The sequence below is a fragment of the Ziziphus jujuba genome, chromosome 1 (genome assembly GCF_031755915.1).
Source record: "Ziziphus jujuba cultivar Dongzao chromosome 1, ASM3175591v1".
Taxonomy (NCBI): domain Eukaryota; kingdom Viridiplantae; phylum Streptophyta; class Magnoliopsida; order Rosales; family Rhamnaceae; genus Ziziphus; species Ziziphus jujuba.
The window spans coordinates 43,610,031-43,731,532 of NC_083379.1; the positions used below are offsets into that span (position 1 = coordinate 43,610,031).

At 34.0% G+C, this 121,502-nt stretch overlaps 5 protein-coding genes, 2 long non-coding RNA genes and 2 pseudogenes across 9 annotated transcripts; 1 reads left to right on the top strand and 8 right to left on the bottom strand.

Moving 5' to 3' along the window:
* Positions 1-1,140: 1,140 nt before the first annotated feature.
* LOC132803463 (LRR receptor-like serine/threonine-protein kinase IOS1) lies at positions 1,141-5,655 on the bottom strand. The gene is made up of 13 exons (XM_060816583.1): positions 5,441-5,655; positions 4,811-5,345; positions 4,246-4,721; positions 4,009-4,147; positions 3,821-3,892; positions 3,661-3,732; positions 3,495-3,575; positions 3,044-3,207; positions 2,674-2,906; positions 2,462-2,588; positions 2,257-2,322; positions 1,932-2,121; positions 1,141-1,793 (listed from the first exon to the last, which is right to left on the bottom strand). Exons 1-13 carry the CDS (start codon positions 5,520-5,522, stop codon positions 1,382-1,384), a joined length of 2,649 nt encoding a protein of 882 aa, XP_060672566.1. The 5' UTR covers positions 5,523-5,655; the 3' UTR covers positions 1,141-1,381.
* A 3,334-nt stretch (positions 5,656-8,989) lies between these two features.
* On the bottom strand, positions 8,990-13,023 carry LOC132800525 (LRR receptor-like serine/threonine-protein kinase IOS1; annotated as a pseudogene).
* Positions 13,024-24,138: 11,115 nt separating this feature from the next.
* Positions 24,139-28,546, bottom strand: LOC132803449 (LRR receptor-like serine/threonine-protein kinase IOS1). The gene is made up of 13 exons (XM_060816543.1): positions 28,254-28,546; positions 27,591-28,128; positions 27,029-27,510; positions 26,771-26,909; positions 26,615-26,686; positions 26,449-26,520; positions 26,270-26,350; positions 25,896-26,044; positions 25,584-25,807; positions 25,366-25,495; positions 25,183-25,248; positions 24,873-25,062; positions 24,139-24,744 (listed from the first exon to the last, which is right to left on the bottom strand). Exons 1-13 carry the CDS (start codon positions 28,351-28,353, stop codon positions 24,330-24,332), a joined length of 2,658 nt encoding a protein of 885 aa, XP_060672526.1. The 5' UTR covers positions 28,354-28,546; the 3' UTR covers positions 24,139-24,329.
* A 1,283-nt stretch (positions 28,547-29,829) lies between these two features.
* On the top strand, positions 29,830-30,728 carry LOC132799712 (uncharacterized). Its single transcript, XR_009634499.1, has 2 exons — positions 29,830-30,073; positions 30,525-30,728. It is a non-coding gene; the product is annotated as an uncharacterized LOC132799712 (long non-coding RNA).
* Positions 30,729-38,190: 7,462 nt separating this feature from the next.
* LOC107425073 (uncharacterized) lies at positions 38,191-39,454 on the bottom strand. The gene is made up of 2 exons (XR_007238699.2): positions 39,027-39,454; positions 38,191-38,610 (listed from the first exon to the last, which is right to left on the bottom strand). It is a non-coding gene; the product is annotated as an uncharacterized LOC107425073 (long non-coding RNA).
* A 5,915-nt stretch (positions 39,455-45,369) lies between these two features.
* LOC107403633 (LRR receptor-like serine/threonine-protein kinase IOS1) lies at positions 45,370-51,300 on the bottom strand (annotated as a pseudogene).
* Positions 51,301-68,946: 17,646 nt separating this feature from the next.
* Positions 68,947-74,131, bottom strand: LOC107403623 (LRR receptor-like serine/threonine-protein kinase IOS1). Its single transcript, XM_060813459.1, has 13 exons — positions 74,047-74,131; positions 73,380-73,926; positions 71,945-72,432; positions 71,699-71,837; positions 71,488-71,559; positions 71,320-71,391; positions 71,145-71,225; positions 70,701-70,852; positions 70,397-70,611; positions 70,163-70,292; positions 70,001-70,066; positions 69,668-69,857; positions 68,947-69,402 (listed from the first exon to the last, which is right to left on the bottom strand). Exons 1-13 carry the CDS (start codon positions 74,129-74,131, stop codon positions 68,982-68,984), a joined length of 2,658 nt encoding a protein of 885 aa, XP_060669442.1. The 3' UTR covers positions 68,947-68,981.
* Positions 74,132-79,400: 5,269 nt separating this feature from the next.
* Positions 79,401-84,135, bottom strand: LOC107404200 (LRR receptor-like serine/threonine-protein kinase IOS1). The gene is made up of 13 exons (XM_048471723.2): positions 84,014-84,135; positions 83,317-83,860; positions 82,712-83,190; positions 82,430-82,568; positions 82,226-82,297; positions 81,985-82,056; positions 81,809-81,889; positions 81,451-81,599; positions 81,138-81,361; positions 80,912-81,041; positions 80,646-80,708; positions 80,358-80,547; positions 79,401-80,171 (listed from the first exon to the last, which is right to left on the bottom strand). Exons 1-13 carry the CDS (start codon positions 84,093-84,095, stop codon positions 79,757-79,759), a joined length of 2,640 nt encoding a protein of 879 aa, XP_048327680.2. The 5' UTR covers positions 84,096-84,135; the 3' UTR covers positions 79,401-79,756.
* Positions 84,136-95,763: 11,628 nt separating this feature from the next.
* On the bottom strand, positions 95,764-100,391 carry LOC125419150 (LRR receptor-like serine/threonine-protein kinase IOS1). 3 transcript variants are annotated; one of them, XM_060812014.1, is made up of 13 exons: positions 100,203-100,391; positions 99,529-100,066; positions 98,934-99,412; positions 98,675-98,777; positions 98,513-98,584; positions 98,338-98,409; positions 98,159-98,239; positions 97,714-97,868; positions 97,379-97,590; positions 97,127-97,256; positions 96,921-96,983; positions 96,613-96,802; positions 95,764-96,370 (listed from the first exon to the last, which is right to left on the bottom strand). In XM_060812014.1, exons 1-13 carry the CDS (start codon positions 100,282-100,284, stop codon positions 95,953-95,955), a joined length of 2,595 nt encoding a protein of 864 aa, XP_060667997.1. In that variant the 5' UTR covers positions 100,285-100,391; the 3' UTR covers positions 95,764-95,952. The 3 variants fall into 3 exon arrangements, with proteins under 3 accessions (XP_060667997.1, XP_048320467.1, XP_048320473.1); XM_048464510.2 differs by having other exon boundaries at positions 98,675-98,813; positions 100,203-100,390; XM_048464516.2 differs by lacking the exon at positions 96,921-96,983 and having other exon boundaries at positions 98,675-98,813; positions 100,203-100,390.
* Between the last annotated feature and the right edge of the window lie 21,111 nt (positions 100,392-121,502).

The window sequence follows — 121,502 nt, forward strand, 5'->3', positions numbered from 1 at the left end:
GCTCCACAAGTACCTGATTCATGTTTGGTCTTTTTGTTGAAGTTGGCAGGAATATACAGGCCAATGCTATTTCAACAACTGCATTCCACACAGTTTTTGTCAAAATTTCTTTGTAACCTCCTAGCCACAATACTTGCAATGTCTACTTGGAAGTTTAACTTCTTTGTTAATTAACAATTAGTTAGGTCTCACAGAAACAAAAAGGTACAGAAAGAAATTTACTATATAAATGCGTACTTATATATATATATATATATATTAGGTGTTTTAGAATAAGTTGGTTAGAATATTTTATTAATGTTCAACGCTTTGGATTAATATATGTGATTACTAAAAAAAAATTTCCGATAATAATGTTAGTCATTTTGGAGAGGCGTTGACAATTTATCGACCCCCCTTTCCTTTTGAATTATTCTTAACCATAATGTACTAGAAAAAAGCAAAAATTCCCTGAAAATGCACTTAACAACCGTGTTTATAGATCTCTCAACAACAAGAGCACCAAATGCTCTTCTTCAGCCTAAACGTTTACAAAAACTTAATTATTATTAGTGGACATTTTTTGCTCTTGAGAATTTTTCAATCAAAATTTTCTTTTTATATAAATCAATAGAATAGGAAAAAAAAAAAAAAAAAGCCACAAAAGAATGGAAATTTTTGCGTACCCAACTTGGCTACTTGGTGGGAACGGGAAGAAAGAGGATGCTAACCATAAACAGAGTAATTACTTCTACCAAGTAATAAAATCAACCAAGAAAATCAACTTCGTTTTTTATGGAAAAGAAAATCAACAAAAGAAAATAAAATGAAAATCACAACTTACAAAAAGGTGATTTTTGAGTCAACCCCTGCAATGTTCAATCCAAAACCCACTAATTATTTTCCGTCCTTTTCTCTCTTTCCCGCTTACTCTCACCCTGTTTCTCCATTTCCTATACCTTTCCTTAAGTTGTAGGGTGTTGATGATGGCATTCTTACCAAAGATTGGCCTTTTTTATCTTGTTTTTCGTTATGTGTTGGCTTAGAGCATTTTAATCCGACTGATGCGACATATATCTTTCGGAAAATAAATATAATGAGAGTGCATAAATTCGTACTTCATGGCCAAACATAAAAGAAAATTCCAAAGTTTTTTTCACTATGAACATGATAAATAATTCCATCATTTATATTTTTCAAGCTAAACAAAAAATGAATGGCATCATCATGATGATTAATATCATGATCTTATACAAAACTGGACTGCATGTTACTGTATCATAGACAATTACATATTATCATCGTCAACAGAAGAATTGAGAGGAACAAAAGTAAGGTGCAAATATATGAAAATCCAAAACAAAGGCACCCATCTAGCAAGATGGATGTTCTACGCGAAGTTCTACCTTGCCAAGGGACTAAGTTCTGTAGTTCCAGTTATAGAGAAGGTTTCAATGGAAGTTGCTGAATCAGTCACAAGGCTTTCGTTCTTCCTAGATAACTCAGTTGCCAAACAATCCTGTATTTCAGTCACCACCTGATTCATGTTTGGCCTTTTAGCGGATGTTGGAGAAACACAAGCCATGGCTACCTCAACAGCTTTCCACACAGAATTAACCTCGTAATCTCCACGTAATCTTTGATCAACAACATTTCTGATATCTCCATTAGATAGAATGGAACTGACCCATTGGCTTATGTGAGGCTTCTCATGACCTCTAACTATGGCGGGTCGGCCTGTGATCATCTCCAAGAGAACAACTCCAAAGCTATAAACATCACTTTTCTCATGGAGCCTGTTTGTTATTGAGTACCTGCAATTTTAAAAAAAAAAAAAAAAGCCGTATATTTAACATTACTTCTGTAAAGTCTTTTTCGAGAAACCCATTTGGTTTTCATTTCTAACCATTCTTTCAGTTAAACCATTTTTCTTTATATCATATGAAACTTACTCAGGATCAAGGTATCCTGGGGTGCCAGCAACGACTGTGGAGACATGAGTGCCACCATCAGTGGGGAAACATCTGGATAGGCCAAAATCGGCTATTTTGGCTTGGAAATTATCAGTTAGCAATATGTTTGTAGTTTTCACATCTCTGTGCACAATTGGTGGTTTGCATCCATGATGTAAATATTCCAACCCTGCATTACAAAGTCCATGCTTTGCTTAGCTTTTGCCAAAAAGAATAGAAATTGCAAGGCCCCCCACTCCCCGACAAACAAAAAAATATATATAAAAAAGAAAAAAAAAATGATCAAAGTCAACTTCTAGCTAACCTTGTGCCGAGTCCAATGCTATCTTTAGTCTACCTTCCCAACTCAAGACGTTTACCTCGCTGTTGTCTACGTAAAGGACAAAAAAAAGAAAAGGTCAAATGTATTCTTATTCTTCTTCCAATTTGGCGGTGATGGGAAAAGCAAGCAAACAAAATATTAAAAAAAAAAAAAACTTTTTTTTTTTTTTTTTTAATGAACACAAAACCTGAAAGATGAGAGTGTAAATCTCCATTGGACAAGTATTCATAAATAAGTGCCATATTGGTTCCTTCGTTGCAATATCCAACAAGGTTAGTCAAGTTTCGATGATGAACTCTAAGAAGAAGCTTAACCTGTAATTGAAAAATCACATCTTATATTAACTAACACATACAGGAATTATACCTTTGTTTGAGGCAAGGAGTGAGGAAGACATACCTCAGCTTGAAATTGTTGATAACCCTGAACTGATGAAGGAGAAAGCATCTTCACAGCTACTTCAGTGCCATCTGTGAGGACACCATGATAAACCATTCCAAATCCTCCTTTACCAAGAACTCTCTCAAAGTTGCTTGTCATTTTTAGGACCTCAGAATATGTATATTGGCGTTTTCTGGATTCAAATGAATCATTTGGATGGCCGGATTCTGCATTTATTTTACCTGCTTCAACTGAAAAGTGGCAACAAGTGTGTGATTAAGCAATTGAAAAAACAATTTTGGTTTTACTTTAAAGATGGATCTTGGATGTCTAAATTGATCTCCCAAGCTATAATATTATTAATTAAGCACCAAGTGCTGTTAGTTACCTTGATTTCTTTTCCGTTTTGGGATAAACAAAATAGCTCCGGCTACTAACAAAACGACAACGACAACGACACCACCAACTGATGCTAGTACTGGAACTAAAACATTATTGCTCTTCTTCTTTTTGCATGAAGATGACTGACATAGGTCCGGATTTCCTCCCATGCTATCATCAATAAAATTCATAGGAAATAGTCAGTTTGGGATTCTTGTTTAATTTGAAATGAATTCATGATAGACACACACACAGAGACAGTTGGAACTCTGTGTCTGCAGGCCATATATGTTTGGCAACTTAAAGCATAGGTTTTATCATGACAATTGGAAAGTACTGCACAAAGTTTTATTAGTTGACCGAATGCTAATTTATGGGAAAGTGTAAGTTAAGAATTAAAAATAAAATAATAATAAAAATATGACCAAATGAGCAGATTATTTTGACAAAAAACAAACCCTAATGATAGAGAACCAGCGTTTGATTTCTCAATGAGTTTAGCTGGAACCGAGCTGTTGAGCTTGTTGTTCTCCAAGTTCCTGCGAAGCAAAAAGAAAATTAAGTACTCTTGTACATCTTAATAGTGAACTTTTCACTACTTGTTACAATTCAAAAATAACTTACAGGAATTTCAAGTTTGGCATTTGAGACAGAAACTCAGGAATTGATCCGGATAAGTTATTGTTTGATAAATCCCTGAATAAGAGAAATTAACAAGCACTTGATATACTGGATTTGATAAGATGTAATTGCAAATATAAATTGACAGATTTCAGGTACTTACAAGGTTTGTAACATGGTGAGACTAGATATGTATGGGGCTATGTCGCCAGTCAATCCGCTCGAAGACAAATTCCTAATTACATTTACAAATAACAACATTAATAAAGATCTGTATATGTTGAAACACTCAAAAAGTTTACTTGAAAGTATCTAATTTCGACCAAAATATCAAGGCGTAAAAAATCTTACAAGGATATGATTCTAGGTGGATCTAAGCCTCTGTAGCTGCAATTTAGACCTGCCCATACGTACGAAACTGGAGCACATGGATCTCCTTGCCAGTTTTTGTTCACACCATAAGTTGACTTTATGTTGGTGATGGCATCAACTAATATTTTCGATATGAATTCATTCAGTAAAATATATAATCACAGAATTAAGGAACAAAACAGAGAAGCATTTACAGGGGAAGTAATAAAAGCTTACCGTCATCTTTTTCTGTTTCTGACTGGGAGAAATCTATCAGAGTATAGACCTCAAGGCCATTAAGGATAGGTGGCAGGGTTGAGTTGTCGAGCTGAACGAGTGAAAATGTGAAGTTTTCAGCAGTCAAGGAAGTTGGTGTGAATATGGTGGTGGTGTACAAGTAATCAGGGGAAAGAGGTCCATATAGGAGCTTCCCATTGCAATTGATATTGAATGCTCTAGATTCGTTGGCTTTCATCTTATGGAGTTCAGCAAAGTGCATGTACACAAAAAATTCCAAACTTGGATCCGAAGGCACCCAATAGAATTCCATAGGAGCTGTAGCATCTATTGGCGTGGCCGCGGTATTCATGACAATAGATGCTGGCTGATAACTATTGTGACTTCCACTGTCAATGGTAGCATTGGTTGTTATTTGCGTCCATTTGGAATAGCTATATGGCAACCACAGTCGATCGAAAATGTCATAAGGGTACCTATAATGTTTTACGCACTGCTTTGTCAGATAAACAAAATACTCAATCAATTTTGTCATATACGTATATATGTGTAGAACGACTTATACCTGTATGATGAATTGGAAACTGAACCAGTATCTAGGCGAAAGTAGAGTGCCAATGACCCAGAGCTAGCATAAGAAGAATTTGTCAAAGGCCTTAGCTCCAGAGCAGAAATAAAGGGTGTCCCTTTTCCGGTGTTGACAAGACAGATATGAACATAGTCCATTAAAGGAACATGAACAATCTCCTTGATGGTACTTGAGGTTACCTCGTCAAATTTTATGGTCTCCCAATAGTTTGGTCCAAAATGCAAATCAAATTGCGGTAGCTTATTTAGGCCGTCATAATCACCGTACAAGAAACTGGATCTGATCAAATACTTGGTACCGCTTGTAACGTTTATTGTGTAACAGTTTCTGATGCCTTCAGGGAAGCTCCGGACATAGGCAGCTTGCTGTTGAAGGTTAGCTTTATATTCAGGCTTTATGCTTTCACTTGAACCGGTATCGATGAAGTCTGCGTCTGAGATGTAATTTATTTTTGTTCCTGGTTCAGAGTAGTTTGAGTTTCGGGGTAGCCCACAATCCAAGCTAATGAAGCCTGAGACAGAAAAATGAAGATGGTTTATTGAATGGGAATCAAAAAGAGCTTATATTTATGGAGATAATAATTTGATTAAGATCGTAATCTCATACCTGATTGGTCCTGTGCATGAACAAGAAGCAGAAAACCAAAAACAAGAAATGAGATACAGAGAAAATTCTTGAGCATCTCCATTGTTAGCTTAGGAGAAGTAACTAAGCTCTAAACTACAGTTGCTTTGTGAATATCATGTCTATATGTATATGCAAATTTTACGTAGTCAACTTTTAGAGTTGGAGAAAAAAGGATTCTCTTTCAAATTGACAGATTTATCCCTTTTTTCTTTTTCAACGTTCTGCCCATGTTATAGTGCTATGGATATGCCTGCAAGAATATAAATATTAAATCAATTAATAACAAATTGACACCCATGCAAATTAGTCAACCAAAGATTGTCAGATTAAAATGATAAGGCTGGATGATCTTGTCATTCTTTGTAAACCTGAATAATTAACCTCTTGATATAATATCTATATAAATTAGTTGGAAATTTTTTTTACCAACAGCAATGAAAAATGGTAAGTATCTATAATATCTTATTCGTTTTTATGGTACATTATTTGGTGACCGTGATATTGTATTGATTGTTTTAATTTTTAATTCCTCACCCACCCCACCCACCCCCCCTTTTTTGCAACCGGATAATTGTTACTTTCATAATTATGTGGTAAATAAATAATTTTAAAAAGTTTATAATATCTTGGTTGTCATGATTTAAATCCCGGCCATGGACGTGTGGCAAAGCATAAATCTTGTTAGTACTAGTAGATATGGATATATGGATACAATTGCATCAGAAACTAAATAGTAAATACAACGAAAAAATATATTACCAAATTTTAGAATATAATACATTTTTCAATTCTACTGGCTATTGTCTTTTACTTTTTCTTTTTCTTTTCTTCTTTTTTTTTTTAATAAAATCCTCCTTTTAGAATAAATTCAATAATTAAAATAAAATAAATAAAAAAGAAGAAGAAGAAAATCCTCTCACTTTTGCCGAGCTGTGTCACCAGCAAGCTATCGTTTTTAATATATGTATAATTCATCAATTGCAATGATTCCAGCTTTAATTCTTTCTTTTTTTTAAAAAAAAAAAAATTGTTTCTTTACATATATTTCATTCTTTTTTTTGGTTAATTAATTTATTTATATTTCATTCTGATCAGAATGATTGCAAGAGGTATATATGATTTGCACAGAAGAGATCCATCAACCATATATCCAATTGACCAATCCTCCTTCAGCCACCTAGATATATATATATATATATATATTTTCCTTTTTCTAACAGAGAAATATTGATTGTATATGATTCCTTCATTTTCCTAATTAATGATTTACACAGAGAAGAACAATGATTTACACAGAGAAGTACACATATATTTTATATATGTACGTGATCGTAACATTAATTAATTTACCCTCATTAATTGAGCTGGTTCATGTTCAATTAACTTTACTTAAAAAAAAAAAATGAATATTTAAAACCGAACTAAATAGACCACAATCTGAAGGTCGGCTAGCCAGTAGACTTTTTCAGGCAACTAGCTAGGATGAAAGAAAATAAAGGAAAATTTCTCATCTATTTCTTCACAAAGAATCGACGTGTATTTTTAGCAAGAAAGAAAGATTACTTATGCAGAAGTCGTCCATATATATATAAATATATAATTATGATAGTTGCACGCTATAGTCTATGCTATCATTAGTCAACTTACTTACTTTTAAATTGCCATCGCTTTCTGCCAAGACCAATGACCAAATCAAAAACAGCTAATTCTTCATTTTCCCCCCTGCTTTAATTTAATTCTAACATTATAGTTACATAAATAATTACAATAAACAAGAACGTTAATTAATATATAAATATATCAAATACCTTCCGAATCCTCCAGAATATGAGCATTCAGCAAATTTTTTTTTTCCCATAAAATTTTACCTAGTAGGTTATTTAATTAACATTTTCTTTTATTTTTTTGTGTATATGCTGTGATCTTATACATTTACTTCTACATGCATCCCTTCTATGTTATTTTCTATGAACTAATATTTAAAATAATAATACATCAGTTGATATTATATAATTCAACAAAAAAAAATTAACAAATCAAATTTAACACTAGAATTTCATAGTCTATCTCAATGAGAACTTACATGTACATATTCCAAGTCTTTGCCGCCTTGAAAAATATGATATATATTTTTTATACAAGGTTTTATTAATTTTTGCATCTTCCATATTTCTTCCATAAGGTTACAAAAAGCAATGCATGTTTTGTAAGCGAGCCTTCCGTTGAATATATACATTTGCTAGGATGGTGAGCTTCCTGCATTATTCCTATTTTTGTTTTTTTTGTTTTTTTGTTTTTTTTTTTTTTTTGGCCTTTTTGGTAACAGAATTATTCGTACTTTTTGGGCCATTAAAGTGAGTTCCTTTACCGTGAATGATGGGTCTACTGAATTTTTGTCCAAAAAACCGTGTGGATAGGTGGTGGGTAAGTCAAAGTCGACTCTGAATTTTTTTTTTTTTTTTTTAATTTTTTGGGAAATCAAGTCAATGACGTATTGAGTATATATATGTACAGTCGAAAAGACATTTATTTTTATAAAAAAAAATATTAATTCGAAAAGATGAAGTAAAATTTTGTTTGAAGTATTTAAGTATCACCAAAGTCAAAACGAATTTTTTAGTCTAATTATTCAAATTTAGACGTGAGATGGACGAAATGAAGAACAATGTGCTTTAATTTTTTTTTTTTTTTTTTCCCTGATAAGACAATATAACAGGACAATTTACAATAACAGGGAGGAAAATATATGCTGGTCTCTTTAGTTTTACAGTTTGTAGAAAACTAAAGTACTCAAATTAGAGAGAAACCGTAGTATTTTTTTTCCCCCACGTCGATTAATTTACTTGTTTGAACAACATATTATTCAGATAAGTTGATAGGTTAATTAGACAGCTCTGGTAATTCAACCCCACTACTCCAGAAAGAGTACTAATGTTCAAGCTGTCCATCCATTGGTCCTGATGCCACACTAACTATATATTCAGCTGTGGATTCAACTTTTGTTTTCACTCTAGATATGGTGAGGTATATGATGAAAATAAACGTTGTGCAATTAATTATTATAATATTGGGTCTTAAAATGAGTTTTGGATGTAAGTTATGAACCATTTCGACCATAAGAATTATCATCACTTTGGTTTTTTCGTTTTGGGGGGCCAAAATTCTAATTCCACTGTTTCATTTGCCTTAAATAGTACTTGATTTTGTTCTATCATTGGTCCTATTCGCTTACAAGGCATGAAACCAAACATTACAAATTAAACAATATCAAGATACTAAAATCAAAATCAAAGACCTGAAAATAAATCATTTCTCCTAACAGATTTTGAATTGAGTTTATTAAGATACACATAAATTTCTACCATTTCTTAGCTAACAACCACATATCAAACTGCCTCCAATACTGTGCCAACTTTGCCAGCACATGTAATATTAATATGGAGGTAGATCCTTTTCTTATTTTTCTTACCAACCCTATTTGCAAATACAAAGAAAACAAATGAATTTAACGTTAATACAATAACAAGATTATGTTTGATTTGGCTTCGCATATTCATTAGAAGAATATAGACAAAGTAAAGAAACTAGAACTAGCAGAAAGGAAACACAAAACAATAGTACGTACCTCGCTAAGGGACTTAGCTCAGTAGTTGCATCTATAGAGAACATAGAGAACATTTCATTTGAATCTGTTGAATCAGTCACAATTTTTGTGTTTTTTCGACCTAATTCAGATGCTGAACAATCTTTTAGTTCTGTCACAACCAGGTTCATGTTTGGCCTTCGAGTGGGTGTTGGAGAAACACAAGCCATTGCTATTTCAACAGCTTTCCACACAGAATTAATTTCAAAATCTCCTTGCAACTTCTCATCAACAACACTTCTAATATCCCCATTAGAGAGCATGAAACTGACGGATTGGCTTATGTGAGTTCTCTTCTGAGTTCTACTTATAGCAGGTTGGCCTGTGATTATCTCTAAGAGAACAACTCCGAAGCTATAAACATCACTTTTCTCATTTAGCATGTTTGTTATATAGTACCTGCAGGGGCAAAACCATTCAATGCAACTAAATACTGTGTGCAATTCGGGATATAGTCCTTAAAATGTGTCTTTTTGCCTTAATTAAACCAAGTTTATCTTAGTTCGCAGTTAAGTTCCATAATCATTATGTATTCTGTAAATTTCACTTTTGATAAGCATGTACAAGTAATCAGAATCAGATCATACAAATAAAACTTACTCAGGGTCAAGGTAACCAGGGGTGCCAACAACATTGGTAGATATGTGAGTACCGCCATCAGTAGGGAAATTTTTGGATAGGCCAAAATCAGCTATTTGGCTTGAAATTTATCGCTTAACAATATGTTCGAAGCCTTCACATCTCTGTGGATTATAGGTGGTTTACAACCGTTGTTCAGATACTCCAATCCTTGTTTTCAAGACCCCGCATATTGATAAATAAACAAGAATATAATTAAAAGGACAAAAGAAAAAATAGAAGCAGGAGAAGCTCGGGTGGGTGTTAACCTTGCTCTGCGTCCGTAGCTATCTGAAGTCTTCCTTCCCAACTTAAGACATTTTTATTGTCATCTCCTATGCAGAAAAATTAAACAAACAAGAAAAAATGTCAATTTCGTTATGCTTTCTTGCTGGAAAGTATGGAAACTAAATCAAATGATGTTTTTCAGTACTATATGGAAATTAATAAACCTGAAAGATGCGACTCTAAATTTCCATTGGCCATGTACTCATAGATAAGAGCCATGTTTTTATCTTCATTGCAGTACCCAACTAGGCTTGTCAAGTTTCTATGATAAACTCTCATAAGGAGATTGACCTGTTTTTGAAAGTTAGTGTTAGCATATGCTATAAATTATGCTTTAAAATTTAGTACGCATGCTTATATGAGTGAGGAATGCATGCCTCCGCTTTAAATTGTTGATAACCCTGAGCTGATGAAGCAGAAAGCATCTTCACAGCTACTTCAGCACTATGAGGCCATGGAAGACTGTTCCAAATCCACCTTTACCAAGAATTCTATCAAAGTTGTTTGTAATCTGTATGAGCTCAGAGTATGTAAATTGACGTTTCTTGGATTCAAATGGCTCATTTTGCATGTTTGATTTCCCATTTAGTCTTACAACTGCATATAGTGAAATGTGTTTCATAAGGTTATATATATAAGTGGAAATAAAAAATTTTAAAAACGAAAATTATGTTTACTTCAAGACCTCAATGAGAAAAACTACCTTCCTTCTTTTTCCGTATTAGGCCAACCAAGATAGCCGCCGCAATTAAGAGGACAACCAATGCACCAACTGATGATGCTACTGGAATTAGAATATTATTCTTCTTTTTGCATGATAATGATGCACAGAGATTTTGATTTTCTCCAACACTAAATACCATCCGCAAAGTTCAAGCAAAAGTCAGTTCTGGCACTTGAAAGCTTGAAAAGATTTCAATACGTGGGCCATGCTAAATGATAGTGCATAAAGAAGAGTCTTCCTAATTATTTAACTTACATATACGCATTAAGAAGCTATATGCATTTGACAAGATACATACCTCAATGACAACAAACCACTGTTGGATTTTCTAATGAGTTCAGCTGGAACTGAACCTGTGAGCTTGTTTCCTTGTAAGTTTCTGTCAAAAACAGAGAATTTGAGTCCTCTGCATTATAATAATGAAAAATACAGTACCAAACTCCTATAAACTTACAAAACCCTCAAGTTTGGTAATCCAGACAGAAAATCAGGTACTGATCCGGTTAATCTGTTGTTTGATAAATCCCTGAGATGAGAAATTTTACAAACACTTCATATGCTGAATGTAATAAGATATGATGACAAATCGACAGGATTTGGACTCCCAATTAATATTATGAGTTTTACTACTTACAAAGATTGTAACATAGTGAGAGTGGATATGAATGGAGTTATCTTGCCAGTCAGTCCACTGGAGGACATGTTCCTGATTGAAATTTCAAAATAAATACATCACCAGAGAGAGCTGAATAATAAATTTAATTAAAAGCATCAAGCTACCTAACAACCAAAATATTTTGGTTAATAGATATTAATCTTACAATGATATGATTCTGGGGGGTTCAAAACCTTCGTAGCTGCAATTCAAACCGGCCCATGAGTAGGCTACAGGAGCACATGGATCTCCTTGCCAGTTTCTACTTACTCCATAACTTGACTTTATGTTGGTGATGGCATCCACTAATATTTTTTGCATCTCAATATTAATTAATCATTCAGCTGCTAAAATAACCATCCACAATATAGAAACAGAGAAAAGAAGCATATATATACCATCAACTTGCTCTGTTTCTGGTTGTGAGAAATCTATCAAAGTATAGGCTTCAATGGCATTAAGGATTGGTGGGAGGGTTGAATTTTCTAACCGAACGAGTGAAAAACTAGCATTTGACTCCGTTAAGGCTGTTGGGGTAAAAATGGTCACTGACTCCAAATAACGAGGGGACATAGCATCATCAAAGAGACGTTTCCCATTGTAAACAATATCAAACACTCTGGACTGGTTGGGTTTGAGCCGTTGGAGTTCAGCAAAATGAAAGTACACAAATTGGGCTCTGACATCTGGGAACTCCCAATAGAGTTCCAATGGATCACTTGAATTTAAAGGTGTCCCCGCAGTGTTCATGATAACAGAAGGTGGCTGGAAATCAATGTGATCTTGAGGATCAACGGTAAGCGATGAATTTATATTCTTCCACTTCTCGTCCTTATAAGGAATCCAGATTCGATCAAAAACGTCATTCGAATATCTAATTACAAAGTATAATTACATTTAGTTGCTCTGGAAAACCAAGGACAATGAACCAAAAATGTTCTGCTTTGCTTGAAATAAATATATACCTGTATATTTGATTGGTGGTTGAACCAATATCAGCGCGCAAAAACAGAGCCAATGACCCAGATGGGGTAACATAAGTGGTATTTTTCAAAAGCCTTAATTCCAATGCTGAAACAAAGGGTGTCCCTGAACCTGTGTTCATAAGACAGATTTGTACATATTCTCTAGAGGGAATGTGTATGATCTCCTTGATGGTGCTCCAGATTACCGTGCTAAAGCTCACTGTATCCCAAAAGCTAGCTCCAAAATGAAGATCAAACTTTGGTTTCTTGTTTTGTCCATCGTAGTTGCCGTACAGGAAAGTGGCTCGGATCAAATACTTGTTGCCACTTGTAATGTTTATTCTGTAGCAGTTTCGAATTCCCTGAGGGAAGCTTCTGACATATTCGACCTGGCGTAGAAGATTTGGATTGTATTCGGGCAATATGCTCCTGCTTGTGCCAGTATCAATGAAAGCCGCGTCTGAAATGTAGTTGATTGTTGTTGTTGGTTCAGAGTAGTTGGTGTTTTTTGGTGATCCACAATCTAAGCTAATGAAGCCTGAAAACAGACACACAGATGAAGGAACATATATACATGCGTGCACTCGTAGCAAAGATACAATTATTTGGTGAAACTTGTAAGTCTATACCTGATTGATCCTGGGCATGAACAAGAAAAAGAAGAAGAGCAAAAACTGTTGTGGTTCTCTGACCACTTTAGAGAAGAAATATGAGAAGAAAATAAAAGAATTCTATTAATCTCTTAAAAATAGAATACAAAAATAAAAACTTCTCTCATGGAGGATTCTCTCGTGGAACCTCTCTCTGCACTCTCCAATTCTCTCTGGAATTGCTCACTCTTCTCTCAAGTTCTCTCTGGAACTTAAACAACTCTCTCTCTTGGAGTTTTCTCTCAATTCTCCTCACTTGGGAGGATTGAGATTGCTCTCTTGGCTTGGTTTTTATGCAAAGGTAAGGAGCCTATTTATAGGCTTACAAGGCCACACTTTTCAACATCTTAGCCCACAATTGTTGATCGGTGCAGCAATGGTGTCAACAATGGTGGCTGTCAACAATGGTGGCTGTGGTTGGTGAGGTTGGTGCGGCTGTGGTTGGTGAGGTTGGTGCGGCTGGACTTCACAATTCTCCCCCTCCAGCCGCATTTAAAACTGATGGTCATCTGCCATCTATTCCAGCTATGTCTCTGCATAGCTTCAGCTTCTCTTGAGCAACAACTTTTGTTAGCATATCTGCTGGATTCTCTTTTGTGTGGATCTTTATCAGTTTCAGCAACTGTTGATCTATTACTTCGCATATCCAATGATAGCGGATGTCAATGTGCTTTGTACGGGAATGATACATTGAGTTTTTGCTCAAATCCATGGCACTTTGGTTATCACAATGTATCTTGTAGTCTTCTTGCTTGATGCCCAATTCTGTGAGAAAACGCTTTAACCACAACATTTCCTTACCCGCTTCCGCTGCGGCAATGTACTCTGCTTCAGTAGTGGATAAAGCAACACACTTCTGCAATCTTGACTGCCATGACACAGCTCCCCCTGCAAAAGTGTAGAGATAACCTGATGTAGACTTTCTATTATCAGGGTCTCCGGCCATATCTGCATCTGTATAGCCTTCTAAGATTGGATCACCTCCCCCGTAGCACAAGCACAGCTTCGATGTACCTTTAAGATACCTGAGAATCCATTTGACTGCTTCCCAGTGTTTCTTTCCAGGATTTGAAAGAAATCTGCTCACAACACCTACTGCGTGAGCAATGTCTGGTCTGGTACACACCATTGCATACATCAGACTTCCTACCGCTGAAGAATATGGTACTGAAACCATCTCCTCTATCTCTTCTTTGGATGAGGGGCACATTCTCTCACTCAACTTAAAATGATTTGCAAGTGGAATGCTGACCGGTTTGGCTTTATTCATGTTGAATCTCTTTATCACCCGTTCAACATACTTCTCTTGAGATAGCCATAACCTTCTATTCTTCCTGTCTCGGATTATTTGCATTCCCAAAATTTGTTGAGCTGGTCCTAAGTCTTTCATATCAAAAGACTTAGACAATTCTTTCTTCAGCTTACCAATCTTCATTGCATCTTGTCCAACGATCAACATGTCGTCCACATATAGCAAAAGTGCAATGAAGTTTCCACCTGAAAATTTTTGAATATAAACACACTGGTCTGCTGCAGTCCTTTTATAGTCTTGACTCACCATAAACGAGTCAAACTTCTTGTACCATTGTCTTGGTGCTTGTTTGAGGCCATACAAGCTCTTCTTTAGCTTGCATACGAGGTTTTCTTTCCCTGAAACCTCAAATCCTTCTGGCTGCTCCATGTAGATTTCTTCATGTAAATCACCGTGAAGAAATGCTGTCTTCACATCCATCTGCTCAAGCTCTAGGTTTAGACTTGCTACTAAACCAAAAATGACTCGAATTGAAGTCATTTTTACCACTGGTGAAAAAATCTCATCAAAGTCAATTCCTTTCTTCTGAAGAAATCCTTTGACCACCAATCGGGCTTTGTGTTTCACCACCCTTCCGCTGCCATCTTTCTTGAGCTTGAACACCCATTTATTCTTTAGTGCCTTCTTTCCTGTTGGAAGCTTAACCAACTCATAAGTATGATTTTTCTGCAAGGATTCCATCTCATCTTGCATTGCTTGCAGCCACTTTTCCTTCTCTTGATGAGAAACAGCTTCCTGGAAACTCTCTGGCTCCCCCTCTTCAGTAAGCAGAATATACTCAGATTCTGGAAATCTCTTTGATGGAATTCGGCCTCGCTCAGATCTCCGAACTTGTAAACCACTGGTTTCAGGAGGTGTACCATCATCTGACCGCTGTGATGGCCCTGCAGCTGCTTGAGAGGATTGAGTCTCCCCCTGCTCATTATCCCCTTCTTCCTCCTGGTCTGCTTCTGGTATATCTTCATGCACCTCATTATCCTCTGTGGCTATTTGTGCTGGTGCTGGATTAGGACAAAAATTCTCGGCACTAGAACTATAATTAGGAGACATTCTGGGCTTTTCAATGTCTTCCATTTTCTGGTTTTCTTGGAATACTACATCCCTGCTTCTAATAACCTTCTTGGTTTTCGGGTCCCATAACCTGTATCCGAATTCTTCGTCTCCATATCCTATAAAGATGCATGGAGTAGATCTTGCATCGAGCTTCTGTCTGAGCTCCTTGGATACATGTACATAAGCTATACAACCAAACACTCTTAAATGAGAGTAGGAGGGAATCTTACCCGACCACATTTTCTCCGGAATTTCAAAATTCAACGGTACTGACGGTGATCTGTTGATTAAATAGCAGGCGGCACGAACAGCTTCTCCCCAGAATGGCTTTGGCAGCTTAGCCATACTGAGCATACTTCTGACCTTTTCCATAATGGTTCGGTTCATTCTTTCGGCTATTCCATTATGTTGTGGGGTGCGAGGGACCGTCTTCTCATGTCGAATGCCGTGTCTTCTGCAGTAGGCATCGAACTCCTTGGAAGTATACTCGCCTCCATTATCTGAACGGAGACATTTCAGCTTCTTTCCTGTTTCACGCTCTACCATGGTATGAAACAGTTTGAAGTAATCCAATACCTGGTCCTTTGTCTTCAAGAAATATACCCACACCTTCCGAGAAGCATCATCAATGAAGGTCAGGAAATACTTGTTGCCACCTAATGATTCCACCTCCATGGGACCACAAACATCAGAGTGCACCAGACTAAGCAACTCTGATTTTCTCGATGCAGAGGAACTGAAGGAGACTCTATGTTGCTTACCAAACAAGCAGTGATTACAAGGATCTAGCGCAGCATCCTTGCAAACAGTGATAAGCTTCTTCCTTGCCAAAGTGGACAATCCTTTTTCACTCATGTGACCGAGTCTCTGGTGCCACAGATTTTGAGACGCCTCTCCTTCTGCAATATTGAGGCTGTCTGCACATATCTTCACATGAGTCTTGTACAACGTTCCACAAATATGTCCTCGGGCGACAACTATGGCACCTTTCGTCATTTTCCATGTGCCTTTGCTGAAATAGTTGTCATAGTCTTGCTTGTCTAAGGCTGCTCCCGAAAGTAGATTAAGCCGAAGATCTGGAACATGACGGACATCCTTCAAAGTGATTGTACAACCAACATTCGTTTTTATCTGAATATCACCAGTTCCCATAATCTTTGCGAAACTGGAATTTCCCATCTTTACCGTACCAAAGTCTCCTGCTTTGTACGTTTTGAAGAAATCTCTATGTGGAGTGACATGGTAGGATGCTGCAGTATCGACTACCCACTCAACATCTTGGGTTGATATATGAAGGCATGTCTCTTCTTCGGTGGAGCAGAGCGCCACTTCTCCTGTACAAGTGACTAGTGTCTCTCCATCCTTCTTCGGCTGATTACCTTGGAGTCTCTGCTCTCTCAACAACTTTCTGCAGTTCTTCTTCATGTGACCCTCCAGGCCACAATGATAGCACTTATACGATGATTTTCTGCCGTCTGTAGATCTGCCTCTGCTCTTGCTCCTGCCTCTCCCCCTATCTCGACCACCTCTTTGCTGTCTTCCTCTCTCTGTGACGAGGGCATGTGACTGATCCATGCCAATGTCCTTTCTCCTGGCCTCTTCATTAAATAGGGCATCCTTAACCATAGACAGAGTAAGTTTGCCATTCGGGGCCGAATTGCTGAGAGAGACTACCAATGTCTCCCAACTGTCTGGAAGAGAGCTTAGAAGTAGGAGGGCCTGATCCTCATCCCCTAGTTGGTAATCCACAGCAGATAGTTGATTTACCAAGCTCTGGAACTCACTGGTATGCTCGGCTACAGAAGTTCCACTCTGTAATGTGAGATGTACCAATCGCTTAAGCAACAGGGCTTTGTTCCGAGCAGTCTTGGCCTGGTACATGTCCTCCAATTTTGTCCAGAGGGCATATGCATCCGTTTCCTTCGCTACATGATGGAAGACACTGTGGTCGATCCATTGCCTGATCTGACCGATCGTTTTCTTGTTTAATTTCTTCCATTCTGCTACTTTGCTGGGATCGGGGTTTTCGCCTTTAGCTTCTATAGGATCAAACAGATCCTTACAATTGAGGAGATCTTCCATCCGAGGTCTCCAAAGTGTATAATTTGTGGCAGTGAGCTTAACCATAGCTCCCGAAGATGATTCTTCCATTGACATTATGGCTTGACCAAAAATGGAGCTGAATTTGGCAAAACGGAGTTAACCGTTGCGTCCGGAACGGCCGAAAATGGTGGACTTGACTCTTCCGGGGTCAAAATATAATTACCAGGAATTTTGGGGCAAAACTGTAATTTCACAAAATATCTGGGTCAACCTGCAAATACAGAAACTACAAGGGTCAATCTGTAATTTCCAATAGTTCAGGGGCTGCACCGTAATTTCAGAAAACTACAGGGGTCAATCTGTAATTTCCAATAATTCAGGGGCTGTTCCGTAATTTCCGAAACATCAGGGGCCGTTCCGTAATTTCAGAAAATATTGCTGACGTGGCAGATGGTGCTGACGTGGCACCACGTGGCAGATGACGTGGCTGGTGTGGCAGATGACGTGGCAGGGGTTCGCTGACGTGGCTGCTGACGTGGTCGTCTTCAACCTCCAGACGGCGCATGCGGCGCGTGGGCGCGTGAACAGTTGCAGAAAAATTTCAGTCGGCGCGTGCGGGCGCGTGGAACGTCCGTTTTCTCTCCGGCGAACTTCGTTGTTCTCCTCTCGTCGGGTACTTTCACCTGGGATTGTCAAATTAATTATTTGAGCAACTTTCCGAAACACCAACTTGAAGAACAGTAGCTTTGTTTCTTCAAATTTTGGACCCAAGCTCTCAACCTGGAGCTCTGATACCACTTGTTGTGGTTCTCTGACCACTTTAGAGAAGAAATATGAGAAGAAAATAAAAGAATTCTATTAATCTCTTAAAAATAGAATACAAAAATAAAAACTTCTCTCATGGAGGATTCTCTCGTGGAACCTCTCTCTGCACTCTCCAATTCTCTCTGGAATTGCTCACTCTTCTCTCAAGTTCTCTCTGGAACTTAAACAACTCTCTCTCTTGGAGTTTTCTCTCAATTCTCCTCACTTGGGAGGATTGAGATTGCTCTCTTGGCTTGGTTTTTATGCAAAGGTAAGGAGCCTATTTATAGGCTTACAAGGCCACACTTTTCAACATCTTAGCCCACAATTGTTGATCGGTGCAGCAATGGTGTCAACAATGGTGGCTGTCAACAATGGTGGCTGTGGTTGGTGAGGTTGGTGCGGCTGTGGTTGGTGAGGTTGGTGCGGCTGGACTTCACAAAAACAAGTTGCAGAACAAAAATGATCAAGTAGTGTTTGAAAATCTTCATTGGTTTACTCTCTTAATTAACGAGCACTCTTTTCCAACTATATAGATATATAGTGCCAAAATAGTAACGTGAAATGGCTGGCCAGCTATAAATGATACAGCTAGATTACACAACCAAAACAAAAAAAAAAAAGAGAGAGAGAGAATTAGTCAAAATGTTTTCATTGTGTGAAAGGATATAGCCACAAATTTGACAAATTTAGCAAAATGTTCTAATTCAATGCTTCTATTATATGCTACTATCGTAGTGAGCTTCAAGGCAAATCACACCATTATTATGTATTACCCTGTTACTTATTAAACACTTTGAGAGATTTTTTTTTTTTTGGGGTCCAATTTTTAGGTGCGGTCATGAACTTGATATATATATTTTTTTGTCCAATTTTGAATTGCAGTCATGAACTCATAAAGTTCGTTAATTTGTACTATATATTAACTGATGACTTGATTTTGTAAAAATTTATTAATTCCATCCCCGATTATCTGTATTTTCTAATTTGAATTTTTTTTTTTTTTTTTTTTTCTGTTGGTGGGAAAGAAAGGAAATATTATTAATGATCATCACCAGAAGAGTACAAATCAGCCTGAATTAAAGGATTAAGCCACGCAGGGCCTACCTCTAACCAAGACTCAAACGAGACTAAATGCACAGCATGTTTGGCAAGTGTATGTGCTACCATATTAGCAGCTCTGCCAACAAAAGTACATGAGAAAGCAGAGTGATGTAAAAGCAAAGACTTAATTTCATCCACTAAAAAACAGTTCTTATCCAAACCATCAGTGGACTGTTGAACCAGCGTTGCTGCCGTCATGGAATCACTTATGATATCCCCATTAAAGAAACCAGCTTGAAGACAAAAATAAATTCCTTGACGGATGACCATCAGTTCTGCAGAAAGAGTACTCCAGCAATTTGTGATTGGCATAGCTAAAGCTCCCAATAACTCACCTCTACAATTTCGAACTACCAGTCCAATACCCACACGACCAGAACTAACCTGAAAGGCAGCATCCACATTTATCTTCAAGCGATTCCCAATTAGTGGAGTCCAGGATATTTTGCTAGCTGGCAGAGCATGTGTTAGTGATAAACTATTAGCCGCCTTATATTCAGCCTGTAACATAACCACACCATCCAGAAGGTTTTTATCACTTTTCACAATATTCCCATGTAAATGAGAGTTTCGCCTATTCCATAAACTCCATATAACCCATGCAAATTGTTCCTGCTGCACAGATGATAGACTAGAAAAAACAGAGCAGCAAAGAGAAACAAAAGAATCATGCACGCTATTCTTAATGCAGTTATAGAAGTCTAGCTCCTTCCCAACTGTTTTAGCAGCAAAACAGCCCCACAGTGCATGAAGAACCGTTTCATCAGCACTTGCACAGATGGGACATGAAGGATCAATATTGACTTAGAAGGATCTAGAATTAATTAGTATATTTGATATACTTGGTTGGCAAGTAAAGCATTGGAATTTGTGAAAAAAAAAATCTGAAATTGAGAATGAGAGCAATGCATAGAAGAGAAGTCTAGAAGCTTTGAGTAGGCCAAAGCAACCAAGCTTGTCAAGTATAAAAGGAAGCTTTGGCTTCCATGCTGGGTGAGCTACACAAGTGAGCTCCAAGGAGACTCTCGGTTGGTGTGAGTGAAAGAGCTACTCAATTGACTAGAGTAGGCTCCTAGAAAGAGAGAGCTTTCATATGTCAATAAAGTATGTTAGAGTCAATAGAGTATGTTAGGTGTTTTAAATGTTAAAAGGGTCTCAAAGGTTAACATGTGTGTGGATCCCGTTGTGTATATGAATATTTTATTTTATGTTCATGTATTTGTTTTATGTATTATAATTAATATAATATAAGTAATTTATTTTCTCCCCAACAGGACATACAGATGAAACATTCGGAAGTCTCCTTGCAAGATTGTACATACATGGTAAGGCATCATTGCTAGCACGCGAAAGACACAATTTGACTTTATTTGGAATACATAAACGCCAAAGCTTAGACCATCATTGTTGTGAACAAGAGTTACTCGAACTTCCCACTAGTCCTCCAACTCCTAATTTCCTAGCCACCCAATAACCTGATTTAACGGAATAGAAGCCCCGCGAATGATGATACCAAGCAAACCGATCTGGACACACAGGACCCTCAATAGATAAATGTTCAATAATTGAAGCCTCCTCTTAATTAAACACAGATCGTAGTAATGGGATATTCCATGCCTCACTTGCTGTAAACAACTGATCCACTGTGGTGTCTTCAGGTAGGCACCGTGGAGAAAGGAGTTGCAGTCATGAACTTTATATATATATATATATATTGTCCAATTTTTAATTGCAGTCATGAACTCATAAAGTTCGTTAATTTGTACTATATATTAACTGATGACTTGATTTTGTACAAATTTATTAATTCTATCCCCGATTATCTGTATTTTCTAACTTGAATGGCGTTGAGTGAATATCTATTGCAAGCATCTTTATATGTAAAATGCTCACCACATGCCAAAGTTTCTCGGAGAGAATAATTTTGGAGTGAAGAACTCTCTTAAATTGCTTAATAGAAAGATATCTTTATGATTGAATGGTATGTTGATATAAATAATTGTGATAATTAGCATGCAAAAAAAAAAAAAAAAATGCTGAATTAAGAAGCCCGTCTTATTGAGCGACCAAGTACTTAGAAATCCATTAAGAAAAAGTGGTTGGGCAATATCGAAAAGAAATCACAAGGAAACGTATGAATAATAATAATAATAATAATATAAATTGGAATAGTTGGGGACGGAACTAGGGCAGGAATAAATTGCAGATATCATGTATATGGTATATGGTCGGTCATATAACTATGTCAGATATTTATTTTTATTGTTTCCAATATAATATAATGTGCTATATAAAATTAAAATTTAACAATATAAAATATATAAGATGTATATAGTTAGATTTAAATAAAAGCTTTAATATGAGGACTAATATTAGGGTTTTATTTTTTAATTATTGGATTGTATCAAAAATGAAAATTTAAAATTATATTTATTAATTATCGGATTTCAACGTATTTCATTTTTCTAAATAGGATTTTAAGATTTTAGTATATTATTAAATTCATATTTGACTACTTTTTGAATTTTAATTTTAATATTTTATATGATCTAATAATCATTGAATATGATCTTTAGTTATAGCATAAGATAGATCTTATTTAAGATTGAAAAGTCATCAAATATGAAAAGTATTATATATGCACAAAATTATTAGTAAAGAATCATGATGATTATCAAATACTAAATTAACTACTAAATTTTTTAATTAAGGTGCTCTAACCAACTTTTTAAGAATTGTAAATAACAAAATGTTAGTTATTGAATTTTAAAACCTTTTGTCATTTCAAAAAACTGCATAAGATATGAATTGCGTTAAGATTTATTATTAAAACAATTGAGTATTAGAAAAGTATATTTAGTTAACAAAATTGGGGACTCTCACAAAATAAATAAAGATTATTACTATAAATCAAATTTGAAAATTTGTAGTTAGAAAACGAAAAATGTCAATAGCAAAACTACAAAAAATGCAACATTAAACAATTAATTGTTTTTAATAAATACTATATAAAACAAATAAGATAATATTAAAGATACCAAGATGTATACCAAATGATATGTGTTAATATTTTCTAATATAGATTACGTTACAAACTAGAATAGTAAAACCATAGTTTTTCATTAATAAAAAAATTATAATCTAGAAAAATTACTAACTTAAATGGGGAGCCAAAATGATTTTTAAACAAAATTTTCTATAATTACAATGTATGCTACTATATATTTTTTAAAAAAAAATTAAAAAGTTATGGGGGTCATGGCCCCTTGGGCCGTCCATGGGAATAGTGATCGGGACTAGTTTGATTGTCTAATATCTAAATAAAGACACTATATATGTGGCCTAGTTAGTCAAAGTTTGCGGCTTGGATGTTGGCATTATATTGCCAATTGATGGAAATCATTCATGTCCAAATTGAAAACATTGATAATTAGTATAGATGTTAACTATTCCAAGCAAATATTTATAGAACAAAAGTTTAATCAGTAATCACCAACATTGTAATTTTTTGGTCGTCGCAAGCTTGTAGAAATAGTAAACCATCCAAATCTTGGACGTGCTTTCTTCCATGTGCTAATTGAGGGAAATAAATTACGTCCAAAAGAAAATTTAAATGAAAGAAAAATTCTAACTTCATTATTCACGGTTGGAAATATATGACCTCCCATTATACAAAAAAATAAGAAATAAACAAAAAAAATAAAAATAAAAATAAATTGTCTAAAGTCAAGAATGAGGAAGCGTTTGGTTAGAAAGTATCGACTCGTCAACTGGTCAAGTCCTTATTGTTAAGGATTTTCTCTCTCAAATCATATCAGTCACCGACACAGGCCGTATGAGAAATCTTGACCTTGCTCATATATATTCAAATTCAACCACCAGTCTCATTATGATAAATATATATATATATATATAATTAAATAAAATAATTAAATAAAAAACTCCTCCAATCTTGTCGAAATTTTTGGTTTCAGTTTCTAGATACGTTGCCCATTGATTTTTGTCCTCACCGCCCCTAGTATAATAAATAATCCCAAAATATCCATTAAATTTGAATGGATGGGAGAATATTTAGAAAGAGACTTTCTTTTCCAAATTTCAAATTTTGCTCTTCTAAGTCGACCATCAACAAAATGATCCCCCCCCAAAAAAAAAAAAAAAAGGTCTATCTACAAAATTTAATACAATTGAAAGAAAATCAATAATACTATATAAAATCATCATGAAATTTGCATGTTAAATTACTAATACAAAATTATGTGGTATTATTTTATTTCTTTGCAAACTTTTTTTTCTGCTCCAAAGATATGTGAATTGTATTTAAAAATTAAAACATTTTACTATCACTTAATATTCAATCTTAATTGTTATATCAACTTCGAATCAAATTTAATTACCGAAAAAAAAAAAAAAAAAAACTCCAAATGAAATTGGTATCCTGTCCAGCGGTTAAGATGCAGCATCAATCCTTGAGTCCTGACCAAATAGGACGCTTCATATTGACATGGAGGCCCAAGTTTGAATGCTATACATGGGCTTACCAGACTTGTACAAGCCTTGGCTTTGTGGGCTGATGCATGCACAATTGAAAGGCCCATTATCTCCTGACATGTAACTTGAGGGACAAGCTACTAAAATTCTGTTATCCTTTGAAAATTAAACCATGGGGAGAACACAGCCATTTGGGCCCAATGACCCAAAACAAAATTGTTTAATTTGTTTTTCATATGTTAAAATGGTTTCTCAAGTTTTATCAATTTAATAATTACAAAAGAAAAAAAAAAAAAAAAAAGGAAAACGTATTTACCCATAAAGTTTATAATATATTTGTCTATAAGAACAAAGCTAGCTTTTTATGCCCTAATATATCGATATCCACAAATACACAAAGACAATGGATGATGAACTAAAAATGAATACAAATTACACCAATATTGTTCATCTTTAAGCATCACACTAAGATATAAAAGAATTTGAGGCCAAAAAAAAAAAAAAAAAAAAAAAAACTGCTATCTTGCTAAGGGATAAATCAGTTCAGTAGACGAATCTATAGATATCATTTCACTGGAAGCTACCAAATCAGTCGAAGGGGTGTGGTTCTTTCGAGCTAACTCCATTGCTAAACAATCTTTTAGTTCAATTACCACTTCATTCATGCTTGGCCTTTTAATGGACATTGAAGATAAACAAACCATTGCTATTTCAACAGCCTTCCACACAGAATTAACATCAAAATCTCCCTCTAATCTTGGATCAACCAAGCTTCTAATATCTCCATCAGCAAGCACATGACCAACCCATTGGCTTATATGAGTTCTCTCTTGAGTTCTACTTATGGCAGGTTCGGCGGTGATTATCTCTAACAGAACTACTCCAAAACTATAAACATCGCTTTTCTCATTTAGCCTATTTGTTATGTAGTACCTGCAACACAAATCATGACAATTGAATTTGCCTATTTGAAAAGCAGTACATTTGCAAAATTCTTTATCAACCCAAGTTTGTTTTGGTGGATAAAAGTTCCATAATATTGTCAAAACACATAAGCTTACTCTGGATCAAGGTAACCAGGGGTGCCAGCAATAACGGTAGAGACATGAGTGCCACCTTCCGTTGGGAAAATTCTAGATAGACCAAAATCGGCTAATTTGGCTTGAAGATTGTCAGCTAACAGGATATTAGGGGTCTTAACATCTCTGTGGATTATAGGTGGCTTACAACCAATGTGCAGATACTCCAAGCCTGCATTTTTAAACCCACATATTACTTATGAACAATTATAAGGAGAAAAAATTAAAAAATTAAAAAAAAAACAATACTGAAACTAAATAGGTGAAAAAACAAAGTGAAGTTATTGTAAACCTTGTGCTGCATCCAATGCTATTCGAAGTCTTCCTTCCCAACTTAAGACACTTTGGCTTCCATCTCCTATACAAATTGGTCAAAAAATATGACATTTTTAACATGCTTTGGTTCCTTACTCCTCTGAAGTCAATGGAAATAGGAAAAAAAACAAAAAACAAAAAAGCAAAAACAAAAACAAACCTGCAGAAAGATGTGATTCCAGATTTCCATTGGCCATGTACTCATAGATAAGAGCCATGTTGGTTCCTTCATTGCAGTATCCGACAAGGCTTGTCAAATTTCCATGATAAACTTTCATTAGAAGTTTAACCTGTTATTAGAAATCACCTCTTATACACCCGCTATGAATAAACTAAAAAGTTAAGTTTGTACGCATATATGAGTCATGGAATATGTACCTCTGCTTGAAATTGTTGATACCCCTGAACCGATGAAGAAGACAGCATCTTCACAGCTACTTCAGTGCCCTCTATGTTGCCATAAAAGACTGTACCAAATCCTCCTTTACCAAGAGTTCTCTCAAAATTATTTGTCATTTTTAGGACGTCAGAGTATGTAAATTGACATTTTTTAGGCTCCAATGAATCATTTTGGACTGTCAATCTCGAACCTAGTCTCATATCTGCTAAAAGCAACATGGGTTTCATAATTATATTATAAGAAATTTTTCCTTTTATGTTCATTTCAAGGATTAATGAGAAAAATATTACCATATTTCTTTTTTCGTTTTAGGATGATGAAGATAGCCGCTGCAGTTAACAGGACAGCCAATGCACCAATTGATGATACTATTGGAATGATAACATTGTTCTTCTTTTTGCATGAAAGGGATGCACAAAGATCTTTATTGTCTCCAACGCTATCATGTTAACAAAGATGAAATAGTTTTACCAAGGTTATTGTTGCACTTGAAAGTGGTATGTTTGTAGACTGGAATAATAGAATTAAGTACTGAAATATCTCCTCACTTATTTTCATCAAATATCAAGCTTTCAAGTAATATGTATTTGTACTTTTACAGAGTTCAGAATTTCTGTATTGGTGGCAGTAACATGGGTCCAAAATTTTTTGACAAGATACATACCTTAATGATAGAAAACCACTCTTTGACCTTTCAATGAGTTCAGCTGGAACAGAACCATTGAGCATGTTTCCATTCAATTTTCTGTCAAAAAAATGATTTAAAAAATTTGAATTCATAGCTTTCTAAACTCTTGGAATGAAAGTTGCAGTACCAAATTCTAAATCTAAATTAAAACTTACAGGACTCTCAAGTTTTGCAATTGAGAGAGAAATGCAGGAACTGGCCCTGTTAAGCTATTGTTTGATAAATCCCTGAGATGAGCGATTTACATAAACTTCATTATAATTGTAACAAGATATGAGCTAGCAAAATTGGACACCCAATATTAGTAGTTTTAGTACTTACAATGATTGTAACATAGTGAGACTGGATATGTATGAGGCTATCTCGCCAGTCAATCCACTTGATGACAAGTTCCTAATTGCAATTTCAAAGTAATTACATCAATCTATATATCTAACAACCGAAACATATATTAATGGAAAAGAATTATAATCTTACAAGGATATGATTCTAGGCGTATCAGAATCTTTGTAGCTGCAATTTAGACCTGACCATAAGAATGCAACTGGAGCACATGGATCTCCTTGCCAGTTTCTACTTACTCCATAACTTGACTTAATGTTGTTGATGGCATCAACTGATATATTCACTTCCAATGTTTAATCATTCATTGTTACAACAGCCATGCACCATATATATATAATATAGAAACAGAGAAGCAGAGAAACAGAGAAACATGTGGCGGGGAAAGCATACCATCATCTTGTTCTGTTTCTGGTTGGAGGAATTCTATCACCCTATAGACTTCAAGGGCATTAAGGATTGGTGGGAGAGTTGAGTTGTTCACCCGAACGAGTGAGAAACTAAAATTTGATGCTGTGGAAGCTCGGGTGCTGTACACAGAGTTTGCCTCCAAGTAGCCTGGGGAAAAAGGTTCATCAAACCACGACTTCCCATTCAGAGTGATTTCGAATGCTCTGGACTGGTTGGATTGGAGCTGTTGAAGTTCAGCAAAATGCATGTATATATAATATTTCTTAGTTTCATTCAGGGGCTCCCAAAAGAATTCCAAGGGAGCACTGGCGTTCAATGGCACCACGCCGGTGCTCATCACAATAGATGGTGGCCGGAAATCAACCTGGGCATCTGGATGATTTACAGTAAGCGAGGTTGTTATCGTGGTCCAGTCTTTCTGTGTGTAGGGTGTCCATAGGCGATCATAAACATCGTACGGATACCTTTTAAGAAATAGGCAATTTAATGAGAAACTTTTAATTTAACTCTAAATTAAGGAAAACACAATTTAATTTGTTGTTACCTGTATGATTTATTTGTGGTTGAACCAAAATCCAAGCGGTAGGCAAGTGCCAATGAGCCAGTTGTGGTAACATAAGTTGTATTCTCGAGGGGCCTCAATTCTAATGCTGAAATAAAAGGTGTGCCAGAGTTGTTGTTTACAAGACAGATTTGGAGATGGTCTTGCGAAGGAATATGTATGATTTCCTTGAAGGTAGCTGAGTTTACTGAGTTGAAATTCACTGTGTCCCAATAATTAGGACCCAAGTGAAGATCGAACTGCGGTAGCTTATTTTGGGCATCATAATTGCCATAGAGAAAAGTGGTTCTGATCAAATACTTGGTAGCTTTTGTAACGTTTAGCGTGTAACAGTTTCGGATTCCTTGAGGGAAGCTTCTTACAAATGCCACCTGCTGTTGGAGGTTGGCTTTATATTCTGCTGATATGCTATTGCTTGAGCCAGTGTTAATGAAAGGTCTGTCTGAAATATAATTAATCTTTGTTGTTGGTTCTGAGTAACTGGAGTCTTTTGGAAGCCCACAGTCTAAGCTAATGAACCCTGAGACCACACCACACCAGCAGAGGAAAAAGAAACTAGTTTAGCTGCATATGTATTTATATATACGTATGGTTATAATAAATTACCTTTCCCCAAAACATATGGAGATTTTAGAAAATCATTACCGGATTGGTCCTGCTGCGCTTGAAGAGGATGTAGAAGATCAAAAAGAAGAGGCAATAATATTGCATACAAAAGGCGTTTGAAAATTTTCATAGCTTTCATGTCTTAAGGTTGGCTGCTAATTAATTAGATGCACTTATAAGCGGCAAAACCGTTTCTGTCCATGAAATTGAACATCTTGTAATAAAATATGTATACGACATGGTCGTTTCATGGAATTGTTCTGAAAAGCACGCTGTTCTCTGCGTTTTAAACAGTGAAAAGATTTAGTTGCCAAAATTGACCAATTAGTAAAATCGCCTAAACTCATATTGGATGCGACCAGAGGAAGTTTCAATGCATCATGGTAAGTTGTGTCAGCTCATAGATTTGTTGGCACTTTATATTAATTGATTGGTTGCATTGGTTAAAAGGATATTCTTTTTCATACTTTTATATGATATGTATGGCATTGAAACTACGGGACGTTTTACTACTTTGGTGTCACCACTCACCATGGACAAAACTCTAAAATAATGTATGATATCATATGTAAACTATATATGTATAAACAATGTTCATTTTAACAGCAAAATTTATTGAAATTGAAAGAGAATATTTATAATTAATTATTTCATTTCCTCTATATTAATTTTATAAAAAAAAAGCAGTATAAATGTTTTCTAAAAAAAATATTAGAAGACAAATTGAACCATGCATGTGAAAATCGAGGAAATTATTTAGTAATCTTCCCCAGTTTACAATTAGATGAGAAGACCAAAGACCAAAATCAAATAATTAATACCATTAACTAATTTCTCATATCACAATTATCATTTTGATTGGGTGGCACTTGGCTTGGCGCTTTCTTCGCCTCCCCCGCCACCACCACCACTACCAATTTCCACTTCTCTCTCTAAACAAACCTCCAAAAAACTCTTTCTTATTTTCTTTTTCCATTTTTTTGTCGTTGTTCTTGGAGAGTTTAGAATCAATCAAGCTGTGGGCTGCGCATAATATTTCAAAGTCCTTATATCCAACAATTTCCTCGCATCTTCGATTCATTTTGGTGATAGAATAGTGAACAAGTTGCAAATAGACACTCTAATCTATTAAATAAAACCCAAGACTATTTAATCTATGAAAAGAGAACAAAAATTGAAGATATTTTAGTGTTAATAAAAAATTTAAAATAACCAACTTGTCCATATAAGAATATAATAAATAAAAACTTCTAAAAAATTTAATTTTTGAACAACTGCAACATATATATATATATATATATGTGTGTGTGTGTGTGTATAAATTGTACTCTTGATAACTATTAAATCTGCATTTAAATGAGAAAATCAAATCTAAAAATAGAATTCAATGATTATCACCTTAATTTAGTAAAATAAAATAGATTTATTTAAAATCGATTATAAACTTCAATATTTTTGTTCACAATTTAACTTAAAAAACATCGTATAACTAATTAAAAGCTACGATGAAACTTATGATAAAAAAATGAGGAATTTGACCCAATGTCCTTCTTTCATGGCCTCTAATGAAATATACCCCTCATTTCTTAGTTTTTTTTTTTTTTATCTACCCTCTACTTCCCATTTTATCCCCAATGAAAGTAAAAAATTACTTTACTTTCCTTTCTTCATTACTTCAGTCCGAAAAACCCAGAGTCTTTAGTTTCTGCACTCAGCTTTTCTATTTTTCTTCATTCCCCAGAAAACCCACACACAATCTCATTAAGAAAAAAAAAAAAAAAATCCATGCTCCATCTCCCTGCATCTCTTACCTCTTCTCTTGCAAACATATGAAAGACTAAGGAAAATTTGCGTTTGAGGTAAGGATCTATGTATTTTGATTGTTTTTTTTTTTTTTTAGCTTGGATTTTTGCTTGATTGGTGAAAGGCGGAGACGATGATTGGAATGGAGGAAACTAGTCGAAATCAAGTAGTAGTAGTAGTAGTAGGTTATACAATTTAGTGGGGTGATTAAATATTATGAGTATGCTTTAGGGTCGGTTTTCGTATTGCTTTAAGGTTAGAAACACTTCACAAGTGTTTGTTGAATTTTCTGATTGCAACAGAATATTAAAGGAAATTGAAAGAAAAGAAAGCCCAAAAAAACAAAATTGAAGAATAAGTAGAAAGCAGTTATGGTTAAAATCTGCTTCAAATGTTGAATCATTTGTTTTCTTGTCTATATGACACTCACCATCCTGCTAGATATTATAATTTAATTACATAACTTCATTTTGATTTTATGTTGGTTTCTTGTTTATGGTTATGAAGGTGAGTGGTAGTTTTACAGAGGAGCTTCACTTGGAAAGTTTGCAGCATCAAATAGAAAGTGATCTTATGCCAAGTGCCCGATGTGACCAAAGTGATTCTTATGGTATCCTTTTAGTTATATGTTCTATGGCGAATTATATAAGTTAACTTCTTCTTTTTTTGTTTACAATTAGTTAATATTTAAAAAAGATGTTATACCTACTATATGGACCATGAGGTATACTATCTATGTTGTTTAGTTGCCTTAATTTCTTTCTGTTTAGTTTTCAGCCAAGGTTGGAATTTCTTAGGCTTGGCTGGTGGAACATTATTAATTTTCAAGTTGATTACAAATATGCAGTTGGGGGTAGCATAGGTGAACTGTCTTATACTAACTCCTATTTTATGAATTTGAGGTTGGTTGCGGAGATGTGGTATTAGTTTGCTTGTGGTTTTGTATTATAGGCTAATGGCACTCAAAACTTCCATGATAAACTGATATTTATAGATTGAGAAACCCATACTATTGGTTACAATTCCAAAAATATGCTTGAAAATGCCTTAGGTCAAGTGCATATTGTTATCCTTGTGCACTTGATTATGAGGTTGATGTAGTGTCCCTCCTTAACATATGGAAGTTGTAGGTTTTCTTTTTTTTTTTTTTTTTGTCTAGAAGTAAAAATTGCTGCCCCCACACCCTTTCTATGAATTTCATGTAACAATTGGTGTATTACTAGAGTGGATATCATGATGGTCTCATAGCAAGAGAAGAAGCTGTAGCACAAGAGGGATTTAATATTGGCTTTAAGGAATCAGTCCTTGTTGGGTACAAATGGGGTCTAGTTAGAGGTGATACTAGGTAAAAGAAAACAAAAGAGGAAAAGAATTTGAATGCTCTGTTGCTTATAGAGTTGTTAATGAAATTGCTATAAGCATATGATTAAAAAAGAATTTAAATGCTCTGGTGCTCATAGAGTTTTTAATGAAGTTGCTATAAACATGTGATTAACTTCTTTTCTCTGCTACTTTTGTTTTCTTGTTTTGTCCAATCTGCATCCCTATGAACTGCATTCACTTTAGTTCCTGAGGACTAGAAAGAGAGCATTTAAATTCTCAATATGGTAACCAAACTCTTAAAGACATGAATTGTATGGTTGCTCTTCATAAGGGTTTGACAACATGGGCTAAGTGGGTGGATTCTACTATGAATCATAGTAAAACCAAAGTCATCTTCCAAGGAATTTCTCTTACCCACTACCATTAAGTTTACTTCTTTTCCATCACCAATTTTTTTTTTTGAAAACCAAAAATTAATTTCGTGAATTTTTCTGATGCTTTTTTTTTCTTTCTTTTTTTTCCTTTTCATATTTAGTGGCAAGGTATTGGAATGAGCTAGGGGTGACAAACTGTGGAAATGAGACAAAACTCCTAAGTGGATCAGTTATCGAGGTGGATTGCCCAAGGCATTATATGTGGTGAAAGATGTATTAACTGGAATGAGAAAACATGTTCATCTACTGAACATAACAACTTTATCACAACTCAGAAAAGATGCACATCCTGGCTTTTATAATGGCTTTAGGCGCATGGACTGTAACCATTGGTGTATTGCTGGACTTCCAGATACTGGGAATCAACTTTTTATGCATTCCTCATAATTGTCATGCTTGTTCTGGTATTTTTAGTTTATAAAAATGATCATACGGTTGCTTAGGTCCTTCCTTCCATATATCACCATTTTTAAGGGAATCAAGTTTCAAAACAAAACCGTTCTTTTCATTTTCAATGTCAACCAGATATTGAGAATTAAACATCATTAATGAAACTCTACAATCCTGCATAATTTAGAGTATTTAATATATTCATAATTTGAACCATAAATTTGCACAACTCTTTGATTTTTTTTTCCCTGGTAAATATGTCATTTAATGGCCCACTCTTTAATTCTTTGGTTGTTAAATATGTCATTTGATAGTTTCCTGACCTTGCATGTTACATTAGTATATGAATCTTTGAAAAATTGCATGGTGATGGAGGAATGAGGCAAGGTTGCATGAATCAAACATATGAGGGATTCAAAGTGGGTGAGACTAAGACAAAGTTATGAAAAAGTTCTCAAATTGTTATAAAAATTTGATTATCGTAGGGCCTTCGGTAATTACCGATGAAATCTACGGTAGTCAATTTGTCCTTGCTTGAAAAGTTATTGTAGGTTTCATCGGTAATTACCGAAACTCCTATGGTAATCATATTTTATCAATTTTTAGCCCCCACAAGTCCCCTAATGTGTGTTAAATGCAAAAACATGCAAAAATACTTTTTTCAATGATCCTAAGGAGAAAAAATCCTAAAATTTCTAAAAAAATTCTCAAATTGGCACAAAAATTTGATTACCGTAGGGCCTTCGGTAATTAACAATGAAACCTACGGTAATCAATTTGTAGTTGCTTGAAAAATTACCCTCGGTAATCCATTTGTTTGTAATTTTCTCATTTTTTCCAAATCTTTTGTGGATTCTTTTGTTAGAATCATTAATAAAATTATATTTAGCATGTTCTTGGTAGAAACACACATTATCGAAGGTTGTCGGATTGAATTGTGATGATTTGCTTTGCAAAAATTGAACAAATATATATTGAGGCCACCAATACAATATTCTTGCCATACCATTATTTTCTTGTTGACAACAAACCATCAAATATACCATATATGTAAAAGGCTAAAATATAAATATAAATATTTGGACAAACATATGTATATATGGTATAAATATAAATACTACCAACAACACAGTGGCCAAAAAAATATATAATGATAACAAACTCTTACTGATTCGAATTTAAAAGACACATGACAAAAACATTACAAGTTATCATTAACAAAATTTGAATACAATTTTGTATTATACTCAATCTATGTAGTATGCAATTAGAATGATTGTTAAGCTATTCTTTCCATTGCATTATTCTTAAGGGTTCTCTATGAAGGGAGTTGCAGATTGTCATAGCGGATGAGAGACTTAAGTACAAATTAAATGGGAAGACAAAATAACATGTTAAGAGCCGATTATGTGTCATGGCATATCTTTGAACAAATTGAATGGGAAGACACAATAACTGTGATTTTTCTTTGTCTTCGAAGGCCAAAACGATGTCGTTTAAGACTGACCCTAGTAGTAATGTTATTCAGTTCCTGTTTGTATCATACTCAATCTATGAAGATGTAGAATAAAATTTATTAGATAAAATAAATTTGAAGTCCACAATTAGAGCTCCAACCTTATAAGGACATTCTCCAACCTTATACCAAAACTCCTGTCCTCATAGTAACGACGTTCTGAAACAAGAAATTTGAAGTCCACAATTAAAGCTCCAATGAAACAAGAAATTTGAAGTCCACAATTTGTAGTGGTACATTTCAAGCATGTGGTCTGAAACTAATTAAATGGGGTCCTGTTCAATGTGTAAAATGAATTAAACAGGGCAAAAGAAGAAAAAGGAAAACTTACTATAGCCTTGAAATCAAAACAAAAATAATAGAGGAAAGAAATAGTAAAACACACTTGCCTTCATGAACATTAAGGTAAGACCCAATTCCATTTGGGCCTGTACCATGCCGATAATCAAGATCATTTTTCCATAATGGAACTCGAGCAAGAATGTCTAGGGCATTCCCTATAGGAAAATGAACATGTACCTTCCTATCACAAACTTACAAGAATATGGTCAATACATTTCACCTAAAATGAAATACATTATTTGAAAAAGAAAATAAAATACCATTCGTTCCATTAGGAAATTGAGCATTCCCAAGTGCAATATGACCCTTAAGGACCTGCAAAATGAAGCAAACAAAATTACTTTGCAATACTTGAAAAAAATATAATAATAATAATGATAATAAAAAGGAAAAACAAAATAGATTAGCACTTACTGTAGTATAGCATGGTTTCTCATGTTCTGATGGTTTTCCAAAATGAACTGTCCTTCTTACATCAGTTGTTCGATGTAAGTGCTGCATAAATGCCTATAAAGATAACCACTTATAAGTTAAAAATGTATCAATAGAAAACATAGTCTATCTAGCTAAAATATTTAATAAAAATAAGTGCATGAATGTAGTTTGTAATTTTTACATAATCGTTACTAGTCAAGTACATATAATAGTTAATTATAGCTAACAAGCCTTCGCTCCTGAGTCAAAAAGATATATATTGTCGGGATTAAACTCAGCACAAGTTTCTACTTGTGACGCATAATGGATGATTGCAGCATTTGGACTAACCAACGAAATAGTAGGAAAACTTAAGCCTCTAAAATGCTGTAGATATAACAGAAAAGAATATCTCTATCATGACAAATTTTGTAAGAAAAACACATTCCTCTAGTGTATTACATAATTCAAATTTCAGTTGCTAATTAAAGCAAAGCCCTAACATGTAATGTATAATCAAATTAGCTTCACTTTTCAAAGGATTTTTTATCAGACCCATGCTATGCTAACTAGAAAATCTATCAAAATTATCATTATTTGGTCCATAAGATAAGAAACAAACATAAAACTGTTTTAAGGAATGGTACCCCAACATTTTCAACTATATCACTTTTTAAGAAGAACATTTAAAAGTGGTTGATAAAGTATGAATTAACATATCCATGTCAAAGTTCATTTAAAAGTGGAATACCCTTTGTTTCTCTTCATATGTTGCACGAAACACACATTAGGGGACTTGTGGGAGTCAAAAAATTTGTCAACTGTAATTACCGAAAGGCCCTTGATAATTACCGATGAAACCTTTGGTAATTTTTCCAGCAAAGACAATTTGATTACTGATGGTTTCATTGGTAATTACCGAAGGCCCTATGGTAATCAAATTTTTTTTTGGCAATTTTAGAACTTTTTTTAACTTTATAGGGATTTTGCTATTTAGAATCATTGATGAATGTATATTTTGCATGTTGTTGGATGAAACACAAATTAGGGGACCTGTGGGAGTCAAAAAATTTGTCAACTGTAATTACCGAAAGGCCTTCGATAACTACCAATGAAACCTTTGGTAATTTTTCCATTTAGGGCAATTTGATTACCGATGGTTTCATTGGTAATTACTGAAGGCCCTACAGTAATCAAATGTTTTTGGCAATTTTACAACTTTTTTCGAACTTTATGGGGATTTTTCTGTTTAGGATCATTGATGAATGTATATTTTGCATGTTGTTGTACGAAACACACATTAGGGGACTTGTGGTAGTCAAAAAATTTGTCAACTATAAGTATTGAAAGGCCTTCGGTAATTACCGATAAAACCTTTTGTAATTTTTCTAGTAAAGGCAATTTGATTACCAATAATTTCATCGGTAGTTACCAAAGGCCTTACGGTAATCAAATTTTTTTGTCAATTTTAGAACTTTTTCTGCACTTTATGGGGATTTTGCTGTTGAGAATCATTGATGAATGTATATTTTGCATGTTGTTGCATGAAACACACATTAGGGGACTTGTGGGAGTCAAAAAATTTGTCAACTGTAATTACCAAAGGGCCTTTGGTAATTACCGATGAAACCTTCGGTAATTTTTCCAGCAAGGACAATTTGATTACCGAAGGCCCTATGGTAATCAATTTTTTTTGGCAATTTTAGAACTTTTTTCAAATTTTATGGGGATTTTGCTATTTAGGATCATTGATGAATGTATATTTTGCATGTTGTTGCACGAAACACACATTAAGGGATTTATGGGAGTCAAAAAATTTATCAACTGTAATAACCAAAGGGCCTTGGGTAATTACCTAGGGAACCTTCGGTAATTTTTCTAGCAAGGGCAATTTGATTACTGATGGTTTCATCGATAATTACCGAAGACCCTACGGTAATCAATTTTTTTTTGGCAATTTTAGATCTTTTTCCGAACTTTATAGGGATTTTGCTGTTTAGGATCATTGATGAATGTATATTTTGCATGTTGTTGCACAAAACACACATTAGGGGACTTGTGGGAGTCAAAAAATTTGTCAACTGTAATTACCGTAGGGCTTTCGGTAATTACCGATGAAACCGTCGGCATCAGTAATTACCGACGCACCATCCGTATTGATTGTTTTTTAAAATGTTTTCACTTCTTAAGGTCTGTTTCTCTCTTATTTGGTTTCGGATAAACACTATTTAAATGTTTTCACTTCTTAATGTATTTTTTTCTTTAATTTTGTTAACGATTATCATTAATAAAGCTAGATTTAATACGTTCTTGGTGGAAACACACACTATCAAAGCTATCGGATGGAATTGTGGTGATTCTTTTGTGACGGTGGACAAATGTCAACTACCGACGATGCATCGGTAATTACCGTTGGGCATTAATAGCATCCTTATAACAGTAAGAAACTTACAAAATATTGAACACAAAATGATATTTTACTAACACAATACGATAGATGACTTATAAAAAGGAAAAATGCAAATCTAAAAGAAATTGGAAGAAGCTTTCAAGCTGGGAATATTCTACAATCTAAAACTAACTAAATTTTAATGCATACCATTAAAACAAGTTCAAATGGTCCCAGGAATTTTAATCTTTTATCTATATGATTAAGTTTGGGGCTTTGAGATTTTATATCATAACAGCATATGGTTATATAGATGGGGTCTATTTAAGCATTAAAAGTGCCCCTTTTTTTTTTTAATGATGAATTAAAAAGATATCTCCTGCTAGATACTATTAGTACTAAAGGCACTATATCAATGGTCCCATATGCCAAATGGCCATTACAGAGGTATAGGACCTTACGAGACGATAAAAAGGTAAATCAAAACACAGCATAGTTGAATCGGCTTTTTTTTGCCGTGCTGGTGGTCAAAGTGGCTTGTCCAAACGAAGGGTAGGAACAAATATAGCAGATAATTATGAAACATAAGTACGTTAATAGACAAACCTGCCCTTGTCATCCAAGCCCAATAAATTATCTCCAACTGGCCCCTACAACAAATGACAATTGGATTTTGTTACGTTTGAAGGAGAATGACTGTCTACATAAGGAGCAGAGCTCGTTTAGATCTTTATAGAAACTTAGTAATGCCAAAAAAAAAAAAAAAGGCAAAGAATAGAGGTCCCACCTTAATTAAGCAGATGTTGGGGGACAAAGAACCATTTCTATTCCATGACACAACTAAGCAAAAATCCTTGTATCAAATTAAAATTATTTTGTTTTGGAAAGGCTAAAGAATGAAGATGATAAAAGCAAACATCATAGAGATATAACGATTGAGAGACACTAATTTTCATTTTCATTCTTTTTGTTCCATAATAGAAAAGAACAAAATAAGTAAAAGAGTACTTACCAACGTGTATAATATATATACATTCTTGTATGGTTCGTAAATTTTTTATCCCCTCTCTGCAATCTCACAGGTTTAGAAAAATTACCTCTTCAAGTACCTTCTAACCTAAATTACCTTTTCAAGTACCTTCTAACCTAAATTACCTCTCCAGAAAAATTACCTCTTCAAGTACCTTCTAACCTATATATTAACACTTCTTCATTCACTTAAGATATAGTCCCTTCGAAAAAAAGCAAAAATGTAACAGCTGGTTTTTATTTCCTTCTAGTGTCTCTATATGCTCTCTCCCCTTTCAGATTAAGAATGGATGCAATATTAAATTTGTTTCACAACTTGAGAAACCAAGCGGATACTGAGAGTACCAAAGTATCTGTTTATATAACAATCAGCGTACTCAGATAACAATATAGGACCCTTCTGAACACATACCACACTCATTCTTGCTTTAACTTTAAAATAATAACTTAAATAAAATAATACAATTCATATTCTTGTGAACAATACAACTGAGGGGAAAGATTGATAGTCTCCTACAGAAAAAATCATCTGAGATGAATTATCAAAAATAGCACCTCCAAGTGCTTCAAGAGTGGTAAAAAAATTTTAAAAAAAATTCAAAATGTTAATGGAATGGCATAAGGTAAAAAATTTGGCATTTTGAGACATGACATCTTTATCGCTGCATGCTCAAACTTCTTGATAGTAGCTTCATTCTCCTCCAAGCTAGTCTGAACAAAATACTTAACCCACCAAGATGAACTCCTCATCTTAGCCTTCAAAAAGGAAAATAAAAATAAAAATGGCCAGTGTGTCGGTTATTTAGGAAATTAAATTGTTTATAAGATGATATTCAGACTAAAGCAGCCACGAGACACAGGAATATCTGCAGCACAACAATGTGAGCTGAAATATTAAGATAAACCAGCCTTTCAAATGAAAACCTTTCATTCCTAAAGCAAAAAAGGTTGTTTTTTTTTTCTTCGGTAAGCTTTTTAAATTCCTTATATTTTCTTTGATTCCTAAACCTCTCCATCCAATCTCACCATCTCAAGCAAAGGAAGATTATCATGAAAATGATCAATAACAAAATGTTAGCAGTTAATGTAATAGCTTATCACAATGAATTAAATAACTTTTGAAATAAAAGAAAAGCATATGAAAAATAAGTTTCAAATGCAGATATTCTTACCACCCTTCCATATTTGGATTCTGAAACTTTAGCTTTCCGATGACCAGGAGAGCCTGAATGGACATTTCAAAAGATGTCACTAGAAAACAATCATATATTTTTCATCCCAATATAGAAGTTTTACTACCATAAGTATCAAGCAAAGATTACTTTGAAGTTTGAACATCATAAAAGAGCAGTTTTCTCAAAGAACTTATATCATTAAAATACTATGACTGTCCAGTACATTCAAACACAACAAGGAAAATCAAAATTTGCTGTCAAATAGAAATGTGAATATCAAAGAACCTTCTTTTAATTTATTAAATGTTTAAAGCATCTCATAATATTACAACATAATTTATAAGAAAATTTTAAAAACATCCTACCACCTTTTGCTTTCGTTGGCATGTGGGAAGGCATTAAGGAAAAAATCTTAAAGCATTCTAATTTAATAATTGTGAAACTTGGGATTAAGAAAATATGCACCAATATTGGAAGATAACATCATAATCTCGTATAAAATTTGGTTTTCATGGTCTTCACTAAACGATACTTATGTGCCAATTATCCATATATCTTATGTTCAGGAAGCACAGATTGCCAATTAATGTAAAAAAAAAAAAAAAACAGTTACTAGAGACTCAAAATAAAGAGAGCATAAAGAGCAGCAACAGATAACCACATAGAAATGCAATTAACAAACAAAATACAGGGTAAAGCCTTTGTACTTTCACAAAATCTATTTAACAGTTGTATGATCTTTTCACCTGCAAAGATCACAAGCCCATCAATAGATACCCTTGCCAGATCTGGGAAGGTCTTGTTAAGGTACCTAGGAGACAAATATTCCAATGCATCTGAAACAATTACAAGAGAAAATGATTTTGGCCTGTATGGAAGTGGAAACTTGATGTCGGCAATAGGCACAATGCCTTTCTTCACAAGAGCTTTGCAGTTTCTATCAGCATCCTCTATGTCATATGGTTCCACACCCGAGGCTTCAGTTTCTTTCTCCTTTAGCAATTTAGAAACCACTAAACAAGTATCAGGGCCAACATGCAGAATTTTGTGCATGCTGTCACCATATGCTTTTGCTAGAATGGGAATTGCTCGTTGGACCTCCACCGTGCATAAAAATCACCTGGAAATAAAAGGAAGTTAAAATTCTCAAGAGAGGTGACACCATGGAAAGTTAAGCTCTTTTTCAGAAGGAACAATTTCAACTTAATCTACCATGAACTTTTACATAACTTTGCAATTGGGTTGGCACTTCTACAATGTTCAAACAAGCAAGCAGAAAATATGCATTTTAAAGTTAGTTACTCAACAGTGAAATACATTATGAATTGATTGATCATAGGCTACATTGTTCATGGAAAATATGGTTTAAGCATGGTCGAAGCCTTACTACACAGGAATAGCTAAAGGAAAGCTCTGGGGAAAAAAATATCATCCGAGACTAAATCATCAAATACATAGTTATGCATCCATAATCACTCCACCTTTGATTTCAAAATCCAAAATTCATGAATAAATTCCAAGTAACACAAAATATGCAGCAACCAACATACGAATCACTGGCAATCTTCAGACAGATTGAAAACAAAAATGTCAAACAAACAAGAAAAAAGACCCAAAAAAAAAATATTTACCTTCAACCTTGCCAACAGCCTCCCTAATGTTGACAAATCCACCTGTCATATTAAAGCTGAATTGCAGTCAAGCATAGCGAGTATAACAAAAATATCCCGCAAAGTAGTTCTCAGCCAAAACGTGATTGATAAACTGTCAGGACCCGTCCAGAATTCTTTCCCGGAACCCTAGACAAGCCCTGATCCCAGGGAAATACCACCGAACCTTCCAACGGAAAATCCGGTAGCACCTCCCCTAAGGGTAGGACTTACCAAAAATTACCTGCACTAAAAACACACTTCTATAATCACCCCCTTATTCCTCCCGCAAAACTACAAGTTGTTCCACAAATTACAGTACTTCACAACAATAACAGTAGCCCAGTGCGTAAATAAAACATAAGTGTCCAAATAGTATACAGAGCTTTATGAAGTGCTAGTCAACAGAAAGACAACAAAGATGAAAGAGATAATACACTGAAATGAATGAGTACAAAGGTATTTCTCGAAACACGATAGCACCGGAAAATTGGTTCGCTTCGGAAGAACGTCTACCACCTCTTGCACCTAAGGGAACGGAACTTAAAAACGTGAGATGCTAATCATCTCAATGAGTGACCCTAACTACCGAACACTTTTAATGATAATAATAATAATAATAATATAACAATAAGGGAATTGAATTAATACCAACAATTAATAAATAAATAATAACAGTTGGAAATGATAATTTTTCCCTCAAAACTCTCACAAATCACTCCGTTGGAAATGTTCCCTTTTTAAAACAATTTCACAAAACCCAATATTCGTACTTCCCGAAAACCAATGGATCAAACCATTTGAGAAACAGTAAATAAATAAATACCCCAATATATAATTAAAATGCAATAAAGTATAATAAATAATTTTTGAACACCTTTGGGGTTTGAAACTTTATTTGAAAATTACGCTTGACGCATCACACCATATACCGGTGATGCCCTCCGATACCCAGCGTCCTGAGCACCGACTGGCGGGGAGATTAAAGAGAGAAACTTGCAAACGCCACTTCGGCGTCCTGACAGTACCGCTGCTGAAACCATCATCTCGGCCAAGGAGGGGGGCGGCTGTGGCCAATAACAAACTTGCCTGCCCACGGTCCAATGGCAACTCACGGGTGAAATAATAATACTTGCGCACTGAACCACATATACATATACCAGAACACCAATACTATATGAATGCGTCTAAAATAATTATTAAACCAACTGTACCGTTTTCCAAAACTACCGTGGGAAATATACCAAAATTTCTCACTTACCATCTCACATATTTTTATTTAACAAATCGGTACGAAAACATTGATGACAAATAAACCATAATTTTCTCGTAACACGAGGTTCAACAATTAAAATACCGCAGGCATAATTTATACAATTTAAACAAATATTTTCATAAAATAATTAACCTAATTATGCCCGAAAATAATACTTAAAACCTCGTACGATTATTACCGAAATATACTTTGCTTATGCATAATAAATAAATTAAATCACAATAAAACCATAATTAAATTGTACCACATGAGCATAATTTAAATACCAATTAAACATAATTAATTGCCCAAAATATTTTTTAAAGGTGGGTTACTCACCTTAAGCGCATAAATCAGCTAAGATCCTCCGCAGGATCAACTCCACTACTTGTACGCGCACCTAAAACATCCACAGTACACCAACCAAATATATTAATATTTTATTCGGGTAATTCCCAAATGGGTACCTGGGGAGCAAACACAACGACAACTAAAAGTTACGAGTTATATACCGAATCGAAGCTCAAGTGATGAGGATCACGGATTCGGTCTTACTTTCCGGTGATCGGACCCGAGGTGGTTGGAATCTCGCCGGAAAGCTTTTGGGTTTTGACTCCGCAATTCTCCCAAACCATCGCGAATTGGCCGAAACGGATGCCGGATTCGGGTTCAGGAGGTTGAACATAGCCGGGAGGGATCGACGGTGCAACTGGGTACTCGTCGGAACAGTAACTTCCGGCGAGCCGCCGCGATCACCGGCAACCGTCGCCGGCGGCGGCGCGTGCGGTGGCCGTTGGCTGAGATTTTTTGTAGATTTGTAGATCGAGGGGAAAGGAATCCAACGGAATCGGCGGTGACGGACACGGAGGCCGGACGGCGGAGAAATCGGGGTTTGAAGAATTTCGGCCCCTCGCCGAAAAATGCTCCGATCCCGGCGCGTCGGAGGTCCGGTGGCCATGAAATTTGGTGGGTAGGTCGGACTTGAGGAGGTGGTGAGGGGTGACTGGCACGTGTGGCCTGAAAATGGCCGGAAAGGGGTCACTCGGCGGTGGAGGGAAAAATCACCGCCGATCTTCGCTGCCTCGATCCGGGCGCGTCCGGCGGCCAACGGCTGTGAAATTTTGGGGTTTTGCTGGAAATGGGGAGAGGATTCCGTCTGCTTGGTGCGTGTAAGGTGAATCGGTCGGAAAATTTAAAAATTCCGGCGGCCGGTCGGTCTCTCTTTCTCTCTCTCTCTCTCTTTCTCTCTCTTCCCCGAGATTTTTATCAAATAAAAGCTACCATGTGACACTGTTCATTCCATGTGGACCAATCAGGTGATGACACATGGCATCACTGTGCACTTAAGCCAGATATAATAAAATATTACAGTATCCGGCAAATTTCAAACGTCCATAACTTTTTAACCAAATGTCCGATTTAAGCGTGCCGCTAGTCTATGAACTCATATCGACGAGTACTTTACAACCATACAAGAGTCAAAACAAAATTACACCACAAGAAAAAGTCAACTCCTGGCACCTTTTGGACTGTTTGCACCTCAACTTGTTTTGCCCATAACTTTCAAACCGTAGCTCCGTTTTCGACGTACTACTAGTCTACGAACTCGGGGCATCATGCACTTCGCCACGGTACCCTAGTCAACTAGAAATTCCAACTGGGACAAAAAGTCAACTTTTGACCTGCTCGATCAACGGTCAACCTCGGTCAACATGCATGGATTCCGGTGTGATTTGGGACGGGGTGTTACATAAACAGCCTCCCTAATGTTGATAAATCCACCTATCATATTAAAGCCGAATTGCAGTCAAGCATAGCGAGTATAACAAAAATATCCCGCAAAGTAGTTCTCAGTCAAAACGTGATTGATAAACAAATCGTAAGAAGTCTATCACGTATAGTATAGAAGCTAGTTACTAAGGCGACAAAAGGAAAATGATAAAACCCATTTGTTATTAAACTAACGTGTATGTTACTAAACATACAGGGTTTAGATGATGAAAATTTGTGGTTGTCTATAACAAAAACTAGGAAATACACGATCAGACAATCATTTCCAGAGAAGTTCATATTCCTAAAGTGCGGAATTATAAGATGCCATTATCAAAATCAGCTCTTTATGTGTGTTTTGCTTGCACATACGTGTGATAAGTTAACATAGATAGTAACAAGGTAAAAACAACTATACTAAGATACGAATTAGTATCTTAAGACAGTGTATTTTATGACAGTTGTGTTGTCAAATATGGCATAGAAAAGGCTCAGAATTTATGACATACCCATTAAATTGAACAAGCGGAATGGTGACAACACGAATTTGCTGCTCCTACAAAAGGCTCTGTTGGTATCAATCTCAATTTGACCAAAGTTCCCCATTAATGTCAAAATCTCGAACACCAATTGGCACCACAATTGGTATAATGCCAAACTTTAGTGACAGCATTAAAAGCATACAGGCACCTTCAATATAACGGAGACCGATTTGATACTTAGATGAAATCAAAGGAAATATCTGCAGTTAGTTAAAATATTTAGCATACAAGTTTCAAAAAAAAATAATTAAATATCTAGAATATCCATAAAGAAAAAAAAAATAACCCTAATTTCGATTCCAACTTATCCTAAAATTAATCAGAAAAAAAACCCACAAATGTTTTAAAAAAAAACCCCAGAAACCAATCAAATCGAAAAGTCAAAGTAAAAATGAAGCAAATAGACCAGACGTTTTATCATAGAGACCAAGCAAAACAGCAAGCATGGGCATTTGCTTCCGCCATGAAGCACCACCCTTGAGCTTCGTATACAAATCCACGTCCTCCTTCTTCACAATACCCTAATTTTGAATTCCAAACCATCAATTTCTTTGTATGGAATTTTGACAACCAGAGAGATGAAACGGGGCTGTTTGGCAAAAGGGCAACTAAGTGAAGAAAGCTTGATGAATGAGAAGAGATAAGCCAGCTTTGGGGGAAGGGTGATGAAGGAGAAGAGAAAAGTCGGGTGAAGAAAAGAAAGAAAAAACAGAAAAAAATTAAAAAAAAATATTTAATTTGAATATAAAGGTATTTTGGGATTATTAAAAATTGAAAGGGTATAAAAAAAAATATTAAATGAAAGGGTAAAAATCATTAAGCTCATTCCTATGAGGGCATTGGGCCAAATTCCCCTAAAAAAATCATAATGACATGGATTAAGGAGCCTAAAATATTGGGTTTTGGGTTGTATGTATGTGCTTGGCAGCCCAGCCATCATTTACTTAAGTTATTAACATCTAGACCCTTCTTTCGGAAGCATAGAGAGAAGCACAGAGCTTTTTTAAATTATTGAACAACAAATTTAATGAAAAGGCAATTGGATGCATTGATATTGTTGAAGTTCAACTGAAAATTAAACCTCTAAAGTCTAGAAGGATTAGCAACATAATCAATAAACTGTGTTATCTTGGTAAGGGATTGATCGACCCGGTAGACGAAGCTACATAGAACATTTCACTGTAATCAGCTGCTGCTGTATGAGTAAAAGGGATGTGGTTCTTTCGAGCTACCTCAATCGCTAAACAATCTTTGAGTTCAATCACCACCTCGTTCATATTTGGCCTTTGAGAGGATATTGGAGATACACAAGCCATTGCTATTTCAACATCTTTCCACGCTGAATTAACTTCGAAATCTCCTTGTAGCTTTGGCTTCACCAAACTTCTAATATCCCTATCCACAACCACATTACTAACCCATTGGCTTATGTGAGTCCTCTCCTCCTGGCTTCTACTTATGGCAGGTCGGCTTGTGATTATCTCTAATAGAACTACTCCAAAACTGTAAACATCGCTTTTCTCATTTAGCCTATTTGTTTTGTAGTATCTGCAACACAAAACACGATGATTCAATGTGGGTCTATTTAAAAAGCACCATTTTTAGCAAAACTCTTTATCAACTATACCCACTAATAGTTTTTATATTTTTCCTTAAACCAAATTTCTTTTCATTTTTTTTTTAATTTCCTTGTCATAAAGTATGTTTTCATTGATAAAAAGTTTCATAAATTTTATAAATTTTTATTTTGAAGGACACCAACAAATGATCAAATAACACAAACTTACTCAGGGTCAAGGTAACCAGGGGTACCAACAATAGCGGTAGACACATGAGTGCCACCACCACTTGGGAACATTCTGGATAGCCCAAAATCAGCTAGTTTGGCTTGAAAATTCTCAGCTAATAATATATTAGACATCTTCACATCTCTGTGTACTATAGGTGGCTTACATCCATTATGTAGATACTCCAATCCTGCATTTCAAAACCCAAACTTACCATATTAGAAATAATAATAATTATATATATATATATATTGAAGTTACAACTGGTTAAATAAATACAAAAAAACAAAATCAAAATCAAGTAAATTTATTATAAACCTTGTGCTACGTCCAAGGCAATTTGAATCCTTCCTTGCCAACTTAACACATTTTCACTTCCATCTCCTGCACAAAATTGATTAATAAATATAACATAATTAATATGCTCTGTTTTATGTAATCTTCTATAGAACCTTAATCATATCATGCACCACTATAAGAAATGTAGCTTTAGAAACCTCCAAAAAGATATGACTCAAGATTTCCATTGGCCAAGACTCGTATATAAGAGCCATGTTTGTTCCTTCGTTGTAGTACCCAACAAGGCTTGTCAAGTTTCCAGGATAAACTCTCACTAGAAGCTTAACCTATTTTATTAATTAGAAATAATCTCTTACTTAATTAGTACATTCTATGAATAAACTATAAAAATTATATCCATATACATGATAGAAGACATGCCTCTGTTTGAAATTGTTGATATCCTTGAACTGATGTAGAAGACAACATCTTCATAGCAACTTCAGTGTCCTCTATCAGGCCATAGAAAACTGTTCCAAAACCACCTTTACCAAGAGTTCTCTCAAAGTTATTTGTCATTGCTAGGATCTCAGAGTAGGTAAATTGACATTTTCTAGGCTCCAATAAACTATTTTTGAAAGTCGATCTTGCACCTGGTGTGACATTTGTTGATAGCACTAAGTTTCATAATCATATTATGGGAAAAAAAACAAAAAATGCTGTTCACTCCAAGGCTCAGATTAATGGAAAAATATTACCTTGTTGTTTGGTTCGTTTAAGGAATAGGAAGATAGCTGCTGCATTTAACAGGACTACCAGTGCTCCAATTGATGATGCTAGTGGAATGAGAATATTATTCTTCTTTTTGCATGGATTGGATGCGTAAAGATGTTTATTTTCTCCAACGCTAGCACATTAAATCATCTTTTTATTAAGGTTTTTGTGCTTGAAGGAGCTATGGCTGTAGTTTGTTCTTATAAAATGGAGGAAGATATAGATCCTCACATAATTTCATGAAATATTAAACTTTCAAGTTACATGTATTCTGTTGACAATTTTCCTCCCATCAAATAATAATAATTTAAATATACTTTGCACTTTTTTCCCCTTGGTTTAGTAAATTTAGAAATCCGAACATAGTCTAAAATATGTGTATTGATGATAGTAATGTGGGTCCACAGCATTTGACATGATACATACCTTAATGATATAAAACCGGTGCGTGACTTTTGGATGAGTTCAGCTGGAACTGAACCTCTGAGCATGTGCATTTCAAATTTCTGTCAACAGATTAATCAAAATTTTTGAATTATCCCTACATTAATTCTTAACTCTTACAATATCGAAAGTTGCAGAACCAAAATCCTAAATCCAAATTACAACTTACAGGAACCTCAAGTTTCGTAATCGAGTTAGAAATCAGGAACTGGTCCAATTAAGCTATTGTTTGATAAATCCCTGAGATGAGCAATTTAATTAATTACATAAACTTACCATTAAGATTGTCATAAGATATGATATCAGTAGCCAACCAAAATCGAGTCTTTCTTCAATATTTCTCTTCGAAACCATGTGGACATTCAATATTACTCTATAGTTTTAGTACTCACAATGATTCTAACATAGTGAGGCTGGAAATGTATGAGGTTACCTCTCTGGTCAATCCACTTGATGACAAGTTCCTGATTGCCATTTCAAAATAATTTTATTAATATATATAGTAGTCTATCGATCTATAGAGAAAGCTGAATCAACAAACAACAAGGATAGGATTCTAGTAGCATCAATAATTTCATTAATTTTAGACTTACAAGGATATGATTCTGGGGGAATCAAAATCTTTGTAATTGCAATTTAGACCTGACCATAAGAATGCTACTGTAGCACATGGATCTCCTTGCCAATTTCTACTTAGTCCATAAATTGACTTTATGTTGGTGATGGCATCCACTGATATACTCACATCCGATATTAATCATATATATATATATGTATATATAAACAGAGAAACTGAGAAACTAAGAATTAGTTAACATATATGTGGTGGGAAAGCAAAAGCATATATACCATCATCTTGGTCTGTTTCTGGTTGCGAGAATTCTATTGCCGTATAAACCTCAAGGGCGTTAAGTATTGGTAGGAGAGTTGAGTTTTTCAACGGAACCAGTGAGAAACTATAATTTGATGTTGACGAAGCTATGCTACTGTACATGCCCAATAAATTTAAGTACCTAGGGGCAAAAACTCCATCAAACCACTTCTCCCCATTCAGAAGGACTTCAAATGCTCTGGACTGGTTGGATTAGAGTTGTTGAAGCTTAACAAAATACATGTACATATAATATTGGCTACCTTCATCTCGTGCCTCCCAGTGGAATTCCAAGGGAGCACTAGTGTTCAATGGCGTGGCGCAGGTGCTCCTCACAATAGACGGTGTCTGGAAAGCAATGCTAGTTTGGGCGTAATTTATAGTAAACGAAGTTGTTACTGTGCTCCAGTCTTTCTGGGTATAGGGCGTTCAGAGGCAATCCAAATCGTCGTATGGATACCTTAATATATATATATATATATATAGAAACAAAGAAAGTTCATTCGTACTTTCAGTAATTAATTATAAGCTAGTACTTAACTGAACTCTGAATTATTAATGAGTTTGTGGTTAAATTAGTACCTATATGATTGGTTGGCAGTTGAACCAATATCCAAGAGACGATCCAGTGCCAAGGACCCAGTTTTGGTAACATAAGTATTATTTTTGAGAGGCCTCAGTTCTAATGCTGAAATAAAAGGTGTCCCAGAGTTAGTGTTTACAAGACATATCTGTAGATGGTGTCGTGAATTCGAAGTAATATGTATGATCTCTTTCATGACAATTAAACTTGCTGAGCTAAGATTCATGGTAACCCAGTAATTAGGTCCCAAATACATATCAAATTCATGCAGTTTATTTTGATCGTCATAGTTGCCATATAGAAAAGTGGCTCTGATCAAGTACTTGGTAGCTCTTGTAACGTTTAGACTGTAACAGTTTTACGATCCTTGGGGGAAGCTACTTACTAATGCTACCTGATGTTGGTCACCAACTTTATACTCTGGAAATATGCTCTTGCTCATGCCACTGTTAATGAAGGGTGTATCCAAAATGTAATCTATTTTTTTTGTTGGCTCTGTGTAACGTGTGTCTTTTGGAAGCCCACAATCTAAGCTAATGAAACCTGAGACCACACCAACAGTGGAAAAGACAAACGTTGGCTATATATTTTAGAATTTGTGGATCTAAATATACATAATAAATTCCATAAATCATATATTACTAACCGCCAAACGCAGCCATTGATAAATAGAATCTTTAATTCTGTAAAACAGAAAAACAATGTAAAGTAGTGCCGATGGACACACTACTTTTAAACCACTCTCATATATCTGAAAACCCTAATCTCAAAATACCATATGGTATTTTGTTTATTTGCTTGTCCTAGACCTTTTATAGTCTCTGCAAATTAGACTTACCCATTAATTTTTAACACACAAAAAATAATAATAATTTAATAATATAATAATAATAGAAAAAATATGGGTAAGTCATTAGGCTTATAAAGAGAATTGGTCCTCCAGTCCAAGAGGCCAACTAAAGTCTTATAGAACGTGTGTGACCAAAGGCTCTACTACAAAATATTAAAATAAACCAGTCTCATTAATGGCATAAATGGGCCCTGTAAGTGAGTAATTGATTATGCTAAGTCTACGATTTATTTATTTATTTAACATTCTCCCACTTGGACTGTATAATCATCATCATATATAATCCAAACTCACTTACTACAAAATCTCCTGAACCATAATACCATTTCATCTAAAAATATAGCATACTGACAGGGTACAACAATATACTAGACTAGGTAGTAGAGATTCTCTCAGTAAATCTCCCAAAACATAATACCATTTCAACTGAGCACTTTGCATGCCATAAACTCAGTATAGGTAGTAAAGATTCACCTGAGCACGTGCAATCCCCCAATACACAAATACCATTTCATTCGAGCACATTGTGTATCGACAGGATACAACAATATACCCAAACTAGGTAGTAGGGACTCACCATAGCATTTGTGGATCAACATATACATATACATAGACTAATAGTCTCAAGAGGCCTATAAATATAGGAGCAATAATATGTGTAATAAATCATCTCATAAATAAATAATGATCCACATAAATCAATGTATCAAAATACTCAAAGAAATAAATAACACTTAACATGGATATTACTACAGAAAATATAACAAACTCCCACTGACCCACAGCAGTTTCAACTGCCTAACAGTTCCATATGCGACACATGCTCCACAAATATGCCTACTGGTAAGGCCTTGGTCAATAGATCTGCCATCATGCTATAAGTATGTGTGTGAACAACAATAATGAAGCCTTCTTCAACTTTCTTCTTAACCATAAAATACTTCATATCAATGTACCTCGCACCAAAGGTACCTTTTAAATTATTGGAGAAAGGTACTGCTGCAGTATTGTCACAATGCATCATAACAGGCCTCTCAATGGCGTCAACCACTCCCAAATCACGAATAAATTCTAAAACCAAACTGCATGACAAGTAGCCTCATAACACACCACATACTCTGCCTACATAGTCGAGGATTCTATCCTTGACTGCTTGACACTCCGTTAAGATACAGTACCTCTTGCCATGATAAATATATATCCAGTGGTAGATTCTTATCATCCACACATCGTTTATAATCTGCATCACTATAACCAACTACATCAAGCGAATTGGTATGTTGATATTTCAACATATGATCGAAGATACCTAAAGACCTTCATAACTGCTTGGTAATGAATAGGATTAGGATTACTTATAAATCGACTAAGCACACCCATAACAAAAGCTATATTAGGCCGTGTACAAACTTGAGCATATATCAAACTACCCACTGTTGAAAAATAGTGAACATTTCTCATCGCCATCCTCTCTCTATTATTCTTGGGACATTGATCCTTAGAAAATATTTCACCCTTCGTGACCGGTACACTTCCAGGAGAACAATTATGCATATCAAATCTCTTAAGGATTCTACCAATATATGCTCTCTGAGATAATTGCAACACATAATTAGTCCTATCTCTAACAATCTTGATGCCCAAAACAAAAGAAGCCTCACCAAGATCTTTCATATCAAAATGGTTGTACAGCTTCTGCTTTGTCTCAGCCAATAGGTTAGTGTCATTAGTAGCTAGAAGTATGTCATCAACATATAACACCAAAAATATAAAACTGCGCCCACTGACCTTCATATATATGTGTCTATCAACAACATTCTCCTTAAAACCATTTTGGGTGACAACCTCATCAAACTTGAGATACCATTGCCTTGAAGCCTGCTTAAGACCATAAATTGACTTCTTAAGCTTGCAAACCAAATTACCATTTCCTGTTTACTGGAAACCAACTGGTTGAACCATATATACATTCTCATACAATTCACCATTTATAAAAGCAGTTCTGACATCCATCTGGTGCAACTCCAGGTCATAATGCGCCACAATTGCCATAATGATCCTAAAAGAATCTTTTGCAGATACAGGAGAGAATGTCTCTGTATAATTAATTCCTTTCTTTTGGCTAAATCATTTAGCTACAAGTGTAGCCTTATACCTCTCCACTTGACCATTAGAATCTCTTTTAGTCTTAAAGACCCATTTGCATCCAATAGGCTTGCTACCTACTGGTAACTCAACCAAATCCCAAACATCATTTGATGCCATGGATTTCATTTCATCTTCTATTGCATCCAACCAAAATTTTGAGTGTGAACCGCTTATGGCCTCCTCATAAGTGATTGGATCTAAATCGTCACTTATGTCAAAATCATGCTCCTGGAAGTAAACCTCATAGTCATCAGGTATAGATGACTTCCTAGCCCTTTGTGACCTCCTCAAAGGCACATCAGCATCTACAATAGTTAGAATATCTTGCTCTTCAATAATGGGTTCATCCTGACCAACTACTGGTTCATCAACTACTGGATTAATAATGATGCGAATCCACCCGAGCTCACACAAACGACAACTCACTGGGGTACTGATCCGATACGGATGAAGACTGGACCGATCATTAGTGTCAGGACCCGTCCAAAATCCCTCACCGGAACCCTAGACAAGCTCTGATCCCAGGGAAATACCACCGAACCTTCCAATGAAAAATCTAGCAGCACCTCCCCTAAAGGTAGGACTAACCAAAAATTTCCTACACTGAAAACACACTTCTATAATTGTCCCCTTATTCCTCCCACATTACTACAATTTGATTCCACAAATTTACAGCACTCCAAAAGAATAACAGTAACTCAGTGCATAATGAATACATAAATGTCCGATACAGTATACAGAGCATTATACACATAAATCTGGAATTAATACAACGTCAGATAAAGAAGCAATGCAAGATGGAGAGGAAAAAGGGAAGAAATGCTTCTTGGACTTTCGGCAATGAGCTGAGATGTCGGGCTCGCCCCAGACATTCAACATCTCCCAACCTGGACCTAGGGGAACGGAATTTAAAAATATGAGATGCTAATCATCTCAGTGAGTGACCCTATCTACTGTACAATTATAATACCACAATAACTAAGTAGATAAATAATAATTAATTGGAAATAATAATTTCTCTCAAAACCCTTACGATTCTCTCGGTTGGAAAAGTTCCCCTTTTGAAACCTTTTCACAAAACCCGTCATTCATAAGTAAAGGGAAAAAAAAATTAAGTCAATTTAAAACCTCCATTTAAGATAAATGGTAAAAACATATTAAGATCTTTTAAAAATCACCAAATCAATATAAATAGAAAAATCAAGATGAAATGCACTGTTAAAACACTAATATAAATAAGTAATCAAAAACATAATAAAATTCCATAAAATTTGTATTAAGTTTTCCAATTGAAATAATTAATAAAAACAACATTAAATACAACATATACAATATACCATACGACGTACCAATCTGTAAACCGTGGGATACACCCACCTCACGACCCTCAATATATGAACGGTGTCGTGGAAATAATAAATAACCGTCGGGATGTACCCAACCTCATTGTCCGTGGCAATAATAAACTGTTGGATGATACCAACCTCACGGCACCGTGGTAATAATACTAAAACCTTCGGATGAACCAACCTCACAGTCCGTGGTAATAATAGATAACCGTTGGATGAAACCAACCTCACGGCACCATAGTAAACCCATCACGCTGTAATATAATACTGAACCAAACTCTAGTACTATATGGTACATCGATTAAAATAACCGATACAGTATCCTACTGTATCATAATCATAATTTAATTGTCAAGTTCAACCGCTTGTTCAAATATTTCAAAATCTCAAAATATCATTTCATACGAAAACCAGAAATACCACAGTGAAATATATTCACCATAAACCAATTTTAAGCACCTAAAATTATAAAATATTTGATCGTGCTTAAAATTATATGATTTTCAATCTGGTTTCTCAAACCAAATAGTTTCCAAAATGATTTAAAATCTCAATTTAAATACCAAAATATTTAACTACTCCAAGTTCACTTATGAACCCATTAGAATATAAAACCATTTAATACATTGTCAAACCTTACGTAAAATGACAACTCATATTTAATAAGGCAAATATTTTTATATGCATAATCCAAACATTCAATCAAATGGTATATAAGCCAAATTATTCGAACACATATATATTATGTTATACCCCAAAACAATTTTTAAAACTAATAACCATAGCAATAATTACAATAAATCAAACCACAATTTCTTTAAATTTCCAAATATATTCTTTTGGCACCAAAATGTATATTAAAACCGTTATGAATTAGCAATACCATTCTAGATAGAAATTCTCATGATATCAACACATAAACATATTTTGGAAATATTCAATTATGAAATATTCCAACAAATTAATTTAATAATTAATAATTTCAATTCAATTTCATAAAATTCTTTGAATCAAATATTTTTTTAATATATAAATATTTTGATTCACTCAATTGGGCATCAAATTTTCACAAATAAAACCACTAAATATTTGGCACATAAAATATCAATTTCAAATATTCAATTCACACAAAATATTCACAAATTTAATTTCCGAAATTAATTTGAAGGTGGGTCACTCACCTGGAGCACGCAATTAACCTAAGATCCTCCATGGGATCAATTCCACGACTCACCCGTACTCCTAGAACACAATTCACACACAGTCAAATAAATTAATATTTTATTCAGGTAAATAATATCCGATACCCGGGGGGTCTAACACAAACGTTAACCAAAATTGACAAATTATATGTCTATGGAAAGCTTATGAGATGAGGATCACATTACCAACCTCCATTGAGCTCAATTCAACCACCGATGGCCAAAAAGCTTTGGCCGGTTTTGATCCCTTCGTATCTTACAAATCGACGGGAATTGAGTTAATCGGAGCTCAGAATCAGAATTAGATGGTCCAAATTAGTGGGAAAGGATCGGTTGCACGACCGGTGGCTGTCGGAAAATCGGCAAACCAGCGACACACCGGCCGCCGGGGTTGGAGGCCGATCCCGGTGCATCCACTGGCCATTCAGCCGGAGATTTGGCCGCCGGTGTCTCCCAGCCGCGGGCTTTCACATCGGCCGGCGCGTGGATCCTTCCGGTGGCCGGTGAGAACAAAAACGATGAGGCTGAGAGGGAGGAAGGAAAGGAAAAGAAGAAGAAGGAAGAAGAAGAAGAAGAGGCTCGGGTGTTTTCCCACGTGGGGGAAAAGAAAAAAAAAAAGAAATAAAGTAAAATTAATTAAATAATATTAAAAATAATATTATTATGTAAAATAACAATAATAAAATAATATGGTATTAAGCATGGTTGACATGTGGCATCTCACCATGGTGACACATGGTCACATTTATTAAGTCACACGTGGCACATTGTTACACATTAAAAAAAATAATATTAAAATAATACAGTATTTGAAAAACTCTACAGGTCCATAACTTTCAACCCACATGTCCAAATCGGACGTACCGCTAGTCTATGTACTCGTATCGACGAGTACTTCACAACCATGCATGAGTCAAAGCTCAACTTTGCATGAATAAAAAAGTTAACTTCGGCATCCCTTGGACAGTTTGGACCTCAACTTGTTTGGCTCATAACTTTCAAACCGTAGCTCCGTTTTCGACGTGCTACTAGTCTACGAACTCGTGCCAACGTGTACTTTGTAACGGTACCTCAGTCAAGCTAGAATTCCATCCGAGTCAAAAAGTCAACTTTTGACCTCTTTGGTCAACGGTCAAAGTCAAAGTCAACGATCAACGGTCACCCTCGGTCAAAGTTGGAAAATTTCCGTTGTACTTTGGGACGGAGTGTTACAACTAGGGCTCAAGCTAAGAGGTTTAAGGTCAACCTTGCTGCCTTTATGCAGAAAGTAATGCATTCTCAAAAGGGCTTGTCCATACCTGAAGATAAAAGACCTGTTTTAAGTATCCAAATGGTGGAGGCTGATACATCGGACATTTTATATTGGACACCCATACATCGGACCTTTTATATCAAACACCCATGCCTCGGACATCTGACCTTAGACTTCGGACATCAGGCAGACATAAGTTAGCTCAGACATCAGACATAAGTCAGCTTAGTTGTCAAACTAGTCAACTCGTTTTCTAATTTGCGTTTGACTTTTTTTTGGATTTTTTGTATTTATTTGCTGGACAAATAAGTTTAGGAAAGTTATTATTTTATTATTTTCTTTGTAAATTAATTAATTTCTACTTCAAAATAAGAAAATTAATTAATCCAAATTAGATTAGGAAAGAATGTGAAATTAGGCAATTTCCTAATTGGATTCTATGTTGGCCGAAATTTTCTAATCCTTTTAGGGTTTTATTTTGTTCATTCAAAGCCTATTTAAAGGCTTATTTTCAATGAGAAAGAGAAGCTTGAATTTTATACAGAAAATTATTTGTGAGATTGAATTCTCTTTGTTCTTTTGAACACCTAAAACATCATTAGTGAATGAGTGTTTTAGTTTGACTTATCAATAGGCCTTCCATTACCTATTGTGGCATCTTCATTATATACCAAGGTTTCTAATCACAAATTGATTAGGGGTCAAGGTAACCATTAGAACTTGAACATAATTAGATCTGGGCTAATATAATATGGGTTTAGGGGCAGGTCGTCCTAGGTTCATATCATTTAGTATCAGAGCTAAATTTTGTTCAGGTTTGATCTATCTTTATTTGCTTTATTGTTTTTGTGTTATTCTGCAATTTTAGCATTAGGTTAAGGTTGCATCCATCCCATAAACGTTCTGCATTTAAAAAAAAAAAAAATTCATTCCTAATTGAATTAGGATTTCCTAGTTTTATCGTATTTTTTGTTTGCTAGTTTGTTGGTTGTTTTTCATCATTGTTCTTGTTAATTTTGGTTTTAGTTGATTTTTCTTTGTTGTTTTAGTCTTAAATATTTGCATTCATATATTCAAAAAAAAAAAATTGAAGAGTGGGGTTTGCGGAAAAAAATAAAATAAAAATCACACAATTTGAATTTTTGATTGGGAGGTCACGGGTTTGGTGTTTGTTTTGGAGTTGGAATTGCAATTTTGGTAATTATTCTTGCTACTACAGTTTTTTATGTTCTGTGAGTGGAAAAAAAAAAAAGAAGAGGTAAAGCCGAGTAAAAAAAAAATTTCGGGTTTGTTGAATTTGGTGTTGAAAATTTGAGTTTGGGAACTTGTTTGATTTGGAGATTTGATTTGTGATATTTTGAGTTTCTGGAGAATTATTTTTGCTACTGGATATTTGGAATTTTGGGTGCTTAAATTATTGGATTAAAATTAGTTAAAGAATTTGATACAAAACTTGAATTACAAGAACCATAACCAACACTATTCTATATTTTTGTTCCTTTTGATTCTTGTTCGTATTTGAATTTCTTTTTTGAGAATTTTATTCTTGAACTCATGATCTCTTACAATTTGGTCCAGTTCTTAAAAATTCCAAAGATTTCTCCTTAATTCGCTTTATTTTGCCTAGAAAAGCCAAAAACTAGGTTTTATTAAATTCTTCCGTAGTGCCTACTTTTTGCTACTGTTTTGTTGATAAGTTTAATTAAAACATACTTATGATCTAATTGCTGTTTTTTTGGGTGTTTTAATTAGAACTTTGATATAATTCATTGAGAGGAAAAAAGGCAAGAGAGTGTGAGCACAAAAGAGGGTTAAAAGCCGAAATTAGTGTGCAAACACGAGTGTCGAGTTCTTATATTGAGTGAAACATGTGAGGGAGTGAATTTGGTGAGAATTTATTTTATTTTTGTATTATTTATACTAACATGGCAGATTCAAGGGTGAGAAGAGTAGACCCACCTATGCGAATTAATAAGGAGGAGTCCGTAGGATTTCATGGTGATCCACGAGCTATCGGGAGTGGTGAGCAAACGGAATTGAAAGCTGTTTGGAACAATTACAGCGGGTGAGTGCTCAAGTTGAGCACATGAATCAAAGGATGGGAAGGCTAGAAGTTTGCCAAGGAATGCCGAACACAAGAAATAGGCAAGAATTCCATGAAGATTGAGGTCGAGGACGAGGAGGCCATGAGAGACCGAGAGAGGAATTTAAGGAGGAGAATTTCGGTGGAAACTTTGAGGAAGGCATGGACAAAACCTTTGCTGTCCAAGAGAGAGCTGGCCATGGAAGGTATAGGAGGGAAGAAACAGATGACGATCTTAGCAATACCAAGGTCAACATCCCACCATTCATGGGAAAAAGTGATCCCGAGGCAAATTTGGAGTGGGAAGAAAAGATGAAGATGATATTCGATTGCCATAATTATTCGGAGGCTAAGAAGGTGAAGTTGGCAGCAATGGAGTTTGGCCATTATGCACTCCAATGGTGGACAAATGAGCAAGGCACCCGGAGGAGAGTTGGTGATGACTTGATCACAACATGGCGACAAATGAAAGGAGCCATGAGAAAGCGGTTTGTGCCATCACATTACCATAGGTTGATGCATCAAAGGCGTCAATCTTTGTCTCAAGAAAGTAGGTCCGTGGAGGATTATTACAAAGAGATGGAGATGCTCATGATGAGGCTGAATATGAATGAGGATAAGGAGGCAATAATGGCAAGATTTCTTGGTGATTTGAATCGTGACATTGCCAACCGGCTTGAATTGCAACAATACTTGGAGTTGGAGGAGATGTTGCATGTAGCCATTAAGCTTGAACACCAATTCAAGAGGAGGGGTGTAGGATCACAGCTTGGAGGTGTTTCCAGTAGTGGGAGAATCAATTCAAGTGGCTGGAGAAACAATTCAGCTAATGAAATCAAACCAAAACTGAAAGCTGGAGAAGAAAGTACCAACCGGTCAAAAAGGGAGGCCAAGACCGAATCTGTCCAAGCACTTAGAGGTAAGATAAAATCTGATCCTAAACCTCAAAAATCTAGAGAAATAATTTGTTTTAAGTGCCAAGGAAGAGGACACATAGCCATCCAATACCCAAATAGAAGAATCATGGTATTAAAGGCTGAAGGTAAGCTGGAATCTGCAAGTGAAGAAAGTGAAGCTGAAACCGAATAAGAGGAGGAATGCAATGATGATGAAACCGAACCAGTAGACACATCTAATGCTGAGTTGAGCTTGGTTTCAAGGAGAGTACTTGCTGTCTACAAAGATGAAGAGTAGATACAAAGAGAAAACATCTTCCACACTCGCTGCGAAATACAAGGTAAGGTTTGTAGCATGATTATAGATAGTGGGAGTTGTACCAACGTGATAAGTAATCTTGTAGTTGATAAATTAGGCTTGAAAACAATTAAGCATCCAAAACCCTATAGGTTACAATGGTTAAATGATAGTGGTGAGATGAGGGTAAATAAGCAAGCCAAAGTTAAATTTAATATAGGTAGGTATGAGGATGTTGTCTTGTGTGACATTGTACCAATGCATGCCGGACATATTTTACTAGGTAAACTATGGCAAATTGACAAAGATGCTACTCATTTTGGTCAAGAAAATAGTATTGTTTTTAGGTTTAAAGGGAAGAAAATCAAGCTGGAGCCATTGACTACCAAGGAGGTCTACAAAGATCAACTACAAATGCAACAAAGGAGGGAGGCCGAAAAACTCAAGGAGAAAACAAGTATGGCACCAACGGATTCACCATCCTTTCAAGAAGGTGAGATTGAGGTTGCTGATCAAGGTAAGCTTTCTAAAACCCAGATCGAGTGGAAAAACCAAGAGAAAGTCGAGAGGGGGGTGAGAAAAGAGAGCAAACCCGAGAGCACCAACAATCTGGAAATTCCCGCCAATGAGAGCCAAACCGAGGGAAGAAAAAGAAAAGAAAGAAAAGAGAGGAAAAACCAGGATTTTTATTTGAGTTTTGGGGATATTAATAAGGCTATTGAATGTACGAAACCCTTGTTGGTCATGATATATAAAGAAAACTATTTTAATGATCAAACTAACTTTGATGAACTTGAATTGCCAAGTTCAATGATTTCTCTTTTGAAGGAATTTGGAGATGTTTTCCCGAATGAGATTCCAAGTGGACTACCACCTATTCGAGGGATAGAACATCAAATTGACTTTGTTCCAGGGGCTTCCATACTAAATAGACCAGCACATAGAAGTAACCTCGAAGAAACAAAGGAGCTACAAAAACAGATAAGTGACTTGCTTGATAAAGGATACATTCGTGAGAGTTTAAGTCCATGTACTGTTCCTGTTTTGTTGGTACCTAAAAAGGATGGTTCTTGGAGAATGTGTGTTGATTGTAGGGCTATAAATAACATCACCATTAAATATAGACATCCCATTCCTAGGTTAGATGATATGCTTGATGAGTTGCATGCTACTTGTATGTTTGCTAAAATTGATCTTAGGAGTGGTTATCATCAAATTAGAATGAAAGAAGGTGATGAATGGAAAACCGCATTTAAAACTAAATATGGGCTGTATGAATGGTTAGTTATGCCTTTTGGATTATCTAGTGCACTTAGTACTTTCATGAGGCTTATGAATCATGTAATGCATCCATTTATTGGTAAATTTGTGGTTGTTTATTTTGATGATATTTTGGTGTATAGCTGAAACTTGGATGAACATATGGATAAACTTAGGCAAGTTTTGCAAGTTCTTAGAAAGGAAAGATTGCTTGCTAACATAAACAAGTGTGATTTTTGCAAAGATGAGCTTGTTTTTTTAGGATTTGTAGTAAGTGCTGTAGGAATCAAAGTGGATCAAGCTAAAGTGCAAGCAATCAAAGAGTGGCCGGTTCCTACAACAATCACCCAAGTGAGAAGTTTCCATGGCTTGGCAAGTTTTTATAGAAGATTTGTCAAGGATTTTAGCACCATAGCTGCACCTTTGAATGAAGTTGTCAAGAAGAATGTTGGCTTTAAATGGAGGGAAGTACAAGAAAAATCTTTTAATTTGTTGAAAGAAAAATTGTGTAATGCACCTTTATTAGTTTTGCCAAATTTTTCTAAGACTTTTGAAATTGAGTGTGATGCTTCGGGTGTAGGTATTGGAGCTGTCTTAATGCAAGAAAGAAGACCCATAGCCTACTTTAGTGAAAAATTAAATGGAGCTGCACTAAACTACCCAACATATGATAAGGAGATGTATGCTTTGGTGAGGACTTTGGAGACGTGGCAGCATTATCTCATGCCAAAGGAGTTTGTGATTCATACAGATCATGAGTCTTTGAAGCATATCAAGGGTCAAGGAAAGCTCAACCAAAGGCATGCCAAGTGGATTGAATTTATTGAACCCTTTCCATATGTTATCCGCTACAAAAAAGGTAAGAAAAATGTGGTTGCTGACGCATTATCGCGAAGGTATGCACTCTTTTCTACCTTAGATGCTAGATTGCTTGGATTTGAACAATTGAAAAAACTTTATGAGCATGATAGTCACTTTGGAGAAATTTTTAGAACTTGTTTGAAACATGGATTTAATAAATTTTACATATTTGAGGGGTATTTGTTTAAGGAAAACAAACTTTATGTGCCTAATTGTAGTATTAGGGAATTATTGGTTCGGGAAAGACATGGGGGTGGTTTAATGGGTCATTTTGGTATTTTTAAAACTTTATCCTTGCTGCAAGAACATTTTTATTGGCCTAACATGAGGAGAGATGTTGAGAGGATTTGTAAAAGATGTTTGAAGTGCCGAAAAATAAAATCAACATTGAAACCGCATGGATTGTACAAGCCTTTGCTGATTCCTACCTATCCTTGGGTATATTTATCTATGGATTCTATTCTTGGTTTGCCTAGGTCAAGGACAGATAGAAAATAAAATGCTGATTTTGTAAAACAGGTTCATGAGAAGACAGAGGTAAATATTGAGAGGAGGACCGAGCAATATGCAAAGGTGGCTAATCAAGGCCGAAAACCAATTGTCTTTGAACCTGAAGATTGGGTGTGGCTCCATTTGAGGAAAGAAAGATTTCCTGAACAAAGGAAATCAAAACTCATGCCGAGGGGTGATGAACTTGTTTCAAGTTTTGAAAAGGATAAACGACAATGCCTACAAACTTGATCTACCGCGTGAGTATAATGTTAGTGCCACCTTCAATATCGCTGATTTGTCTCCTTTTGCTGCAGGTGATGACTTTTATTTGAGGGAAAATCCTTTTCAAGAGGAGGAGAATGATGCGAATCAGCCCGAGCGCGCACAACCGACAACTCACTGGGGTACTGATCCGATATGGATGAAGACTGGACCGATCACTAAGGCTCAAGCTAAGAGATTTAAGGTCAACCTTGCTGCCTTTATCCAAAAAGTAATGCATTCTCAAAAGGGCTTGTCCATACCTGAAGATAAAATACCTATTTTAAGCATCCAAGTGGTGGAGCCTGATATATCGGACATTTTATATTGGACACCCATACATCAGACCTTTTATATTGGACACCCATGCCTCGAACATCTGACCTCGAACTTTGGACATCAGACATAACTTAGTTCGAACATCAGGCAGATATAAGTTAGCTCGAACAGACATAAGTTAGCTCGGACAGACATAAATTACCTCGGACATCAGGCAGACATAAGTTAGTTCTGACATCAGACATAAGTCAGCTTAGTTGTCAAACTAGTCAACTCGTTTTCTAATTTGTGTTTGACTTTTTTTTGCGGTTTTTTTTATTTATTTGCTGACCAAATAAGTTTAGGAAAGTTATTATTTTATTATTTTCTTTGTAAATGAATTAATTCCTACTTCAAAATAAGAAAATTAATTAATCCAAATTAGATTAGGAAAGGATGTGAAATTAGGCAATTTCCTAATTGGATTCTATGTTGGCCGAAATTTCCTAATCCTTTTAGGGTTTTATTTTGTTCATTCAAAGCCTATTTAAAGGCTTATTTTCAATGAGAAAGAGAAGCTTGAATTTTATACAGAAAATTATTTGTGAGATTGAATTCTCTTTGTTCTTTTGAACACCTAAAACACTATTAGTGAATGAGTGTTTTAGTTTGACTTATCAATAGGCCTTCCATCACCTATTGTGGCGTCTTCATTATATACCAAGGTTTCTAATCACAGGTTGGTTAGGAGTTAAGATGACCATTAGAACTTGAACATAATTAGATCCGGGCTAATATAATACGGGTTTAGGAGCAGGTCGTCCTAGGTTCGTATCAATCTCTATCAGGTACAACAATACCGGGAATGAATACATTTTCTTCTCTAAATTGAGACTCCTTTATACCATTACTATCATCAAATCCAAAATCATCTTTAAAATAAACAGCCCTATCTGACTCTACAATTCTGGTGGTGTGAGATGGACAAAAGAATCTTGAACCCCTAGATCCTATACAATAGTCAACAAAATATCCACTTATAGTTTTAGGATTCAACTTCTTAATTTGGGGATTATAAATCCTTACTTCAGCTTTGCAACCCCATACTCAAAAATGGTGCAAATGAGGCTTTTTTCCTGACCATAACTCAAAAGGAGTCTTAAGAATGGATTTACTTGGAACTTGATTTAAAATATAAGCCACCGTCCTTAAAGCCTTTCCCCACAAGTAATCTGGCAAACTAGAATTTGCCAACGTAGATCGCACCATATCCAATAAAGTGCGATGTCTCCTGTCAGCTATGCCATTCTGCTTAGGTGTACCAGGCATTGTATATTGCACATCAATACCACACTTATGTAAATATATTGCAAAAGGCCCTGGGTTCTATCCAATCTCATCATATTTGCCATAAAATTCACCACCTTTATTAGACCTCACAACTTTTATTTTCTTATCCTTTTGAAGCTCTATCTTTACCTTAATCTCCTTAAAAGCAACTAAAGAATCTGACTTCTCACGAATAAACTCAACATGTCCATAGCGAGAGAAATCATTAACAAAGATAATAAAATACCTATAACCACCCAAAGTAGTTGGTGTAAAAGGTCCACATATATCAGTATGGATTAATTTCAAAACATCTCCACACCTTGTTATCTTATCCTTTCTAACCTTAGAAGTTAATTTCCCTTTCACACATTCAACACAAATTGACAAGTCTGAAAAATCAAGATTGGGAAATATTCCATCTTTCACTAATCTTTCCATTCTATGCCTAGAAATATGTCCCAAAGACTTATGCCATAACATTGAGGAATTATCATTAACTCTTGGATGTTTAGAACCAATAATAGGGGTAACAACAGAATTAATTGAAGAATTAAGACCATTACTAAATAAATCAAGTCTATATAGATTACCACATAAAGTTCCCAAACCAACAACTTTACCATCCTTATACACTTCAACTTTTATGTCCAAATAAGAAAATAAATCCTTGACTATCCAAAAGTGAGATAGATAATAAGTTCCTCCTAATTGAGGGTACATAGAAAACTTTTTGTAATTCTAAAACATATCCAAGTGGCAAGTTTCAACTTGACTGTCCCCATGATATCCATCTTCACTCTTGAGCTATCTCCTATATAAATATGCTGCTCAAGATTGGTTGGCACCCTTTGCTTTATCATGCCCTGCAATGAATTAGTAACATGAATTGCCTAGTAGACACATCAATAATATTGGTCTCAATCATTAAAATATTATCTTTCTTCTTTTACTTTTCATTTAAATTCAAACACTCTATCTTCTTGTGTCCAACTTTATTGCAGTGGCCACACCTTCCATTAAAGTATTCTTTCCTTTCTCCTATCGGATAAGCATCATCATACTTAGTCTTATTTAAAAGGTCCAAATAATAATGCTTCTTATTCATATTAAACTTGATAAATTTTTTTCCTATCTCCTTAAGAAGTTCCTTTGCAGTATCAACCTTAGGAATACTAGCATATATAGCTTCATCCATGTAATTCTCCATCATCATCATGCAGCACTTATTAGAATGCTTCCAATCCTCATAAAGTTTCCTAATTGCTGTACTCCTCTCATCAGTTGGTATCTCTGGTGGATCTATCTCCAAAACCAAATCCAATTTCATAAAGGTCAAATTCATAACTAAAGTTTTCTTCCATTTCTGATAATTTGTCACATCCAATTTCATCATGGCAGTCATAGACAGAACATTCGGGGTGCTACTAACTGTGAAAATAGTAAACATAACAAAGCATTTAATATATATAAAACAATAACTATTTTCCATCCCCTCAAAACAAAATATAAAATCAATATCACTAAGGTCTTTGTAGCATTAACGATACCCTTTCACAGGCCAGGGACAGTCAACCAAATAACCATAATCAAATGTACTGAACTGAATCACCAACAGGGTAATTCAAAATCTATGATTCATGGTATTTAATCAACTTCAAATGCCATTTCAAGCGTCATACAAAGCAATTAAACCACCGACAGGGTAGCTTAGTTACCCATATAGGCCTTGGTTAATAAGTGGGAGATAACAACATATTGGCAATTTCATGAAATAGGTAAATACCAAACATCCCATCCACTAAGCCAACATACATTATATTAGTACACATAATACAGACAAAATAAGTCTTACGACAGGTGAGTACCTAAAATTCTACACTACTATACCAGCTGGGCATAAAACCTATTTACAGAAAGCTAACACAATCCAATTCTAAACAAAATCGAAATAGAATAATTAAACAAATAAATAAATGAACCAATAACAAATAAATCAATAAAATTACAATATATGTATATAATTTTTTTTTCTTCTAACAACAAAATAAAACAATAGATAAACCAAAAATTAATCAACAAATAAATAAATAAATGAGAATAAATATAAGTAAGAAAACGGGGTGTGTGTTTTTCTTTTTTTTTTGGGGCTGCTGATGTCAGCATGATGACGTCAGCACAAAGCACCAAATGACAAGTCGTTTCTTCCTTCTTCTTCTTCAATAAACCGGGTCACGGGCGACCCGGTTCCAGTCCAAACGGGTCACGCAACCCACTTCTTTTCCCGGTGGGAACTAGCCATTCCGGCAATTGTTGCTGGCCGTTCAGGTGCCGTTTGGTTCGTATTTTTTTGGGCTACCTTTTCCCCAATTCAATTTGATCCAAAAATCCATAAAATTAAACACCCAAGCAAGAATAAAATTCGGCCTTTAAACAAGAATTTTCAGATCCAATTTCGAAGGTTTCAGTCCAAATTAACTCAAAAATTAATTCCATGCAATCCAGAAAAGAAAATCTACAAAGAACCCAGGTCGTAATTAGAACTAAAACCAATTTTCCCAAAATTTTGCAAAACTAATGCATGGCCGATATTTACAATATATATATATATATATTTTTTTTTTTTTTTGTTTTACATATAGCACAACCCGATTTAATTAAAAATAAATAAATAAAAGCAGCATTTATACATGTATATATATGTTTCACAGACAACATTAACATCAAAAATTCAGAGATCCATGCGAGAAGCAAAATAAAAATAAAGAAACGTATATTTGGATCATATCGAGCATTCAAGAGCCACGATACAGATTACGAGAATTTATTATGCATATTAACTTGGTTTGCTACCAATTGTTAGAATTTGTTAATCTAAACATACATAATAAATTCTATAAATCATAGATTACTAACCTACAAACTCAAGCATTGATAAATAGAATTTTTAATCCTGTAAAACAGAAAAACAATGTAAAGTAGTGTCTATGGACACACTACTCTTAAACCATTCTCAGATCTCTAAAAATCCTAATCTTAAAATACCATATGGTATTTTATTTGTTTGCTTGTCCTAGATCTTTTATAGTCTCTGCAAGTCAAATTTATCCATTAATTTTTAACACACACAAAATAATAATAATTTAATAATATAATAATAATAGAAAAAATATGGATAAGTCATTGCGCTTATAAAGAAAATTGATCCTCCAGTCCAATAGGCCATTTGGAGTTTTATAGAAAGTGTATAACCAAAAGCTCTACTACAAAATATTAAAATAAATCAGTTTCATTAATGGCATAAATAGACCATGTAAATGAGTAATTGATTATGTTAAATCCATAAATTATTTATTTATTGAACAATATATATATACACACTATATGTTTATAATTAACTTATAATGAACAATAAGAAATTGATCCCCATAAGGCTCTTACACAGATATGAATATATTTAGATAATCTTACCGGATTGGTTTTGTGCATGAAGGAGATGTAAAAGGGCAACAACAAGAGGCAATGCATACGCTAGTTGGTTGAACATCTCCATTACCTTCCTGTCTTTCAGCTGCCAATTAATTAGCTTGATGCACTTTATAAGCTCTAAACACTAGTTGGTTGAAACCTTCTCTTTAATAGAGATTAATGTGTATATTTAATGGGTACTTTTGGTACGATTATACTCTATTAATTTTGTTACATTGAATTGAACTGTAATTTTGAAATTAATTTTACAGGTTCATACATTTATTATTATAATATGTCAATAGTTCTTGTCACTAAAAATTTCCTTGCATCTTCAATTCATTAAAAATTTCCTTGCATCTTAATTCATTTTGTTGATCATGATCAATAGATGTAATATTGCACGCCCACTAGTCCATTCCGAAATTTGGCTTTCCAAAACTTATCCTTAATAATATGGTATTAACAAGTTGCAAATAGAGCTTCAAATAAATATTGCAAATACACACCCTAATCTTTTAAATATGTAAATCCGTAGAATATTTAATATATCCAAAAAGGACAAAATTAAAGATACCGTAGTGTTAATTAAAAACAAATTAAAGTAACCAACTTTTTGTTTTTTTTAGTAAAAAATAAAATAACCAACTTGCACATATAAGAATATAATAAATAAATACTTCTTAAAAATTTAATTTGACAACTACAATATTTATCAATGTCACTTGATAATTAACATTATAATCATAATAAACATCAAAAAATAACAAATTAATAATATTTGATTTTCTATTAAATTGTTATATAATACTAAAGAACTTAAAAAAATAAAATTTATTGTAATATTCGAATGATTTTCTAAAAATGTACTTAAAACCTGGTTAAAAAAAAAAGTGCTATTAAATCCCCCAGAAAAATAACTGCATTAGTACAGTAAACTCCTGACCTACCCTCCTCCCAAATTGGGAGTCAATTTTCGCACAAAATACTGGCCCAGCCCAAAGATTTGAATGCGTGTTTTTCAAAACCGACCGACTTCAAAGGCCTGGTTAGAAGGTGGTCGGAACCTTTTGAGTGCGCGTTTCGTGATCCGCATCAAAACACACTTTGGGGAGAAAAAAGTTCTTTTTTTTTTTTTTTTTTTTTGGAGGTAAATTTTAGGGACAAAAAGTTGCTTTTAAAATTTTCACCACTAAAACCCACTAACTTGAGGTATAGTGTGCCCAAAATGAGAGGCAAATTGAGTATAGTGACCAAAATAAGAGGCAAATTGAATAAGGATATTCATGAAACATGCTTTGGCAGGGAATATTATATAAAAATTACAAACAAATACCAAGTCCTAACACTTGCAAAGTGAACGAATAAAAAATCGTCTATCTTTTTGGAATGCACTTTCACATTTGAAAAGTATAAGCATAAGTTGCTTGTATTGTTACCCACTGACTTGACGCTGTTAAGTGGCAAAATAATTTTAAAAAAAAGAAAAAAAGAAATAATAATAATAATAATAATAAAAGGTTGTGATTTGAGGCAGGTTTTATCTTTGACCATCTCTCGCCCTCTCCGTTCTCTGTTCCTTTACCCTATATGAAAACGATGATGTTTTCATACTTGACTACCTGTAGCCCTAAAGTATGTGTTCTTCACCCTCACTTGGAGTACCTGTGAAACTCATGCCATCATAGAAATTAGGGAAAATTACAAAATAAACTCCTCAAAATTCATCTGTGGAAATTTGCCTTCTACTACTACTACTATTATTATTTCTAGATGATCAGTTTAATTCTCTTCTAATTTATGGTTTAATATGATTCATTTTACCTCTCTCTATTTTTTTATTTTTTTTTTTTGAGAGAATTTGATGAAAATATACGTGCTGGTATTCAAAAAGTACAAAAGATCAAAACTCTTTCTTTTTTGGGACAACAATTAAAATGAAAAGATACGAAGAATTTATTATCAGTATTTTCATAATAAATAAAAATGTGTTATCTTGGTAAGGGATTGATTGATCCGGTAGACGAGGCTACATAGAACATTTCACCAGAATCAGCTCCTGCCCAATGAGTAAGAGGAATGTGGTTCTTCCGAGCTACCTCTATTGCTAAACAATCTTTTAGTTCAGTCACCACCTGGTTCATATTTGGCCTTTGAGAGGATGTTGGAGATACACAAGTCATTGCTATTTCAACAGCTTTCCACACTGAATTAACTTCGAAATCCCCCTGTAACTTTGGCTCCACCAGACTTCTAATATCCCCATCAGCAACCACATTACTAACCCATTGGCTTATGTGAGTCCTTTCCTCGCTTCTACTTATGGCAGGTTGGCTTGTGATTATCTCTAATACAACTACTCCAAAACTGTAAACATCACTTTTCTCATTTAGCCTGTTTGTTTTATAGTATCTGCAACACAAAACACGATGATTCAATGTGGGCCTATTTAAAAAGCATCATTTTTGCAAAATTCTTTATCAAGTAATTAGACCCACTAATATAGTTTTTATATTTTTCCTTAAACCAAATTTCTGTTCATTTTTTCTTTTTTATTTCCTAGTCATCAAGTTGTTTTCATTGATAAAAACTTGATATTTTTATAATTTTTTTTTTCTGTTTTTTTTTTTTTTTTTTTGGAAGGACACCAACAAATGATCAAATAACACAAACTTACTCAGGGTCAAGGTAACCAGGGGTACCAGCAATAGCGGTAGACACATGAGTGCCACCACCACTTGGGAAAACTCTGGATAGCCCAAAATCAGCTAGTTTGGCTTGAAAATTCTCAGCTAATAATATATTAGAGGTCTTCACATCTCTGTGTACTATAGGTGGTTTACATCCATTGTGCAGATACTCCAATCCTGCATTTCAAAACCAAATTTATGGTATTAGAAAAATAATAATAATAATGATTATATATATATATATAGAGTGAAGTTACAACTGATTAAATAAATATAAAAAACAAAACAAAAAACGAAAATCAAGTAAATTTATTGTAAACCATGTGCTGCGTCCAAGGCAATTTGAAGCCTTCCTTCCCACCTTAACACATTTTCACTTCCGTCTCCTGCACGAGTAATAAAATTATGCTCTGTTTTATGTAATCTTCTATAAAAAATCATATCATACACCACCATAAGAAAAGTAGCTTTAGAAACCTAACCTGCAGAAAGATATGACTCAAGATTTCCATTGACCATGTACTCATAGATAAGAGCCATATTTGTTCCTTCGTAGCAGTACCCAACAAGGCTTGTCAAGTTTCCATGATAAACTCTCATTAGAAGCTTAACCTGTTATTAGTAAATAGTAATCACCTCTGAATAATAGAGATGCTATGGATAAGATCAAAAGTTAAGTCCATTATGTATGCATATACAAGACATGGAAGATGTACCTCTGCTTGAAATTGTTGATACCCCTGAACCGATGTGGAAGACAACATTTTTACTGCAACTTCAGTGCCCTCTATAAGGCCATGGAATACTGTTCCAAATCCTCCTTTGCCAAGAGTTCTCTCAAAGTTATTTGTCATTTTTAGAACCTCAGAATACGTAAATTGACGTTTTTTAGGCTCTAATGTGTTATTCTGGTCAGTCGATCTCGCACCTAGTGTTACATCAGCTAATAGCATCATAGGTTTTATAATTATATATATCATTAAAAATAATAAAATCTATTCATTCAAAGGCATAAAGTATTACCAGGTTGCTTTTTTCGTTTTAGGACCACAAAGATAGCTGCTGCATTTAACAGGACGAGCAGTGCACCAATTGATGATACAATTGGAATGAGAATATTTTTCTTCTTTTTGCATGAAAGGGATGCGCAAAGATTTTCATTGTCTTCAACGCTAGCACATTAACAAGTTGAAATAATTTCTTATTCAGGTTTTTGTGCTTGAAAGTTCACATATGTTCATAAAATATTAAAATTTCAAGTAAGTTGTATTCAGTTCTAAATAAAAGTAACTTTTGTCCCTTTGTTTAGTAAATTTGGAAATCTGAACATAGTCTAAAGAAGCCATATGATTCCTTGGCCAAGTAAAATTCTGTACTTTTATATAATTCAAAATTTCTATATATTGATGATAATAATAACATTGTTCCATATGGACCATGCATGGCTTGTAACAAGATACATACCTTAATGACAGAAAACCATTCATTGACTTTTGAACGAGTTCAGCTGGAACTGAACCTCTGAGCTTGTTTCCTTTTAAATTTCTGTCAAAAAATTAGTTAATCCTAAATACCATGCACTATTATAAACTCTTACATACAAAGTTGTAGTACCAAATTCTTAATATAAACAACTTACAGGACAGACAATTTTTTTAAGCGAGATAGAGAATCAGGAACTGATCCAGTTAAGCTATTGTTTGATAAATCCCTGACATGAGCAATTCACATAAACTTGATTATGATTGTGACAATATATAAGTAACGAAATTGGATAGTAATATATTACTAGTTTTTTATTACTTACAAAGATTCTAACATAACGAGACTGGATATGTATGAGGTTATCTCGCCAGTCAATCCACTTGATGACAAGTTCCTGATTGCCATTTCAAATTACATTAATAGGAGTTTGTATAAAGCTGAATCAACAAAACTATCAACTGAAAGCATTACCTCTAGACCTACTAACAGAAATATATATATATATATATATAGGAAAAGAATTTTAAACTTACAAGGATGTGATTCTAGGGGTAACATAATCTTTGTGGTTGCAATATAGACCTGACCATAAGAATGCTACTGGAAAACATGGATCTCCTTGCCAATCTCTACCTATTCCGTAAGTTGACTTTATGTTGGCGATGGCATCGGCTAAAATATTCACATCAAATATTAATCATATGATGCAATTGTCAAAACAATCATGCACCAAATGGAAATAGAGAAACATGTGTGATGGGATCGAAAAGCATATATACCATCATCTTGGTGTGTTTCTGGTTGGGAAAATTCTATAAACTTATAGACCTCAAGAGCGTTAAGGATTGGTGGGAGAGTTGAATTTTTCAGCCGAATGAATGAGAAACTATAATTTGTTGATACCACAATATTACCGGTGCTGTATACTGCGAATGACTTTAAGTAGCTAGGGACCACAGCTTCACCAGATAACCACTTGTTCCCATTCAGATAGATATCGAACATTCTGGACTGGTTGGATTGGAGTTTTCGGAGTTCAGCAGTGTGCATGTACACATAATATTGGCTACTCTCACCTTCTGGTTCCCAATAGAATTCCAAAGCAGCACTAGCATTCAATGGCTCTGCCGCCGTGCTCATTACGATAGAGGGCGGCTGGAAATCCATTGCAACATTGGCGTAGTATACTGCAAGCGAGGTTGTTATTGTGGTCCAGTCTTTCTGTGTATAGGGCGTCCAAATACGATCAAATAAGTCGGACGGGTACCTTTGAAAATATATATATATATATATATACACACACACACATATAAGACAAGTAATTAATTTGTTTTAGAAAGAAATGGTAAGTTAATTGAACTCTGAATAAGTAATTAAATTAATTGTAGCAATATGTTTTTGGTTTTTGGTTTTCGGCTTTCAGTTTTTTTTTTTTTTTTTTCTTGAAGTTTCATTTATGTATAATTGGCTATGTTTAAAATAATAGTTAGGCTTCTCAACTACAAACTGTAGAAAGAAAAAAAAAGATAAAAAGAACAAAATTTACAAAATGGGCACTGTTAGAGTTGGTGATCCGAATTCTTGTTGACTTAATCCGAAAAGTTCGCGGTGAGACCCGTTTGATAAAATCTATTTTAAGAGAAAAAATGGGCTCTGTGGTGGTAGCAGAGGTCGAGGGCCGATAGGCCCGAGACCGTAGCCCACCACTGAGCTCGTTGGAGTGTGGGGCCAACGCCCCCGCGGTATGGACCTTTCCAATTTTTTTTTGTTTATTCTGTCCATACAATATATATATATATATATATTTTTTGGGGGTTTTTTCGGTTGTATTATTGAGGGTTTTAATCACTCTATTTTGCTCACCTTTTGTATCTATTTCATTAATAAAAGTTTGCCTCTCTTTGTCCGTGGTTTTTTTTTCCGTAAAAAATTTTTCACGTAAATCTATGTGTTCTATTTTATTCTTCTATTGTTATTGTTTTATTTTATTTTTCTTAACAGAAAACATTTCAAAATGTACTTTATAGCTCATTTTTTATAAACTTTATTTTTTCTTTTTCTCATAATAAATCTAATCATAGTAATAATTTATCTTTCATGTATGCTTAATCTTTCAAGTAAAAAAGAAAAACATAAAAACCAAAAATATAATCGATACTAATTGAAAGAGAGGTTAGCATATGGTAACCCTAAGGAAAATAGTTTTGGGGTTACCTGTATGATTGATTGGCGGTGGAACCAATATCGAAGCGATGGGTGAGTGCCAATGACCCAGACCCAGTTGACGTAAAATAAGTGTCATTTCTGAGGGGCCTCAATTCTAATGCTGTAATAAAAGGTGTTCCCGAATTGGTGTTTACAAGACAGATTTGTAGATGACTTTGCGAGGTATTATGTATGATCTCCTTCATGATACTTAAATTCACTGAGCTGAAATTAACTGTAACCCATTTATTAGGTCCCAGGTACAGATCAAATCTCGGCAACTTATTTTGGCCGTCATAATTGCCATACAGAAAAGTGGTTCTGATCAAATACTTGGCAGCTCTTGTAACATTTAGTTTGTAACAGTTGCGGACTCCTTGAGGGAAGCTTCTTACATATTCTACATGCCGTGGTTGGGTAGCTAATTTATATTCCGGCAATATGCTCTTACTTATGCCACTGCTAATGAATGGTACGTCTGAAATATAATCAATATCTGTTGATGGCTCTAAGTAGCGAGAGTCTTTTGGAAGCCCACAGTCTAAGCTAATGAAGCCTGAATATATATCCATAACATGAACACAACTTCAGCTACATGGTTTTACTTATAAATAAACAAACAGAAAGCAACCCATATTTTCAGCATATATATGGAGATTTAGATAAATGATCATACCGGATTGGTCCTGTGCGTGAACAAGGTACAGAAAAGCAATAACAAGAGGCAATATTGCATACTCAAGGTGTTTCGAAATCTCCATCACTTTGCTGCGTGTCTTCCTGCTGCTAAATAATCAGATGCATTTATAAGCAGTAAACATTTTTCTTTTCAAGTCTAAATCATGTTCTAAAATATTTACGTTGACGTGACATGGTAGCATATACACATCTATCACGAAATTCCTTAAAAAAGGAAAAGCAAAGAAAAACCATTGTTCTTTGCGTGTGAAAGGAATTCTTTTTTTTTTTCTTTTTTTTCTTTGATGGGTCAAAATCATGTCATCATGTATACTTATTGTAGGAGTTTACCCCCGAAATTTGGAAATTGTCCAGCTCAAATTGCAAGCAATCGGAGGAAGCTTCATGACTAGGAATTTGCAAAACTTTAAGGTCGCGAGATGGCAGTGGCCCCAAAATTCCATAGGGTACAGGAACGGTGAGGGAGAGAAACAGTCAAACAAAAGACTGGTCTCTCAAATCAAAACTGTTTTTTTCTTAAACAGTCAAACAAAAGACTGGTCTCTCAAATCAAAACTGTTTTTTTCTTCTTTTTTTCCACTTAAAAAAATGAAAATAAAAAATAGAACCTAACTAGCTAGCAGCGGTACTCCCTTTCTCCTACTTCTAGCAAAAAAGTCCAGATTTACGCGTAAAGAGAAATGATAACGAATAGAAATAATGATTCGCGTCCATCTTTATTAGCTTAAATTTTTTGAAAAAATGGCCATTCAACTTTAGCAATATCAATTAACTTGTTTCTCCTTGTACATTGTCTAAAATATTATTTTATAGAAAACAAATCCTTAAGCATGTTTGAAATCTAATATAAACCATAAATTCAAAATAGAATTTTAATTATTCATGGGAAGTACTATTTTAAATTATTGGTCTTCTGAAGTGGATTTGACCGAATTTTCCTTCGTCAAGACTCTCTCTAATACTGTAATTATTACGTCCACAAAATAGACCATCTATTTAATTATTTATTGGTACTTCAACGTGGTGTTGGGCCTAACTTTGCCTTACTCAACACCTGCTCCAATTACACAGTTAATGAAATTTTGAAAAACAAACTTTGATACAAAAAGTAGTGATGTGAACACCGAACGCAAATATTTTCATTACATTTAATACAATAGACTAGGTCATCAATTGCTCCTGAATTTTTGTACTCAAAACTAAAAACTATGATGGTCATTATCATTATCCTGCAAAAAATTGCTCTTATTACATTTAATACTTGATATGCTCTTTCCACCATTTTGTTTACCAAAGATATGATGAAAACGTTGTCACTTCCACCATTCTTATCGAGAAAAGATATATTGTATCAATTTAATTGTCCATATATCATGTGACAACTTAATTGTCTGTCATTAACAAAAAAATTCACTTTCATATATTAGGCTTTATTATTAAAAAATAAAAATAAAAATAAATACTACAATTAATAATTATCATCTATAATTTGAAAATTCTATATAACCTATTGAAATAACTGTACATATGTTATACCATATGACATATAAACATAATATTTATAAAATATAATAAGTATTGAGAACACACAATATTTATAAAATATAATAACATATATTAGTATTGAGAACAGATCTCTTAAAATTATATTAAACCTTGTTTTGAAGACATGTTGATGTGGCAAACACTATTAGCAACACTCATTAAATTTTGAATAAAAAGGGGGGGGAAAAGGACTTATTTGGGTAAGTGTTAGCCATTAACAATTAATTCTGATATTTCCCAAGTTCCCACAAAAACTGTATTTAAATAAAAAAAAAGATACATAAATTATATATTATATATCACTATACTAAAAGATTTATTAGATCCACTACTTCATATTTAGTTTTAAAAAATAAGCACAATCCAATTAAAAACACTAAATCAACCAAATCCAATTGTTATAATAAAAGACTTTAATATAATATTATAATGTTGATTTAATTAAAAAAAAAAAAAACTAACTTGTTGTGTGTGTTTGTATAATGATGCTCCTATACAAGATCGTAAACTAATTAAAGTTCATAAACGGCTTATATGAACTTGCAGACGCCTATTGTCCATCTTATTAGTACTAATAGATGCCTATATACCACATGTAAATTGCTTATTAACTTTTATGTATATATACAAAGTTTCTACAGCGGACGTGCACAATTACTATATAGTCAGTGTGGATAATGTTTCAATGCCAAGATACTTTTATCTTTTTTCAATTCTTTCCACATCGGCTATGTATAATCAGTATATATGTACATATAAGATCTCATCTCAATATATATATATATATATATGGAAAGGGTACAAAATCTGGTCTCTTCGTCCGGCAAATATGTTTACCCTTTGCACCCCCATCCAAGAGAGGTCCCATACGAGTTGGATAAAGCAGGGCAATTTCTCATTCCTAAATTTAACACCATTAAATCCTGGCTGTTAATGTGTGTTTTCTTAAATAAAATGACATCTTGACTCATGAGTACATGTCTGCCTCTCTTATTCAATAGTCGATAGGCTTTAAATACCTAGCATGCACGTACGAAGACGATATTAAAGAAAGGGTGAAGGCGTGTAAATGCAATCCTTTAATATCTAGCTTCTTAAGAAAAAAAAGTTTAGTTCTCCATTTGTTGCATTAAACTAGATTGAGTAGTATTTGATTGTTTCAAATCTTATCCAACTAAATTTAATTATATATAAAATTATCCAATCCAATTTAATATAGTATTAATAATTTTTTTTTTTCATTTACTATAATGTTTTCATCATAATATTTAAAATCTACAATGTCTCAACCATAAATATAAATAACTTATCAACAAACACAATATTACTTGGCAATTTAGCATTAAAAATGTGAAGTCAAGATAACCAAGGGTGCGTTCAAGTGGGCCCATATAAGTCTTAAGTCCTCGTCGCTATAAAAATAGAAAAATAGGACTCATTTATTATGACATTTTGACGGCCATATATGCAAGCCATCCATTGACCATTTGACTTTTGTCCACTCTCCGACGTGGTGGCCGGTGCTATTTATACCACGTCTAAAATCTTGTACGAGTTTTATCAAACAAAATAATAATTTTTTTCAAAAATATGATTAGCTATTATCGTGAAAAAGCTAAAGATCCACTGCCTAGCCTATACATTATTATACGTATATACATTGTACCCATGTGTTTGATTTACATGCCTTATCAAATAAAATACCTTTTGTTCTACATCAAAATTTTACAAATAACAGTGAAGAACTAACTTGATTGTGGGTCCCACGTGTTAAGAAAGACAATCTTTTAGCATCACGCTATCATCATAAGCCGAAGGAAAATTAATCTTCCGTTAATTTAATTTTACTATGTGTAGAAAATAAAAAATTTAAGGTTGAATTTGGTGAGTTTTAAAATATAGGGCCCAAATTAATACAATCCTGAAAACAGAGAGGAGTGAGGTGCAATAAACCCTACTTTTAAAAAATCATAACATATTTAAATAAAATTAATCAACAATTTTTTTTTGAAATTGGTATTCTGGTCCAGTGGCCTAGCTGCAGCATCAAGTCTCGAGCTCCGACCAAAGAGGATGCCTCATATCGATTTGGAGGCCCAAAATGTGGATTTGGATAGTATATATGGGCTTGCCAGCCAGGAAAGAGCCTGGGCTCGATGGCCTGGGGCATGCATTTGAAGTACAGAGCAGGACCATATTACATGCCATGGGGCTTGAGCGACAAGCTGCTAAATATTACATAATCCCATGAAATTAAACCATGGAGAGAACAAAGCCATTTGGGCGATTCAAAACAAAATTTTTTAATTTGTATTCTATCTGCTAAAATGGTTTCTCAAGTGTTATCAATTTATATTGAACAATTTCTTTAGGGAAAAAAAAAATTGGAAAACGTAATTACCCATAAAGTTCTTAATAATACTGTCTACAAGAACAAAGTTTTTTATATCCTAAAATATCAATATCCACTGATATACAAAGACAATGGATGGTGAACTTAAAATGCATACAAACTGCACCAATATTGTTAATCTCTAAGTATCACACTAGATGTAAAAGAATTTGAGATAAAGGAAACCAATTGCAGATTTGATGTTCTAAACAAACTACTACCTTGCTAAGGAATAAATCAGTTCCATCGGTAGACGAATAGTGAAAGCTACCGAATCAATTAGAGGAATGTGGTTCTTTCGAGCTAACTCTATTACTAAACTTCATGCAACCCTAGGAAGCTTCATTATCAGTTGTAGTCCGCTCATAGATTTTTTATAAATTTTTATTTTAAAAAAATGGTTCACAAATGAATTATTTACATATCATTATGTTTCACTGAATGGTTCAAAGAAAATTATTTGGAGGGAGCAATAAATTGATATTATGCCATAATTCAGGTACAAATTGCCAATGTGTATATATATATATATATATATTAGAAGGCAAATTGAAACATGTGAAAATTGAGGAGACTATTTTAAATTTCTGTAATTTATAATAAGATGAAAAGAAGAAAAGACCAAAGACCAAATCAAAATTATTAATATCCATTAACTAATTTCTTATGTTCTAATCTTCATTTTGATTGTATTTAATTTGACATATACATACACTCATTATTATAGTTGCTTTCCGTTTTCATAAATAAATATATATTTATATATATATATATATATTTTTTTTTTTGGGGAGAGTTTAATTAAAGTCAAGAATGACAAGCTCAAGAGTCCATTCCCAAATTTGGCTTACCAAAAACTTTTAACAAGTTGCAACAAGACCCCCCTCAAAATTTTTCCTTGGAATTTGAGAAAAAAAAAAAAGAAAATATTTTCCTGGGGAGTTGAATTTCATGCTATTGTGCTTCAAGAATCTATTTTTTTTTTTATTTGTGTTTTTTCACAGTTGACCACAAAAATAAACCTCCTTAGTCTTTCAAATATGTCCCTAGACAATATAAAATATGCCCAAAAAAAGAAAAAAAAAGGACAAAATGTGTTGGCAAAATATTTTAAAATAGCCAACTTGCCCATATAACAATAGAATAAATAAATACTTATAAAAAGTTTGTTATCGTTGTTATTATTATTATTTTTTTTTTGGACGAATAGGTTTATTTGTTGTTGTTATTTTTTTGGACGAATAGTTTTTACTTATTGACAACTATAGTATTTATTTACAGCATCACTTGATATTCGAAATTTTATTTAAATAGATTGCATAATTAAAATTTATAATGAAAAATATATGGGATAAATCGTAATGATGTGGATTGTGGTACCCAAAATACTGGAGTTGGATCGTGTAAATGGGCTTGGTTGGTAGCCCAGCCATCATGCCACTTGAATTATTAATTTCTTTTGGAAGTACACATCTTTATTGCACTCCGAATTTGATATCTAATATTACATACAGATACAATTCTGACATGTCAAACTAAAACCATAAGAGTGCAAAGTCATTTGGGTAACACCGTTATATATATATATATATATGGGATTTCACTCTAATTTTGTACGGCAAACTATTTAACATGAATACAACTACAGTATAGCACTGTCAATCTTTCCTAAAAGAGAATTTAAGACCATAAAAAAGAGAACTAGTACAGCCAAAAAAAGAATTGCAGATTTGACGTTCGGGACAAACTGCTACCTTGCTAAGGGCTTGATCAATTCGATAGATGAATCTGTTGAGAACATTACACTGGCATTGGCTGAGGAATCAATCAGAGGGATGTTCCTTCGAGCTAATTCTATTGCTAAACAATCTTTTAGTTCAATCACCACCTCATTCATGTTTGGTCTTTTCGTGGAGGTTGAAGATAAACAAGCCATTGCTATTTCAACAGCTTTCCACGCTGAATTAATATCGAAATCTCCCTCTAACTTTGGATCAACCACACTTCTAATATCCCCATTGGCAAGCACATAACTAACCCATTGGCTTATGTGAGTCCTCTCCTTGCTTTTACTTATGACAGGTTGGCTTGTGATTATCTCTAACAGAACCACTCCAAAGCTATAAACATCGCTTTTCTCATTTAGCCTGTTTGTTGTGGAGTACCTGCAATTCAAATCATGATTGATTAAATGTGTGTCTATAATCTATTTGAAAAGCAGTATTTTTGCAAAATGATTAGATTGGAATTCACTTAATCTATTTCTTTTTGCTTGGTTTAATTTTTATTTTTATTTTTTGTTTTGAAGGGCACGTACAAATAATCAGAATAACACACAAACACAAACTTACTCTGGGTCAAGGTAACCGGGGGTGCCAGCAATATTGGTAGATACATGAGTGCCACCTTCAGTTGGGAATATTCTGGATAGCCCAAAATCTGATAGTTTTGCTCTAAAATCCTCCGCTAATAATATATTTGGGGTCTTCACATCTCTGTGGACTATAGGTGGTTTACAACCGTTGTGCAGATACTCCAATCCTGCATTTTGAAACCCACATATTGGCAATATGAATATTGCTTTTTACAGAGAGGGGTTAAAAAAAAAAAAAAAAAAAAGAAGTAAATTTATTATAAACCTTTTGCTGCGTCCAACGCTATTTGAAGTCTTCCTTGCCAACTTAATACATTTTCCCTTCCACCTTGTATACAAATTGACAGATAAATATAACATATTTAATATGCTTTGCTTTTCTTGATCAAAATATATATGTATATATATGCTCTGTTTTTTTATCAATATATATATATATATATATATGCTCTGTTCTCTGTATTCCTCTAAGTCAACAGAAATATCGAACCTGAATCATATCATATTGAAAGAAATAAATTAAAAAGGAACCTGCTGAAAGATATGACTCCAGATTTCCATTGGCCATGTACTCATAGATTAGAGCCATGTTTGTTCCTTCGTTGCAGTAACCAACAAGGCTTGTCAAGTTTCCATGATAAACTCTCATTAGAAGCTTAACCTGTTTTATTTAAAATAAACTTTTTACTGATTAATATGTCCATGCAATGGATAAAATAAGAAAAGTTGAATCCATATAAATGATGGGCAGACATGCCTCTGCTTGAAATTGATGATACCCCTGAACTGATGTAGAAGACAGCATCTTCACAGCTACATCAGTGCCCTCTATTATGCCATGGTAGACTGTTCCAAATCCACCTTTTCCAAGAGTTACCTCAAAGTTGTTTGTAAATTTTATCACCTCAGAGTATGTAAATTGACGCTTTTTTGGCTCCAATGAAGTATTTTTGACATTCGATCGTGCACCTAATCTTATTTCTGCTCATAGCAACATAATTTTCATAATTATATCATGAGAAATTAAAACTCTGTTCAATCCACAAGGCTTAAATGAGAAATATATTTACCGTATCGCTTTTTTCGTTTTAGGATCACAATGAGAGCTGCGGCATTTAACAGGACCAAAATTGCACCAACTGATGATACTATTGGAATGAGAATGTTTTTCTTCTTTTTGCATGAGAAGGATGCACAGAGATCTTGATTTTCTCCAACGCTAGAACATTACAAAGTTGAAATTACTTTAATCAAGTTTATTTTGCTTGAAAATGCTATGTTTGTAGTTTTTATAATGGAATCAAAGTAAATTAGATCCCTGACATATTTTCATGAAACACTAAACTTTCAGGTAACATGCATTTTGTCCACTTTTTCCCCCAGCAAATAATAATCTTAATTAAAATACTCTGTAAACAGGATACATACATTAATTTTAGAAAGCCGCTGTTCGACCTTTGAATGAGTTCAGCAGGAACTGAACCTGTGAGCAAGTTTCCTTCCAAATTTCTGTCAACAAATTAATTAAAGATTCTGAATAATTCTCTGCTTCTGAAACTCTTATAATGAAAGTCACAGTCGAAATCTTTATCCAAACAACTTACAGGAGCTTCAATTTTTCCAATTGAGATAGAAAATCAGGAACTAATCCAGTTAAGCTATTGTTTGATAAATCCCTAAGATCATGAGCAAATAACATAAACTTCATTATTGTTGTGGTAAGTTACGAAGAACCAAAATTGGACGTCCGATATATAAATATGTATACAAATATTATATATGTATATATACATATATATATATATATATGCACACACACATTACATTACTACTTTTAATACTTACAATGATTCTAACATAGGGAGACCGGATATGTAGGAGGATATCTCACCAGTCAAAGCACTTGATGACAAGTTCCTGGTTGCCATGCATTTAAAAAATGATTACTTTAATAGCAGTTTTTAACTCAACGAATTAATCACCTGAAAGCTTGCCTCTATACCTAATAACTTATGTACATATAATATAGGAAAAGAATCTTGAGCTTACAAGGATATGATTCTAGGGGTATCAAAATCTTTGTAGTTGCAACTTAGACCTGACCATAAGAATGCTACTGGAGCACATGGATCCCCTTGCCAGTTTCTACTTACTGTGTAAGTTGACTTTACGTTGTTGATGGCATCAACTAATTAATAAAATCCAATATTAATCATTCAGTTGTTAAAGTAATCATGTTATATATATATATATATATATATATGTATATGATGTAGACAAACATGCAGAGAGAAAAAGTATATATATATATATATACACACACAAATATACCATCATCTTGGTCTGTTTCTGGTTGGGAGAAATCTATGACCGTATAGACCTCGAGTGCGTTAAGGATGGGTGGGAGAGTTGAGTTCTGCAACCGTACGAGGGAGAAACTATAATTTGATATTGACAAAGCCTTGGTGCTGAAAACGGCCCCTGACTTCAAGTATTCAGGAACATAAGCTTCATACCACGTCTCCCCATTGAGATAGATATCGAATGCTCTGTACTGGTTGGATTGGAGCAGTTGGATTTCAGCAAAGTGCAAGTAAACATAATACTGGTTACTTTCATCCGGGGGTTCCCAATAGAATTCCAAGGGTCCACTGGCGTTCAACGGCGTGACGCAGGTGCTCATCACAATAGACGGTGCCTGTGAATTAGAGGTACTTTTGATGTTATTTACGGTAACCGAGGTTGTTAACGTGGTCCAGTCTTTCTGTGTATATGGCTTCCAGAGGCGATCATGAATGTCATACGGATACCTTGAAAATAAAAAGGAAAAAGAAAAAATGAAAAAGAAAAAAAAGAAAGTAACTTGATTAAAATTCATTTGTTGATCAAGTACTTCATTGAAAGGAAAATGATTGTTTCTTTGTTTGTTTAATTACCTGTATGATTGATTGGTGGTTGACCCAATATCTAAGCGCCGGTCAAGTGCCAATGATCCAGTTGAGGTAACATAAGTCGTATTTTTGAGACGTCTCAATTCTAATGCTGAAATAAAAGGTGTCCCAGAGTTTGTATTTACAACACATATTTGTAGATGGTTTTGCGAATGCAAGGTAATATGTATGACCTCCTTCACAATATTTAAATTTGCTGAACTAAAATTCACTGTAACCCAGTAATTAGGTCCCAAGTGCAGATCAAACTGTGGCAGCTTATTTAAACCGTCATAATTTCCATATAGAAAAGTGGCTCTGATCAAATACTTTGTAGATTCTGTAACATTTAGTTTGTAACAGTTGCGGGTTCCTTGAGGGAAGCTTCTTACAAAGGCTACTTGCTTTTGCTGGTTAGCTTTGTATTCTGGCTTTATGTTCTTGCTTATGCCACTGCCAATGAAGGGTGCGTCTGAAATATAATCTATTTTTGTTGTTGGCTCTGTGTAGCTGGTGTTTTTTGGAAGCCCACAATCTAAGCTAATACAACCTGAGATAAACCAAAAGAGGACGTTTCACTACTTTAACTTAACTATACATATATATATAGATATATGTATTTATGTCATATACAGTTATAATAAACAAACTAAATAGACCCCTTTAATATATATAAGAATTAAAAGAGATAAGATAATCGTACCGGATTGGTTGAATGCACGAACGAGATGTAAAAGGGAAAAAACAATAGACAATGCATACACAAGGTGTTTAAAAATCTCCATTGCTTTCCTGTTTTACTGCTGCTGATTAATTAGCTAGCCTAGATGCACTTATATATATATATATATATATATAAGATGTAGGCCAGACCTTTTTCTCTAGAAAATGAAGTGTTCCACTAAAACCCTTTTCGAAGACTGTCTTCTTTCAATCTTTACCCATAGGTTTTTGATAATTCTAATGGCACCCCTAATGTTGCATGAAAATATAAATAAATAATTTTTCAATTTTGAATAGTTTAAGCTTTTGCAAAAAATGATAATTCAACGTATTATTATATATAATCAAAAGATTTTTAAGGTAATGCAACAATTCTATATGAAAATAGAAATATATATAAAGATCCAAATCAATTTTAAAAACAACCAAGTTTTCATGTGAAATGGAATATTAAAGAAAAATAAAAATAAAATAATAAATAAAATGATAACTCATCTTTTAACGGTGAAAAATGAGATTTGAAGATACTTGTAATGCATATATAAAAAATATAACATTAATGTTTAATGTATAGATGGTTGAAATTTTCTTTTAAAAAAAAAGGTATATGGATGAAATAAATAAAATATATAAAAAATAATAAAAAAATGCTTGAAGCCAATTTGCGTGAGGGACAAAACTATGTATTTTTTAGTCATTAATGTATGATGTATAAACAATATTTGTCAGAATATTTTTTTAAAAATCAAATTAAATTGTTAAATTTTATTGAGAATATTGACAATTAATTATTTCATTTCTTTTTATATTATTTTAATTAAAAAAATTGATCATGCATGGATTACGATTTTTTTTTTATTTTTTTTTTAATTGCTAGCAGTTAAATTTCATCAAATTCTCTAAAAAATAAATAAACGAATAAATAAATAAACAGAGGGAAAATTATATAATTGATATTATGCCGCACGTTATTAATTAAACGAGAAACTGATCCAGAAAATACATACATATATATATAGGCAAGTTCAAATATATATGAAACTTGAGGAGATTATTTTGTAACTATCCAAAATTCATATACAGTGGTATGGCATGAGTTTTACGGATCGATCATTACCACCCTCTGCCCTCAAGCTTGACAAGTACTCCATGAGTCCATGTCCATATGAGGATGACTAACAAAAACTTTATATATGAGACGAAGAGAAAAGAAACAAGTCTCTGGCTGTTAGTGTGTTTTCATTTGGATAAAAATAATGAAGGATTGGGAGTAGGACAGGAATACGACGGGTGATTTGGAGTCATTGAATCTTTAGCCGGGTGGCTGACTCAAGTATATATGAATATATAAATATGAGGTGGTATTTTATGTCCCGTGCACACTATCTCATCTCATCTTTATCCCTTCCATTCATTACATGTAATATAAATTTAATGACCTACAATCATTATTAATATCACATAAAATAAAATATATGGATCCTATATAAAAAGTCTCATATTTGATTGTAAGTAAAACATGACACTCTTTAATATTCAAATACCAGTGACACAAAAAATAATTTTTTCTATAAGTATAATTTTGATCTATTCAAAATATATTTTTTGTTTTATATTGAAAATCTAATAATGTCGCAATTACTAAAGATTAACTCTTTCCGATAGATCATTACCACTTGCTGACTAGTCTTGTAAGTTAGCAATGTTGTTCGTATGGGGGACTTGCTATTGTTTCCTTGTCAAATTCCCAATCCAAATTTTTTTTGTTTCTTGGAAAAAAAAATTTTGCAAAGAAATACATATATATATATATATATACAAACAATTTTTTCCTCCTAGGCTCAGAAGCCTAACAAGATTTTTTTTTTCTTTTGATTTCTGTTCTTTAATTTATATGAAGTTGTGATGAATGACAAAATAATTTAGGAGTAATGATATGAGAAAATTCCAATAAATAATCACTTGATTTCTTGTTGAGTCCATTATATATAACATGGGCTCGGGAGCCTAAGATAAAATGAACTCTATTTGAAGTTACCGTTATAAAATAGAAGAGTTCTATTGAAGGATACCAATTACTTGATGCATTGAGGGAACACGGTTGCGGTTGCAAGGGTATGTGAAAGATATGTAGTTTGATTTACAGAGTCACAGTGCCTTGGAGATCAAATCCAGTGAGCACTTTTTAGCATGATGGGGTTTGGAGGCATTCTTTAGAGATATACAATACCGGGATGTGGAAGTTGAAAATTTACTCTGTTAGAGTTAGTGACCCGAATTCTTGTTGATCCGACCCGAAAAGTTCGCGGTGCGACCTATTTGGTGAAACTAATTTTGGAGAAAAATTTGGGGCTCTGTATGGACCTGTTCAATTTTAGGGTTTCTTCCGTACTATATATATATATATATTTTTGTTCGGCTGTAATTGGGGTTTTTTAGGGTATCTCGATTTCGGCTCACCTTTGTACCAATCTTTCGATATTAGATTTGTTTCTCCCTGCCCGTGGTTTTTCCCGTCAAGGGTTTCCACGTAAATTGTGTGTTTGTTCTCGTTTTCTTTGTTTCCGTTGCTATTTGTTTTTCTCCCAATTCCGTAACATACTCTGTTCAAATTAGCCGTGGAATACAAAATCCTCTACGTCCAACTGAGACTTAGGAGCTCAACTAATTAAGTGGTCTATGCCTTTGAGGATGTGGATGATCTCCTCTTATGGTACTTGACTAGATACTTATAAAAAATAAAAATAAAAACAAAAACAAAACCACACCAAAGAAATTGCCACATTAATTATAATCAAGTCAGTTTTGCCTTTTTATGAGAGTATCTTGTGGCATTTCTCATTTGATGATGCTGACTTCGAATTTTTACACCTATAATATATTAGAATATAATTAATTCATTGTCCTTTATGAAAATAAGAGAAAAATATAAGAAAGACTTTGCTGAAGTCATTCCTTATTCTATCAATCGGACGTTGTCGTTGCACTCTATCTTATCTCTTATCTTTATATTGACTTCATTATGATAAACAACGAAGACCATAGACGTCGGAATCAAATCAATATGAGTGAATTATACTTTCTTACGTCAAGTATGGAAGTATATATATGTAGTTCTTGTCGTCCAAAGAGGTCTTCTTGCATGAATCTTTGACTTCTCATTTTGATTGCAAAACCTAATTTTCCCTACTAACTGACTCAGCATGCCATGCATTGGAATTTTGTACACATGGTCTATGGAGATGCCAATATTGGAATGTATTAAATATTAATTTCCGATCATATTTAAATCCCAACAATTACCCTTTTAATTCCAAGTATTGTTTTTCGATCGCCTAATTAGCTTAGAGGTTCCCCCCATTCTCCAAGGATGAAAACCAACTCTAAACAACGATCTTGAACTTGGTAAAAAATTTTAAAAAAATAAAAAAAAAGGCTTGAAGGATAATTTGCAACATATACACGTACAATAGTTCAGGATCATTGGTCCAAATAATCCCTTTTTTTTTTTTTTTTTTTTTTTTTACACGATCGAGTGGCTCTCTATCCGTACAAGTGGATGTTACTGGTAGCAAAAAAAATAATCACCATTAATTTATTAGATATTGTTTAAGATTATTCCTGCATGCTAGCTAGTCTTTAAGCTAGCAATGTTGTTCCTATGAGGGTGTTCGTTCAAATTCTCTGATCCCGAGAATTTTTTAAGAACAATTAAAAATAAAATAGAAAAATCCAGCAATATTTATAAAGAAAAATAAAAACAAAATGTACAATTTTTTATTATTATTATTATTTTTTGCGTCCAAACTCTATATCTAATTGACGGACTCAAATGAGTGGTTGAATAGTCCTATGATGAGGGAATATCTAAGTGCTTCTTTGTGAAGCATTATTTAACCAAATTGGTATAGATGATAAAAATTGTTGAATAGAATCACTCATTAAAAAAAAAAAAAAAAAAAAAGGCCTCATCAAATACACCTAAAATATTGCCACAAAATAGTAAATAAAATTGTTAAACAAGTTGCTATTTGTAAGATTATGTATTTATGTATGATTAATTATAGAGTCTGCAGCATGCTCGATGCATCTACATCGCATGCATGAAAAGAAACAAACAATTGATCAAGTGAGTTTACAGCCTTCTAAGTACCCAGTGGTATAAGTATTTCTTATGGAAAAACAATGGTGGTACCTCTAAGATATACAAAAAAAAAAATAAAATAATAACAAGTAATCAATTTCTTTTACGAAAACTAAGAAGTAGAAGAAGAAGAAAGATTTTGTAGAAGTCGTTCCATAGTCTATCAATGGTACGTTGCCGGAGCAGTGATAGCACTATTTTATCTCTTAGCTTGAAATTTCAAAGTTGGCGTCTATATGTGATAAGCTGCGAAGATCATAGACGTCGGAATCAATTGAGTATGAGCTAGCTAATTTGTTTGTCAAGAAAGGATGTATATATAATGAAACTTTTTTGCTTTAATATATGACCAGTTCTTGTACTTAAAAGATCTTCTTGCATCAATCCTCGATTTCTTATATTAACTACAAAATGTAATTTTCCCTACGGGTATATGCTTGGCATTATTGGAAATTGGAATTTTGTTGATGTTTCTATACATGGAGATGCCTATAATGGGACGTGCTTGACCTTTTCCCATCTTATCTATTTTCTCATCCCTTCGATTTTTGTCCACGCCGTGTACGTTGGGCAGTAAGTAAGAGATTTGGATCATCTACTTGTTATTTTTCAGTGTTCGTTAATAGCTTTTTTTTTTTTTTTTTTTTAACACTAGAAATAGATATTAACACATGTCTAATATGAATTATATTCTTTTTTTTTTAATTTTTTTATTATAAAACAGTGTTGTATTATTTATTAAATTAAAGATCAAATAGTTAAAATTGAAAATTAAGCACAATCAAAAATGTAAACAACAAGAAAAGGATTCTATTTCATAAGCAAATATATAGTTGATAACCTAACCTCCATACGAGTAAGTAAATGTGCATACCATTTATATGGGCTAATAATTATTATCCAAATATCGTGTTTCAATATATATTATTGTTCATTTAATTATATATATATATATATATTAAATACCTCATTGGCATGAGTCCTCACACCCACATATTTAAAAATGTGTGAATTTAAGTCATCTTTCAATTGCATCATTTCGATTAGAATATTATAATGAAAAACATAATGCACTATATGTATATTATATTTAAGCTACACTCTATATAAAACAGAGAATACAGTTGATAGCTAAGGCTGTTCTCAAATCTAAACCATTTTATTTATTTATTTTATGAATCAACTATTTTAAACTCGAAAGTCCAAATAAATGCAATTTAAAATTAATATGGATCATATAATTCATTATGATCATACGCTATTAGATAAAAACTTTAACAATGTTATATATAGGATTTTGATAGAGCGGCCAGGTATTTAGCTTGGGCTATGTAGTTACCTTATCTTATGATACATGATATTGATATACTATAATATTAAACGGGCGAAAGAGAAAATAATTAAAATTTTACATATATGTTTTAAAAAAAAATTCAATTTGGATACTATGTGATAATTTTATTAGCTATAATAATATTTTAAAAAATAATTGTCACTAAAAAATTCACTTTTTCATATATTTAATATTAAAAAATTAATATTATAAATTAATATTATCATTCATAATTTGTGGATTTTATTTTTGTATAGTCCATTATTGCTACATAATTACATAATGATTTGATATAGATATATCCACATATTTACCAATTTTGCATAATAAAATTTATATGATAAATAATATGATAATATTTTATTTATTTATATTGTATTTAAGTTATAGATTTAATATATTGGGAAAAAAATACAGATTTATAATTCACCCGTCCAAATTCATTTTATATTATTTTTTGAACCATGCCACATTAGTTAAAAAATAAAGTTTAGACCTAGTATAGTTTTACTCCAAAAACTTACGTGGTTTTGATACAACAAGACCTAATTTACCGTCGTTTATATTTTTCATATGTTATTCTATATTTATCGTTTTAAAATATTTACATATTCTTTGTTATTATTATTATTATTATTATTATTTTTGATGGAATATTACAAACCTAAACCAAAAATGAAGCCCAATCGAACTGTCTAGCATCGCCCAACCAACCAAAAAAGGCCACACTTATGCGAAAAGTTAAAAAGCCCAACCAAAATGTAAACGACAAGTCGCTTAAACGGAGCCCAAATGGCGATACCACCAGTGGATATGGTTTGGGGATCATATGGACGGCAACATCTTCTCCGATAACGTCGCTTTCTTCCCCTTTCAGTGACTGGACCTGCAACAATCAGTGAACACCTTCTTGCCCGCGCTTCATTCATCCACTCGACCTCTATCACTTTTCGTAAGTTGTTTGGATGAAACCCAAAAAAATAAAAAAAGGGATAATCATTGTAAATTGAAATTTTTTTACAATTAATCTTGTATATTTATTTTTTTTCAGATATTTGCCTTCTCGTTTAACTTTAGTTTCAAATTATTCATTTTTATTGTAAAATATAAAATCTGATCCAATATTAATAATAATAAAAAATCACAACACCTTTCCAAACTTATTACCGAACAAAAACTAAATTTCCCAAATAAATATAGTTAATGAAACATTTTACGATCAATGCCCTCTTCATCTTCTGCCTTTTATTCAGCATCATGGAATACAACTCTCACTCAATCTCAAGATTTTCTTTTTATTGCTAATCTGGATTTAAAATTCAAAAAATTTATTAAAAAACTTAGGACATCGTTCTAAATAAGATAAAATTTTCAATTTTTTTCTTAGACAATAAAATATATATCAATAGCAAAGTTTAGGTTCCATGTGAACCAAAAACAACACTTGCAAAAGACTTCCAAGCTTTCCAATTTGCTACTTGATTTTGAGGGAAAAAATAGCTTGCATATATAGCAGTAATGATGTTCAAAACTAAAGCCATGTAAAATTCAATATGCAAAATAGAATAAGAAAACCTGTTGGAAGAAAAATTATAGAAAATAAACAATAAGAACACACAAATAAAAATAAAACAAAATTAAAAATTGATCAAAACATCCAATTCATAACTATGTAGAAGGACAAAAAATTTAAAGATAGAAAGTTTTGGATTTTTATTTAGGTGAGCCCCATAAAGCTTTGAATATATTAAGATGAGGAACAAAAAATTGTAAAAATTTATATAGTTGATGTTGGCTTTTCTACATTATAGTAGATTTTGCGATGGCTATGGCAAAGATAAATGTTTGGTAGCAGGTTTTTAATTTCATTTTGAATAATGTGTTTTAATTAGATGGATTTTTTTGTCTTTTAACTTGTGAATTTTGAATTTAATTATATATATTATATTAGAAAGGAATAATAATTCGAAAATTAAATTAAACTAAAAGAGAAGTATCTGAAAAAATCAAAACACAAGGATAATTATGAGAAATCTTCAATTTAAAAGGTAAGTTAATGTAATTATCTTTAAAAAAAAATGAAAAAAAAAGGAGCGTTTTGATTAGGTGCTTTTAGTAGAGCACTTATAGATTTTTTTTTTTAAAACAAAAAAAAATGCTTCATGTTCTGATGAAAACATTAATCTGAATTTTTTTTTTTTTTTTGTTTCTTATTTCAGTTTTAAATGTGCTTAATTTCTACAATCTTTATGAAGCATTATTTAACCAAAGTGCTATAGATGACAAAAATATTAAATATAATCACTTATAAAAATAAAAATAAAAACAAAAGTAGCATCAAATACACCCAAAATATTGACACAAAATTAAATAAAATTGGTAAAAAAGTTGCTAATATTATGTATTTACGCATGATTATAGAGTCTGCAGCCTGCTCAACGCATCAGATTGCATGAAAAGTAGCAAACGATTGATCAAGCGCATTTTTAGCCTTCTAAGCACCCAGTGGTGTAAGTATTTCTTATATTGAAAACAATGGTGGCTGGGTTCGAATTTTTACAGTATCACTAATAATAATAATAATAATAATAATAATAATAATAATAATAATAATTGGTCATTTTCTTTTGAAAAAGAAGAAGTAGAATAAAAAAAAGAAGAAGAAGAAAGACTTTGTAGAAATCGTGTCATTCTTTCAATGGCATGTTGCCACAACAGTAATAGCACTATCTTATCCCTTCAACTAAATTTCAAAATTTGGCATCTATTATAAGCTGCGAAGACCCTAGACGTCGGAATCAAATGTCTACGAGTTAGCTAATATGTTATGTCAAGAAAGGATGTATATAACTGTATATGACCAGTTGATCTTGTACAGCTGAAAGACATTCTTTCATGAATCCTTGACTTCTCATATTAATTACAAAATATAATTTCCCTACGGACACGGCGTGCCATTGTTGGAATTGACACGTATAACGGCATGTGTTTGACCTTTCTTCTTCCTTTTTTTTTTTGGGTGGTGGGTAAATACGTGTTTGACCTTTCTGATCATATCTATATTTTCTCATACATTTGGTTTTTGTCCGCGCCGTGTGTGCTGGGTGGTAAATATATAGTTGATGACCTCCATACCGGTAAACCATTTACATGAGCTAATAAATTTGATATTATCAAAATGTCGTGTATAATTAAATAAATTATTGGTATGTTGTCCCAACATCTACATATTTGAAAAGCATTTACATTAGAATATTATAATAAAAAAATACAAATATATGAATATTATATTTACTTTCTTTAAGCTACACTCCATATAAAACATAAAACACACTAAGACCCCTCAGGCCCATTATATGATCATATGTTATTGGATAAACACTTTAATAATGCTATATATAAAATTTCAATTCTGTGGATTGTGTAATTTATTATGTTATATGATATTGATATATACAATGTTAAATAGTGGCAAATAAGGAAATATATAAAATTTTATTTTTTAAAAAAGAAAAATTAAGTGAGATTTACATATTACGTGACAATTTAATTGGTTATCATTAAAACGAAAATTTTTTCATATTAAATTTTTAATATTAAAAAATAAAAAAATATATTGTTAATTAATATTATTATTCATAATTTACTAATTCTACCCGGTAAAGCCCACCACCAATGCTACATGGCCTATCTATTAGATCATAACTAGCTGTCCATATATTGTCACGCTTACTAATTTTGTATGTTACCTTGCCAACTCAAAATCACAGAAAATAATACTAAAGTAGTTATTTAGTCTACCAATGTATCAGTTAAGCTCTGTTTGGAAAGTATAAAAGTTGATAAAAAATTGATTTTTGAAATTTAGTTTCTCAGGATTTAGATCCTGAAAATTAATTTTTCTCTTAGTTTGTTTAGTAAGTAATAGGAAAGTTTAATATTATTTAATAAATTAAGGGTAAATATATATTTTTAAAAAAATTAAACTATTTTCTTTGGAATTCTTAAAATAACACCTATATAAATGGGAATAATTTTTCTACATATTTTTCTACATTGGTAAGAATCTAATTTCTTGGATTCATATTTTTTCACCTTACAATAAACATTCAAATAAAAAAAAAATCATCACTTTTCCAAAGAAATTAAATTCCTACTAACTTTATATTTATCCTAGCATGTCATTAAGAGTATATTATTTGATTGATTTATACTTAATAACACTTATCGTTTTGAGGTTCATATATCTATTTTTAAGTTATATTAACATGTTGACTAATAAAATAGTAACAAATATACTCTTAATAAATATATTGATAAGCTAGATGATGCATGTAACATTACTCAATGGAATAATGTATAATGTTTTATTTATTTATAACAATATTTTATTTGTTAATATTGGATTTCAGTAATAGATTTTATATATTGCACCAAAAAAAAAAAAAAGTTACAGAAATATAATTTATCTATCCAATTTTATTTTATTTTTTACCATTAATATATTTGCACATTATTTGGCACATTAGTTGACAAATAAAGTTTATACCTACAGATTTTTACTCTAAGAACTTATGCAGTTCTGATAACATGTCCTAGTTTATCATCAATTATATTTTTCATGTATTTACACACACACACACACACAAGACATATATATATATACAATCATAATGATTAATATATGAATAATACCAGAGGTCTCATTTAGTTTACTAAGTTATTTACCAAATTACACATTATTATTTAACTGATTTATATTTAATTATATTTACCTTCAAAAGTTTGTTTATTCATATATAGGTCACATGATAACCAGTCAAATAATAACACGTGTATATTTATTAAATAATTTAATAAACTAAATAGTGCCTGTAACATTACTCTTAACACACACACACACACACACACACACACACATATATATATATATATATTAATCAGGCTTCCATGAGGCCGATTTGATGATTTTGCTTTTATAATTAAAACTTCATTTTTCATCCCTTAAATTATTTGAAATGTGGAGACTTAAAAATGCATTTATAGTTATCTGGGTTTGTATAGAGTTATTTGTCCAAGTTTAATATATCACTTAACCATATTTGATCACTAATTAAATTTAAATCCCTAGCCCCTGGTATGGTCCAATAGTTAATAAAGAAATACCTAATGCTAAAATCATATTCAAGTGTACCTGATGTTTAGACTACTAACTATATAATTATTTGGCCAATTTGATGGCTTTATTATTAGGATTTCATTTTTCAGCTACTAGATTGCTTTAAGGGCTGATATCAAAAAACTTATTTATCATTATCTAGATTCTTATAGATTTATTTTATCCAAATAGAGTTTTCTTATATCTCTAAACCTATATTTGATTAAGAATTAAATTTTAAATATTAGCAATTGATGTGATAAATGGTTAATAATGAAAAACCTATGCTAAAATCATCAAGTTGACCTAAAATGAGCCTCGATATATACATATATATAGTTTTAAATTTACGTATTTTTATTTATGAAAAATTGCCAACTTTTTTTTTTTTTTGGGTAAAGATGAAAATTGCAAACTTAAACCAATAAAGGATGCCAAAAGATATTTGGTAAGGTGGATATACTACTTCACCATAATCCATTCAATAATAAATTGTCAACTCATTAAGATATGACACCTCATTTTTTAATTCCATCCACTTAAACTCTTAATTTGGCAAGTTTTTATTTTTTTATTTTTGGTAATTAATTTGGCAAATCTTCATTGGTAAATCAATTTCCAAAATATAGTTTGTTAACACCTTTAGATTCTTTATAAAGAATCATGCCATCAATTGCTTTAAATACTCATAATAAAATTAGATTAAAATAAAAATAAAACTTCAAAATAAACAAAATAATATCTGAAAGCTACATTAAAACAAAAATAAAACTATATTAAAACGCTAATGTTAAACATATAATAGAAAACGTTAGATCTCTTTTTATGTTAACGAAATTTACACTTGATAATACCGAAACCTCGTTTTGACTCTAATTTGTATATATAAATTTAAGAGGTTGAAAAAATAAAAAATAAAAATAAACGGGGAGGGGGGCCTACATGTAGGTCCGTACCCGTAGTCAACATAACCAGGTGTGCCAGCAATATTGGTAGACACGTGAGTGCCACTTAAATTATTAATTTTTGATTAAGCACATATTAAACTCTTAATTCGATAATATTACATACAGTATGACCCACTTAAATTACTAATTTTTGATTAAGCACAAAAGATTTATTAAACTCTTAATTCGATAATATTACATACAGTATGACAATGCCTGACATGTCAAACTCCACATGAAAGGAAAACCATAGAGAAAACAAAGGCTTTAAGATATTTAAAAACATGGAAAATATTTCACCTCTAAAAGGAGTAGCATCATTATAATATACAGACTACTATCTTGCTAAGGGATTGATCAGTTCAGCAGAAGATGCTATATAAGACATTTCACTGCATTCAGCTGCCGAATGGGTCAGAGGTTTGTAGTTCTTCCGAGCTAACTCCATTGCTAGACAATCTTTTAGTTCAATCACCACTTGGTTCATATTTGGCCTTTGAGAGGATGTTGGAGATACACAAGCCATTGCTATTTCAACAGCTTTCCACACTGAATTAACTTCGAAATCTCCCTGTAAGTTTGGCTCCACCACACTTCTAATATCCCCATTGACAACCATATTACCAACCCATTGGCTTATGTGAGTCCTCTCCTCCCTTTTACTTATGGCAGGTTGGCTTGTGATTATTTGTAGGAGAACTACTCCAAAACTGTAAACATCGCTTTTCTCATTCAACCTATTTGTTTTGTAGTACCTGCAACAGAATGATTAAATGTTTACAAAATTCTTTTTCAATTAATTAACTGGATTCCCTTGAATATTTTGTATGTTTTTCCTTGAAAACCATGTTTTTCTTTTGTTTATTTATTTATTTTGTCATCGAGGATGTTTAGATTGATAAATTAAAAATTCCATATTGTTGTCAATAAATGTTCTATATTTTTTTTTTATTTTTTGAAGGGCATCAACAAACGATCAGATAACAAATTAACTTACTCCGGGTCAAGGTAACCGGGGGTGCCGGCAATAGCGGTAGACACATGAGTGCCACTATCTGTTGGGAAAGTTTTGGATAGCCCAAAATCAGCTAGTTTGGCTTGAAAATTCCGAGCTAATAATATATTTGAGGTCTTCACATCTCTATGAACTATAGGTGGCTTACAACCACTGTGCAGATAGTCCAATCCTGCGCATCAAAACCCACATCTTGCTTATGAATCTTTAAAATATTATATACTATATATTGAAGTTACAATTGATAAAGAATAATAATTAAAAAAAAAAATGGTAAATTTATTGTACACCTTGTGCGGCGTCCAAGGCTACATGAAGTCTTCCTTGCCAACTTAAAACATTTTCGCTTCCATCTTGTACACAAATTGATCAATAAATATACCATTTTGATATGCTTTTTTTTTTTTTTTTTTTTTTTTTTTGGAAAGAGGAAATATAGAAACTTAATCATATCATATGAAAAGAAAAGTAGCTTTATGTCAAAGAAAAAGCAAACCTGCATAAAGATAAGACTCAAGATTTCCATTGGCCATGTACTCATAAATAAGAGCCATGTTGGTTCCTTCATTGCAGTACCCGACAAGGCTTGTCAAGTTTCCATGATGAACTCTCATGAGAAGCTTAACCTGTTTTATTGATTAGAAATAAACTCTTACTAATTAATATGTACATGCTATGAATAAACTATTTAAAAAAAATAAAAAAAATAAAAAATAAAAAAAGTCCCCATGCGTGATGGAAGACGTGCCTCTGTTTGAAATTGTTGATACCCCTGAACCGATGTAGAAGAAAGCATCTTCACAGCTACTTCAGTGCCCTCTATTAGGCCATGGAAAACTGTTCCAAATCCACCTTTACCAAGAGTTCTTTCGAAGTTATTTGTTATTTTTAAGAGCTCAGAATATGTAAATTGACGTTTATTAGGCTCCAATGACTTCTTTTGGACAGTCAATCTTGCACCTAGTGTGACATCAGTTAATAGCACCATAAGTCTCGACTGTTTCATAATCATATTATTATGATTAAAAAAATTAAAACGAAACTCTGTTCATTCCAAGGTCAAATTAGTGTGAAAAATATTACCTTGTTGTTTTTGTCGTTTTAGGACCACAAAGATAGCTGCTGCATTCAACAGGATGACCAGTGCGCCAATTGATGATACCAATGGAATAAGAACATTATTATTCTTCTTCGTTTTGCATGGAACGGATGCACAAAGATGTTTATTCTCTCCAACGCTAGCACATTAACAAAGTTGAAATAATTCTTTATCAAGGTTTTTGTGCTTTGAAGGTGCTATATATGTCTGTAGTTTGTTTTTATAGATCCTCACGTATTTTCACGAAACATTAAACTTTCAAGTAACATGTATTCTGTTTACAATTTTCTTCCCACCAAATAATAATAATTTAAATAAATACTCTGCATTCTTTCCCCCTTTTATTTAGTAAATTTAGAATCTAAGCGTAGTTGAAAAAAAAGGTATTGGTGACAAACATGTGTCCGTGGCTTTTCATAAGATACATACCTTAATGAGAGAAAACCGTTGTTTGACTTTCGAATGAGTTCAACTGGAACTGAACCGGTGAGCATATTTCCTTTTAAATTCCTGTCAACAAATTAAATAAACTTATTTAATTCCCTGCATCTCTAAACTCTCTCATAATAAAAGTTAGCACTACCAAATTCTTAGTCAAAACAACTTACAAGACACCCAAGTTTGGCAAGTGAGATAAAGAATCAGGAATAGATCCAGTTAAGCTATTGTTTGATAAATCCCTGAGACGAGCAATTAATTTACATGAACTTCAATTGTTATGATTATGATCAGATATAAGTAACCGAAACTAGACACGCAATATTACTTAGTTTTACTACTTACAATGATTCTAACATCGTGAGACTGGATATATACGAAGTTATCTCGCCAGTCAACCCACTTGATGACAAATTCCTGATTCCCATTTCAAAATAATTACATTAATATATATACATAAGAAGGGAAATATGTATTACCTTTTAATAGAACAGAATTTAATCTTACAAGGATATGATTCTAAGGGTATTAGAATCTTTGTAGCTGCAACTTAGACCTGACCATAAGAATGCTACAGGAGCACATGGATCTCCTTGCCAGTTTCTACGTACTTCATAAATAGACTTTATGTTGGTGATGGCATCCACTGATATATTCTCATCCAATATTAATCATATATATATATATATATGGAAATATAGAAACTAAGAAACAGAGAATTAATTAATTAACATATATGTGGTAGGAAAAGCAAAAGCATATATACCATCGTCTTGGTCTGTTTCTGGTTGCAAGAACTCTATGAGCGTATAGACCTCGAGGGCGTTAAGGATTGGTGGGAGAGTCGAGTTTTTCAACCTAACAAATGAGAAATTATAATTTGATGCTGAGGCAGCACTGCTCATGTATACGAGGTCTGATCGTAAGTAAACGGGAGTTCTAGGTTGAAACCACAAATCCCCATTGAGATAGATATCGAATGCTCTGGACTGGTTTGATTGGAGCAGTTGGAGTTCAGCATAGTGCATGTATGTATAATACTTGGTAGTTTCATCTCGGGGCACCCAATAGAATTCCAATGGAGCACTTGAGTTTAATGGCGTGGCAGAGGTGTTCATCACAACAGAGGGCGGCTGGAAGTCATTGCTATCTACAGCATGATTTATTGTAAACGAGGTTGTTACTGTGGTCCACTCTTTCTGTGTATAGGGCGTCCACAGGCGATCATATATGTCGTACGGATACCTAAAATAAATAAATAATTTATATATTAATTAGAATTCATTTGTAATTTAAAAATTACAAGTTGAATTGAACGCTGAAATAATTATAAGTAAAATGATTTTGTAGTGAGTACTGACCTGTATGATTGATTGGAGATTGAACCAAAGTCCAAGCGACGGTCGAGTGCTAATGAGCCAGTTGAAGTAACATAAGTTGTATTTTTAAGAGGTCTCAGTTCTAATGCTGAAATAAAAGGTGTCCCAGAGTCTGTGTTTATAAGACAGATTTGTAGATGGTTTTGCGAGTTAAAATGTATAAGCTCCTTCATGATGCTTAAACTTACTGAGCTGAAATTCACTGTAACCCAGTAGCTAGTTCCCAAGTGGAGATCAAACTTGGGCAGCTTATTTTGGCCGTCATAGTTTCCATACAGAAAAGTAGTTCTGATCAAATACTTTGTAGCTTTTGTAACGTTTAGTTTGTAACAGTTGCGGGTTCCTTGAGGGAAGCTTCTTACCACTGCTACTTGTTGTTGGTTGGTAGCTTTATATTCTGCCAATATGCTCTTAGTTACGCCACTGCTAATAAAAGGTGCGTCTGAAATATAATCTATTTTTGTTGTTGGCTCTGTATATCGGAAGTGTTTTGGAAGCCCACAATCTAAGCTAATGAAACCTGAGACCACACCAACAGAGGAAGAAACACTTTAGCTATATTATTATGTATCCCGTATGGTTATATTTTAATGAACAATAATAAGAAATTGACACCACTAACATATTTATATATGGATGGGTTTAGATAATCATACCGGTTTGGCTCTGTGAGTGAACGAGATGTAGAAGGAGAACAAGAAGAGGCAAAGCATACACAAGGTGTCTGAAAATCTCCATGACCTTTCCCACCTTCTAAACAATTAGCTAGATGCATGCACTTATAAGCTGTACACCTTTTCTCTAGAAATGGAATATTTCATTCACTACCCTTTGGAATATTGCCTAACAATTCTTTTTCCCCAAGCATTTTATTTTTTGATATTTTAATAATGAATTATGATCCCCTACTTTTTGTTTTTTTTTGTTTTTTCATACTTGTTTATGATTAGCTTTAAATGTCAAACATTCATTGTGAAGCCAACGGATAAATCAAACCATTTTATTAAATTAAATAAATAAATAAAATAAAAAGATTAATAAATTCAATATAAACATGTATTCAAATATATTTAAAGTGTTAAAAAAAAAATTCAGATTCAAAATAGAATTTTAGTTATTCAAGGCAAGTGGAATTTTCAATTATTGGTCTTCCAAATCCAATGGATATGACCAAATTTTCCTTTGTCAAGACTCTCTCTAATGCAATTATTATTATTATTATTGTTATTATTGTTATTGTCATTGTTATCATTTTCACTTACGTTAATTTCCTCTTTTATGATATATTGAATCCATAATGTTTCTTTCAATTATATATAGTAATTTTTGCATTCAAAAAATAAACCATCTAACCAATTAATTAATGGTCTTTCAAAGTGGTATGTATTGGGCCAAACTTTTCCTATTTCTTTTTTCTTTTTTTTTTTCTTTTTTTATTAAATTTTCCTTAGTCAATACTTTCACCAAATACGCGGTTACTGAAACTTTGAAAAATAAACTTTGATAGAAGAAGAGGAATGGCGTGAAAAGTAGGGGGCAGATATTTCCATTACATTTAATACGTACGGCAGACAAGGTCATCATGTGCTCCTGTTACATAGCAAATAGCACCAACTACACGGCTAATGAAACTTTGAAAAGTAAACCTTAATAGGAGAAGTAATGGTGTGAGAAGTGGGGTAAATATTTCCATTACATTATTTAATAGAAAGATAAGGTCATCAAGTGCTCCTGTCACATAGCAAATAGCACCAACTACCCGGTTTAGTGAAACTTTGAAAAATAAACTTTGATAGAAGAAGTAATGACGTGGAAAATGGGGGGCAAATATTTCCATTATATTTAATACGTAAATAAAACAAGGTCATCAAGTGCTTCTGTTATATAGCAAATAGCTAGCACGAACTACATGATATTTATCAAGGATGAAAGGGTGAAGGTTAATGTCTGGCAGCCTAAAGTCAAGCGTCTGATTGGGGCACATTATACGTCCAAGTCAAGCGCTGAAAAAAATAGTAAAATGTGACTTCTGTCGGCTTATGACACACTGACACGAACTGCAAGCCACCCGTTGACCATTTGACTTTTGTCCACAACGTTTTTGAGTGGTTCTAATTAGTTGAATTCGTACCACGTCTAAATCTTGTTCGAGTTTATCAAACAGCAATAATAATCTTTTTCAATAATATGATTATTTATTATCGTGAAAAAGCTACAGACCCCAGCCTATACATTATCATACGTACCCATAAAAGTTACAATATTTTTATTAACTTGTATTGGATTTCATTCATCCAATTTTATTCTATATTATTTTTTTAACCATTAATATATCAACATATCATTTACTATACCAATTGGTAATTAACATTCATCCATGTAGCATTGCTCTAAAAACTTATGTTTATAGTTTTTAAATTTTAAAAAAATTACAAAATAAACCAAATTCAGAAGCCCAATCAAACCGTCTAAAATCTCAACAAGAACAAAAACAGGCGAAAGCCCATTTTCTGTGAAGGCGTTAGTCGATACATCAATGAACCTGCTAATAAAAATGAATCCCTAAACTACTTAAAATACTCAAAAAAGGTCAAAAGTTAGAACCATTGTTAATAAAATAAAATAGTCAACTTACCCATATGAGAATTAAATAAATAAATATTACTTAAATTTTCAGTTGTAACAACTACAATATTTAAACCATCACTTGATGTTTGAAATTTAATTTAAATAGATTGTTTAACTAATTAAAATTTAACATGAAAAATAGGACAATTCATAATGATACGGATTGATGGAGTCCACAATATTGAATTTGCATCGTATATATGGGCTTGGTATGCTTGGTTCGCAGCCCAGCCACCATGCCAATTAAATTATTAATTATTTTTTATAAGTACAAAATAACTACTACCACGTGCCAAAGTAAACCAGAACAAAGTAATTTGGCACTTATATTGTTGAAGCTTGAGACACCACTCTGGAAAAGTACCTAATATCATCTCTCTATATCTGCAGATACAAAAGATGTTGCTATATAAACATGGTGAATTATTTCACATGAACACAAATTGTCACAACATTTTCTATCTTCATCAAACTAGCCACTAGAGAATTCAAGCCATAGAAAAAAAGACAATTAGCAAAACCAAAAAGAAGCTCAATTGCAAATTTGATGTTCGGGACGAACTGCTATCTTGCTAAGGGTTTGATCAGTTCGGTAGACGATTGTATAGCGAACCTTTCACTCGAATTAGCTGCCGAATCAGTCAAAGGGATGTAGTTCTTTTGAATTCGAGCCAACTCTATAGCTAAACAATCATTGAGTTCAATCACCACCATATTCATGTTTGGTCTTTCGTGGACGTGGAAGATAAGCAAGCCATTGCTAATTCAACAGCTTTCCAAACAAAATTAACTTCGAAATCTTCCTCTAACCTTGGCTCAACGACACTTCTAATATCCCCATCGGCAAGCACATTACTAACCCATTGGCTTATGTGAGTCCTCTCCTCGCTTCTACTTATGGCAGGTCAGCTTGTGATTATCTCTAACAAAACTAATCCAAAACTGTAAACGTCACTTTTCTCATTTAGCCTGTTTGTTGTGGAGTATCTGCAATTCAAACCATGATGATTTTGAACGTGTATTTATTTGAGAAGCAGTCTTTTTTTTTTCTTTTTTTTTTTTGAAACTTAATTTGTTGATTAGACTGGAATTCACTTAAATCTATTTCTTCTTCCTTAATTATTCCTAGTTTTTATTTTTCATTTTTTGTCATCAAAGTTTGTATTGATTGGTTCCATAATATAGTCATTAATAAATGTTATATAAACTTTATTTTGAAGGGCACGGAAAAGTTATCAAATAAGACACATACTCTGGTTCAACGTAACCAGGGGTGCCAACAATATGGGTATACACATGAGTGCCACCATCAGCTGGGAAAATTCTCAGCTAATAGTATATTAGCGGTCTTCACGTCCCTGTGGACTATAGGTGGCTTACAACCATTGTGCAGATACTCCTATCCTGCGTTCCACAACCCACATATGACTTATTACACAGAGGAAAAACAAATTAAATTGCAACTCACAAAAACAAAAAGAACAAAAAACCAAAAACAAAATCAACTAAATTTATTGTAAACCTTGTTCTGCATCCAACCCTACTTGAAGTCTTCCTTGCCACCTTAACACGTTTTCCCTTCCGTCTTCTATACAAATTGATCCATAAATATTACATATTTAATATGCTCTGTTTTAGTATTCCATAAATTCAATGGAACTTTAGAAACTTTAATCGTTTTTTAAGAAAAGTAGCTTTAGAAACCCGCAGAAAGAAGTGACTCAAGATTTCCATTGGCCATGTACTCATAAGTGCCATGTTGGTTCCTTCATTGCAGTAGCCAACAAGGCATGTCAAGTTTCCAAGATAAACTCTCATTAGAAGCTTAACCTGCTTTATTAGACATATATAAACTCTTACTAATTAATGTGTACATGCCATGAATAAACTATAAAAAAGTTTTAAGTCCATATATTATGCATGACAGAAGACATGCCGCTGCTTGAAATTGATGATACCCCTGAACTGATGAAGAGGAAGGCATCTTCACAGCTACTTCAGTGCCCTCTATGAGGCCATGGTAAAATGTTCCAAATTCACATTTATCAAGAGTTCTCTCAAAGTTGTTTGTAACTCTTAAGTACGTATATTGACGTCTTTTAGGCTCCAACGAAGTATTTTGGATTTGGATAATCGATGGCACACCTAGTGCTTCGTCTGCCAATAGCACCACGGGTTTCACAATTATATTATGAGAAAATTTGTTCTGTCCATTTCAAGGCATAAATGAGAAAAAAAGGTTACCATGTTGCTTTTTTCGTTTTAGGACAACCAAGATAGCTGCAGCATTTAACAGGATCACTAGAGCTTCAACTGATAATATTATTGGAATGAGAATATTCTTCTTCTTTTTTTTTTTTTTTCCATGAAAGAGATGCGTAAAGATCTTGATTTTCTCCAACAGCTTGAATATTAACAAAAGATCGAAATCACTTTTAGTAAGGTTATATTTTTCCTTGAAGTGCTGGATTTTTAGTTTGTTATAATATATAATCAAAGTAAAATGGATGATCCTCATATATTAATGAAATACTAAATTTTCAAGTAACATGTATTTGTTCGTAATTCACTACTAGAATCGCGCTGATAAACGACGCAACTATTGCATCGCACAAAATAAATAGCGATGCATTCGACAGAGTCGCCAAATATCCTGTCGCTAAATACGTAACACAATGGTGACGCATCATAACAGTCGCCTATTCATAATTTTTAGCGATGCAAAGTGAATGTTTGGCGACGCATATAATAATCAACTTCTAGCGACGCATACAATAGCGGCGCTTTAATAAACTGTCGCTAAAAATATTTTAGCAACTTGTTCATAAAGCGTCGCTAAATATTTAAGTCGCTAAACATTGATGTAGAATAGCGACTCATGTATGTTTTAGCGATATATTTTTTGTCGCCTATTTAGCGACGCGGCATATTTTAGCGACGAATTATGTGAGTCTCCTTATTAGCAACCCATATTTTTAGCGACTCTTTTTTAGTGTCTCCCATTTAGCGACACATATATGGTTTAGCAACAAATTATCAGAGTCACATATTTATATGTTTTTAGTGATGCAATTTCTCATTTAGCAACACATTCAACAATTAATTAAAGCAACTCATACATTTAGCGACTCTTTACGAAAAAGTCGTTAAAATTTTATTAGCAACGTATTCGTTAATTGTCGCTAGATATTTATGCCACTAAAATGGGGAAAAAATTCTTTTAGCGACATTTTGTAAAGAGTTGCGAAATTTATGAGTCGCTAAAATTTTCTAATTATATATCGCTATATATTTTAGGCGACTTTTTAATATTTTAATACATCACCATTTTTTTTTTAAATTTTGTTTTTTTTAAATTTTTAAAAATTTATTAAAATAGTTCAAATATAAAAATAATTAAAATACAAAAAAATCCCAACTAGCTTCGTCTAAAATAATTAGAATACAAAAATTTAAAATAAATACTTATTCATAACAAAACAATTATCAATATAATTAAATATCATCTCATTGACATATTTTTGCATATGCATACTCATTGAGATGGAAGTTGCGTCCTCGTGTTGACGATATTACACCCTCATATTGCATATGGAAAAATTTAAAAATTTATTAACACTTATGCAAAATAAATTAATAAAAATTTAATCATTATTAAATTTGTAATTTGGTAAATGAAAATTTAATGAATATTACCTTCTTAAAATTTGGCATAGCACGTTTCTCCTAATTAAAAGTGGAAAACACATAAGAAAATAATAATTAATGAATAAATAAATATTACTTCAAACATAAGTTAATAAATATACGTACCAATTTATTTAGAAGATATTGTTTATCCATATCCCCTCACAGTCATTACGAACATAGCCACTCTCACATTCATCCTCATGATCATTTTCATCAACACTTGGCAATTCCATTGGATTATGAGCCATCGTAGTATCGCCAAGAACATCTTCTTCAACCAATTCTTCTTCAACAAAAGTATAATGTCATGGTGGAGTTAAAACAACAGACAATCTCGAATCAAGTTGATCTTTAACATAAAATATTTGTTGAACTTGTGAAGCCATGAGGAATGGATCAGATTTATATCCAATTTTATTGAAGTTAACACATGTAAACCCCATCTCATCAACTTTCACACCACTGCTATCAACCCAATCACACTTGAACATTGGAATTCGAAACATAGTGTAATCAACGTCCCAAATCTCTCTTATGATCCCATAGTATGCCATCAGCTAAAATTGGGTTATTATCCTTTGTACTAGCAAAATGCTCACTTTTGGCAATAATTTTGACACCACTATTCTGGGTGACCCTTTTATAATCCATATTTAAAGTGTTGAATCTAACCCCTCTAATGATATATCCTTCATGTTTTGTTACGATCCATTGCGGACCATGGGCTAACCATCTTAATGTTTCAGAAACTGTGTGATTAGGTTGACTTCGCTCCTATGCAATCTAGTCAATTGAAAAAAATATGAAAAATTAAAGCTAAAACAATGATATTATATATTGAATATTTGACTTTCCCATACCTTATCACGTAACCAGTACATAAATGTACGTTTGTGTTCGTCTTGAAACCATTTTGCTTTTTTTCCTCAATTTTTTTTGCTTGACTTCAAGACAAAAAATGAATACTAAAACAAATAAAAGTTGTTGTAATTAATAAAAATATCCAACATATCAACTTATTGATGCATATTAATATATTCAAAATATCAACTAAATTATATATATATATATATATATTAAAACTATCAAATAATTTATACATTAACATGTATATACGCACCTAACATGTGGTTTCACTTCTGGTGTGTTTGAAAATACGCATCTATGGATTTGCTCCCAAAGTTGTTGATCAATTGATTGATTTTTTCCACCTTTAATAGGGGCACCAACATCATCTTTATCATTTAACTTTTGATATCTACCAATTGGGTTTCCAACTGCATCTAACCCTCTCTGAAATTCACTACAAAACTCAATCACTTTTTCATATATGTAACCCTCGGCAACACAACCTTCTGGCCAATTTTTATTTCAAACATAACTTTTCAATACTTTCATATACCTCTCAAACGGGTCCATCCACCTGAAATGCATTGCTCCACACAATCTTACCTCTCGAACCAAATATACAGTTAGATGAACCATTACATCAAAAAACGATGGTGGAAAGAAGTTTTCTAGAAGGCACAAAGTTGTAACAAGATCATTTTGAATTTTGTCCAATTCAGCAACAATGATAGACTTCTTGCAAATTGCATTGAAGAAAAAAAAAAGTCTTGCAATTGCATGTCTCACACGTTTAGAAAGGATTGCACAAATTGCAAAAGGCAAGAGTTGTTGCATCAATGTATGACAATCATGAGATTTCAATCCTACCATCTTTAAGTCCTCCCTTGAAACAAGATTCTAAAGTTTCAAGAATAACCATCTGGAACTTTTAAGTCTGCTAAACATTTACAAAACAATTTCTTCTTATGCTTTGATAATGTATAGTAGGCCGGTGTAAGGAAAGTTTGATTTTCTTGCGGCTTAGGTGTACCACCCCATCCCAAAGTACAACGGAAATTTTCCAACTTTGACCGAGGTTGACTGTGGACTTTGACCGACCGTTGACCGAAGGGGTCAAAAGTTGACTTTTTGACTCGGATAGAATTGTAGGTTGACTGAGGTACCATTATGAAGTACACGTTGGCATGATTTCGTAGACTAGTAGCACGTTGAAAACGGAGCTACGGTGTGAAAGATATGAGCAAAACAAGATTGGGGGCCAAACTGTCCAAGGGTGCCGAGTTGACTTTTTATTTATGGGGAAATGAACTTTAACTCATGTATGGTTGTGAAGTGCTCATTGATACGAGTCCATAGATTAGCGGCACGCCTGATTTGGACATCCCGTTAAAAAGTTATGGACCTGCAAAGTTTTAAAATACCATATTATTTTAATATTATTTTTTAAACGTGTAACAATGTGCCACGTGTGACTTAATAAATGTGACCATGTGTCACCATGATGAGATGCCACATGTAACACCCCGTCCCGAACCATGTCGGAAATTTTTGCACGTTGACCGAGGTTGCCCTTTGACCGTTGACCAAAGGGGTCAAAACTTTGACTTTTTGACCCGGTTGGAATTCTAGGTTGACTAAGGTACCGTTACGAAGTACACATTGGCACGAGTTCGTAGACTGGTAGCACTTTGAAAACGGAGCTACGGTTTGAAAGTTATGAGCAAAACAAGTTGAGGTCCAAACTGTCCAAGGGGTGCCGGAGTTGACTTTTTATTCATGCAAGGTTGAGCTTTGACTCATGCATGGTTGTGACGTGCTCGTCGATACGAGTCCGTAGACTAGCGGCACGTCCGATTTGGACATGTGGTTTGAAAGTTATAGATCTGTAGAGTTTTTCAAACACCGTATTATTTTAATATTATTTTTGAACGTATAACGATGTGCCACGTGTGACTTACTAAAGGTGACCATGTGTCACCATGGTGAAATGCCACATGTCAGCCATGTTTAAAATCAAATTATTTTTATTATTATTTTAAATAATAATATTATTATTTAATTATTTTTATATATTTTATTTTATTTATTTTTCTTTTTCTTTCCTTTTTCTTTTCTTTTTCTTTTTCTTTCTTTTTCCCCACGTGGGAAAACACCCTTCCCTTTCCTTTTCCCTTCCTTCCCTTCTTATTCCCTGAGCCCGACAGAGACCAAAACAAACGCATAGTTTTTTCTCCCACCGGCCGTCTCTCTCTCTCTCCCGTGTTTAACTTTTCCAGCCACCCATACAGTACACGCGCCGGCCACCGTCCAAGCCCACACACCAGTGAGTTCACCAGCCAAATTTGGCTACCGGCCGACCGGCGACGCACCCAGATCGGGCCGGCGAAGTCACGGCGGCCGGTTAAATTTTTCCGGTGATTTCACCGTATTCCAGCCAGCCCAGTCCGAATTAAACCCCCTCGCCCCCTATTTTGGGTCCTCTGAGTTCAAAAATGGCCTCCAATCTCAAAAATTCGAAGCGGTTTGCGAGATTCGAGGAATTGAAAACCGACCGAAGCTTTCCGGCCAAATTCCGGCCACCTCCGGCGGAATTGGGGTCGATGGAGACCGGTTTGCGATCCTCGTTCCATGAGCTTCGATTCGGTATATTATTCGCCTATTTTGGATAACGTTTGTGTTTGACTGCTCGGGTACCGGGTATTATTTACCCGATTAAAATATTAATTTATTTGACTGTGTGTGAATTGTGTTTTAGGAGCACGGGTGAGTCATGGAATTGATCCCATGGTGGATCATGGTTTAATTGCGTGCTCCAGGTGAGTGACCCACCTTCAAATTAATTTTGGGAATTTAATTGGTGAATATTATGTGTGATTTAAATATTGGAATTTGAATTCTATGTGCCAAATAATTATTTGATTTATTGTGGATTTATTGGTGAATTTATTGGATTTAAGAAAATGTGCATTCTATAAAATTATGCCATGTGAAATTATTTTATGGTTTTGAGGATTTTGAAATTCGTGTGGTTTTAATATTAAATCGGGCACGATTTGATTTTCAAATATTTCAAGGAAAATATTTGTCTATGTTGGTGACTCCAATTTTTATAAAATATGCCCATGGAATATTATGAGATTTGATTATTATATTTCGAGAATTATTTATGCTATTGGGAAAATGTGAATATTTGAATTGGTGGATTTGGGAGTTGGTGGATTTGGAAATCATGGAATTTATGGTATTGATTATAAAGAAATTGTGGAGAATTTCCCGGGTTCAAGCGGATGGAATATACCCGCTGTGTTTATGCAAAAGTGTGAGTTTTGATATATAAATTCAATATGTGGATTTTATGATTTTTAGATGCACCGTGCACGTACTGGTGTTCTGTTTATATGTGATATGGTTAGTGTGCACACGGTTGTGATTAGCGCGCAGGTGGGTGTGAGGAGCGCGCAGGTGATATTGTGAGGTTGTCCTGTGGTTGCCATCGGATGAGGGTAGGCCACCCCCCATGGCCGGGACACCAGGTTAGCAGCGGCGCAGTGGGACGCCACGCGACCGTATGCCGGTTTCTTTCTATAACCTCCTGTCTGGCGGTACCTTGGGACGCCAGTGGTATACAGTGGGTGCATCAAGTGGTTTTCAGAACTGTGTTTTAAAAATAAAATGTTTTGAAATTGTATTGGAACGAAAAATATAATTATTACTGTTCTGGTATTTATTTGGTTGCGGATCTTAAATTGGTTTAATTTTCTCTTTACTTAATTATTCAATAAATTAATTTCCTTTAAATTAAAATTGTCGGATGCTTGACTTATTATATTCTATTTGTTATTTAGTGAATTAATTGATGTCTTGGTTTTCGAGGAATACGAACAAAGGGTTTTGTGAAAAGGTTTTAAAAGGGAAACTTTTCCAACTGAGAGAATTGTAAGGGTTTTGAGAGAAATTATTATTTCCAAATAATTATTATTTATCTACTTATTACTGTGGTATTATACTATATAGTAGATAGAATCACTCACTGAGATGATTAGCATCTCACACTTTTAAATTCCGTTCCCCTAGGTCCAGGTTGGAGACGTTGATTGTCCGGGACGAGCCCAACGTCTCAGTTCGTTGCCGAAGGTTCAAGAAGTATTTCTTCCCTTTTTCCTCTCTATCCTGTATTGCTTCTTATCTGTCGTTGTATAAATTCTACATGTATCTGTTTAATGCCCTGTATACTGTATTGGACGTGTAGTTATCACTTATGCACTGGGTTGCCTCTGTTTTCTTTTGAAGTACTGTCAATTTGTGGAACAATTTGTAGTTCGTGGGAGGAATAAGGGGATGTTTTTTTTTAAGTGTGTTTTCAGTGCAGGTAATTTTTGGTTAGTCTTACCCTTAGGGGAGGGCTGCCGGATTTTCCGTTGGAAGGTTTGGTGGTATTTCCCTGGGATCAGGGCTTGTCTAGGGTTCCGGGGAGGAATTCTGGATGGGTCGTGACACCACATGTCAACCATGCTTAATACCATATTATTTTATTATTGTTATTTTATATAATAATATTATTTTTAATATTATTTAATTATTTTATTTTATTTTCTTTTCTTCCCTTTTCTTTTCTTTTTTCTTTTTTTTCTTTTCCCCCACGTGGGAAAAACACCCAGCCACCTGAATTCCTTCTTCTTCTTCTTCCTCCTTCTTCTTCCTTTCCTTTCCTTTTCTTCCTCTCGGGCCTTGGCCGTTTCTCCGTTTCCGGCCACCGGACGACCACACGTGCCGGTCGACGTGAAAGCCCGCAGCTGGGCGACATTAACGGCCAAATCTCTGGCTGAATGGCCAGCAGACGCACTAGGATCGGCCTCCAACGCCTGCGGCTTGTGTGTCGTTGGTTTGCCGGTTTTCCGGCAGCTACCGGTCGTGCAACCTATCCTTTCCCACTAATTTGGACCCTCTAATTCTGATTTTAAGCTCCGATTAACTCAACTCCCTTCGATTTGCGAGATACAAGGAGATCAAGATCGGTCGAAGCTTTCCGGCCAAATTCCGGCCACTATCGGTTGAATTGAGCTCAATGGAGATCGGTAATGTGATCCTCATCTCACAAGCTTTCCATAGACTTATAATTTGTCAATTTTGGACAACGTTTATGTTAGGCCCCCGGTACCGGGTATTAATTATCCGAATAAAATATTAATTTATTTGAGATGTGTAATATTGTTATTCTAGGAGCATGTGTACGCCGTGGAATTGATCACATGGAGGATCTTGGATTAATTGCGTACTCAAGGTGAGTGACCCACCTTCAAAATTATTTTTGGGATGTTAAAATATATATATATTTTATGTTAATTGGTTATTTGAAAAATATGTTTGATGTATTGAATATTTAGTAAATTTGTATTTGGAATTTTTGATGCCAAAATTGAATGGAATTAAATATTTGGGCATTATAAAATATTTTGGTTCTAAGGAATTTGAGATTTTGGTAAATTTTATCAAATTTTTATTGTTGAAATATTTCATAATTAAATATTTGATAAATATGTTTTATGTATATGATATTAAGAGAATTCCCATATAAATTGTATTGCTAATTTATAATGTTTTTAATATATGTTTTGGTGCCAAAAGAATATATTTGGAAATTTAAAGAAATTGTGGTTTGATTTATTTTAATTATTGCTATGGTTATTAGTTTTAAAAATTGTTTTGGGGTATAATATAATATATATGTATTCGAATAATTTGGCTTATATACCATTTGATTGAATGTTTGGATTATGCATATAAAAATATTTGCCTTATTAAATATGAGTTGTCATTTTACGTAAGGTTTGACAATGTATTAAATGGTTTTATATTCTAATGGGTTCATAAGTGAACTTGAAATAGTTAAATATTCTGGTATTTAAATTGAGATTTTAAATCATTTTGGAAACTATTTGGTTTGAGAAACCAGATTGAAAATCATATAATTGTAAGCACGATCAAATATTTTATAATTTTATGGGTTTAAAAATTGATTTATGGTGAATATATTTCACTGTGGTATTTCTGATTTTCGTATGAAATGATATTTTGAAAATTTTGAAATATTTAAGCAAGCGGTTGAACTTGACAATTAAATTATGATTATGATACAGTAGGGTACTGTATCGGTTATTTTTAATTGATGTACCATATAGTACCAAAGTTTGGTTCAGTATTATATTACAGCATGCTGGGTTTACCACGGTGCCGTGAGGTTGATTTCATCCAACGGTTATCTATTATTACCACGGACTGTGAGGTCGGGTTTATCTGACGGTTTATTGTTATTACCATGGTGCCATGAGGTTGGTTTCATCCAACAGTTATCTATTATTACCACGGACTGTGAGGTCGGGTTTATCCGACGATTTTATTATTATTACCATGGTGCCGTGAGGTTGGTATCATCCAACGGTTTATTGTTGCCACGGACCGTGAGGTTGGGTACATCCCAACGGTTATTTATTATTTCCACGACACCGTTCACATATTGAGGGTCGTGAGGTGGGTGTATCCCACGGATTACAGATTGGTACATCGTATGGTACATTGTATATGTTTGTATATATATTGTTGAGTTACAAATATTGGAGTGATTCCTGCATTTTCATATTTATTTGGTGGAACTGTATTTATTATAGTGTATGCTCAAATGTTTCCATCTTGATTTGAGACATTTCATAATATTACAATGATCGTTCATTCATATTTTTGAGCATTAGTTTTTATGATATTAATTGGGGTACAAGTTTGGGTTTTGGTGAAATAATTTTTAAAAAAGGGAACTTTTCCAATGGAGTGAATGGTGAGGGTTTTGAGAGAAAATATTATTTTCAATTAATTATTATTTATTTATTTATTCTTAATTAATCAAGTGTACTATAATTATTATTACAGTTATAATTGTACAGTAGATAGGGTCACTCACTGAGATGATTAGTATCTCATATTTCTTTTAAATTCCTTTCCCCTAGGTCCAGGTTGGTAGACGTTGATCGTCCGGGGTGAGCCCGACGTCTCAGTTCATTGCCGAAAATCTAAAAAGCATTTCTTTCCTTTTTCCTCTCCATCTTGTATTGCTTCATCTATCATTGTATTAATTCCACATTTATTTGTATAATGCCCTGTATACTGTATTGGACATTTAGTTATTAATTATGCACTGATTTACTATTATTTATTTTGAAGTACTGCAAATTTGAGAAATTATATTGTAGTAACATGGGAGGAATAAGGGGATGTATATAGAAGTGTGTTTTCAGTGTAGAAAATTTGTGGTAAGTCCAACCCTTAGGGGAGGTTCTGCCGGATTTTTCATTGGAAGGTCTGGTAGGGTTTCCCTCGGATCAGGGCTTGTCTAGGGTTCTGGTGAGGAATTTTGGACGGGTCCTGACATTAGGGGCTAAGCATTTCTTGTAAATCGAACTAAGCATTAACTCCGTCCTTCGTCTTACCAGGTGTAACAGCCCAAACCATCCGCATGTAGATATTGTCCGCTTTGGGCCCAGCACGCATGGTTTTGTCAAAACGCGTCCACAAGGGAAATGTATCTACACGCTTATAAGCCATGCTTCGTTCCCCTTTCCAACCGATGTGGGATCTCACAATCCTCCCTTCTAGGACCCAGCGTCCTCGCTGGCACAGCGATCCGGGTACTGACTCTGATACCAACTGTAACAGCCTAGACCACCCGCATGTGGATATTATCTGCTTTGGGCCCAGCGTGCACGATTTTGTCAAAACGCGTCCACAAGGGAAATGTATCCACACGCTTATAAGCTATGCTTCGTTCTCCTTTCCAACCGATGTGGGATCTCACACCAGGAATATTGAGCAATGTACTATATATGCTCTCACAAACATTTTTCTCAATATGCACGACATCTAAATTATGTCGCACATGGAGAAATTTCTAATATTCCAATTAAAACAAAATGGACTTTCTCTTCCAACATTCTTCAGAATCAACAATCTTTTTCCTCTTGTTTGAGTTATCAAAACTCATTGCATTAAGCTTATCTAAGATTTCTTCTCCAGTCAACAGTTTTGGAGGCACTCCAAATTCTTGAAATCCATTGAAAGCCTTCTTTTGCCTTCTATAGTGATGATTTGGAGGAAGAAATTTTCTATGCCTGGTAAAACTCATTTTTTTTTTCCATGCTTTAGCCTTATAGCAAAAGTATTTTTACTGTAAATTGGACAAGCATAATATCACTTCACCGCATGATCAGACAAGTTACCATAAGTTGGGAAGTCATTTATTTTCCATAGCAACACTGCCTTCAAATTGAATTTCTCTTGACGGTAAGCATCGAAGACCGTAACACCCTCATTCCACAACTGCTGCAGGTCTTCAACTAACGGCTCCATGTATACATCAATTTGATTTCCAGGTTGCTTCAGTCCAAAAATTAAAAGACTTAACATCATAAATTTCCACTTCATACACAACCAAGGAGGAAGATTATACACAGCCATCATATTATGCCTACTACTCAACATATTATGTGGATTAACTCTGTCGGCCGCGGTCCCAAGTCTCAAATTCCTATCTTCGGATGCAAAGTTTGGCCATAAACGATCAACCAACTTCCAAGATGGAGAATCTGCAAGGTGTTACATTTCCCCTGTCTTAACCTTTCTCCCATTGGCATGCCATGTCAAATTGTTAGCCGTTTCAACACTACGAAACATTCGTTTAAAATGAGGAATAATAGGAAAGTACCATAAAACTTTATTTGGAATATTGCTAACAACTCCATTCTTATCAAATTTCCATCTAGCAGATCCATATTTAGGACATTCATTAAGGTCCACATATTCCTTCCTAAACAAAATACAACTTTTAAGACATGCATGAATCTTGGGGTACTCAATTCCCAAAGCACTCAAAGTCTTCTTAACATTGTACATGGATGTTGGTAACACACTGTCATTTGGCAACATCTCAGATAACAATTGTAACAGTACATCAAAGCTTTTATTATCCATATCTTACCTTTAAGTTGTACAATTTAACCAAGGCCGACAACTTGGTAAATTTGGTACAATCTGGGTACAAAGGTTTCTCCATATCCTCCAATAAGGCAGCAAATTCATTAGGATCATTATTAAAATTTTCTAATATGGCACGGGTCATTTCTAAGCTATTGAAATGCATGTCTTCCTTACTACCACTATCATTATCATTATATTCTACATTAATATTCCCAAAATGAGAAGATGGTCCAATACCATTAGCACATGACTTACCATGCCAAATCCATCGCCAATAGTTGATATCAAACCCATTCCAATATATATGGCCTTTAATATCCCTAATAGTATGGATTTTCATATTCCCACATTGCATGCAAGGACACCGTATGGCATTACAATCATTGGCATTCTTGATGCTAAATTTCAAAAATTCATGCCCTTAGCAAAATCGCTTGAGGTTTTATCTTTTGTTATCCATGATTTATCCATTTCCCTATCAATCCAAGCAGACAATGTCAAACAATATCACAAAAAAATTATCGACAAAAGCAAGATTAAGAAAACCCATTGCAAACAAATTATCGACAAAAGCAAGATTAAGAAAACCCAGCGAACCTTGACAAAAGAAAGATTAAGAAAACCCAGCGAACCTAACCTTCGATTATAAGGAAAAAATAAATAAATAAAAAATAACCCAACCCACCACATGTCACCGCCTATCATAAAGAGAAAAGAAACTCACTGAAACCATGGAGACGAAGAAAGAAGAAGCCAAGCTAACCACAAGGGCGACACAGAGAAATCCAACTTCCAGAGAGCAATGCAGGCAAATGGAAACTTAAACACGAAATATTCCACTCTTCAAGTCTCTTTTAGATTGCTTCCAATTCTAACACCTATTATGAAGTGTACTAACATATATTTTATGAAAAGAAATGGTATTCAAAATCCCGCGTAAAATTTTAAAATGCGCCAAAAATTTTAAGAAAATGGATAAACAGGCAATGTGTTGAAATAAACTGTGTCGCTAAAGGATAAACAGTTTCAGAGATGCCTTTTTTTTTTATTCTTTTAAAAAATTTTTTTTTCCAAGTACTGTTTATTTCCTTCTTAAATTTTGGATAATATGTCAGGACCCGTCCAGAATTCCTTCCCCGGAACCCTAGACAGCCCTGATCCCAGGGAAACCCTACCGGACCCTCCAACGGAAAATCCGACAGAGCCTCCCCTAAGGGATTTACTTACCACAAATTACCTGCACTGAAAACACACTTCTAAAAACATCCCCTTATTCCTCCCACAAACTACAAACTGATTCCACAAATTCCAGCACTTCTCAAAAACAACAACAGTCCAGTGCATAAATAAAACAGAAGTATCCCAATATTATACAGAGCTTTAAGAAGTGCTAAACAACAGAAATACAACAAGGCTGAAAAGAAATAATACACTGAAATGAAAGAGTACAGAGTACGTCTCGAAACACAACAGCAGCGGAAAACTTGGCTTGCTTCGGAAGAATGCCTACCACCACTTGCACCTAAGGGAACGGAATTTAAGAGTGTGAGATGCTAATCATCTCCGTGAGTAACCCGAACTACTGAACACTTTTAATAATAAAATAATAGTAATAACAATTGAGAACTAGAACAAATACCAACAATTAATAAATAAATAATAATAACTGTTGGAAAATAATAATTTCCCTCAAAACTCTCACCAATCGCTCCGTTTGAAATGTTCCCTTTTTTAAAACCTTTTCGCAAAACCCAATGTACATACCTCCCAAAAACCAAGGGATTAAACCATTTGATACACAATAAATAAATGAAAACGTACCCCAAATGTATAATAAAAATATAATAAATTATAGTAAATAAATTTTGAACACCTTTGGGGTTTAAACCATTATTTGCAATTTACACCGACAATTACACCTGACGCACCACACCATATACCGGTGATGCCCTCCGATACCCAGCGTCCCGAGCACCGACTGGCGGGAGGTTAAAGAGAGAAACCTGCAGCGGTCACTTCGGCGTCCCGACAGTACCAACTGCTAAAAACCATCACCCGGCCAAGGAGGGGGGCGGCTGTGGCCAATAACAACTTGCCTGCCCACGGTCCAATGGCAACTCACGGGTGAAGTAAAAACCGTGCGCTAAACCAGATAATAACCGCGCACTACCACGTGTCCATACACTATACACCAGAACACCAATACTGTATGAGTGCGTCTAAAAATAAACATAAGTAACCAACCGTACCGTTTTTCCAAAAACCACCGTGGGAAGTATACTAAATTTTCACAAAACACCATCCCACATATTTTAATTTAATAACCCGGTACGAAACACTGATAACCAACAAACCACAATTTTCTTGAAGTACAAGATGCAACCATAAAAATACCGCGGGCATAATTTATAAAATATAACCAAATATTTTCGTAAAATATTTAACCCAATTATACCCGGAAAATCAAATTTAAAACCACGTACAAATACTACCAAAATTCACTTTGCTCATGCATAATAAATAAATTAAACCAAAATAAAACCACAATTAAATCACACCACATGAGCATAATTTAAATACCAATTTAAATACCAATTAAATATAATTAATTGCCCAAAATAATTTTTGAAGGTGGGTCACTCACCTGGAGCACGCAAATCAACTAAGATCCTCCTCGGGATCAACTCCGCTACTCGCACGTGCACCTAAACAACCACAGTGCACAAACCAAAAATATTAATATTTTATTCGGGTAATTCCCAAATGGATACCCGGGGAGCGAACAGCAAACGACATCTAAGGGTTACGAGTTATATACCGAATCGAAGCTCGCGTGATGAGGATCACGGATTCGGTCTTACTTTCCGGTGATCAGACCCGACGGGATCGGAATCTCGCCGGAAAGCTTTTTGAGTTTCAGCTCCGTAATTCTCCCAAACCGTCACGAATTGGCAGAAACGGAAGCCGGATTCGGATTCAGGAGGTCGAATACTGCGGACTGGAGCTGGCCGGAATTTCGGGTACTCGCCGGAACAGTATTTTCAGGCAAGCCGCCACGGTCACCGGCAACCGTCGCAGGTGGCGGCGCGTGCGGTGGCCGTTGGTAGTGAAATTTTGCGGACTTGTAGATCTCGAGGAGAGCAACCCAACGGGACCGGCGGTGAGCAAAACGGAGGTCGGACGGCGGAGAAATCACCGTTTGAAGATTTCCGGCCCCTCGCCGAAAAACGCTCCGATCCCGGCGCGTCGGTGGTCCGATGGCCGTGATTTTTGGTGGGTCAGCCGGACTTGAGGAGAGGATCAAGGCTAGCTGGCATGTGTGGCCGGAAAATGGCCGGAAAAGGGTCGATTTGCGGTGGCCGGCGGTGGAGGGGAAAAACTCGCCGCCGAACTTCGGAGCTCCGATCCGGGCGCGTCCGACGGCCGTTCACCGTGAAATTTGGAGGTTTTGCCGGAAATGAGGAGGGCAAGCTTGCTGGCCGGGCGTGTACTGTAGATCGGCCGGAACAGTGCAAACATTCCGGTGGCCGGCGGTCCTCTCTCTCTCTCTCTTTCTCTCTCCTCTCTTTCTTTCTCTCTCTTCCCCGAGAGTTTTACCAAATAAAAAACCCTGTGTGACACTGTTCGTGCCACGTGGACCAATCAGAATCTGACACGTGGCATTCACTGTTCATCGACTCAAAAACATTAAAATAATACGGTATCCGGTAAACTTCAAACGTCCATAACTTTTTAACCGGATGTCCGTTTCGAGCGTGCCGCTAGTCTGTGAACTCGTATCGACGAGCACTTCACAACCATGTATGGGTCAAAGCTCAATTCCCCATAAACAAAAAGTCAACCCCGGACTCCTTGGACAATTTGGACTGCAACTTGTTTCGTCCATAACTTTCAAACCGTAGCTCCGTTTTCGACGTGCTACCAGTCTACGAACTCGGGGCATCGTGCACTTCGCCACGGTACCCTGGTCAACTCGAAATTCCCACCGAGTCAAAAAGTCAACTTTTGACCCCCTTCGGTCAACGGTCAATGGTCAACCTCGATCAACGTGCACGGATTCCGGTGTGATTTGGGACGGGGTGTTACATAATAACTCTAAAATTGTAATTTTTCATTTAAAAAACTAGATGAACTAGCGACTCATTGTCTTCAGATAGCGTCGCCTATTCATTTATTTAAGGTTTTATACCCCTAAAATACGATTTTTTTTACTTTATTTGAGTTTAAAATTTGCGTTTGCTATTAAAATATGCAAATCTCATAAATGATACTCTCATGTCTCTGTAAGAATAGGCGATGTAGTTACATATAAAAGGGTCTCCTTATCCAATAGTATTTAAAATTTATTTTTTAATTTTAGTTAGTTTTTTTTTAAATTTCATCTACAAATATTTTCACGCAGCATTCCAATGAACATCAATTCAATTGATCTAAAAATAAAAAAAACAGTTTTATCAATGCTCTTTTCAATTATTCACATATATATGTATACATAAACACAAAAACACATCTCACGACATAATTTGAGATAGGATATAACAATTGTAAATTGATCTAAAGCAAGGAGCCATAGTCCAATTGCTCGACATAAGTATGTTCAACGAGTTGAACTTTCATGTTTTTGGCTATCAATGATAGTTTATTTGAACTCAAATAAAATAATAGATTACATTTGTTTCTTCTTTTGAAATAACAAGCGACGCATTAAATGATACATGGGTTGCCAGATAATTAAGGCGACCCTTTCGAAAGGACAATAGATGACGCATAAATATTATTACGCATCGCCTATTAGCCATTAATTTTTTTGTTTTCCTATTTTTTTTTTATCAATCTAATTTTCTTTCAATATTAAATCACCAGTGAAAATATTAAAGCAAAATAAATGATATGGCTTTTCTTCTTTTTTTATTTGTTAAAAATTTTAGTAACAGAGCATAATTAAGAGTTGCCTGTTAGATATTTATTCATGTTTTTTGGTTTATTTTTTTCAATCAATCTAATTTTCTTTCAGTATCAAATCACCAGTAAAAATATTTAAGCAACTTATTAACTGAACTTTTTTTTTTTTTTGTACAAAAGCATGGTAACAGGCGACGCATAACCATAATTACAGGTCGCTTGTTAGCAAATTTGTGTTTTTTTTTTTTTTTGGGTGCTCTTTTTTCTTAATCAATTTGATTTTCTTTCAGCATCAAATCACCAATGAAAATATTTAAACAACATAAAAGAGTTTTTTTTTTTTTAAAAATAATTTTAATAGGTGATGCATAACCATATTTCCACGTCTCCTGTTAGCAAATTTTTTTTTTAAAATTTTTAAAATCAATTTGATTTTCTTTACAACATCAAATATCCAGTGAAAATATTTAAGCAACTTATTAACTAAACTTTTTTTTTTTTTGGTACAAAAGCATGGTAACAGGCGATGCATAACCATAGTTACGCATTGCTTGTTAGCAATTTTTTTTTTCTTGGGTGCTCTTTTTGTTTAATCAATTTGATTTTCTTTCAGCATCAAATCACCAGTGAAAATATTTAAACAATATAAATAAGTTTTTTTTTTAAATATTGGTAATAGGAGACGCATAACCATATTTCCGCGTCACCTTTTAGCAAACATATATTATTTTTTGGTTTTTTTTTCAATTAATCTGATTTTCTTTCAACATCAAATATCCAGTGAAAATATTTAAGCAACTTATTAACTTAATTTTTTTTTTTTTTTTTTTTTTACAAAAGCATGGTAACAGGCGACGCATAACGAT

What these genes read in the sequence shown, in the direction of transcription:
- LOC132803463 (XM_060816583.1), bottom strand. Translation starts at nt 5,522, where the DNA reads ATGGAGATGCTCAAGAATTTTCTCTGTATCTCATTTCTTGTTTTTGGT. An exon ending in GCTGGTTCTCTATCATTAGG is followed by an intron (nt 3,208 to 3,494) that starts GTTTGTTTTTTG and finishes TATTGATGATAG; the next exon opens with CATGGGAGGAAATCCGGACC. An exon ending in ATCAACAATTTCAAGCTGAG is followed by an intron (nt 2,589 to 2,673) that starts GTATGTCTTCCT and finishes TTTCAATTACAG; the next exon opens with GTTAAGCTTCTTCTTAGAGT.
- LOC107403623 (XM_060813459.1), bottom strand. Translation starts at nt 74,131, where the DNA reads ATGGAGATTTCGAAACACCTTGAGTATGCAATATTGCCTCTTGTTATT. An exon ending in ACCCCTAGAATCACATCCTT is followed by an intron (nt 71,560 to 71,698) that starts GTAAGTTTAAAA and finishes AATGGCAATCAG; the next exon opens with GAACTTGTCATCAAGTGGAT. An exon ending in TTAAAAAAATTGTCTGTCCT is followed by an intron (nt 71,226 to 71,319) that starts GTAAGTTGTTTA and finishes ATTTTTTGACAG; the next exon opens with AAATTTAAAAGGAAACAAGC.
- LOC125419150 (XM_048464510.2), bottom strand. Translation starts at nt 100,284, where the DNA reads ATGGAGATTTTCAGACACCTTGTGTATGCTTTGCCTCTTCTTGTTCTC. An exon ending in TCACTCACAGAGCCAAACCG is followed by an intron (nt 100,067 to 100,202) that starts GTATGATTATCT and finishes GTGTGGTCTCAG; the next exon opens with GTTTCATTAGCTTAGATTGT. An exon ending in CCCGGTTACCTTGACCCGGA is followed by an intron (nt 96,371 to 96,612) that starts GTAAGTTAATTT and finishes ATTCTGTTGCAG; the next exon opens with GTACTACAAAACAAATAGGT.
- LOC107404200 (XM_048471723.2), bottom strand. Translation starts at nt 84,095, where the DNA reads ATGGAGATTTTTAAACACCTTGTGTATGCATTGTCTATTGTTTTTTCC. An exon ending in TCGTGCATTCAACCAATCCG is followed by an intron (nt 83,861 to 84,013) that starts GTACGATTATCT and finishes GGTTTATCTCAG; the next exon opens with GTTGTATTAGCTTAGATTGT. An exon ending in ACCACCAATCAATCATACAG is followed by an intron (nt 83,191 to 83,316) that starts GTAATTAAACAA and finishes TTTATTTTCAAG; the next exon opens with GTATCCGTATGACATTCATG.
- LOC132803449 (XM_060816543.1), bottom strand. Translation starts at nt 28,353, where the DNA reads ATGAAAGCTATGAAAATTTTCAAACGCCTTTTGTATGCAATATTATTG. An exon ending in ACCACAAATAAATCATACAG is followed by an intron (nt 27,511 to 27,590) that starts GTAACAACAAAT and finishes ATTTCTTAAAAG; the next exon opens with GTATCCGTACGATGTTTATG. An exon ending in CCTGGTTACCTTGATCCAGA is followed by an intron (nt 24,745 to 24,872) that starts GTAAGCTTATGT and finishes TTTGTGTTGCAG; the next exon opens with GTACTACATAACAAATAGGC.